Here is a 144,179-nt window from a genome sequence, read left to right as displayed (position 1 = left end):
AGCCCTGCCAATGTAAAAAAAGAGAGTATGAAATGCAATGAAAAAAAAATGGCAGTGTTAGGCAAAGGAAATATTAAACAGGTACAGGAGGCAGAATTAAAAAAATAATGAGCTAAAAATGGAGCATGTTATAGAAAATAATTAGATGGAATCAAAAAAGACTTCCACTTTTGAATTAAAACAAGAAAAGACAGGAAGAGTCTATGAGTGTTTCAAGAGAGGCACAACATATGGTAGTTACAAACTAAAGCAAACATATGGCATATAAAGGAATTTACTGAGGAACATTAACTAGTAACAGTTAAATAGTAAAATAAATATTTGCTTTAGAATTAATTCCTTAGTGTGGTGTAAGAAAAATAGTGTACGAGATATAAAAGAAGCACTCAGGAAAGTAAGAGAAGAAACTATACCAGAATTATATGGAGGAGTATATGCTGTCTACAAAAGTTTAGAAGGCAGATAATTGAAAGCCTCTCGACAGGATATGTGCCCATAGAATGACGCACAGCAACGGTGGCTCTGCTGCACAAGGGTGGGCCCACAACCGACCCTGGAAACTACCGACCAATAAGCCTGACCAGTCTGATCTGTAAGGTAATGGAGCAAATCATTATGGAACTCATAAATGGAGAGATTGGGAACCTCCAAACACTTGACCCCACACAGTTTGGCTTTGTCAAGGGCAGATCATGCCTCCTGAACCTGGTGGACTTCTTTGAGACAGTTACTCAGGCTATAGATAAGGGAAAGGAGGTACACACGGGTTACCTTGACCTTGCTAAAGCATTTGACACCATTCCCCATTGTATTATTGATAAACTCACCAACCTGGGAATAAACCCTTATGTCACAAGATGGATCACAGACTGGCTCTCAGACAGATCCCACAAAGTAAGAATAGCGGGATCTATGTCCGAATCCAGACCAGTAATGAGCAGTGTGCCTCTAGGCTCTGTCCTGGGGCCCCTCCTGTTTGGCATATACTTCTCAGAAGTACAGGAAAACACTGAAGGGCTGTAACTGACCAAGTTTGCGGACAACTGCAAACTGGGTGCTATAATAGAGTCTCCGGCTGACATGGATATCCTCCAGAAGGGCCTTAATGAGACTGATGCATGGTGTCAAAGCCATGGTCTCAAGCTAAATGCTAAAAAATGCGTAGTAATCCCCTTTGGAAAAAACAGAGTACCCACGAACTACCACATAGGAGGTAACCCCCTGAAATCTGAAGAAGTAGTAAGAGATCTAGGGACCCAAGTAGATAGTCAGCTTTCCTTTGATAACCATGTTTCCAAGGTGGTTAGAAAATCCCTCTATGTGACCCATCTGATCATGAAAGGGTTTGCATCAAGATCTAAGGATGTAGTGGTGCCCCTCTACTCTTCCCTCATCAGACCCATTATTGAGTACAATGCACCAATTGGAATGTACCTGGCTAGGCATCTCCAGCAGCTGGAGAGACCACAGAGGTACCTCACTAAGAGGATTACTGGCCTCAAACAGTTGCCCTATGCAGCACGATTGAAAAAACTAAGGCTTTTCTCTGTTGCATACCGCCTTCTCAGAGGCGATCTCTGTCTAACATACAGAGCCATGTTCAACTCAGAACTGTTGAACATGCTCCATCTTAGCAAAACCAAATCTACTCGAGCTACACGCTATAGGGATATAAACCTCAACACAGCAATGAATTGAACATGCTGGAGGGATAGATTCCCTTTGCAAAGACTTCCCTTGCTATGGAACAAGATCCCAATCTACATAAGACAGAGCCCCTCACCATCACTCTTCAAGAGGAACCTTGACGAGTGTATGGGTAACAGAAAGCTCACACCAGGGATCATACCAACAGCTCTACTAGATAGGGACCAAGGATACTAGCTGCTAGATCAAGGGCCTAGGGAACTAACCAAAGGGTCGGTGAATACCGCACAATGTGGCTGGGCTAATATATGCCTTCGGGCAGATAGCCCAGTACCTACCTATGAACCTATGAACCTATGAAAGACCTGTTGAAAGTCTATAATGACTATCATTGAGAGTAGATTAAAGGATTAAGGGAATAATTTAAGAGGTGGTTAAATTATGGTCAAAGACCTTGGAAGCAAGGAGTAGAGGAAGAAAAAAAGATACCAATTGAGAGTATGATAGAACACTACGTTAGTTTACATGATATATTAAATTTAGTAATGCGCAGAGTAAGGGAACATGGGCAAACAGCCCAATAAATACAACAATGAGTTTATAACAAGAATGTCTGTCACAGAGAGTTCAAACCAAGAGATCAAGTATTAGTGGTAATGGTATCCATGGAAAATAAACTTCTAACCAAACAGCAGGGGCCTTTTCAGGAGATGGAAAGAATAATCACAGTTAACTATATGGTTAGACAGCGAGGAAACAGAATATAGCTGCAAAGAGGATATAGTAAACTACAGACTGATCATTCTGTTAAACTGCAGCTACAATCCTTTAACAAAAAGATATTCAGTTGAAATTAAATAAAAATTAGCAAAAAATATGTATTTCGTTGAGACAGGAGCATAATCAGGAATTTGTTTGTATTTAAGGAGTCTACATAAAGTATAAGAGAGAGAAAAGGATAAATAATTTTGAGTATAAATAAAAGTAAGTAGCTATGCGACAATAGCATGGAATATGGCATGCTTTTTGTACAATGAGAGCACTATATTTATTTATAATGTATGTATTTATTTATTTATGTATTTATTTATTTATTTGTTTGTCTTTATTGACCAGGAAAAGTCCAACTAGGTAAAACCCATTATCAGCTGAGGCCCGGGGAGAAAAGCTCCACATTTAAGCTACACATTATGTACATTTATAATTACAGGATAAAAACATCTATACATTTATTTAACATTTGTTGACTGGGAAAGTCTGACTAGGACAGAGCCTATTTTCAGCAAAGGCCTAGAGAGAAATGCTTCAAACACATGTGTTTGGAATGTGAGAGGAAACCAGAGTACCCAGAGGCAACACGCACAAATGCAGGGAGGACAAGCAGACCCCACACAGAAGGCACCCCAGCTGAGAATAAAACTGGAGAACTTTTTACTGTGAGGTGACAATGTTAACCACTGCACCACTGTAACATTAACATGAGTTATTTACATGATTTTTAAATATTTCTTACATGAACATAGCATTTTAATGCAAACACAAGAGAAAATCTGACATAAAGTGGGTAGTTATTGGGGTCTATATTATATCATCAAACGCTTAAAAAAGCGAACGCTGATTGATCGACCTAATTTAAGCAAAAGCTTACAATCTCGAACTGTCAGATCAGAGATTTTTTTCCCAGGGAAAAAAAATTGCTGATCCAAAACACATACACACAACACAAGCACACCAAACAAACAGAAATCCACACACATACACCTAAAATCTGATACCTAACCCTACACTAAACTATGCACACACCACTAACTACCCACTTACCTTAACCCAAACCTAACCCTAAGGTCCGTCACTATTGCACACTCACCTCACCTGCTCCCTAACCCTAACTCACTTAAATCCGCCCTAACCCTCATGTCCACTCAATCGCACACACACCTAACCCGAGCCCTAACCCTAACTCACTGAAATCACCCTAACACTCACATCCACACAATCGCACACTTACCTGAATCCGACCGGTAACTTTCCACCATAACACTGAAAATACTGAAGCAACAGAAACGGACAACCGAATTCTTTCCCTAGGAAAAAATTTGAGTTTCTGCTGCTTCAATATTTTGTAGTTTTGCGAAAATAAGTTTGATCAATCTTTAAGCATTCGAGGATATAATATAGACCCAGTTATTGAATAGAAAATAATGTGCAGTAACAATTAATGTATTTATTGCATGATGGCTGCAGGGAAAAGATCAGACTAGGGTGTTTTTCAATTTAGGAATAATTTACAGACAAGTAGAATGTAACAAAAAATGATACGAGATAAGAAAGGAGATATTATAGAAATGAGCAGGAAGATAAATGGACAGAGAAGGAATTGTAGTTAGTGATGGGGTGTGAGAAAGGAAGGAAAGGACAGAGTTTAGGCAATGCATGCAGTATGTGGAGGAGGAGCGATAAGGTACAAAAAGATTGGGAAGTGAAGTGGCTGTAAGAGTTGGAGAAAAGTAATCTGAGTAAAGCTATCCAGATGAGCAGGAAGAACAGAGCCATCATTGGCACAGGTGCTGTTTAAACAACATTTTTAAACTTTTTAAGTTTTCTGTCTGTTTTAACTGTGTGGGGATTTCATTCCAGAGTTCTGACACATAATGAGAGTAGAGAGTCTTCAGCAGTGTTGAATGTCTTACTGATACATAGTAAGAGTTTACACTAGAGAGAAGGTCTCTAGTGGCTGAATAGTACTGTAGAGTATTTTGTTATGCTAGGCATTTGTCTGGAGTATGCAACTGCTTTTGGGCAATGATTAGTTGTACGTATACCAACTTATTTGAGAGTTTAAGCCAGTTTAGTTGTTTTAATTGTAAGCACTGATGTGTCTTATAAGGTTGGCTGGCTGCAAATTTAGCTGTTTTGTAGTAGAAGATACTATCACACACACATACACACACACACACACACACACATATATATATATATATATATATATATATATATATATATATATATATATATATATATATATATATGTGTGTGTGTGTATATATATATATATATATATATATATATATATATATATATATGTATATATATATATATATAGATATATGTATATATAATATATATATATATATATATATATATATATATATATATATATATATATATATATATATGTGTGTGTGTGTGTGTGTGTGTGTGTGTGTGTGTGTGTGCGTGTGTGTTTGTGTGTGTGTGTGTGTGTGTGTGTGATAGCTACATCATAGTATCAGTGTGGGATATATTATATCTCCCACTGACACTATGTACTGCAGCATGAGAAATGTGAAACTCACTGAACGTGCAATTGGTGACATGATAAGACCATATGAAACTGTAGCTGATACACTTCTATTAAATAAAATTAGCAAAATAAGCTTCAGGACTGGCACTGTAAACTGGTATTTAAAATTTATGTAAAAGACATGACCTTTTAAATTTGCTCTGGCAACACTCAGAATTTAAAAACAACATATAGACTGAAGTTAATAGGTGGTACAAAATGGAGTCTGGCAGTTCAGCTCAAAGTACTAAGGGTATGCAATTCTTATAAGCTTAAAAATAATAAATGCAAATAGATAAAACAAAAATTGTACATGGATAGCTACCAGATAAATTATTTAAAACATATATCTACCAGAAGAAGTTAGAGCAATACAGATCAAAAGGAAGTATGTGTGTAAAGAAAATAAACTGTGGGGGACTGTTTAGATTCTTGGAAACTAGCTTACAACACTGCTGAAGTCTCTCTACTAAAACAAAAAATGAGGGTTAGACAAAGAATAAACTTCAAAGATAGAAAAATCATTTTAGAACACATTTTTCTATGTTGTAGAAGAGTAAAAGTGCACCATGGTGCAGATTTAAACATGTCACTTCATTAATTTATCCTATTACTACTTAAGGCCATGCAGCCAGTGAATAGATAGAAAATGTTATTAAGTGAAAGAGGAAGTTATTCTTCTCCAATATTAAAGTGGTAAAATATGCTGAATGCAGGCTCAAATTTATCTGACAATATAGCGGACTTGAAACAAACATTCAGTGGTATAGTATGGTTTCTCCGCCTTTGGAATGTGTAAAATGGGAAGATTGACATCACTGATCACAGATGATGTACACCACACTGATTGCATTTTCTCTGTGTAAATTATTGCCAGAGCTCTATAGATAGATAGATAGACAGAGTGGATGCCTTATACAACACATGCTTTATATAGAGGGAAAGCTGGTACACCTGGTTGAAAATCAACTTGTCACACCATACTGTCTTTCTAGGCCTGGGATTGCAGCATGCTGGGAATCAGGGAATTTGCCCTTTCCCCAAGCAATCCCAGTGTTGATATATAATATATATATATATATATATATATATATATATATATATATATATATATATATATATATATATATATATTTATCTATATATATATATATATATACATATATATGCATATATAAAAATATATACAGCAGATAATTGTTGCAGCTTGACCCATAGTGTCCCATGCAAATAGCTTGTGAGGTATGTATGTGCTACATCAGCTATATGAGACTTGTAGTCACTGAACACATAAACAAAATACAGACCCGTAGAGTAGATAGTAGTACTGTTGTGAAAGAAATAACAAGAAATGTTAATAATGGACTGTTTTCTCTATCTCCCCACCCCAATCTTCATTTATTTCTTATTGTTATTCATTGGTTATGGTTTACTATTAACATGTGTTGTTACAATAACTGTATTTTGGGACATGTTTTATTATTGTTTTGTTTTATAATGGTTGCATATTAACATATCTTGTTGCATTACCTATTTTGTTGGTGTTATGCTGTAACTGTTACTGGCATGCTGTTAACTTACTGACTGTTCTGTTATTTATTGTTGTGTTTCACATAATATGCATTAATATGTATTTGGGTTATTTCCAATGTTCTGCTATGCTGTTATTACTAACAACGATTTGTTCACAACTAACCTATACTTATTGCTGTACCTCCATTACTACAGCATGTCAGGCTAGGCCAGTTTTGGGTGATCTGTCTACCTTGCCTCAACCAGCCATGGCATTGAGTCTTAGTGCATCTGGGACCCAGACCAGTGGAGCCCCCTCCACTGTCCCTGCACCACCTGTGGCATTGGGTGGAACCACCTCAGGGGATGGAGCCTAGCCTCCCCCTGGGAGTGGTGGTGGAAGAGCAGTAGTCATCCAACAGCAACTACCAGCCATGGTGTGCAGGATTGTCCATCAGAGCTATGAACATCACCTACTCCAGATTGAGGACACACTGTCCAACCTGGTGGGGCATGCTGGCCGTGGCACCAGCCTTCACCACAATCACCTTTGAGGCAGTGAAAAAGCAGTGTTGACTACCCATGGGTGGGGACCTCAGTCACACTGCTGCTGTCTGGAGGCACATGCATCTCTGATTCCACTATACCCTCCCCATCTAAGGTGTTTACCCCCTCATGTGTCACATACCACCCCTGTCTTTTGCCTTGTCTGTCTTGTCTGCTATTGCATCCTCTGCTACCCAACTAACCTCCCCACACATACCTATGTCCCTTCTTCAGCATTCCACTCTCTCCTTAAAAATAAAAATGGATACCTGTCCCACAAAAAAAAATCTCCCCATACATAGCTCTCCATTTCGCACATGTGTTCACTGGATACAACTAATGTGGTCCAATTGGCTTGATGACACATTTATGTTGTCCTCACCCCTGTCTCTGGGGTTTGAGAGTGAAAATTCATCTACACAATCTATCAAAATGCACAGCTTATGCTGTATAAGAAATGAATACCTATGTTTTCCCTGTTTGCCCTCATTTCACCACTGTCCTATCACCAACTTTTTCTTTTCTTTATATAATTTTTAGTGCAGGTTTGAGTAGAGTCGTGCAGAGTGGCATGTCATGCCTCTTTGCTTAGCTCATCTTAAATGAGCTTTAAAGAACTCTAATGTCTGTGTCTATGACAGTGTTACTGTAAAAAATAAACACCTTTACCAAGTCTTGAACCAGGCCCCACTCAGCTATAGTACAGTGCATTAACCCACCATGCTACACAGGTTTTAACCTGCATAGTTGCTTATAATCTTGCATCAGCCAACTCTGTGTGCCTGTGTAAATATATCCCCTTGCAGCACTACAGGCATGCCCCTATTGGCTATCTCTGTGCCATGGTTATGCATTTTATGGCCCTGTGACTGACTGCTGACCTCTACATTGCCCTTCTCTACAAGGCCTGATGATGTCATCCACTTTAAGAGCACTGGCAGACAGCCTAACCTCAGATAAACTCCTTGGTGCATGCAGCAAGTATTGTGAGCTGCAGTGTATAATAATAGACAGATAGGGGTTCTAATCTCACACCAACCAACTCTGTGTGTCTGTGTAAATATATCCCTTTGCAACACTATGGACATGCCCTTTTAAGCTCTCTCATGCAATGGTTATGCATTTTATGGCCCTGTGACTAACTGCTGACCATAAATTTCCCTCCTCTACATAATCATAACTGATGTCTGCCACCTGTGTGACCTGGACACAGCATATTTGTAGATGTGTCAACTCCATCACCACACCTTCTAGATCTGTAAGTTCAGGAAACCCAGGGGACATGTAGCAGTAGCAGACCCTATCACAAAGTATAAATGCATAATTACACTGACTGCTCCCATTGTCCCTGATAGACTCTTTTACATATATGCACCTAGGGAGTCATGCACGTATACTACTGTACTTTGCTGACATCATATTTCTGCTATGCTGCATTCCATCCTGTGCTGCTGTATTGCCACCATGTGTCCATAGTTTATCCACTCAGACTCCTGGAACAGAAACATACATGGGTTTGTGACACACCTGTCATTCTGTAACAGTACCACCAGTCCAACATCATGCAACAAAGATACACAAAGTGTAATGTCTAGTCATGACACAGGCCAGCATACAGTACCTGTTGTGGCCCACAAGTGGCATGGCAAAATAATACTGCAATACACAAGTATATGTCAAGTAATATAGACACCCTGTGCATCAGACACATAGTAGCATTTCCCTGCATCGATGGCACAGATGGCAGGGATGTGGCACAGGTATCATCACTTGCACAGGGTGTGGTGTGGGGATGCCAGAGGCCTAAGCTGTGCCAAACAGTTGACAGCATGTGGGTGAGTCAGGAAGGGGTGCAGGTTAGATGGGCCATGGAGAGGTGCTGTGTGTGTCTATTGGTGACCTGCATGTGACAGTGGTGTTTGAGTGTGTGCATGTACAAAGTCAAGCCCAGTGCTAACCCTACATGTGTGTATGTTGGACAGCTGTGGACTCTACATGGTAGAGTGGACAGTTCATCATCTCTGGTCATGAACATAGGAACTGGTTCTGCCAGGAGTAGCAGTGGCATTACCATGCCCAAGGTCAGATGTGGTACTAGTACCTGATGGTGACTGCTGTCTGCTGGTGCTTTGTCCCCCATGGGACCACCCAGCACCACATGCTCATGTCCTGCCATGTTGTGTGGACAGCACACTTCCCTCTGTAGTGCTGGAGGTACTGCCAGTACAGAAGCATGACTGTACATGGCCACATGGCCACTCAGCAGATGATGTTGCTGACCTACGTCCATGTGTCTGACACCCAACTCCAACCAGATGTTCCAGCACAGACAATGTGCAGTCCAAGACATACACTGTCTCAGCCCACCATCTGTCCATTGCATCAGTGAGCTGATCCAGGGTGTCCCCAATGCGGTGGAGGCAGTCACAGATGTCACACTGCACTGCATCCATAACCTTAAGCATCCATCTGGTGTTGCATTCAGAATGTTCCTGTGCCTCCATGACGGCCTGAAACATGTGACGAGTGACCCATGATGTGACAGCTGCAACAGGTGGTGGATGGACAGCAGTACTCCTACAATCACCCCTGTCAATGTGCCTGTGTGGGGCCTCACCAGCTCTCTGGCTATGGCCAGTGTCTGCACTCACTGACACCATAGTTGCCATACTCTCCTGTTCAATGGCTCCACACTCTGGGGATTGGGTATGTGGGGGCATACTGATTGTGTGCAGTGACAATGGGTGAAGAAGAGGGATGTCAACCTCTGGGACAGATTCAGGCCCCAACAACCCCACCTGTACCTCACTATGGCTACCTTCATCATCAGAGTACGATGAGACAGTGAAATAAGGTTGTCAGGGGGACAGACTCCAACCCCCCTCAGTCACCTGTGAAACCCAAAACAAAAGCAGTACATTACTACCAGCACTGTAATGTATGGTAATCCACACAGGCTCATATAAATGAGAATCCACAATTGCATTACCAGTCTCATATCTTCTCATCTCCACTCCCATGAACAACAGACAACCTCACAACACACACAGACAATTCAAGCCCTTTATAACATGCAGTTCAGCCACATCCATTTAATGTTTCCAGTACAAAATACCTTTAAGGTATGCAATATGAAACTATACATGATAGAACTACACATAAAACCCAGTACACCTATCTTGAGAATGACATGCCAGTAAAAATATGTTGTAAAAACTAGTATCACACTTACCAGGTACAGGACCACAGACTTGGGCCACACCTGACGGACCTTTGAAAAGGTGAAGGAGAGGTATTGTCAGCACCACCAAATGTTGCTGCACTACAAGGTAATATGTGCATATATCCATATGTACAGCAGCTATTATGATACTGACTGTATTCCGGACATTCTGAGTATGTGTGCACAACTGAGCATAAATCCCAACTCCCTCCCCAGTGCAGATAGACCTGACACCCATGTGAGGTATGTGCAGCTTGCCACAATGACTGATACGGTCTTGCACTGATGAACACAGTAAGCTTACCTAGACACTCTTCTGCTGTGGACACTGTGGCACCCACCTCTATGATGTATGGTGTGATGGATGCCTTGGAGCTGTTGTGTGTTCCTAGGTTCACCAGGAATTCCACTGTGGCTGAAAGTGGTTGTTTTGTTGCTGGTCCTCAACCAGTGGTAGCATGATCCCTGGCAACAGCAGCTTTCCTTCATCATGCAGCATTCATTATGTCTCTGGTCCAGTGTCAGACCTGCTCACAGGTCCTGTCCTGTTGGCCAATCTGATTGACGTCCCACACAAGGTCTGCCCACAATGCTGCCTGCTGTTCCCGATTATGCCTCCCCATGGACAACAAGATCTGATGGTGCGGTCTAAGTCCACCTACTGTTATGTCATTCTCTGCATCTGAGAAGGGGGCATGTCTTCTGTGGTACATGGTTCCTGAAAGACAACAGAAGGGGAACACATTACAGGACCAGATATGTGGACATCCACTATGTACAGATCTAGCACACCCATAATGGCCTGCACTATCCACTGCTCCCTCACATGTCAAACCCGCAGTCTGGCAATACACTACCTGTGTGGATACCACCAAGATAGTAGCAATACTGGGGTATGTCCCTGTGTGCCATGACAGATTCTGCTATATGTTCCTACACTCAGCACTGCAGTCTACTGTGGTATATCCCCTATGGGCAAACTCCCACTAATATGTCATACAGCCACTGCCAGACAAATAGCAGTATGCTAATACAGCCACTGTATGGGGATAGTCCAGCAACACCAGTGTGCCACAGTGACCAAAAACAATGGAACCAGACTACCCTGATATGCTGTGGTGATGGAGCAATTGCAATAAGTATAGGTTAGTAATGAACAAAACATATTGTTAGTAATAACAGCATGCCAGAACAGTTGAAATAACCCAAGTACATAGCAATGCATATTATGTGAAACACAACAATAGATAACAGAACAGTCAGTATAATAACAGCATGCCAATAACAGTTGCAGCATAAGGCCAACAAAATAGGTAATTCAACAAGATATGTTAATATGCCACGATTATAATGCATAGCAATAATAAACACATGCCCCAAAATACAGTTTAATATCACAACATATGTTAATAGTGAACCATAACCAATGAATAGCAATAATAAATAAATGAAGATAAGGGGTGGGGAGAGAGAGAAACACAGGACATTAGTACTATTATTGGCTGTATACTTGGCAACAGTACTACTATCTACTCTACAGGTCTTTCCTTTCTTTATGTGTACAAGTCCACTATAGCTGTTGTAGCAGGTACATACCTCTCAAGCTATCCGCATGGGACAATATAGGCCAAACAGTAACAACTGCAGGTACACAACTACACAGAACACATGCACATCAGGTGGACCTATATAACTACCATGGTGTATTAAGGGTTGATGTATTGATACTCTGCTATTTAGGCAATCATGTCGATGATAATCCTGTGACAGACAGATTACACACTACTAAGTACATTATGTGACAGCGTTACATTTGAGAGACATATATGTGTACAATACAGAAACTAAATAACTATCATGCCTTGCTTGGCAGGCATGGGGATAGAACCCAATAGCAGGGACTACAGAAGACATCTGCATGGCATGTATGAATTGGCTGCAGCAAAGTTCTTACAGAAATCCCAGGCATACAGCCATACCAAGAATGCACGTTACTTATTTCACTTTATTTTAATAATATTAATTTCCTTTATTTTATGCTGTATTTTCACATTCTTGCTAATGATTCAAACAGTCTGTAACATCTCAACACACATTTATTTACTGATAATATGGGCTGCTTCACCCATTTACCTGTAGTTCCTGTGGAAAGAGAAGTTGTGAGCATTATGTAGTGAAACCTAGCACTGGATTCAAACTCTGGTCTGTGAGTGCTGAAATGTAGTTTCTACAGTGCATTTAATAAACTGAGCTACTGAGTCACTGCTGGTTACTAATTTACTGCTATTTGCCTAGAGCTTACCTGCAACAAAATATGACCTGGCAGTACTACTACAGTTTTACACTAGCCTGCAGTGACAGTAGAGCATACATGCATGAAGTACAAGCATGGCAGAGATAGTAGGTAACCTATACATTACCATATAGACTACAGGTGTACACAATATATTGTTAGTGGGTTTACATATCTGTGGAGTCAACAAACAATATCAGATCATGGCATGGGCTACCTCACCCATATACCTTGCTTTCCTGTTTTTGTGGATGACAGAGCATTATGTGAACAATAGTGGCCTAGAATCAGCCTTGACCGGTACTATATGTGTTAAACAATTCATTTGGCAGCAATTATATTTGCAGTCTACAACTATTACACTGGTATACTTGACTACAGTACCTTAACTCACAGCCTGAATACATATAGCTCACCTGCAATGGTTAAAACAAGACATTCCTGATGTGCACAATTTACCTTGGTGTTATTGGTATTGGTTGATGTGTTCTTGCAGAACTGTTGTTATAATAAATTTCTTGCAAAGCAGTTTTACTTTCACACTTATTGCATAACAGAATTTATTGGAAATACCTTCATGCAATTCCTGGAATAATTTCAAGTTTTTGTTGCACAACAGTTGTGATTATGCAGCTGTTGCAATACAGCTCTAAATCCACACTTATTGTACTAGAAATGTTATTGTAAAAACTTTCTTACAATTAATGCTTTATTCTTCCCTGCTTATTGCACTACAATTGGCAGTATTCACTTATTGCAGTACAACTCTAAGTCCACATTCATTCCAATACAATATTGACTGTATATACCTAATTCCAGTTAATGCTTTGGTCTTTATTGCTTATTTGACTATAGTTAGCATAATACATCTCTACTCACTACACTCACGGCGCAACCTGGCCAAGTGCCCGGCATGCACCTTGGGGTTGCACGCCCTCTCCTCTGCAGCTGTTGGGAGAGAAGAACACCATTATGCATACCAGTTTAGCAGACACTTAGATTAGATATTGATGGTACACAGCTAAATGTACTTACATACATGTGGGACATCCCCTGCCCGAAATTCTTGGAACAGGTGTCCAGGAGATCCCCCTTACATATCTTCAGGTTGTCGTAGTGGTGATGACACTGCTCCCCTGTGTGGGGGATACCAGTTGCACTGGTGAGGTCCCTTGTCAGCCAGTCCCAGGCTTCCACCTTGCACTCTAAGCCCTGGTAACCTCCCTGCAGAAGCCAGCCTTCATGTTTTTTTTACAAGGAGTCTGACTATGACCCTGGACTCCAGGATGCCCCAATGCTGTTCTCAAAAGCATGAACCCTCACCAACACCTGCCATAGTATCCTTCAGAGACAGAACTCCAAAGAATTATGCTGTATTCCCAGCTATTGGGCTTAATATAGGCTGTTTTCCTGCCCTTACATACCATTGGGCAACATTTAAAAATGCAGCATTTTGATTAGCAGTGAGCAAACCAAAGCTGAGCTGAGCAGTGTGAAAGCCCAAAGACCCATATGCTTAGCAGTGCTTAGTGGTGCACAAACCAGCCAAGCAGAGCCGAGCAGTGCATAAACATTTTCAGCCATTATTTTATTTATGCTGTGCTTAGCAGGTCTTAGCAGAGCTTAGCAGAGCACAGCGGGCCAGAATTTAAAAATAGTTGGTATAATTCATATTGCAAAACTAAATGCTTATTTTCTTTTCCATGTATTCAAACCCTGCACTTACTCCTCATGAGTCTAGAACTCTACCCATTTAGCTACATAGATATGTGGAATTCTGCTATACCTTAACATATACCTCTCAGCTACCTATAAGCACTGCTGAGCACCATGCCATGCAGCACAAACCCACTCCTCAGCTATGCTTAAATATGACATTTAAATAAATAATTAAATGCATCTCATTTCTATTTTTAGATGCCTGGCAGGTGTCTTGGCAACACTTAGCATTGCTGCGGTCCATGCCATGCTGTGCCCCACAAACATGTTTTTTAAATTAAAAATCAAAAATACATTGATATACTACAATTGGACAGTACAGGGACTGTCCTACTCATCTGTGGGCACAGTTGGCACTGCACTCCCTACACTGATCCAATAACCGTGTTTATTGGCTCTCTCTCAGCAATGCACCATGATTAATATGCACAGCACGCTGCTGAGGGAGAAACATGTACGTGGACACAGTACCAATCTGCGCAGATTCTACACTATGCCTACGTGGATTTTATTAAATCCTGGGGAAAATATTTTGTGATATTGTGATATGTTTTTGATGTTATATTTTCCTTTTATTTGATATTATTTTCCTAGAAATGTTCATTATTTCAAAGACCCTACTCATTTTCACATCCACAGATGTGAAAAGCAACTCAGGAAGATGTGACATTGGTTTACTGGTTTAACTAAAGGTTAATACCTCATAATCTGCTGCGCATTCCTTATGGTACACCACATTATCAGTACCGGAGCATGATCTTAAGCATAGTGTGTTGTTAGAACCAGCATCATTGTCATCTTTCTGGTATCAAGCAATGCTTCATTATTTAGCATATTCTCCAAGATTTGCAGAAATTAAGCTGCAAACATCATCTGCACATTTTTATACCATCTGTGAAACTTTATTTTAATGTTTAGCTTTTTATCACAAGTAAGGTGAAAGAAATAAATCTATACAAACGAAATGGATATATATAAACATAAATATATTCCTGAGTTATTAGTTCTAAAACACTATTAACAAATGTACAAACAAAACAAATATATCAGTCCGGATGAAGCTCTTTTAAGGGTGAAAGTACTCATCTATTTGTTTTTCAATAAAGAAGTTTTGATTTCTGTGATGTGCAAGCGCTCACGCGTGCGCGTGCACGTGTGTGTATGTGTGTGTGTGTGTGTGTGTGTGTGTGTGTGTGTGTGTGTGTGTGTGTGTGTGTGTGTGTGTGTGTGTGTGTGTGTGTAAAGGTTATATGTGTGCCACACACCCTCCCAAACCAATAAAATCAATATTAAGACAAGAATTTAGTTCAAGTACCAGAATCTCAGCACAAGACAGGACTGTAGAAATACACATATTGTATCTTTTTTATTTTTTTATTTTTTATTAGTTTTTTGGGCAAAGCCTACAGAACAAAACACCCCGCAATCATTCATCAAACTATATCTCTGAATTGTAAAGATAATATGACATTCTGTAACTAAAGTCAAACACTAAAGTAACATATCATATTAAGCATTTATTCAAATTAGATTATTGTCAGAGTTCATATCTTTACACAGTGGGGGGGGGGAGGGTGGGAGTAGTTACAGTCCTCAACACTCCACATCACCTCATGCAAAAATACCTGTTTGGTTTATTAAATCTGTTTAAATTTGTTAACATTTTCATTGCTTGTAAGTTATTACTTATAAGCTATGTATATTGCTATCATTGTGTTCATTATTTTACTGTAGTGTGGTGGTGCTGCGGTAGCGTTGTAGCCTCACAATAAGACACTGTCTGGTTCGATTCTCAGCTAGAGCGTCTTCTGCATGGAGACATGCGTGAATGGGCGTACCTTCGTTGAAGGTTGTGCATCAGGCCTGGCAAGCCGGTATGTAAAAAATCAACTGCCAATCATTAGCAGACCGGAGTTCCGCTGTGGCGACCCATAACCGCGAAAAGCTGAAATACACAAACAAACTACCATTTATTTGAAGATTTGGAGATTCATAGTTTGGACTTCATGATGCTAGATTCCCTAAAATGACTATTTGTACTTCGGCTTTGTAACCATATATGTATGCCTGCATAACCATTCTTATTTATTTTACCAGTTCGTTGACAAAATAAGCCCAGTGGACACAATCATCCCTTTTCAAGGGTGACTCAGGGGCACTGTATGGTTAACAGATTGACTAGAGTCACAAATTAAGGTGAAAGGACTCAAACCCTATACCCTGGACACAACAAGTACCTCATTAACAGCTCAGAACTTTAGTCCTTTGTATTAACTACATATATACTTCTGCTAATTTTTTTTTAAATATGAATTATATATGTGAATGTGTTACTTACCTTTTGCATATTTATGTTTATGTGTCTTGCTAAATATATAAAGAAACATAATTTCTCTCTTTAAGTATGCAATAAACTTTCATACAACACAGTCTTTTCTGCAGGGGGCTGTATCCCTGCACTACCTGATGTGAGGTCTCTGCCTATACACCCCCAATCAATTTCTATAATACCTACAAGGTCACACAACCACAGAGAAAAGGGAAAATGTTTAAAAAAAGAAATGTAGCTTTCCTATCTTATAAGTTCATAGGTTCATGGGTTCATACTAGGCTATCTGCCCTGGGGCAATTATAAGCCTAGCCCGATTCTGTATGGCTTATGCCACCACTTGATTTGAGTATACTGTGCCCTTTTTAAGGTTTAGTTTACTGTGCCTCTGTCTAATAGTGACACGGGAGTAATCCCTGGGACAAACCTATGATCCCCCATTCACCTATCGAGATTCTTCTTGAAGAGATTCAGTGAGGTGCTCTGCCTCACATGAACTGGAATTCTATTCCAGAGCGAAGGGAGCCTCTGGGTTATGAACCTGTCCCTCCAGCAAGTTCTATTTATTTCTGTGCTGAGGTTCAAGTCCCTCAAGCGTGTGGCTCTAAGGGATTTACATTTACTGAGGTGGAGCATGTCCATTAATTCTGGATTTATAGGTTCATAGGTTCATAGGGTTCTAAGATTAGCTAAGGCTAGCTGCCCCGAGCCATTTTAAGCCTAGCCATTTCTGTGAGAAGACAAACCCTGTACCCTGTGTTTGTTGTAAGACAAACAACACCTTAACCGAGGCCACCCCCCCAACCCCATGTTCCTGTTCCTACACACACACACGTGCCACTTGCTGGATTCAAACCCCTACTTAACTAGGTTATGACACTAGAGACAGACGCATTAGCAGAGTGCGCTATTCATATTACTAACATTTGACATAGCTTTGTATGTCAGGCATAGATCGCCTCGAAGTAGGCGGTATGCAACTGAGTAGAGCTGGAGTTTTTTTAACCGAGCAGCATATGGCATGTGTTTGAGACCCTTGATCCTCTTGGTGAGATACTTTTTGGGTCTCTCTAATTGCTGCAGGTGTCGGGTAAGGTACATCCCAAAAGGGGAATTGTATTCTATGATGGGCCTGATGAGGGATGAATAAAGGGGCACGGTTACCTCTCTTGATCTAGATGTGAAACCCTTAGAGATGAGGTGGGCTATGTAGAAGGTCTTTCTAACCACTTTGGCAATGTGGTTTTCAAAGGAGAGATTGCTATCAACTTGGGTCCCCAGGTCCCTAATAACTTTCTCTGTACTTAATGGGTTTCCGCATCTGTGGTAATTTGTGGGCACATTGTTTTTGCCAAAGGGTATGACTATACATTTTTTGGCATTTAGCTTTAAACCATGGCACTGGCACCAGTTATCTGTCTCTGTGAGACCTTTTTGAAGGATGTTTGTGTCAGCTGGAGAGTCGATTATGGCGCCCAGTTTGCAGTCGTCTGCAAACTTGGTGAGCCATAGTCCTTCCACATTTGCCTGTACCTCGGAAAAGTATATACACCGAACAAGAGTGGTCCCAGGACAGAACCCTGTGGGATGCCACTTGTGACCGGTTTCAAGTCTGACATGGCTCCAGCAACTCTCACTCTGTGGGTTCTGTCTTCGAGCCAGTTTGTGACCCATCTTGTGACATAGGGGTTTATATTTAAGCTGGATAGCTTATCTATGATGCCCGAGTGGGGTATTGTGTCAAATGCCTTTGCAAGGTCCAGATAGGCTGTGTGGACTACCTTCCCTTCATCTATGGCTTTGGTGACTGTTTCGAAGAAGTCAACCAGGTTCAAAAGGCAGGATCTTCCCTTGACAAAGCTGAACTGGGTAGGATCTAGTGTCTGTAGGTCACCAATGTCTTTGTTTACGAGCTCCATGATGATCCTCTCCATAGCCTTGCAGACTAAGCTAGTCAGGCTTATGGGGCGATAGTTTCCAGGGTCTGGAGAGGCTCCACCTTTGTGGAGTGGGACCACTGTTGCTGCACGCCATTCTGTGGGCACATATCCTGTAGTGAGGCTGAGATTGTATAGCTGTTTTATTTGAGGGATTAGTTCCTCTTGGAGTTCATGTAGGACGCAGCCTGGGATGCCATCTGGTCCCATGGAAGCAGTGTTTTTTGCTTTGGAGAGGGCAGCCTTCACCTGAGCATCAGAGATGTTTGGGAGGCAGCCCTCTGCCGGGATAGATACTTGCTCTTTTGGGGGAGGGGGGGAGAAGTTTGCACTGAACCTGTCTGCCAGGATATTGGCGATGTCTGTGGGTTTGGTGTATTTTTTGTCATTTAGAATCAACTCAGAACAAGTCTGGGAGTTGCATCCCAGGTTCCTAACATAACTGAAAAAAGCCTTATGATTGTCTTTGGTGTCCTGTGCAATTTTTCTCTCGAAGCTGGCCTTGGAGGATTTTATGAGGGATCATAATTTTTTGCTAGTACTGATCAGAGATACCTTTCCTATTAGGGATTTTGCTCTATCATGTAGTAGTTTCCTCCTTCTGTTGTACAGTTTATTTATGGCAGGGGTCCACCAGACTGGATGCCTGCCTTTGGATGATTGAGTCTTGGTTTTGTTTGGGATAGCATGATCCATGCATTCCTGGAGATGTCCTTAGAATGCATTTATATAGGATTCTGCAGTTTGGGCCGTAGTTTCCACTGGCCCTGGGGCCTTGAAGGATTCCACTTCGGTTTTGAGAAGTGAAAAGTTCGCTTTTGAGAAGTTTTTCACTGTGGTTTTCTGGGCTGGGGGTGGGGTCGGGATGTGGACATCCAGTGAAATTCATTTATGGTCTGATCTTACCAATGAGGGATATACTTCTGGTGTGGAGCATAGAGTCCCCATGTTGGTAATGATCAGGTCTAGTATGTTGTCCCCTCTTGTGGGAGTGGTGACTAGTTGTTCCATAGTATTTGAGTTTATAATTTCCAGGAACCTTTGGGCTAAGGTGCTGGGGCTTGAGTAGTGCTCCCAGTCAATGTTTGGGTAGTTGAAGTCACCCAATATAATGGTGTTTGGAGAGATCTTCATGCTCTCCATTGTTTTCAGGAAAGCCGAGTGGGATTCCTGACTTTGAGAGGGTGGTCTGTAGGATGCTATAAACTGAAAAGCAGTCTTGCCCACTGTTAGTTGCACATGGATGGTCTCCGATGCCCGTGCAATGCCACTAACCTGGAGGTGTGGATATCCTTGATAAATATGGAAACTCCCCCTCCTTTTGTTGTTCGGTCTGGGTTTTGGGGCTGAAAAGCATGATATGAGGTATAGCCTGGTAGTGCTGGGGTGCTCTCTGGAGCCTTGAACCAGGTTTCTGTCACTGCACAGATATCGATGTTCTCCATACTGAGGAGAGCTTCGAGTGCATGCATCTTGAGGTTAAGACTTCTGGCGTTAAGCAGCATTCCCCTTAGTTTCTTGTTCCTTGTGCTCTCTATGGGGTGGGTTTGACTTTTGAGCCTTGCCTAAAAAAGGCACTATGGGGGTGGCAAGAGCCTTTGCCAATATCCAGCCCAGTGGTGACAGGTGCAAGCCGTCCCTAGTGAAGCAACGTGGCTTGTCGAGCATGTCATCCCAGGCTGACAGACACTGGATCCCCTTTGAAAGACACCAAAATTGTAGCCAATTGTTAAAATCGATCATTTTGTCTTTGTACTGTGGCATCATTCTAGGTGAGGGTAAGATGCTGCTCAAGGTCAGGGTCATACCAGCCTGGGCTACATGATCAGAGAGCTCCTCTATGTCTCTTTTCATGTAGTCCAGGGAGGTACATCTCAGGTCATTCACACCAGCATGTACAATGACTGAGTCATATTTGTATTTGCTTTGGAATGACCTGAGTGCTTGCGTTATGTGGTGGATCCTAGCACCTGACAGGCAGCTCACCGTGACCTTCTCTTTATTCAGCCTGGTGAGCCGGACGTCAGTGTGTCTGACAATAGAGTCACCTATTACAAGAGTATCAGGTGTGTTATTCAGCCTTAAGGGCTGTGGCTGCTTGGCACACTGACTTTGTGGGCTATGTGTTGTGCATGTTTTGTTTTGAGGTAGCGTTTGCTTGGATGTCTGCTTTGGAGGTCTCTGTTGCTTATGTAGATTTTTATTTAGAGCCTCCGAGTATGTTTTTGTGTATTTATGTGTTTGGTCCGCTGATGTGGTGGGACTATGTGATACTGGAATTGTGTTGTGTGAGGTTACCTTCTCCTCCTGACTGGTTACACCAGTTTTGAGATGAGAGAGCTCAGCCTCCAGTTTGGCTAAATAGTTGCATCTGTCACATATATTTGAACCTGTTTGGAGGAGGAGAGGGTTGTCCGTGTACATGAGACAGTTGTAACATTGCCTCAAAAATCTTCTATAAGGTATGTAGCCTCAGACATAGCACTAAATTGTCAGTAACATGATATTACAACTGTAATGTTTTGAATTCCAACCAGGATATGACAAGCAGTTGTTAAACCAGCTTGGCTGACAGAGTGAAAATGTAGATTTCTTTTTCAGATCTAAGGTGAAGTTTTCCTTTAGCCTAGGCTATTCATGCCTTCATACATTAAGCCTATGTCACGATCTATTTTAGTTGAGCCACAGGACACTGGAGAAACTATGCCCATTATTGCTGTGCTCTCCATCAACTTAACTTAGCTGGGTGTGACCAAGGGGTGTGAGTGCTGTGCCTCACCATTGGTCAGATTCCCCTTGAACAAGGCAGTGTTTTGCTCACCTCACACTAACCCTTGTTGTTCCACAGTTTAGGTGATTGGGTGATTGCTCAGCACAGCATAATCAAATCTGGGTGTTGAGGGTTTTTAAGATGAAGCAGCAACTCTGAGGAGTGTGATTTTTTTGAGATGAGCATATTCATCAAATCTGGGTTTAAAGATGATTGTGGATTTTTGATATAGGTGGTTCACCGTGATGTGTGTGCAACAGAATATTGAACCCTCTGCGAGTGTCGTGGTCGGGTTTGATACCTTTGAGACATTTTATCCTTTTGGTGGGGGCTTGGTGGCCTAGAGTATTGGAGACTCGTGCGATCCTCTGACATTGGATGATTGCATTGTGCACCGATGCAAGGTTCTGATGATGGATGAGTATGGGTACCGATATACTTCTTGATATGATGAGAAGGCTAGCTACTTTAGCTTCAATGAAAGAGATTCAATGTACTTTGTGTTCTGGAGGTTCGAAAGAATATAACTGTCCTATGGGGCTTCCCAGGTCCCTAGGTTATGGGTCCTAGTTTCTTCCTTGCCACAGGAAGGTCAGCTATAACAGCATTATTTTTCGATTAGGGAATATCTGGCTGCATTTGGTGTAATCATTCTGATCCACCTTCTCTGAGTCCAGTGTTCTGTAACTTGAGTTCTTTCTGAAGGAACCAGTTAGCCGGATCTCTGTATCTTGGCAGCCAGTTTGCAAGATGCTGCGTTTTTTGTCGAAAGAGACCCTCCTGTGTTTGCTTTGCAGTCAGAGACCCTTCTGCCAAACAAGACATGGCAGGACTGAGCCCTGTGGGACACCATCTGTGGCACAGAGTCTGAACCAGGCGCCCAACTCTGACCCATGTTTTTCTGTCCACTCAACCAGTTGCAACCCATCTTGTGCAACCCATCTTTGTGTTATGGGTTTTAAGGGGTATTGTAGAGTTTTCCTTCGCCGGAGTCTCGGTAGGTTGTATCAAGCGCCTGACCTGGATCAGTAGGCTGTATGATGGCCCTTTCCCTCGTTTCAAGCCTAAAGGCAAGTTTAAAAGAAGATAAAAAAAGTTTGACAAAACCAAACTGGGTGCAAAAAACCTATGTGATTATTTGTAAGATCTGCAATGAGTTATTCCTATATTGATCAGATCCATCTAATTTCCAGGGTGGCTTGAGGCAGATCAGGCTAAAGGCCGCAGAATTAGGTCATTTCCACAATTTGGTGGGCAGTGCCCAGGGGAGCTGTCGCCACTCCTGAACATCCACTCCGGAGGATGCTAACTGCCTAAACAGCTGTCCTAACTGTGAGCTAACTGTGGGTTTAATTTCATGTGAGTTCATGGAGCACACACTGGGTACACCCATGGATGCTGTGTTCTTTGATGATGTTGCCTTTGCTTACGTTCTACAATCAGTGTTTGGGGGCTACAATCATTTGGGCGGGGAGTATAGATATCTCTCTTGTTTAGGCGGGGAGCACTGGCTAGTTCTTTCAGAATGTGTCAGCCAGTATGTTAGCATCAACAGTAATGATCACAACCTTGGGAGTTTCCTTTATCTGAGGAGAAATAGTTAAGGTAATAGGGTTTCTTTGTCTTTTTCTTTCCTTAGCTATTTTTTCTCAAAATTCAAACTTTTTTTTTCTCATTTATGGCTTTGGATGATTTTACTTATAGTGATCTTTTTACTTAGCGTGATCTTACCTTTTTTGCTGTATCTTCTTTCTCCTTTTATTGTTTTCTTTCTCCTTATGTTTATTGTTTAGTTTCTGGCTGGCTGGGCTTTATGGCACCTCTAAGCTTCTTTGCTCTTCTTTTTTTTGCTTGTTGCTGCCTCCCCTGCCTGTGAGCCTGCGCAAATGGTGTAAAAGATTGCGTAGTGTGAGTTTGAGTAATGTTAACCCGTTAGCTCAGGGCTCTTAAAGGACACCACACTAGTCTTAGGAAGTGTGAAGTCTTTCCAGTTTTTTTTTGGTTTTTTCATTTTAAGATTGCGGGGGGGATGGGGACTCCAGCGAGGATGGTTGTGATCCAGATCTCACCCGTACAATAACAGTTATGTAACATTGTTGAGAGGCTTAAGGCATGAAGTAGTCTTTCATGTTTAACATTTCTTGTTGATGTACTTTAATTTAATTATAACGTCTCAGTTATGGCTCTATTTAGCCACCATCTTTGTGGTGTAGGGGATGGAGTCCTGATAACTACCCAAATGACCCAGGTTTGATTATCAGGTCAGATGTTAGAAGAACTACCAGAGGGGGGAGAGGAACAGTGAGGCTGAGATTGCTCACTTGTCTTTGGGGGAGGGAGCATCTGTCTCTTAATACTTAGTAGAGGGCAGAGATGAAACAAAGGTTTTCACCTGCAAGGGAGAAATGCTATTAATGGACATAGCTCTCAGAATAGGTGGAAAAGTCCTTGCTTCTTCCCTTCACGTGCCCACCCCAGGGCTGTTAGGTGCATCCACAGGGGAATGGTGATGCTTAAGAAAATAACCTTCTTATTGCATACTGACTAATACAGGGTGTAGCAAAAACATGAAGCAATACATATGCTTTGTGCTTGCTTTTGTCCTAAGACCTGTATAAATTTGATTTGATCATATTCCTCTATTACCTATTTTTGAGTAAAGTGCTTTGTTAAGCTGTGAGTTGTGAAATTTTGGCTGATTAATATCTTTGCTTCCTGCATCATGTTTTAACTATATTTTGAACTCTATATTTACCTATTAGTAAATTCCTGTACCAGATATAGTTATCTTGGATAGTATTCATATGACTCTTGCAAGCAGAAACATTGCCATAGAATTATATGTTGATGATTGTTTTATCTTCATATATTATGTTATTGTACAGGGCAGTCATATGCATTTTTTGTTTCATAAGCTGGTGATTTTAACTTTTAAGAGTGGGATTCACAAAGATTCCCAGCACACCTAAGAGGTCAGTGCACTGAGACCTTAAGATCTGTATAACCTGTGATACACAGCATGAGCTACAGAACTGGGTATACACATGACCTCAGATGATATTATTCCCAAGAATGACGAAGACAAACCAGTTCAAGGTAAAAAGAGTAGGATGGTGGAGGATATCGGCCCCTCTGCTCCAAACCTTTTAGAACCTGGCCTTAGATTTTTGTGAATGACAAACTAGTGTTTTGGGAATCCTGTATGCAACTATTCTGTCTAAAGTCAGCCAAATGTTATGATTTATCATGACATGGATTAAGTTAGTAACTGTGTATAATTAATTCCGCAGACTAAAACTGTGATTAATTATAGTGTATGTATGTTTCCATTATGGCTAAAAAACAGGTAAAAGCAGGCATTGTCAAATAGTTGGGGTTATGATATTTTTGAAAAATATGAAATGACATTCATTCCTAGACACTTGTAACAAAAATGGATTTTAGCGTTTTTGTTATGGTCTAAAAAAGATAAAAAAAGATTTTCTACCAGAAGTTGAACAAACCTTGTTGGTTGGATACAATGTGTTTTGGGTATTTTTTTATTTACTGATATATTATATTTGTTATTAAGCATCATATCAGTTACAGTTAGAAAAGGATTTCATAAATAATGGTATTAACATGCTTACACTCACGGTGAATGTTGGACTGATAAAATGTGATAACAACCACAGAAAATGATGTGAGCGTATTAAATTAAGATCATCACTGTTTCCTTACCTTTGAGAAGGTTTATTAAGATTCTTGAAGGGAAGATAATATTGATAAAGGTGATATACATAGTAAACACCTAGTGTTTGATGTGGATTTGGATTTTAAAAATATAAGAAGATAATTTAATCAATGGAGAATTCCATCACTTGGCAGTGTTTACATAATTATAAACCCCCTGTGTAAGGCTTTGTGCCTAACGATCAAATACTGCAGTCTATAAATGTGAAGCATAAATCACCATTAGATTACAGTCTGTAAGTTTGTATACATTTATTCCTATCTTTTTTTTCTTTTTTCACAGATAAAGAAGGGTATCATTTTGTTAATAGCTGAAAGTTTTGCTGTGTATAGTTTAAAAATGTTATCCACAAAATAAAAAAAAACTGCTAGGAAAGGCACCGAGTTTTTGTAAGAGGATATCTGTTAAGTATATTGAAGCCTGGTTTGTACTACTAATCCAGGTCTCTTATTTTTGTCTAATTTTGAATAATTAAGACATAAATTTTTCAAAGTCTATAAGGCATTTAATACCTGAACATTTTGTGTGATTGTGTTTATCATGTTCTTCCTATCAGTCTCTCAGAGGTAGTATGATTAATGGGCATTCTCTTAGCTTAAAAAGTTAGTTAATAACTAGACACTGCAATGAACTATTCTATAGCTTTTACTAGAGTAAAATGGATGTTTTAGGGTTAGCTAAATATAGTAATAATTTGAAAATACAGTTTCCAGTATCCATTACAATAAGGCTGCAGTATTCATTATTCCAAATGTATTCCAGTTAAGGCAGATATGAAAGATTAGTCTTTTAATAAATAGACATGAAGTCTCTCTGTAGCTAGACAAAATCTTTGCTAATCTTAAGTATACCAGTTTAAGTACTTCCCCTATATAATGGGGGCAATAAAGATTTGGAAAATATTCATTAATATATTTATTTAATATTTGTAAAGTGGGTAGGTGAAGTGGTCCAAAGACCATTTTTAGTCACAACCTGAGTCAGAGAGGTCGGACATTACAATTAAACATACAACAAAAGGTAGAAATATTTACATAGAAATTTTCATTGGCATTGGCAGTAACATAGTTGAAAATACTGCAGTACTGAATTATTATTATTTAAGAATGGATAGTTTTGAATGTTCATGTTGGTAGAGTTCATTACTGATAGGGCAAATAAGACTACAACTAAATTCCTAAGAAGTATTTTCAAAGAACATAAGAACAAAATTAGGATGAATCCAGAAGATGGAATACATAACTGTTGCTCACCTTATAATTGCTTTCTAGCCACATCTTGAAGCACTTACAGGTGTGCTGTTTTATCAGTTTTAGTTGTAGTTTGAAGCTACTAAGTTCATTGACTTGTGTTTTTTTTTCCAACTGGAAGGTATATGTTTATAGAAAGCTTGTTCAGTACTCAACAGTTTGTATGGGGGGTGGGTCTGGCTAACTGAGTGATGTTTATATTTCTAAGAGAATAATTATAATCCATATTAAAGAATCTGGTCTTTAAAGGTGGACAGTAGCTGGTATTAAGGAATAATATAAGTAAGGGTGTTAATCAGCAGCTCATTTCTCTCTGACTATCTACCATTCTTTATTGTAGTGCACTAGTGTTCTCTATTGCTAGCTAGGTTGATGAAGCATAATAGTTTATTCTTGGTGGTTTGTAATAATATGGTATTACCTACTCTTCAATAAAGAAGTTTTGATAATCAAACAAGTTATAAGGGCTTGATTACTCTGAAATCTTAATTGAGTTTGTCTACAGTGGATGGTTCTTTTTCCTGATTTTTTTAGGATTATAAGTGTCAGTTTATATATATATATATATATATATATATATATATATGTGTGTGTGTGTGTGTATATATGTATATATATATTGCACTACACTGGGGTCGGAGGAATTGCCCTTCACCACTGTAAGTTGATATATATAAGTGGCATGTGGTGTGAGGTTGAGATATGTTTCGATTAATGATTTTTCAGTTGTTTAGGTTTGATGACTTTGTATTTAAGAATATATGTATATATATATATATATATATATATATATATATATATATATATATATATACACACACATATATGAAATGAAATCACAGGGATGTACAGATACCAGTAATGGCACACAGCCAAATTAGGTAAAAGGTAGGGCCAATGACAGTACCTGTGAAATATTGCTAATATAAACTTTGATACATGACGAGCAGTCCAGTGAGAAACAACAAAGTGGGTTGCAAGTGTTAAAACAAGCTTCAGTGGTGGTCTCATTGTTTCTGCTTTATATACTAATCTCTCTCTTTCTCTCAGTAATGTAGGAGAGAAGTAAGCAAGTACTGAATTTAATATAATGGTTCAAATATGCAGAGAAGTCCAAATGGAAATCAGATGGAAAGTAGCTAGAAAGGCACAGTTAGATTTTTTTGTAACTATAGCATTGTGGTTATTGCATGTCCTGTGTTACTCAAATCAATTGTGGCTAGAAGATGTGTTGTAAAGTGTAGTGCAGAGGGTCTTTTTTGATTATCAGTTTGGTTTCAACCATAAACAATTCCTCTAGGTAAATATTTAGAATATCATGACAAATGTTTAGGGTTAGAATCTTCCTTGACTTTTGAGAGAATTGTTAAATAATTTTGCTACAGATATTGAGTAAAGTGAATTTCCATGGTAGTTCATAGATGTTGCTGTCAATACTAAGCTTTGATTTTTATGTCATTTCTCCTGTTGTAAAATATCAGTCTAGCAGGTTACTCATGAGGAGCATTTTTTAGGTTTGTGCCAAATATTCTGGACTACTTTATGCTGAGAGGATACTAGGGTGTTATGAAACTCTGTCAAGCCTTGTATATTGAGAGCTGTGCAGTGGTGTGTTCTGTTATGAAAACTAGTGGCACATTTAGTTATTTTATTGTACCGTTGTTCTACTTTGGCTAGTTGGGCTGACCAATGCTTGGTTAGCCAAGATGATGCATGTTGTGTAGAAGGGGGCTTGAGCAGTGTCTCCACAGAGATATTTGGAGAAATAGGCATTGACTTTGTAGAGCAATCCTATTTTTTTAATAAATAATTGGTACAGAGTTCAGATTTTATGTTCTGGTTAACAGTGAGTAGTTTAATATAAGATTGTTTGGATGTCTGCAGCTGAAATGGGTTTTTATTGTAGGAAAGGACCCAGTAGTGTCATTCTTTTTAGTTGTGATGTACAAGGGAGATTTATGCCTGTCGTACAGGGCACTGTCAGACCCCACTCTAATGGACCTCCTGCATATCCACAAAGCAAACAGCACCAGAATTACCCATTCTAAAGACTTAAACCTTGCCTGAGATATAAATAGGACCTGCTGGAGAGATAGATATGTATCCCAGAGACTACCCCATCTATGGAACAGGCTCCCCATCCATGTGAAGCAGAATTCCTCCCTAACCCAATTCAAGTGCAAATTGGACAATTGGATGGGAAATTGGTAATTCATCCCTGGTCTGGCACATATGTCTCAAATGGACACAGGTAACCTGTAAATGTCTCATCTCCCAGGCCTAAGCTTACACATATCAAGGGTATCAGAACTTGTCAGAGATTTAGGATGTATGGCTAGGCTTAAAAAGGCCCTTGTGGTTGTTAGCCTAGTAAACACCTATGAATCTATAAGGCATAGTACATATTAATGTAGGCTCATCTCTATGAGACTGCATTATGTATCTGATTCTCGAAGATGACGACTTGGGAGGGGTCTATGTGAGCCCTTATGGTACTCCAGTAGTAATGTACTGGTAGAAAGAGTAAGCATCTTGCCACTGAATGCTTTGTATTCTTTAATTAAGGAAATTAATGAGTAAATGAATTTGTGTTATAGTGTAAACCTAGGTCAAACTGCAAAGTTCACAGTAACTGAAGTGATACAACATCAAATGCTTTGCACAGATCCAAGAAAGTAAACTCTGCAGTATGTCTCTGGTTGCATTTAATAGCAACTGTATTTAAGAATTATATGCAGTAGGTGGATTGGACACTCTAAATTGGCCCTAGGTGTGAGTGTGTATGTGTGTGTGCCTTCTGTGAAAGGCTGGGTGCCGGGCTGGCAATTCAACACTGTAAAACTCCACTGCCAGTCATGAGCGGACAGATGATCCGCTATGGTGACCCCTAACCGGGAAAAGCCGAAAGAAAAAAAGCAAGACAGACTCATTGCTTGTCCAAATCCTTTGTTGAGTTAGTAAGAGTAAAATGTTAGTAAGGAGATGGGTGAGAAGTCGTGCATGTAAATATTTTTTTTAGTATTTTTAAAAAGCAGGGAAGAATATATGTTGTTGTTGTGTCTTTCGGCTTTTCCCAGTTAAGGGTCGCCACAGTGGAACTCCGGTCCGCCAATGATTGGCAGTAGATTTTTACGTGCTGGCTTGCCAGGCCTAATGCACAACCTTCAACGAAGGAACGCCCATTCATGCATGTCGCCACACAGAAGACGCTCTAACTGATGTATGGGTTTAAATTTAAGATAAGATTGTTTCCATGAAGTAGGTGACTAGGAAAGCAAGAAAGAAAGAGGCCCTGGTGTTCTAGGAAGTGATTGTTGCCTTGTTAAGGGAGGTAGATGCAGTTACAAAATGAGAATTAAAATTGTAAGGTGTGTTGTAATCTGTCTCAGTTGGCCATGGATTTAGGTTTTTTTTTTTTTTTATCTGGTTTGAACTGAATAATTTGCTGTGTTATACTTGGAAGAGAATTTAGCCTCAGTATAGTGATATTCATATTGTGTTGACATAAAATGATTTACAAAGAGGTAAATGTGTTGCTTTCATTAGTCTTGATTGTGACTAAGAAAGATATATCTAGAAAATAGAAAATCAAAGATAAACAACCAATAAGAGAAGTAAAAAAGATTACAGAGATTAAAAATATGGAATTGAGAACTATTAGAGAACAGTAACAGAGCTGCCCAGTAATGAAATGAACTGTATGGGATGCTGTAATGGAAATTTAGCTTGAGAAGGACAATGACATGGAAAAAAGCACCAGAGATGTGAAGCTATTTAAAGAAAGCAGACTTTAATACAAGGTCCAGTTAAGATTTGTAATATAGTGACAATAAATCAATATGGTCACTAGTTAACACACAGTTTTAAGGTATATTGTAAATAGTTAATGTGTGTTTGAATGTTTTTCTTTTTTCTTTTTTTTTTTTAAGGGAACAAAGTTAAATTAATGAAAGAGGAAGTACAGGAGAGTATACAGAGAAAGAGGCTGGTGAAGAAGAAGTGAGATTGTCAGAGAGATGAAGAAAGTAGACAGGAGCATTAGGAGATGAGGAGCATGGTGAAGAGAGAGGTGGTGAAGGCTAAGGTTAAGGCATATGGAGAGTTGTATGAAAGGTTGGACACCAAGAAGGGAGAAAAGGACCTGTACTGATTGGCTAGACAGAGGGACCAAGCTAGTAAAGATGTGCAGCAGGTAAGGGTGATAAAGGATAATGAGGGAAACATAATCACAAGTGAGGAGAGTGTGTTGAGCAGATGGAAAGAGTACTTTGAGGGGCTGATGAATGAAGAGAATGAGAGAGAGAGAAGGTTGGATAATGTGGGGATAGTGAATCAGGAAGTGAAACAGATTAGCAAGGAGGAAGTGCGGACAGCTATGAAGAGGATGAAAACTGGAAAGCCTGTTGGTCCAGATGACATACCAGTGGAAGCATGGAGGTGCTTAGGAGAAATGGTAGTGGAGTTCTTAACCAGATTGTTTAATGAAATCTTGGAAAGTCAGAGGATGCCTGAGGAGTGGAGAAAAAGTGTTTTGGTACCTATTTTTAAGAATAAGGGTGATGTGCAGAGTTGCCGTAACTACAGAGGGATAAAACTAATCAGTCACAGCTTGAAGTTATTGGAAAGAGTAGTGGAAGCTAGGTTAAGAAAGGAGGTGATGATTAGCGATCAGCAGAATGGTTTCATGCCGGGAAAGAGCACTACAGATGCGATGTTTGCTCTGAGACTGTTGATGGAGAAATATAAGGAAGGTCAGAAGGAGTTGCATTGTGTCTTTCTGGACTTGGAGAAAGCATATGATAGGGTGCCTAGAGAGGAGTTGTGGTATTGTATGAGGAAGTCAGGAGTGGCAGAGAAGTATATAAGAGTGGTACATGATATGTATGAGGGTAGCGTGACAGTGGTGAAGTCTGCAGTAGGAGTGACAGATCCGTTTAAGGTGGAGGTGGGATTACATCAAAGATCAGCTCTGAGCCCTTTCTTATTTGCAATTGTGATGGACAGGTTGACAGATGAGATCAGACAAGAGGCCCCATGGACTATGATGTTTGCAGATGACATTGTGATCTGTAGTGAGAGTAGGGATCAGGTTGAGGAGACCCTGGAGAGGTGGAGATATGCTTTAGAGAGGAGAGGAATGAAGGTCAGCAAGACTAAGACAGAATATGTGTATGTGAATGAGAAGGAGGGTAGAGGAATGGTGAGGATGCAGGGAGTAGAGTTGGCGAAGGTGGATGAGATTAAGTACTTGGGATCAACAGTTCAGAGTAATGGTGAGTGTGAAAGAGAGGTGAAGAAGAGAGTACAGGCAGGGTGGAATGGGTGGAGAAGAGTGTTGGGAGTGATTTGTGACAGACTGGTAACAGTGAGAGTGAAAGGGAAGGTCTAAAAGAGGGTAGTGAGACCAACTATGTTGCATGGGTTGGAGATGATGGCATTGACAAAAAGGCAGGAGTCATAGCTGGAAGTAGCAGAGTTAAAGATATTAAGATTTGCACTGGGTGTGATGAGGGTGGACAGGATTAGGAATAAGTATATTAGAGGATCAGCTCAGGTTAGACGGTCTGAAGACAAAGTCAGAGAGGCGAGATTGCCTTGGTTTGGACATGTGCTGAGGAGGGATGATGGGCATATTGGGAAAAGGATGCTAAGGATGGAGCTTCTAGGTAAGAGGAAAAGAGGAAGGCCTAAGATAAGGTTTATGGACGTGGTGAGAGAGGACATGCAAGTGGTTTGTGTAACTGAGCAATATGCAGAGGACAGGAAGAAATGGAAAGAGATGATCCGCTGTGGCGACCCCTAACGGGAACAGCCAAAAGAGAAGAAGAAAGTTAAATTAACCTGGACATCAAAACTAAATAGAACAGCTGTTTGTGATCATGGATTTTTATGCATAAAAATGACAAGTTATTGAAAGTTAAACAAAACCACTGATTGTCTGACAGGAGGATAGCTTATTAGAATTATATAAACATATGCTTATTAAATGTGTATCAGCAATCGGTGATGAATTAATAAGTGTACTGTGCTGGGGACTGCACAGTGCATAAAAATGAAGATGTGATATTTAATCAAATGTTGATCTTTAAAAAAGACATAATGGAAACTATTGTTATGTGGTACATTCATGAGAATGAATCAATGTATATACATTTTATCTTTTGTAGAGATAAATGATTTTGGTTTAAATTTTCAGAATAGTTAGTGTAAAAGTTATCTCATAACCTGTACATTGATACTGAAAATTCCATATCAGAAGTAAGTTCACAATCATATTATGCAAACACTTTTAGACTGGGTTATAGAAAATGCTTGTTACTTATAAATGAACCTGCTACTTTTATGAAACGGTCTTAAAAATGTTTAGCATCTTATTGATGTTGCCCTGCCTGTAATACACAGCTTGCTAAAATGCATCACCTATATAAGGAGGAAAGCATAACACTTTGAACTAAATCAACAAGCTACACACTGGCACACAACAAAGCCAAGGTACCAGTGTACTTCTCTTTTAAAGTAAAATAAAAAAATCAATAAAATACACTAATTTTAGCAAATCATATTCTTAAAAATCATAAAAAGTCCAAGATATAAAATGGAAGAAACTTCCATACTAGAAAAAAATCATTGCTTATTTTTTTCATTTTCCCCAGCTAAAGAAATGTAACATGAATGACAAAAATGTAATACTCTATAAAAAATAATAGTTACTATAATAATTTCCTAAAAAGTATGTTTGTCAGAGTGTCTACAAATAATTTTATACCTCTTGAGCTTCACTTTCAAAATTGCAATTATTCATACATACCTACAGAGCTATAATTTCCTGGTAAAGTTTAAAACAAATTGTTAAAGCTTAACAGATATATTTGATTTAAAAGTTAAATATAATATTTAGTATTATCATCTGGTGCATGATCTGACTTCAGATTTTCACCATCTCTCTTATCGAATGCCAGTTTGGAAACAATGGTATAACCATTGCAAAATTCCATCTGAATCAGAGGTCTTTCTTTGCAGTTTGTTTATGAAATCACAGTCTTTGATAAAGCAGTGCCAGGAGAATACTGCTGTTATTAAGGCAGGGCTCAGCGTATGCCAAGTTGGAATGCTGAGCCCAAAATTTAAAAAAGGAATACAATTAAATTCAATGGTGTACTTATTGTGGGGTGCGCCCTGAAAAATGAATGTGTCTCCCATTTCATGGAAAACTACTATATCACTACCATTTATAGTAGCTGTTAGCAATGGGAATAAGAAGGCAAGTATGTGCAGTGAGATTTAGAAAAGGGCAAAGAAGTTATGCAGATATTAACGTTTGTATTTGCTTCAGATATTATTAATTTCCATTCCTGATTACCAACTTATTCCAGTTCTGCATCATGGGGGTCAGAACCTATCCAGGTATTAAATATGCACAAGACAGAGAAGTGAATCTTGGATGAATCACCATTGCATCGAAGGACATGCACACACACACACACACACACACACACACACACACACACACACACACACACAGACATATTATCACGCATACACATGAACAAACACATACATGCATGCACATGTGCGTGCATGTACACACACACACACACACACACACACACACACACACACACACACACACACACACACATTCACTCACTCAGACATGGCATACACACCTATGGGCATTAATGTAAAACAAAAACAAAACACCAGAATGCAAGACAGAAGAGATCAATGTTTCTAGCGTATTCTCAGTTTAATATCTGCTTTCATCCTCAGACTTTATTTCAGAAAATTGCCAATTCAGCTGCGGTGCATCTTTGACATATGGACATTAATGTAAAACAAAAACAAAACACCTGAATGCAAGACAGAAGAGACCAGAGTTTCTAGCTGACATCATACCAGCTTTCTCTGCACTAACTTTCCCTGCATGTTGTTAACCAATATATAATCTTTTTTGAGGCTATATAACAAGGTTTACATGCCACCAAAATGGTATCCATGGTCTCATTATCCCAATATATTCCCTAGTCTTTTGCAACTAAATGATGAAATGGTGATGTATGCACTTACACGTGCGTTCATCATCCAAGTGTAACTATGAAGGGTGAATTATAGTCAAAAGAATAAGCTTTCAATCCTTTTGCTTTCATGGAGGCACAGTAAAAGCGGTTGTTCATTGTCTAAAATGATTGCAATTTCAGTCTGATTATGGTAGTGTAGAAGGACTTATCAGTATAATCACTAAGAAAATCTGCACAAATATAACATTCTTAATGATGAAATAACTGAAATTCTAGAAGACATCAATCAATAAATCAGTCATTATTGTCACAGAAACACAACATCACAACAGAAACTAGCCTGGGAACTCTGATTTTCAGTATAATGTGCTCCATTTCAGTTTTACATTCATAAAATAATTTGTTTTCCGCACCACAAAATATGTCATGAAAAGTATAATCTAGCTGTGGCTGTTGCTGCAGTGTGTGTTATTTTTTTATGAATATTGCCTGTCTATTCACTTAGATGTCATACTTTCATGTTAATATTCATAAATTATAGGCCACAGACTGGAACAACTGCCAATGTAGCAGAGCTGACAGCATTATGAGTGCTAGGGGAATGTCTTCTGCAGCTCAGAAAGCACTGGATTAAATTATTGTTCAGTGTAGCATTTACCAGCTATTTCAGCCACTTATAGTAGAAATGTTGTCTGTTTTTTTACCTTGCTTAGTGTACTTTTCTCATAATGTAATGCTAAAATGGAAACAGCCTGACTTGAGCACCTGTGAAGTGCACTGAAATTAAAAAAGTCAAGACATTTATTAAAATTGTATAGAGAAAGATGAAAGACACTATTCTGAATCTCGTAGCCACTCTATTACTACAAGAGGCTTGGTATAAGGAGATTTTGGCAGAAATCATTAGTTCTATCTGTCAACCTGCAAGCATCCTTCATCTGATAATCTGCTATTAGATTTTGCAATTCCCATTCTAAGTTCACACAAGGGAGTTAAGACATATGTCAATACTTTAGTATGATCTACAAGATAAAAAGACTGTTAAGTTGAGCTCTGCACCCACCACTTTAAACCTAGGTTCATAGTTTATTACTCCTTTTGATTCAAAGATAAATTTTCACAATGCATGGCTTGGCTGCAAAACTTCTGTTCATGTTTGATAATAGCTAAGGAAAAACATCTCCTGAATGCAACATTGGAGCTTGCAGTTCTTGCTAAAGAGAAAATATATATCCTGTAAAACAGAAACTGTGTGTGTGTGTGTGTGTGTGTGTGTGTGTGTGTGTGTGTGTGTGTGTGTGTGTGTGTGTGCGTGGGTGAGTGAATTCATGTGTGTTTGTGCGTGTGTGCGTGTGCACGCGCATGCACACGTGCATGTCTGTGTGCGTGCGTGTGTGTGTGCGCGCATGTGTGTGTGTGTGTGTGTGTGTGTGTGTGTGTGTGTGCACGCGAGTGAGTGTGTGCGTGAATTTGGGTGTGTTTGTGCATGTGTGTGTGTGTGTGTGCGCGTGCATGCACATGCGCGTGCCTGTGTGCGTGTGTGCATGTGTGTGTGTGTGTGTGTGTGTGTGTGTGTGTGTGTGTGTGTGTGTGTGTGTGTGTGTGTGTATTTTTATGCACTTGTGTGGCGCGCATGTGTGTGTATGTGTGTTTGCGTGGGTGTCCTCTAACAGTATTTTAAAAGGACATATACACAGTCACACTGGGCTATTGCCATTCATCTAAATACTAAGGCAATGGGCCAGATTCCAGAAGAGTTGTTTTCAGAATAAGCCTGTCGTGATTCCAAATGATTTGCTGTCAGTGTATATGACTTTCTATGGTGTAAGGCCATCTATAAACAGGCTTACACCAGGGGCAAGATTCAAAAAGACCCGCTCTCAGGCTTCCCTCAGTGGTCACTTACACTGAGAAAATGTCTTTTGGAATCTGGCTCATAATGTCATAATTTCAAGGAAGGTATGATGTTAAAGAATTCCTTTACTTTATATGACACATAAAGGCAGAGACCATCCCATGTTAGTGTATTACCTATCAAGTATGATAGATGAGGCACAAGTATATACATGTACAAATGTTTGCAAAATGTACACCTGTAGCATAAAGAACTCTGTATGTAATGTTGGGTCTGGGACATTTCACCTGAACTCAAATTGGTGTGCACTTTTCACTGAAAGCTCAATTAATCTAAAACACAACTCACCGAAACACATTTCAGCCAAAGATGTAGATGGCCTTGTCTCCACTGTAGTGCAACCCTAGAGTTAGTATATATAGTAGGGGGGGGGGTGCACCGCCCCCCACATATGTTAAATATTTTGAAATATATACATGGATACTTGCAAACATGATATCTACTTAAAATATGTGTAGGGCTACCCCCCATACCTCCCAATGTTGGGGTCGGTGCCTACTATTTATACTAACTCCAGGGTCACACTACAGTGGGGACAAGGGCATCTCAAACTTTAGGTGAAATGTGTTTTGGTGAATTGAGTTTTAGGTGAATTGTGCTTTCACTGATTTGTGTTCAGTCATTTGTGTTTAGGCAAAATGTGCTTTCGTTGAAATGTCCTACACCCGTAATGTTATATGATTCCTATTTAGTAAGATAGATATTGTATTAGCATCTCTGCAATTTATTGCCATGCTCTGCATCCTAGTGTTTTGCTAACTTTCACAATAAATATCATGATTCAGTTTAGAAGTACTAGTAAGCAACCCACCAATCTTTTCCTCTTCCTATGTTCTGCTTTCAGTCACTCCAACAATATTTTTCCTGCATTGCTCTTACCTGAGCTGATAACATTGCACTGTTTTATTAAAATGTCCTCCAGCATAGGTTCTTCTGTGCATGAGGCCCTCTGTCTGTTACTACCACATCACTATTTAAAACATCAACATATATGCTAATTTCATTGTCTACTGAATGTGTGATAGCTAACACAAGCATTAATAATAAGAAATAAAACGTGGCATAATAGGAATAATAGTAATGGGATGATTTACATATATTTATTTACATCTTTATTTACATTTTTATTCCTACTTTTACTTTCATTGTTATTTTATTTATTCCACTTGATATTTTATATTTTTAAATATATATGTACATAAACATTTATACTTACATTAGTACAATTAGAATATGTAAACTGTTTTATTTATTAGGTTCTGCGATGCTTTCAGGGTTTTTATTTTAAGCATTATAGTATAGCCCTTTAAATTGTAGTAAGCTGGGATCAGCTGACTTGATAACATCGATATTTAAATGATTCTGTATGTGTTTTATGTTTATCTGAAGAAGTTCAAAGAATTGCATTGAACAAAAAAAGCTTCATTAAAGGATTGTACCTGTCAGTAGGTTGCCACGTTTTATTTCTGGTTTTTAATAGTTTTGTTTCTGGTACGATATCTGCCACAAGCCCCAGGATTCAGCAAGCTCTGCATGGGTTGCAGGAATAGTACAAGAGCTGCTGCATGCAATATGGCTGACGAGCGAATCAGGAACAAGCTCTTGGGATGTGCACAAGCGCTCCTATACTATTTCTGCATGGACACCAGTGCTCTTTGCTAATTACCCCATTTGCTGGTGAAAACCATGCAAATGAGGTGAATTAGCGATCTAGGAATCAGGCAGGCGTCTGTGCAGGAATAGTGTAACCTGCAGAAATGTATTCGGTTACTAACAGAATACATTTCTGCAAATTACAAAATGGAGGCATGACAGCTCCAAAGAAAGCATGTTTTCAATGTAGTAGGTATGCCAATGGCCAAATATATGGCCATTGGTATGGGAAATAGTTGCAAAATTATAAAAAAATAACTTATTTTTTTGGTCGATTTCGGCCGTTTAAGCGTAGTGCAGCAGTGTGCAAATGGGATTGGCCCAAAAATAAGAAAAAAAAGTTGGAAATTAGCTTTTAACACAAATCAACATTTTGCCATGATAGTCAATGGCATGCATAAGACAACAATACCAGGGAATAGCAGTTGCTAAGGGGGAAGGCTCAGTGTGAGTGCAGTAACTATGAATTAGCATTCTGGTTTATGCAAGTGAGGGGACTGTACTGAATCACAGATTTCCTCTCAGTGTTAGCTTGCACCCAACCGTATAGGTGCATCAACACCATGGTATAAGTATAAGAGGTAGATGACCTCATAAAAGGGAGTGTTATGCATGCTGTAAGCTTATTGGAGCTCTGTGGCCCATGTTTACCCTTAGCTAAGCACAGCTTAGGAAGGGGTGTATGTCTGAGACTGCCTAACAGTGTTTGCATTGCCTAAACCTGTGTGCATGCCATGCACTGGGTTTTAAACAAAAAAAAAACACAGGAAATAGCAGCTCTGTTCACATCTGAGCATAGGGTATACGCGGCGCACCTCGGGGCATAAACAGGAAGGTAATGGGAAGGGAAAACAGCAGGTGGAAGGCAATAAAGGAGAACTAGCATAGCTGGCAGGTGAAATGTATCAGAATCAGTCAATTACACATGGAACAGCCCAGCACACTACTATAAACTATGCAAACACCTTTCACTCTGGTTTTTCCCACAAACTCTACACCACCAGTGTACACAGACAGGGAAATTTTACCTGACAAAACTAACAAAATGTTAGGGGTTGCTGTTGCTCTCATACATCAATATGTGGAAGAGACTGAGGGTAGTGAGGATGTGAATGCTAATGACCAACCCACAGTGAGTAGGAGGAGAAGAGTCTACAGACCCACGGTAACCTACCAGGGGCTACATGAGCTGGAAATAGTGGAGCGCTATAGGGTAGACAGGGACATTTTACAGCAAATTGTTGAGCTGTGCCGGCCATGCCTCACACACAGAGCCAACAGAGAGGAACTCATCCCAGTGGATACCAAGGTATGTGTACGGTTAAGAATACTAGCCACAGGTACAATTCAAAGGCCAACTGGGGATATCATGGGGATCTCATGGGCATCAGCATCCAGGGTACTCCACCAGTTCCTGGATGCCATGTCAGCACATGCTGGCGAGCACATATATTTCCTCAACACCCATGAGGCATTGACCAGCAATATGCGTCTCTTCCACCAAATAGCAGAATACTGTGATATAGTGGTTGCTATAGACTGCTTGCACATACACATCAAAGCACCACCCAATGAGTGGGGTAGGGTCTACATAAACCACAAAGGCTTTCCCTCCATCAACTGCCAGGTCAAGTGCGATGCCCAGGGCATTATCTTGAATGTGTGTGCTGGCAGCCCTGGAAGCTATCATGACACCCACATCTGGCATATGACACAGCTGTACCAGAATTTGCCAGTGGGGACATCCCATATGGCCACCTAGTGGGGGATGCTGGTTACGCACTAGAGCTGTGGCTGATGACACCAATCAGAAATGCACACACACCCAAACAAGAACTCCATAATAAGGCACACGCACAAACCAGAATCATAATAGAGCATGTGTTTGGGATGGTCAAGTCATGGTTCCTGTGTCTGAACATATCCCGTGGAGCCTTGCAGTACTCTTCAGCTACATATACACAAATTTTCATTGTATGTGCCATGCTACACAATATGATCCTGTGGAAACAGCTACAGCATGAACAGCACAGGGCAGGGCCACACAGCCCCCCCCCCCCACCATTGCCAAGGTCACCAGAGGCACAGAGGGACTCAGAGGAGGAATAACATAAGCCTGTCCATGTAGGCAGAAGGAGGCATGCCCAGTATGCCTAGGCTTTGGCAAAGAGGCAATGTATAGACATACACTGACATGGTAGGGACCCAGGGAATGATACCTCTCTCTGAGTTGCACAAAAAGTAAAAGGGATGCCAAACATGACACTACCTGTGCTTTACCATGTATAGGGAGTGTACTATGTGTATCCAACATAGTCAGCCCTCCAGCACCATCCTCAGTACTGGCACAGTCAGAAGGTAAGTCACTCTCCCTATCACTTGCTGAATGGAGTAGTATGTTCTGCTAGTTGTATCTGTGGTATGGATGTAAGCATGCAAGGGAATCGGGTGGCTGAATGGGATGGCAGCAGATAGCAGACACGTATATGGGCAGCATGAAATCCATAACAAATAATGGTGTCAACAAAGTAGGCAGTACTAGACTAGGTGACAAATCCCACTGCAGTACATGTGGTGGCCTAAATGTGTGTCCATAGGACACACACATGCATGTTAGTGAGGCTCACCTACCCAACACCAGTCTCAGCCAGCAGGATAGGTGTAGATGACCATAAAGAAAGGCTGTGCTAAGGCCTCCAATTTTTGGCAATGGTGAACAGCCCCCCTCCAGACCTACACAGACAGACTACAACAGGTCTGGCAGTTGTATGTTAGTTTTGAAGGGTGAGAAGTCTGAAACTGAAATGTAGGTCAATAAAACTTAAGATCTGTACTCTACTGATATGCCTCTAGTCTGCATGATAGGTCAGAATATAAAACGAAATGGAAGGCAACAGAATATCTGAAATACTAGTACAGTCATAGCAAACATTTACAGTTGTCAGGTGTGCCCCCCCCCTCCACAATCCTATGTAGAAATGCAGTAACATGTACATGTGGGTTTAATAACAGTGGAGCACAGATTACCTGAGTTGGCCCAATTTACAGGATAGATTGTTGCATGTGTACAATATGCAGGGGTCCGTGTATTAGGTTGTTGTGTGTTCTATATTGTGTGGAAGTGGTCAGCATGTAGGCATGGAGGGTTGTGTCTTGGTGGCCTATGGCAAGTACTGTTGATGACAGGGCCATGTTCTGACAACTGCAGTGACAACCACAATGCATCTCATCAATACCCAATTCAGCAGTCATCCATACTCACTGTCCAGATGTCAATATCTGTTACCATCTGAAAGATGGACATGCTATGAATGTGGGCCCAGACATACACACAGTACACAGGTGGAAGTACCCTAGACAGAGTACATAAAATATAACTGTCAGCTGCACACACCTTTGGAATTGTACATACAGGTTAGCAACACATTAGTTGTCTGTGTAGTATGGAATACTGATTTAGTCTGGCCAATCATTAGTAGACCACAAAAGGCACAGTTATGAAGTAATTAGAAACTACCTGTGTCTCTGCACAAGGCAGCATAAGGTGAATGTCCCAGGTATATCTGTGAGTTAGCTGCAAGAAGCTTGCATATCACAAGTGCACTCATCTCACCCCACCATCAGCCACAGGTTTATCACAGGTCATTTCGCTGCTTTTGGGAATGAGTCCAGTATGACCTCCACTTCTGTATGGGAATACCCACAGAATGCAGCATACTGAAGAGGTGTCCTATGCAGGTGTGTCCCTAGCTGTAAGCAGCACCCTGCCAGCATCAAGATCAATGGATTAATATGGACAGGAACTATTGCCATTAACACCTCACACACTTACCCTGTCACCCCAGGGGAATCCAGTGGCTCGCAGCCTGAGAATGTAGGAGTGACAGAAGGCACTGGCCTGCATCATTACCAAATGCCCTACAGTCCTCTGTCAAAGGCATGTGCCTCACCTGCACTGCCAATGTATGTTATCTCATGGGGTCCCAACTAACAAGATAATACAGTCCACAGAACACAAATGCAAGGCCATGTTGACAAATCCCAGTAGCATGCCCACCATGTTTTACTGCATGAACTGTGGACCAGCCCCTAAATACCACTGGGATGAAGGGACAACTATAGGGATACTTCTCAGATATTGCTTGCATATCATAAGGAAGAGGATATAATATCAGAGTGGGGGGTGTAGAAGCATGGATGTCATGGAGTGTGTGAAGTCTGAAACTCTGATGTGTGCCCATACTACCCCTGCCTGCAAACCCAGTAATGGGTGGTTACAAACCTGCTCGTAAACCACAATGTGAAGGGGAACTGACCAGATATATGACCCCCTGCCTCTGGGTAACCTAGGTGAATCTGTAGAGCTGAGAGGTATCGCCACAGCAGGATATGGCCATTCTGTTACGTTGATATATGTACAAGCAGGGGATCCTCAGCCACTACAGTACCAAGGTGCTGGACCATTTACACAGACCCATCAGCAAGTGTCTGCAACTACCCCTCCAAAACGGCATGAGTGTGCAAGAATATGTAGGCTGCAGACCACAATACTGGACACAGCTTCATTCATCTTGTATTTCCCAGGAAATAACTGTGAGCAAATAAGTATATCTGTCACTAGTTGATGACATAATACATCACAGTGTAAAACAGTACATATGTCTGAATATCTCTGCTAACACCAAACAGTGTAACACAAGCAGCACAGACACAATAGTTACAATATCCCACTATCTTTTGCCCATTGTGACTCCATCTTGTCAACCTATAGACAGATATCCAGCAGAAACAGGTTGCTAGCTGTAGGTGTAGAACACCAAATCCTGGACTGGAGTACAACCTACCTGGAAAGGATTCACACACTCAATATAGGCGGTCATACTGGGCATGCTCCTACACTTAGAGAAACGAAGCTCATGTCTGACAACAACAGTGGACTATACATACCTGTCAGTCGCAGATGTCTGTGTACACACACCACATTTACACCATTCATGCTTTGCACACATGTTGGATAGGAATACTCACACATATCCAAGGCCAACACACTATAATATGTCAAACATACACACACACACAGAGATGTGGGGAAGAGAGAGACAGACAGTGACAGAGAGATTTCCATCATGAGGCCTGTCTCTCCACCACACATCCAATTGGCCAATATCACATGATATGCTGACATCAATCACTGTAGACATTACTTTTGGTAGCCCTCAGCCTTATAGTGTATGTGGTGCTTGTGATAACTGTGTAACATGATAGTACAAATCAGTATTCATCTAGCATTTGTATACCCAGTCCTTTCAAATGTAAAGTTGTGTGTGACTGAGTGTTGTGTGTGTGCTTCCAGAGGAAAGGTTTATGGCCCATTCACACACACTGCATTTCCCATTACCCATGTTAGTACTCATGCTGATGTCAGTCACTTTGAAATAACCCTCTGGGCAAATTTCAGCCCCCATAAGCTCCATGGTGCTTGTGATAACTGCGTAATGCTATAGTATAACATACTAGTTAGTAAGGAGTTCTAATCCCAGACATGGCATCTGTGAAACTGTGTGTAGAGAAGAGTGTTTTTGAGGCTATTCACAGTCACTACACCTCCCATTGCCCTACTTTAGCAAGCCTGCTTATGTCAGTCACCTTGAAATAACCCTTTGGATAAGGGCCGACTCCCATAAGCTCTGTGGTGGTTGTGATAACTGCGTAATGCTATCGTGTAACATACTAGTTAGGTAGGAGTTCTAATTTCAGACATGGCAACTGTGAAACTCTGTGTGTGTGGAGATGAATAGTTTTGAGGCTATTCACAGTCATTACACTTCCCATTGCCCTACTTTAGCAAGCCTGCTGATGCCAGTCACCTTGACAACAACCAGCCCTATAAGCTCTGTGGCATTTGCGATAACTGTGTAATGCTACAGTGTAACATACTAGTTAGATAGGAATTCTAATCCCAGACATGGCAACTGTTGAACTCTGTGTGTGTGTGTGTGTGTGTGTGTGTGTGTGTGTGTGTGTGTGTGTGTGTGTGTGTGTGTGTGTGTGTGTGTGTGTGTGTGTGTGTGTGTGTGTGTGTGTGTGTGTGTGTGTGTGTGTGTGTGAGAGTGTGTGTATCCTTGATAAAACCTGATATTATGGACATTCACACTTACTACTCTCCTCTTACCCCTCCTTTAGCATCGCTGCTGATGTTATTCACCTTCAAAGATACCTGTGGGGAGCTTTCCATCATGTAAGCTCCATTGTGTATGCTGAAAGTGCAGAACAATGTAGCAGCAGTAACTACAAAGGTATGGGTTTGAATCTCATCTGTGGCAAGTGTTTGTGTGAGTACCTCAAATATATTGGCCCCATTTACACCTAGTATGCATCTCAGAGCCTGACGTTAGCAGTCCTGCAGATATTATCCACCTTAGAAGTACCTGTCGGCAGCCCTAACCCATGTCAGGTCAGTGGTTCATGTGGTAAATGTATAACCATAATGGTCCGTAAAGATTGTTAAATTGAGGTTTGAACCTCACCCCTGGCAAATGTAAATGTGTGTTCAGAGTAAAATTATTTTTGGGATCTCTCACCCACTACATCACACAATGCCAGTATTTACAAGGGCTGGTGATGTTCCTCGCCTTAGAAGTACCTTGGGACAACATCCATCCTATAAGCTCCATGGTGCGTGTGATAAACACAGTACACTGTAGTAACAATACATAGCTCAGTAGGGATTTGAATCTAAGTACTGGTATGTGTGCATGTCATCAGTATTGTGTGTGGAGGTTGCTGCAATTGTGTAGTAACAGCTTCCATTGTGGGGTGGGTTTTGCTAAATTATTATGTTGAGGACCTAGTATATGTCACAATGTCCCCCTTACAAGGACAACAGATGTCAAACATCAGAGAGGCTGGTGTAGACAATCTATAGCCCTACATGTGACATTATGAATTGGTGAATAATATAGCAACCCTTCAATTACTCAGAGAATACTCTCCATCCATGTCTCATACACATACACACTTGGCTAGGCAACAACCACTATATTGGTAGTTCCCTGCATATTGCCTCACAGATAGTAACCATGATGTGATTGCAGTGGACTACATGCCTGTTGACCACAACAGTGCCACTGACATCAGAAAGTAATGTGATGTGTTACATCTCCTGACTGTGTGTTATCCAGCAAGTAAAACCATCCCCACACTAGACAAATAAATGCTTACAGTGACCCTTTTACTATGTTCCCCACTCAACACCTGCAACAACTGTCAAGTCTGCAAATGTAATTTGCAATTCTTAGAACATGCCCCCAAGAGGTTTTTCCTCCCAGGTTCCTTAGCTCTCTATTACCCATAGCTACTTCACCCATGAGTCAGTCTAAGCTCTGATCTCTTAGAGCTAAACAGCACCCTAGTTCAACTTTGTAAATATTGTAAATAGCTACTTATTTTACATAAGCACAAGTAAAGTGTTATCACTATTACTAATATGCATTTATGTTAAGGTGTTTCCACAACCACAACACAAGTGGCTTGCTCAAATGGAAACATATTGAAAAATTCATTAATAACAATTCACATTGATTCCTGCTGAATAGGCCGAACACTGAATGTACATAAGGTGTAACCTATACAATTAGATTCCTGCTGAATATGCATGACACTGAATGTACATAATTGTAACCTATTCCAATACAATGTTTCTTGTATATTACTACTTTATTTGTATTTGCTTGTTTTTGTATATTCTTTCTTTTTTGCATTTCTTTATCCTGGAGCTTTTCTCCCCGGGCCTCCACTGAAAACGGGTCTTCTGGACCCAGTGGACTTTCCCGGTAATCAAACTGGAAATAAATAAAATAAATAAATAAATAATGTAACCCACAAAGGGAATACAATGCTAATAGACATGCCCTGTATGGACAGACACCACTAACTCCACTGAATACCTGTATCATGCTGTCAATGTAGGTGCAAGCATGACCTCAGTTCCATAGCCAGGTCTCATCAAATGAGGTCAGGAATACTACATCAGAATATAACAATCTGTCCACGCAACATGCCACAGTACACGTCCACATGTCAAAAGACATGTGTGTGGGACATGTACAACCCAGACACTGTCCATGTTATGAATATAGATCACATACATGGGAAGCAGTGCACATCACTGGCCACCCACAATAGTAACCCAGATGAGTGGATGTTGAATACAATGCCCACCCCTGGGGACCACTCCAGGGACTACACCCCTGAGCCGCACTGGAGACTATTGTCATGTGGCCTGATGCCAAGGTATTCCCTTGGCCTAGCCTTGTACAGGCTTCTGGTCCATTCACCTACTACACACCTGTAAAGCAATGAACCTATGCATCTCAGTACTGGCAAGTTGTGTGTGCATGTGTGTGTGTGTGTGTGTGTGTGTGTGTGTGTGTGTGTGTGTGTGTGTGTGTGTGTGTGTGTGTGTGTGTGTGTGTGTGTGTGTGTGTGTGTGTGTGTGTGTGTGTGTGTGTGTGTGTGTGTGTGTGTGTATGTGGAGATTAATGATTTTGAAGCCATTCACACTCACTACACCTCCCATTTCCTTACTTTAGCATGCCTGCTGATGTCATTCACCTTGAAATAACCCTTTGGCCATGTTTCAGCCATATAAGCTCTGTGGCGCTTGTGATAACTGCGTAATTTTGTAGTGTAGACAGCTAGTTAGGTAGGAGTTCTAATCCTGACCTTGCCAACTGTGATTGTGTGTGTGTGTGTGTGTGTGTGTGTGTGTGTGTGTGTGTGTGTGTGTGTGTGTGTGTGTGTGTGTGTGTGTATGTGTGTGTCTTCATTGACAGCTGATTTTGTGGACATTCACACTTACTCCACTTCACTTACCCCTCCTTTAGCAATGTTGCTGATGTTACTCACCTTCAAAGCTCTCTACCATGTAAGCTCTGTGGCATGTGCAATAACTGCGTAACACTGTAATAACAATACATAGTCAGATAAGGGTTTGAAACTCAGTACTGGCATGTGTGTGTTTGTGTGTGTGTCATCAGTATCCTGTAGGGGTGATTGTGTAATGACAGGATCCATTACATTGTGGGTTTTGCTACATCATAATATTGAGGACCTATATGTCCCAATGTCCACATTACAAGGCCAAAAGTTTTCAAACACTGTAGAGGTTGTTGTAGACAATCCTTAGCCATAAATGTGTGTAGCCATGTGCAATTACTATGTGACAGTATGGATTAGTAAACAATATAGGCAACCATTATAATACACAGATACCACTCTCCACCCACGGATAATACGCAAACATGCTTGGCTCTTACTTTCTTACTCCCTTCCTTTCTTCCTTTGTCTCTGTCTCTCTATCTCTCTCTCTCTCTCTCTCTGGCAAATGAGGAAAAGTACATCTGTTTTGCGTAGGCAAAAGTTTGAGTTTTGTACACACACACACACACACACACACACACACACACACACATATATATATATATATATATATATATATATATATATATATATCCATATCCTTATATGTAAACACGAGTGTTCTATATACCTTCCCAGATGTATCCCACCATATTTATCTGATATGTGTGTATTTAGATATAACAACATGACGGATTCAACACTATTTTCACTTGCAACTACTAAACAATTGTAGTAGTTAAAGCAGTTGTTCACTACTATTCAGTATTTGTACTGAAAGATATATTTGAAAAAACAACAAACATATTCACATCTCTGATAGCTTAGTGGTTAACTGCTGTGAATATAGTGTACAGGGTCCTGGGATCAATGGCTGTTTATTTCATTGCTAAGCAGAACAAGGACTGTTGGATGCAGACTGGTTATGGCAGTTTTGAGCAGCTTTAAGAGGGTTTGAGTGGGTTTGTGCGATGGCAAGTGGTGCTAACGTACGGTTAAATGAAAAGGCGCTTACACCTTGTAGGCTTTGCTTACCAGTGCGCAAATGTGCTTAGCATTTACATCTAAGCAATGCTTACACCTGCTAAGCCTAGCTCAGCACTGGTAACCAATGATCACATTCCACTCTTTTGAAATAGCAGAGTAATGACATCTTTAATAAGTGTATTTAATTCAATGTACATAAGTTTCTATGTGCAGTCATTACACTAGCAAGGGGTGTGAGTATACCGTATGGGATACCTGAGTATATATGGCTAGCACAACAATCTTTCTCTTTGTATGTGTTTCATACATTGATAGTAGCCTAGGTTATATGCAGTCACACTTGCATTTATTGAATCATTACATTACTACTGTTAACAGTGTTTTCCCAAGTAAGAGTAGAATGCAGATTACAGTACTGGAACCATACACCCCTGCATGCAAAGCTGGATTCTGAGTGCTGACTATCGTGTTCTTGGTGTGTGAGCTGTATGTTATTAAGTATTTGCTACTGGATATTGATCTGATATGAGGATATTAAGTGTAGACTTCTATGTGTATAGGACATATCACTGAAGGCTGCTGTCATGTAGTAATGGCATACTTATCAGTGTCAGACATCTCCCTGTCAAAATATTCATCCTAATGCATAACCTGTTTGGCTAGCTGATTTCTGTCTGCCCTCTGTACAGATGTGCAGATATCAGGTATCCATCTTGGCTGCTTACAGGTAATCTATGCTTGACTGACACAGACATGTCTGCCCAGCTGTGTTATGAATCCCAGCTAGGAAACCACACCCTGTATGCACCACATGCCATGGATTCCTGAACTAAATTACCACAGTCAACAGAACATGCTTGGGTACAAGTCACCAACCCAGACACTGGCCATGTTATGTAATATATGTTGCATACATGCTGATTGGAGCAACTCATTGGCCCTCTGGAAGAGAAAACCAGATGATTGGATGTTGCATTTAACTGTCACTCTGGGGATCACTCAAGTGGCATCAGTTGATAGATGGCCTGCTGACAAATGTCAGGTGGCATGATACCAGTGTACCCACATCCCCTACTCTTCTCATCTCTCCATGGACATTAGCCTGGTACACACCTAGGAACAACTGCACCTATAACCCCAGTACTGACAAATGTGTCAGTGTGCATTACTGAGAATAACAGTGTCTCTGTGTTTGTAAACTTCTAGTTGATAATACCCCGAGGGCCTTCTCACCCACTACACCCACCATTGCCATAGTTAGCAAAGGCCACTGCTGTAATTTACATTAAATGTACCTTGTTACACTCTTCAACCTATGGGCTACCTGGAGCTTGCAGTACCAGCATAACACTGTTCTACAAATAGGTAGATAGGCATGGGTTACCGTCTGAGTCCTGGAAAGTATGTGTATGTGTGCGAGTGTGTATATTTGTAAGAAACAGCATTCTGAGGCCACATTTTCCAAATACAAAATACCTTGCCATACATTATAAGGGATAGTGATGTTTCTGACATTAGGAGTGCCTTGACAAACCTTCACCCTACTATCCCTGTGGCATGTGCAATAAATGCATATCCCTGTTGTAGCACTGATTAGATAGACAAGGGGTTGTATTGCAGTCTTGGTCAATGCATGATTGTGGGTATGCCAGAGCATTATCATGGGTTTTAGTGAGTAAAATATCCAGTGTGGGGTGTGGGTGCTGGTATACTGTCTTTACACCATGGTACCCACCAGTACATGTCCCAAGGTCCACTATATGAAAACCACTGTCACCATCAACCATACAGGTAACTGATTACACTATCCACCCCAATGATGCATGTGCTGTGTGCAAATTCTCTGTAACAGAATGGACTCACTGACAAGGTAGTTAGCATTGATAAACCCAGGTCTCTCAGATGTGTCTATGGCTGTTATGTGTTTGTCAATGTGTATATGACAGTATGTCATACTATGTACTGTTCATTAACACCCATTACATTGTACGTTACCATACTGTAACAAGAAACTCAGTACACTCATTCTAAAAGCTGTGTGGTGTGTGCAATTAAGGCCAAACACATTAGTAGCAATAAGTACCTAGGTAGGGTTTCTGCTCTCAGTGTTGCCAAGTAAGTGTGTGTGTATGTGAAGGGATCTACTTCAATTTGCAGAAAATACATGTCCCAGGAGATCATTTGTCCAGGAATTGACTGGCAAAAGGTAACATTTCAAAAGAATCATCTTGTGGATGTTGTGGGCACAGTCACCCTCATTGGGGTTATTGTTGTGCATATCCCCCCGCTTAGTCTGCTGTAATACTGTACAGTTTATGTTAACAGGTTAATTAGTTAACCACACTGTGTGTGGTTCTATGCCACCCCATACCCTCCAAAGTGTGGTGCTGTGCCACCCACACCAGCACACCTATGTTTACCAACTTCAGGATTGCACTACATTGGGGAAGAGGACATGTACCCTGCCAGTACCATCGTCAATGACATTAAACTGGCAGACTGATTATTTACTGATGTGATGTTTTGCTTTTTTTGTCTTGGTGTAATTACATAGGCCAAAATGAGTTCACTGCAAAATTAAGTACATCCATGTTTACAGTATTTGCTGTGTATTGCATCAACACCAAAGCCTCCGTGTGTGTGTGTGTGTCTATTATTCACAAACATTTGATGTGTGCCACCCAGTACACTTACCATTGTCCACTGTAGAAGAGCTGCTAACATCAGCCACCATGCACTCACTTGTATACACCCCTCAGACCTATCAGTCATGTGGCACATGTAGTAACTGTTATACAGACCTGTTACTTTTGTTCAACTGTACCCAGGATATGACACAGTCAATGTGTCACCACAGTGTCATATTCCTTGCAGGAAATGACAACAGAACAACATCCTGCTGAGACATAGACACCTGCAACACAAACTGAATACATTATGGAGACCACAATCAGTGAGTGTTAATAACAGCTGTAATGCATCATGGCTGGACAGCTACACACCCAGACATGTAAGCATTACACTTTCCAGCTGAAAACACGTTAAACAGCATTACATTGCTAAATCTTTATTACATTCACTCTGTGCATCAGAACCATATTAGCATGTCCCTGCATAGATGGTATGGATGACAGGGATGTGGCACAGGTATCATCATATGCACAGGGTGTGTTGTGGGTTTGCCAGAGCCCTAGGCTGAACCATTTGGTTGCCATCATGTATTTGTGTGTTAGGGGGTTCTTTATCAATTGGGCTGTGCAGATGTGGTGTGTGTAGGTATGGAGGTGCCCTAGCTGTGCTGGTGATGTGTGTGTGTGTATGTATGTACACAGTTCTGCCATGTGCCTTATACAGGGGTTTGTTGGATTGCTGCAGACCATCTGGCCACAGACATGGGAACTGTGCCTGCCAGGGGTTCCACGGGGACTAGCAGGTAAAAGCCAGATATGGTACTCTCCCCGATAATGACAAATGTCCGCTGGATCTGCGTCCCTGCTGGGACTTGCCAGCACCATATGCACATGGCCTGCTGTGTTGTGGTGTGGACAGCACCCCCCCTGCAGTGCAGGTGCTGGTACTGCCACTATGGGAGTGGCTGTGACCTGTTGCATGCCCACATAGATCTCCACCTGTTGGTGTTGCTGACCTACGACCACATGGCTGTCACCTTACTCCCACCATATGCTCTAACACAGACACCACATGGTCGAGGATTCCCACCATCTCACCCAACCATCTATCCAGGACTTCTGCAAAATAACAGTGGGCACCTGCAAGATCACAGATGTTGTCAAATACAGCAGAATGAGTAGCCCCCTGGAGCCTCAGACTCTGTCTGGTGTAACATTCCATACATGCCTGTGACTACATGATGGCCCAAAACATGCGTCTGGTGACACCTGCTGTGGCACTTCTGCCAAGGGCATGATGGCCAGCAGCCCTCCTGTACATCTGCCTGTGTGGTACCTCACCGGTCATCCAGCTATGGCTGCTGTGTATAGACAAACTTGCTATAGTCACCACTCTGTCCTTTCCCATGCCACCACCCACCAACTGTCCCTCATCTATGGCCACTGGTGATAGGGTATGTATAGGTATTGTGACTGTGTGAGGGGATGGGGTGGATAAAATTAGGATGTCAACTGATGGCACAGCTTCAGCACCTGACAACCTTGCCTGTGCCTCACCATACCTATCATTATTGTCAGAGTCTGTATGGACACTAACATCAGTTTGCATGTAGGAGGGATGCTGACCCACATCGCCACCTCTGAGGGAAAAACAAAAAATGTAATTTAAGACCTGTACATCACTGCTTACCTCTACACACACACACTTACACACACACACACACACACACACACACACACACACACACACACACACACACACACACACACACACTTACAGGTGAGGTGGCACAAAGATATTACACAGACCTCTCATTACCCAGCAGTCAACATGCATGACATATGGTACTCAACAGCATGCACTGTAGCCATACTCAATCCTTGTTACCAACATTATACATTTCTGTGATGCATGAGTTGTGTTAGTAGGTGATGCCCCTTCCCCTGCAACACAGTGCACCCGGTACACAGTATTGCTGTGCACCTGTTCAGCACCCTGGCATGTACTGTGCACCATACCTCACGAGTGTACACACCATTGCTGAATGTGTATATGTGTGGCAGTTATGTTTGATCTGTTGCTCACATCCCCTATGTGGTTGTCTGACACATACCTGGGATGATACGAGGACAGATGTCAATAGTTAATGCCTAACCTCTGATTTGCAGATCTCATCATCAGCAGTGCATGCATGACCAATAAAATCCTATTAAACTGACAGCCTTCATAGCTTACTGTGGCTATAAGGAGTGTACACACCCTTGTTGACATGCCAGCCTCTTCCATGATATGCAAAGGGGCCACAATACCACATATGTTAACATTACACACACCTGATATGTGACATATGACCTATGGAATCAAATGCAGTATCAAACAAATGTGTCAGTCATGCAGATGCTGATTGAGATGCATACAATATGGGATGCATAAGTGTGCACACCCTTAACACAATGGTTTGTTGCAGCACCTGTTAAGTGAACTACAGCAGTCACTATTCCTGGAAGGGGTATACTAGCATGGCCCATCTTCACTTGCCATTATTTCATCACTTCACCCAACAAATGTCCCCCAACTATGCTGGATTGCAAGATCGGCTCATGTGCACACAGGGCCTTCACTATTGCTGTGGAGTCAGAGCTATGTCTGGCACAATTCATGACCTTGACTGTGTTCAGATACAGCCATTCTTAGCGAGCTTTGGATGTATGTTTCAGTTCACTGTTGTGCTTTAGGATGACACCCCTCCCCATACTCAGTCTTATTGCAGATGCTTGACATCTATGGGTCACACATGAGTGTCATTTTGCAGTGTTCCAAATTCAAAAGGTCATTTCTACTGGCCTAGTTCCTGCTAATGAACAGCAAACCTAAAGGTGTACACTGGCACCAGCAAGATAAAGATGGGGATGGCGGGCCTGAGGTGGAGTGAGGTGTTGATTGTGCACCACATGTATCTTTATTAATACTGTCTGTAGGTTTTAGTCTTGATCTCAGTATACCATTACAATACCATTACATATTGCAACACATGCCTTTGGGAGACTTGATGTTATGCATATGCTACCTGTAGAGAGCTGTGGATGATATTTCTTGTGGAACAACTCTTCCATCTGATTACCCTAACCCATAGGCCACACTTATGCAGATTCCAGGCAATTGCCAACACATGTACTGCACAGGCAGTACTTGTTAGACATTCCTGCAAGTCCCTCAGTGTTGCTGCATGTTTCTGGGCAGCCTTCATGACCAGTTTGCAACATGTGTTGTCATCTGTCTTGGGTGGACATCTGTTTATTTTCTGCATTAATTTTTTTCTCATACTTCATAGTCACATACATGACCGTCTGCACTGTTTGCCATGGTATATGCAATGGTGAAGTAAGGCTACTTCTCCCACTCCTGAGTGCTACCTTTCAGATATGGGATCCATTCCATGGTTTGTAAGATATGTGCAAGCCACAGCTTCCTCTGTTGCAGGTGAGTGGGCAAATGTCATAGACATACTTCTTGGACAGCAGACCATTACTTGGTGTGACATTGAGACCCTGTACTTGATGGAAGGTGTGTACTCAAGAAGAGTGAATGCTGTCAGTACCTCATAAGCTATTTCCACAACGTGTTATTTGGAGTGTATGCACACATATGCTTCCAGTGTTTGTTAAGGTATGTATTCCCCATATTTGTTGTCCTAACATAGGATTCCATATTACACATTCATTGCCCATGTTAGGATCACATTACAGGTTGTAAAAGGTGTGGAATGTGGTATTGTGAGTTGCCATTGTAATAGTGGTGTATACACTGTTGCAGCCACTGTATAAGAGTAATGTTTCAGACATGTCCCTACTGTAGGCCATTTGTTTCACCATTATGCTCATCTCTGTCCCCACATCTTGCACTGACAGGTTGTTAGGTATACTGCAGAACTCTTACATACCCCTTCAGATATGCCATCATGGTGACCACTGTGATGCAGTGCAGTTAACAGCAACAATAAGGGAACATGTACAGCATGCATTATGGGTAGGTGTGTTAAATATGTGCATGGCAATTACCATGGCCATAACATGGCTGGTGTATTGGCAAACCTGAACAAAACAACTCCATACTCACTAGCTACAGGCTGCTGCCCCAGTTGTATACCAGAGGGACCTACATAGTTGTGTGAGAAATGTAATGTCAGTAGCCACACATGTGGCATTGGTACAGGGTGGGAGCAGAATTTCAGTACACCAACACTACAAACCCACAATACTAGAGATGCACATCTGTTCATTACTACACTGCAGCAACAGACTATGTTATCTGATATATGCATGAAGATACTTTACAGATGAAGATGAATAAGCAACTGTGGTCTACTAATGTGCACTGGGGCCTGACCTGCATGGTCCTTGTCCATTGTGTGGGTGGCAACTACCTCCATAATGCTATTTTCAGGTTCCTTGCTTGGCTGGTGGGTGGGTGCCCTAAGGCTGGTGAGGAGCTCCTCAGCATGTGTCAGTGGGGGCTGGATGGCATGACCCCCACCCGTGGCTAGCTGGTTCCTCCTAACTGCAGCAGCACGCTGACGGGTGTGGTGGATGAGATCAGAGCAACTGTGTCGCACCTGCTCATAACTGCGGTTATGCAAGCCGATATCATTTACCCTGTGGACAAGCTTGTTTGACAGGGTGGTCCTTTCCTGCAGATCATGGGCCCTGCATTCAAATAGGGTTCCATGATGTAGTACAATTAAGTTTATGATAACATCATTTTCCTGGGGTGCATACGCAGGGAGCCATTCACAGGACATTGTACCTGGAAGACATAAACAGGAAAACAGGTCAGAGTACCTCATACTGCAAGGATATAATAGTTGTTAATTTACATCTCCCCCCCACCAAATCTGCAACAATAATATAAACACACAAATCAAGGGGTATGTTTACGCCAAACCTACTGTTGGGACATATGTCCTATTGTTCAACAAATATTGAAATGTGTTTCTATTCATGTTTCATATTGAAACACTATCATTGGTGTCCAGTTGCTATCAATGTAACCAGCATGCCATTGTAATGGCCACTGTGGTTCCATATATGCATGTGTTCTGTTTGCTATGCAACTGTTCCAAATCTGGTGTTTTGGGTTAATGGGAATATCTATGCATGGTGTTTTAACTAATCCTGGATTGTGTTGACTATTACTAGCCCACATATGTTCTAAAACTGCAACACAATAGCATGTTTGGGAAGGCCTTTCCTAGTGGACCCACCTCTCCCACCTCATCTGGCCATGGAACCAGACCCCAGCAAGTCTGGGACCCACCCCAGGACCACCTCATCTACTGGTCCTGCATTACCTTCAGGTGGAACCACCTCAGGGGATTGGGCTCATACACCCTGGGAGCAGGCACTGATAGGATCCTGTCACCTGAAGTAAGTTCCAGGGTCTGGCGCATAGGGAGCTCAGCAGAGAATTAGGAGATCTGCTATGTCAGCTTGAGGGCCTCATGGCAAAACTAGAGGGTCAGCCTGTCCCTCCTGCTCAGACCTCAGCACAGCCACCTTCAGGGCTGTGAAGGTGCAGTGGTGATTGCCCATGGGTGGGGACCTCAGTGCCACTGTTTCAATTTGGGGGCTCATGGGCTTTCAATTTCCAAACACCCCTCCCAGCCAAGGTGTTTACCCCCCACATGTGTCATATACCACCCCTGTATGCTGTCTTGTCTGTCTTGTCTGTGTTCCGACCCAACCTACATCCCCAAATATACTTACTATCCTTCCCCAACATCCCCCTCTCACCTTAAAAAAAGGGAAATCTGTTCCCAAAAAGAATTTCTCACCATACATAACTGTCCATTTTGCACCTGCTTACAACTGCTTAAAATTGCCTTAATCACTCTGTATCCAACAGCCCTTGTTCTGGCCAGCAAAAAAATGATCAGCCCTTACAAGTGTCTAACCCAGGACTCTGCACACCATAGCCACAGCAATTTACCACTAAGCCATTTGAGCTGCAGACATGTGTGATGTTTTCTCAAACATATCATGCAGCACAGTCATTCAACAGTAGGGAATATGTATTTATCTATATATATATATATATATATATATATATATATATATATATATATATATATATATATATATATATATATATATATATATATGTATATATATATATATATATATATATATATATATATATATATATATATATATATATTGAGAGAGAGTGTGTATTCAGACATCAGATCCACACTCTGAACCTCCTTCCTCCACAGCTGAACTGCTCTGCCTTGCTACAAAACAGAGCATGACTTGTGGAGAAAGCCTAACATTAGGGGGGATATATAGGGACAGATTGTAGAAATGCCTATTACAAACCTATGAAGTTTGTGTGTCATACATTTCACATTGCCATAACTGTTCTGAAGGTGGTGAGGTCTGAAACTCATGTGTCTGTCATGACTTCATTATTGCACAGTTGATAGGTATGGCCCGGTTCCCACAGGGCCAGATGCTATGTCCATAGCAGTTGTTCAGCAGGACATCATTACAGCAAGTCTTGATGGCACATATAAATCTTTCAACATCATCTATCCCATTATTACAGACCAAGTACTATATTCAATTACATGCTGACATGTTTCACATACCCGTTTTATTATTGTGCTATCTTCTGTGTACCAATTGGATGTATTCCTTGTTTGATTTTGCTTTTTTTCTCTCTGTCTTTCTCTTTCTCTCTCTCTCCACTACAGGGATTGAGCTGGTTTGAATAGGTTGCAGCATGGCTTGTGTAGGCGATGCTCATGATCAGGTGATGGCCTCTGCACCAGTTGGTGTTCCCCACATGGTAATTGCATGCAGCCAGCTGTATAGTTCTTTCAATAGCCAATGTCATAGCAGCCCACTACTATAAATGACTGCATCATGTGGGCATTGTCCCTTTACCTTTCCTGTATGGAAGACATCCTTCCTGTGTGTGGGCAGCAGTGTTACAGATATCAGATATCAATACCTCTTACAACAGGACTTGTGGACACAGGCCAACTACATGTTTGTATAAGGTTCCAGACCTAGGGACAATGTGTAAGTATTGCTGTTATATGCAATGAATACTGCTAGTTTTACAGGGTTTGTGTGTACATGCTAGTTTTTCATGGAATGCAGTCTGTCTGCATAGCTGTCAACTGTGGGCCTATCTACATGATGGCCACAGGAATGGATGTTATGTTTTGTCTGTTCCCCACACAGGTCTTGTTCCTGACATATCAGTGCCATTCTCTCCATTGATTGCTATCAGTACATGGCAACATCCAACTGTGTTTCTGACTTCATATTTCTGAGTAAGGGTATGTTGCACCCACTCCTGTAACACCAGCACCATTCATAGTGTATAATAGCAATATTTCAAATATGGCCCTGTGTTTCAGTCTCTGTCCTCCACCTATATACCAGGCTTTGTCCAGATGTCATGCATTAAGAGGTTGATAGGTAATGTCCTATCATTATTTATTGCTGACATTCCTGCTGTCATTCCAGTGATGTTGTGGACTCCCACACAAACTGTGGGGTAGGGGCCATATATATGAGGGCTACAGCTGGACAAAACATGTATGACCCTGTACAGTTCTGAGGTCAGTGTATGGGAACACTGTTATATGCCATTGTAAGACATTTTATGGGGGAGGGGTATTAAATGGTTTTAACCTAGGCTGTTACAACATGTGAGGGATATCAGTAATAAGAAACATTAAGGTATATGGCTATACATTTTCATACGTTTCTCCATGGGAACAGTGGTGGGCTAGAGCTTACTGTCTTACACACAGTTCTGTTTGTCAGTGTGATAGTGATGTTTTAAGTTAAGCATTGTTATGTAACAGATACATTTACATTGTGATAACTAATACTTTCCCCCTAGGGGTTGAGTACAGAGGCTGTTGAACTACATCTGTAATTAAGTGTTTATTGATTCTTATCTTTAAGGCAAGTGCATTTTTTACTGTTGTACTACTTGAAGGCTTTAGCCTAGACAGAAAAGTATGTTATGTTTTGCAGATTACTGTATCATACCTTTTGTTTGAGAGTTGCATTAATCAGTTATTTTGCATTTCAAACACCTAACTGCTATAAGAAATGGCATAAATAACTGAAACAGGACACAAATAAACATTTCTATGGATGCAAACTTGTGTGTGGTGTCCTGTCCTTTGCATTGTTTGTGGGTATATGTTTCATGCAATAATTCTCATTTGTAGGAAAGAATCATCCACTGGCCATTTGAAAAGGTGGCAACTGCCGGAATAATAGCTGTTTGATATGCTGTGCACCCTCTATATATACTCTTTTTATATATATCTATAAATCTATAAGTATTTATATATTTATATGTCTATGTATGTGTATATACATATATATATATATATATATATATATATATATATATATATATATATATATATATATGTGGGTCCCCTACAGAAGACCGACAGCTCACAACACAGACACCCACATCGCCGACACCAAAAGCCCGACACACAAAATACCGACAATGGGTAAACGGTAAATCTCCATAGTGCAGAATGGAAATATTTCCATTCCTGAAACTGTAGTGCGATCTCAGAGTTGGTATATTATGGGGGGGGGGGTGTGGGGGGGCGGAGCAGTAACACTGTTGTCGGTATTTTGTATGTCGGGCATTTGGTGTCGGTGATGTGGGTGTCGGTGTTGTGAGCTGTCGGTCTTCTGTACGGGATCCATATATATATATATATATATATATATATATATATATATATACATATATATGTGTGTGTGTGTGTGTGTGTGTGTGTGTGTGTATATGTATCATTGGAATGTTTGGTGCTTCCACAGTGTACATTCCCTATGGTAGACTGACTGTTCTGCATGACATGTTAGAGAAATCATCCTGACATCTTACAGCTGAGATGGCTTACTGGCAACTTGTTGTGACTTTGTTGTGCAGGGTCCTCGGTTTAAGACTTGCAAGTGCTCATTACTGTGTTGCAAGGCAGATCAGTTCAGATGTGAAGGAATGGATAATGGCAATAATTACAAGAGATCCCTATTTTGGGCCCCTTCACCCCCCATTAACAGTGCCTTTGGTCAGTGAGAGGTTCAGAGTGTGGATCCAGTGTGCGAATGCAAAACACATATACACACACACACACACACACACACACACACACACACATATATATATATATATGTATAGACATGTATATCTACATATATGTGTTTTTATAGTTATATATATCTATATATATATATATATATATATATATATATGTATGTATAGACGTATATCTACATATATACATATGTGTTTATATATATATATATATATATATATATATATATATATACATACATCAACATATATAAATACATCTTCTGTACTGTTGAATTAATGTGCTGTTTGATATGTTTGAGAAAACATCACACTTATGTACAGCCAAATGGCTTAGTGGTAAATCGCTATGGTGTGTTAGGGTCCTGGGTTTGAGACTGGCAAGGGTTGATTATCTTGTTGCTGGGCAGAACAACGGCTGTTGAATACAGAGTAATTAAGGCACTTTAAAGCAGTTGTAAGCAGGTTTGCATGGGTTTGCATGGCGATAAGCAATGCTAACTTCTGGTTAAATAAGCTTACAGTCAGATAGCCTGAAAGTGCTTAATCTGTGTAGGCATTGCTTAGCGCCATGCAAACAGGCTTAAACCTGCTTACTACTGCTTAAAAGTGCTTACTCCCACTTACCCCCACACTAATTTCTTTAAAAGAAAAGAAAAAAGGGGTGACAGGCAGAAGGAAGGTCAATAGGAAAAGTAGCTAGGGATGTTCAGGATGGGTGTAGGAAAGGTCCATAGCTATCCATTTCTTCTACAACACCAGCTGTGCATATATACTAAATTTGGAGGTAGATTTGGCCACTCAAACACCTGAGAGAGGGATGAGGACAACAATAATGTGTTGTGAAGCCAATTAGACCAGATTACATATGTCCAGTGCACATGTGTGCAAAATGGACAGCTATGTATTGAGCAAAATATTTGGGGGGGAACAGATTGCCCTTTTTTTAAGGTGAGAGTGGGATGTTGGGTAAGGATAGTAGGTATATTTGGGGAGGTAGGTTGGGTAAGAAGACAGACAAGACAGCATATATATGACACATGTGAGGGGGTAAACTCCTTAGACGGGGAGGGGCGTTTGGAAATTGGAAGCCCATGAGCCCCCAAATGGAAACAGTGGGACTAATGTCCCCACCCATGGGCAGTCATCACTGCACCTTCATGGCCCCGAAGTTGGCTGTCCTGGAAGCTGAGCAGGAGGGGCAGGCTAACCCTCTAAATGTGGCACACAGCCCTCAAGCTGGATTAACACATCTTCAAACTCCCTTTGGAGCTTGCTACACACCAATCTCCAGACCTGACTTCAGGTGATAGGATCCTGTCTGCTCCCGCTCCCGGGGGGGGGGATGAGCCCCATCCCCTGAGGTGGTTCCACCTGAAGGTAGTGCAGGTCCAGTGGATGAGGTGGTCCTGGGGTGGGTCCCAGACATGCTGGGGCCCAGTGCCACAGCCAGATGAGGTGGGAGAGGTGGGCCTGTTGGAACCGGCCTTCCCAAACATGTTATGGTGTTGCAGTTTTAAAACATATGTGGGTTAGTAATAGTCAACATAATCCAGGATTAGTTAAAACAGCATGCATAGATATTCCCATTAATCCAAAACACCATATTTGGAACAGTTGCATAGCAAACAGAACACATGCATATATGGAACCACAGTGGCCATTACAATGGCATGCAGGTTACATTGATAGCAACAGGCCACCAATTATAGTCTTTCAACATGGAACATTAATAGAAACGCATTTCAATATGTATTCAACAATAGGAGATATGTCCCAGCAGTAGGTTTGGTGTAAACATACCCATTGATTTATGTATTTAGATTATTGTTGAAGATATGGTGGGGGGGAAAGATGTCAATTAACAACTTATATATCCTTGTAGTACTCACAACTTTAATGATCATTGCTCTAGTCATTACTGTACAGGCATTATTACAGTACCCTATGGCTTTGGTTTAGGCAGTGGTATGTTTGTACACAGTGTATACTTCAACTGTCTTATAGCTAAATTCTACATCTCTTACCTGGCAGACCTTTAGAAGGAATGTTGGTTAACACTACCTGACTGTTACTACACATATTCCCAGATTCTGAGTTAATATTATGCACATATTTCTCAATCTCTTAATGCACACACTCTGGACAAAGCTTGACAACATGGGGGGTACAAATAGGGACATATTTTGAATATTGCTCTTGTAAACTTGGAGAGTTGCTGCAGTGACAGGATTTGTTTAATTTACATTTTCTGAATGTTTTGAGGTCTGAAAATCAAATGTATGTCATTATTTAGTGACTAAAATTCTGAGATCATCCCACTGATTTGCCAGGGGGACAGAAGAATATGAGCCAATCATCTGGACATTCTGAAAAAAATTGTACAGTTGAGATGTATGATTATGCATATAACTTACTACCACTCCCAGGATTTGAACCATACCTGTATCTGCTAAAAATGCAACAATTTAAGTTTCGGCAAAGTGTGCTAGTTGGATATTGCTGTCTATCTCTTTGGTGTTTTCTGTCTAAGTCTCTCTTGGTTGTACAGTCTGATCTTGTACTTAAAATAGTCTTACACAGACATTTGTTATGTAGCACAGTGTGGGTAACAGTGTTTAACACAACATTACTATTCAGAGAATGCAACAATAAATGCCATACAATACCAGAGTAAATACAACCAGTCCAGGATTTAGAGCTTTATTGCTAGGGAGTTGCAGTTTTATTTAAATATGACCTATATGGGACTATTACTGTCATATTGTCTGGTTTATTAAGTACAACCCATACACAGTTTTTATACTGCCAGGTGACTTTCTACTACTTTATATTTAATTGATATGACTACTACAAGCAGGATTGTTACTCACCAGCCTAGCGATACAGCCTTTGCAACCTACTAGCATGGGCTTCCTGATTCACAGCCTGCTCAGCTGCAGCTGTAAGAGAAACAGAGAAATATTTAGGCATACCTATCCATCATATACACAGGCTGGATATTAGTAAACAGTTATTGGTATGAGTACTTACACACTGCTGGGACATCACCCCTCTGCCTTGCTTCTTGGACCCACTCATCCAAGAACTCCCTCTTTCTCCACTTCAAGTCAGCATAGTGGTGCCAGACCTGCTCACCAGTCCAAGGGATACCAGTGGCACTGGTGAGATCATGAGCGAGATGGTCCCAAGCTTCTGCTTTATATTGGGAGCCTTGGTATTGGCCCTGCAGCAGTCTCTCATCATGGTTTTGTACCAGGAGTCCTACCATGACCTTGGACTCTTCTATGCCCCAGTGCTGCACACAAAAGCGCATGCCCTCACCAACTCCTGCCATACTGACTACAGTGAGAATCTGCAACCTGTTATGAGCTGTATTCCTGCCTGTGGGGTTCAAATACTGTTGATTTCCCACCCTTTGCTGTGATTGGACGGTTTTGAATATGCTAAGCTAAGCTAAGCTATGGGCAAACCTGCTTAGCTAAGGTTGCCAGTGCTTAAAGTGGTAGGTTCAGCACTGCTTACTAATGGGCAAATCCACTTAGCTAGGCTACTCATTGCTTAGCAGTCATATTAGCACAATGCTTATACCTGGTAAGCAGAGCTGTGCAATGCTCTGTTGCTATGTTTCATTTTATAGACTATCTGCTGTATGGCATTGATTCATCATTCATTACATATTATACATTTGTTTATTGTCCCTGACATCCTCCACTGTGCTTTCATTACATTTATTCATCAGTGACTATACTGCATGGGGCACTTGTGTTTATATAGGGGTTTCACAACTTTATTAAACTGACACCTCACATCTGGGCCTAATACAGTGTTCTGATTAATAAATATATATTATTTAGTAGCTAATTATAAGAATAAATGTTTATGTATTGTTTTCACATGTAAAATGCAAATTGGTTATAGTGGGGATCGAGCCGGGAATGGCTGCTTGCAAAATGTACCCTCTAACCACTACACTATTGAAATACTGCTTATGCTGGATGTCTCTTGCTATTTAACTTCTTGTGCTGTTTAAGCTAGACTAAGCATAGCTAAGCAACAGGCACACTCATGCAGCTACACTTAAATTTTATCGCATTTATAAAAAAAATGTTATTTGTTGTACTATTTTTATTTGTACCCTTCAGAAAATCTCTGCTAATGCTGAACCTGTTATTCTATCAACTTTCTGCTTTGTGGGATGATTGTTCCTTTTGACTTTGTCCACATTTCTTACTCTGATGGGTTGGGAGGTGTGCGCTATGTGCTTATGCTACATGTGTTATTCTGACAACATTTGTTGTGGTAGGGACGATTATCCCTTATAGCTTTGACAAGATTTATTATCCTGATGGGTTGGGGATGTTACGAGCATTCTTGCTCATTTTAATTGCTGAAAGGCAATTCTGGAGTGCAGGGGGCATGTATATTGTGAGAGCTCTGCTCTCGCACACACCCCCTGTGCTCGTACACAGAACCGGATCCATTTTAGAGCATGGCAGCACACATTCATACATCTGCATGATGCTCTGACGTGCTGAACAGGAGCAGTCCCTGCCGTGCAGGAATAACTTATTCCTGCATGGTTGTTTGCTGAATCCCACGGCAGTATTCATAAAAAGATAGCACTGAACCTGTAGCACTCCACTGTTACTGACTTTTTTTCTAGCAGTTTCTAACAGTATCTGTTTCCAGTTAGAAAGTCAGTCTCCAATCCATTTGGGATCTTTAGGCCCCATCCCCATACCATTTATCTTCCCCATGAACATTCTGCAAAGTTCAGTGTAAATTCCTTGCTGAAGACTTTGCTGAAGACCAGCTATACCACCACACAGTTCCCTGTCACCTCAGTGGTGATCTGGTCATTCATCATTATCAGTCTAAACTAACAAATGCCTGCTATAAGTAACCTACCAGCTGTTCACTATTAAGAAAATTAGCATTCAGGAACAACATCAGTCTGCCTTTTAAGTAATTTTCCAGTACATTTTATGGAATAGGACCCATGACCAGCTGAATTGTAATTCTGTAGCTCTTTTCTTATAGCCACCATTCTGTACAAGATCCACCACTATTAAATTGTAGTATTTTTTTTTTACTTCTTCAAGAAAAAAGTGTGATACTCTAAATGTATGCCAGCAGTTCAGCAATCACTGCTGCCAATTCTGCTATCAGCCTATGAAGCTGCTTATCCTATGCTTTCATCTTAACTGTTAAGGGCTTCTGAATTTGTTCAGTTCTTACTTGGGCACTTTACCACTTGTACCCATACATACCCACTCTCCTTGGGTCTATAATGAAACACCACCCCAGGATTCAATATGCGAAGCCTACATGGAGCCTACATGGAGTTTATATGTTTGTGTGACAGTGTGCGTGAGCGATAGCAGACAATGCATATTGATGAAGCACCTAAGTTAGATTACGTGGCTGGCAACACCATGTAAGTGAACATGGATGCAATTCTGTTTAAAGAAGAATACCTATTATCCAAGGATTTGCACAGAATGCCACAATGATCATGAGGGCTTCACAGATAGCTGTGAATCTGTTACTGCAACATATCTCCACAAAGGCCAATATAATGCAGGGGCATTTAACCAGAAATTGGGACATATGTCTATTTAACATATATGGCAAATGTGATAGAATGAAACTCAAACATACCTGTCATCTTTGAGCAAGATATGTGGGCAAAGGCATACATAATGGAGGATAAAGGGCCAAAATAGGGACAGACTTTTAATATTGCACTTACAAACTTAGTTGATAGAATAAATAGGTTGTACATTAGCATGAACTTTCTGAAGAGCATGAAGTTTGAAACTCAAATGTCAGTCATCTGTTTCTGACTTAACTCCACAATGATATGCCAATGATTTGACAGAAAACAAAAATTTTATGAGGAAAACATTGTAAATATTTGAAAAAAACTGGGCATTCTGCGCAAATGTAGGTAATAGTGAATCACATCAGTCCACAGATCATTCCAGTGATATGGCAGGAAGCCACAATTTTTTTTTTACTCAAATAGTTTTTATTATTTTCCAAATATCACAATAATAATAATTACATTTGTCTGAATAAATAAAATGTTATAACATTCTATGTACAATATAATTGGCCTAAAATAAAGAAAGGAAAAACAATCTGTGATGATACAAGTTACACATGGTCAAGTAGAACTTTCCCTCTCTCTTCTCTTTCAAAAGAGACTTAATATTTTTAGTGTCTCAATAAGAGAGAGAACTTTCTCCCAAGGGTTATTGATCCATGTTTTAGGAGAGATTTTCAGTTCCCTGACTTTTATTTCCATCAGCGCAGTTTCTTTCATTAAATTCAAGAAATTTGCAATGGTGGGTTCAGAGGAGGATTTCCATTTTCTTGTGATGCACTTCCTAGCTACTGCTAGTGTAGTCCAAAGAAGATAAAGATCATTTTATTCATTTCTGTTATTTCATTAACATTCAAAAGAATCAATGACTTTAATAAAAAGGAATCTCTATAGATGGATTGAAAAAAATGTACTAATAACTTCCCATTATTTTTTAATGTTTATACAATCATATAAAATATGTGTCCAATCTGCTTCACATCTTAATGAGCAACTCCAACATATAACATCTTTGGATGAATTGATTTTAGCTATCTTATTGGGCGTATAAAAATCTCTAGGCAGAAATTTCCAGAAAGTCACAAATTTGATAAGGAAAGCATCTGGACATCCTGGGAGTATCTGGACAGTTGAGAGCACAGACTGTACAGTGAAATAGTGTTATCTGTGACTGTCACACAAGGTAACATAACAATGTGGAGGATGTCTTTGTGAGATAAGCATCCTTACATGAATAATGCAGAGGACATCTATCAGGGATCTGACATGCAACTGTGGTAGACTGCATATTGTGAAGCTATCCAAACTGATATGCCTCAGTATGAGTGTATTCTCAGCAATGTCTCCAACAAGGTGGTCACAGGCAACGGATCATGAAAAACATTACAAGAACCAATCACAATCATGGACAATATTAGAATAATGCCACCACTAACCCCTGCCTCTGACATAACATTTGTGATTTGGAGTGATAAGAGATGAGCCTGCACACACACACACACACACACACACACACACACACACACACACACACACACACACACACACACACACACACACACACACACACACACACACAAACACACACACTTGAACAACTATTTTAATACATCCACATTCTATGAGGGTAACCACACATACTGTCCTGGTACTGTAATATCTGCAGGAGGTGTCATGAGAGACACTGCTATACCTGTATGTGACAGTATGGGCAATACAGGCTAGCTGCCTTGTGTGCATTGTATACACACACACACACACACACACACACACACACACACACACACACACACACACACACACACACACACACACACACACACAGACACACACATATATGTATATATATATATATATATATATATATATATATATATATATATACACACAAACACACACACATATGGCACAATCCATATGTCATCAATGATATACATGCCATTAATGCTGTCAAACACTTATGAATGTAGTGTATGCATAAGCAGAACCGGTAACACACATGCATCTGGTGTAACAGCTTGATTGATGTTCTATACTATCAGACAGTCATGCATATTCCACAGAAAGAATACCTAGGTATGGCCAATAAGCTGCATGATAGCACACTGTGACAAAGGTGGCACATTTCAGTTACACATCACTGGAAGATCTGTAGGGAGGTACATGAAGAAGGGTGCATTTCACACAGTTATTGGTGTGCAGAAGGCTGGGAACCATGAAGGTATTATGGCCGGATGTGCATATACTTCACATACCCAGTACTTGTGCTACACTCAAGGGAATAGTCAGCACTTTGACCACATGCTGGGGGATGTACCACTTACCATTTACCACAGAACGTGGGTCACATACCTGTTGGTCTGATAATAGGGTGTGATGTCCACATTATACTTGGGTGGTATGCCTGTTTTCTGATTCAACAAATCCCTCCTTGTTTCTTGTCATTGCCATTATTGTCATGGCTGTGGCAGCCATTTTTGGTATGTGTTAATACTGTCTGTATTATACTAATATCACATTTTGAGTCCCTAATTGCCCAAAATATTTAGTCTCTCAGGCAGCTGTTTGGACAAAGCATGTGTATGTCATCTGCAATGATCATCACTTAACAAATGGGCAGGAAAGGGCCTAGCAGACACCCCTTATGTACCAGCCTGATCACTGGACTGGACATATAGGTCCATAAGTAATGGGCAGGAAGGGGCCTAGCAGACACCACTAATGTACCAACCTGATCACTGGACCAGACATATAGGTCATGTCACACATATCAACATAGTGAGATGTCACATATGTCATACACTGGTCTACCCATTTGGTGATATAGCTGATTATGGCCACATAAGACAGTGTTGATTGAATACCTCAGTGTGGATTTCTGTCAAATTCCTTGACCTGGTCAAGTTCCACAAGATGATACTGCTGTCATCATGCATGCCTCACTGACCTCTTTAAGACATCTATCAGATGTAACAGACTTGATGTAGCATTAACAACTCACAAAGGTGTGCTGCACAAACCTGGAATATTACTAGTGTACATGTAGAAGAGATTTGTAATGACATGTTTGTCTACCTCACAGTCAAGAAGAGTCCATATGTTTTTATACATGCATGCATCAGGTGGTATCCTCCCAACTCAGGTGGATGCATGTTGATGTATACCCTTATATGGGAACATATGCCATATGGAGGGTATGTTGAACTGCTTATTCAACCACATAAGGAAGGTGTATGTGCTGAGTCATACCACAGATGATCTGTGATGTTGTCACAGATCATTGATTTTGTGTGATAAGCCTGGGTGAAGGTAAGACAGTGCATACTGCCTATTGTGATCTGGGATAGGGTTTTGACACACTCCCCTATTCAAATGTCATTGAGAAAACCTCCAAGCTGGGGATTAACCCTTATGTCAGTTGATGGGTAACCAATTGGCTCACTGACAGAACACATCATGTGAAAGTTGGTGAATCAACCTGTACCAGTAGAGATGACACTACTGGCAAACCCCAGGGATCAGTGCTTGGCCCTTCACAGTTTGACCACTATTTCTCAACAGTTCAGGCTAAAGTATATGGCCTTTGGCTTACAAAGTTGGTTGCTTTTTGCATATTATCTGCAATCATTGAGTGTACCAATGGTGATAACATAGTACAGAATGAGTTAACACACACAACTGAATGGTGAGAAAGGCACACAATGTACAAATAAATGCAAAAATGTGTGATTTTAATGTTGTCTGTCTGAAAAGTGGAATTCCATGTTAATCACAACATTGACAACAGTCCTGCTATGCAGAAATCCAGTGATACAAGCACTGGGGACACATAGATAGCACACTGAACTTTGACCACTAAGTGTTCACACTGTTGTGCACATCATAAGTCACGTCATCATATTGAGATCTTAGCATTGTGTGACAGTACTATGGTCAAACCTCATCACTACACAAATAGAATATAATGCTCTCTTTTTCATGTACCTCACCAGACAAATGTAGCAGCTGGAGAGACCACAGTGCTTTCTCAGCAAGATTACATAGGGCCTACAAACCATTCCATGATTTATGTGAATAGATTAAATGCCAAGTCACTGTAATCATTATTGTATAGGATGAGATGACTTTTGCCTGGCCTCCAGGCCAGTCTCTGACCCTGACCTGTTGGGAGTACTGCATATGTAAAAATCTGATATAGCAGATTACATCAGCAGTGTCTGTTGAGGAGAATATAACAGTATTCCACATGCTGGTGTAAAATGCTCTCTGTAATGTCAAACAACAGCTCCAACACACCAAAAGTTGACTGCAGTGAGAATAGAACCCCTACTTATCTAAGTACACAGACTACAGAACCCAGTATGTTACACAAGTGCCACAGCTCAAGTCTGATTTGGAGTGTCTCATACAGCACTTTATAACTGATAATATCAGCAGCATCTGTTGAAGAGACTGTAACATTGTCCCATGTGCTGGTGTAAAATCCTCTCTGTAATGTCAGGCAATAGCTCACACAAAAACAAACAGACACAGTTGATTGCATTGAGACTAGAACCCCTACCTATCTATGTACACACTACAGAACACAATACTTTACACAAGCACCACAGCACAAGTCTGACATTTGCAAGGCTGCATGCCAAATTAGAGTGGATGACATCAGCAGTGTAGGTTGGAAAGAAGAAGTTGGGAGGCCTGCATGAAATGGATATGTAGGCATGTGCAAGTATCAAAATGCTGTGAATTCATGGGATTGGAGCAGTAACTTCAGGATACACAATTCTGCTCTTCTGGCTAGACACACACACACACACACACACACACACACACACACACACACACACACACACACACACATGCACACACACACACACACACACACACACACACACACACACACACACACACACACACACACACACACACAGCTGACTGGAATGAAAACAAAACCCCTACCTATCTAAGTATTCAGACTACAAAACTCAGTACTTTATGCAAGCTCCATGACACAAGTCTCACTTTTACATGGCTATAGGCCAACTTATAGTGGATGGCATCAGCAGTGCATGTTGGAGAGAAGAAGTTTGAAAGCCTGCATTAAATGAATGTGTAGACACGTGCAAGCATCAAAATACTATCAAACCATGGTATTGGAGCAGTAACTGTAGGATACACACGTCTGCACTTCTGGCTAGACACAGAGACACACACACATCCAGTTGACTGTAGTGAGAACAGAACCACTACATGTCTAGGTACACAGACTACAGAACACAATACATTATGCAAACACAACGGCACAAGTCTGACTTTTACAACACTGCAGGTGAAATTAGTAGATGACATCATCAGGGCATGTGGGAGATAAAATGTTGAGAGATCTGCATAGGCTCATAGCTTCATATGTTCATAGGAGGATACTAGCCTGATGGCCTTACAGTGTTTAGAAGCCTAGCTGTGGAAAAACACAAGTACCCTTATTGAGCATAGTAGAATGGTTGTTGTTAGCAGAGTGATTTTGTGAGCAGCACCAACTGGCCTTGTCCATTAAGGACATAAGTGCCATCCCAGAGGTGACTTTACAATCACTCAACCAGTACTCAAGGTTGTGCTTGAACAGGGACATTGAGGAGCAGTGATTCACATGCTGTGGGAGCCTATTACAGAGGAGTGTCAGTTGTTGGGGAATATATCTGTCTCTCCAGCATGTTCTGTTTTATGTAACAGGCTAGGTTGACAATCCTGGGGCAAGCTATTCTTTTCCCATTTGATTTGCAGCTGTCCAGCATTCCCAATAGGGCAGGGTCTGAGACTGCTCTGTTGGGCACCCATAGGTTACCTCTCAACAGCCTGCATGATGCTGAGTACACTGACATGTCTTTCAGTCTTTCCATGTATTTCATGTTTGGAGGCCATGGAGTCTTCTGGGCACAACCATACATTTTCTCCAATTGCTGCAGGTGTCTGGTTAGGTCCAGACAGAAGGGAGCATTGTACTCAATTAGAGGTTTGATAAGGGTAGAGTACAGCAGAAGTATGACCACCCTGACCTTGGATGTGATGTCCATATGTATGATGTGAGCAATGCAGAATGTGTGTGCTACTACTATGAACACATAGCAATTAAAGTGTAGCTTGCTATCAGCATGTGTTCCCAAGTCTCCCAACACTTTGAGCTTAGAGGGGTGCCATGTATATCATAATTAGCAGGGGTACTTCATCGCCAAAGGGGACAAAATGCTTCAAAGTTCAGTCAGTGAATTTGGCACCAATAATTTGTGTGTGGCAGCCCCTTTCATAATATCTTACCATTACTGGTGGACTCTGTTAGTGCATCCAGTTACCAGCCATCTGCAAATGTCTTCCACCATTGCCTGTGCTTCAGGGAAGTAGTTTGCAGTTGATGTCCAAGCTCAGATCCCTGTGGTATTCTAATGGTATCTGGCTATTGGTGGAGGTGCAGTCCCCAACCTTTGAGAATGTGTGTTATGTCAGTGAGACAGTTGCATAGCCCTGTACTACTGTTTGGCTTAATTTCCACATGGGAGATCTTCACTATGACACATGAATGGGGGATAGTGTTAAAGCCTTGGATAAGTCAACATAGGGGATATGTTCTATTATCCCTCATCCAAATCTGTGGGGTCAGTATCCAAAAAGTCCAAAAGGTTCAATGAGCAAGATCTACCCTTGACAAAAACAACATATGTATAGTGAAGTGTGTTAAAGGCCACCTATGTCCCTGTGGGTATGTTCCATGCTGATTCCTTCCCTAGCCTTGGAGAAAAGTCTTTTTAGGCATATGGGTCAGTAGTTGTAGTTCTGCATATTACCAGATTAATGTGCATTGCATAGCACACAACATTTGATATTATATTTTGCACTGTGATTGATATATGTGTGGAAACAGTATGAGACACCAGGGTTGCAGTGCTTGGGGGGGGGGGTGGCAATAGATGGATGTATTGTAAATATGTGACATATTGTTAGATACGGCTCTCAGTTTGAAATGTTTACACATGTAATTTCATGTCATACACAGAGAATTGACAGTAAGCATCAGTAATACAGCACAATATGTACATTTCCATAGTACAGCCAGCAGTAGGTTTGCGTGACTGTTATAAAAGTGTATACACATGTGAGATACACATGTTCGCATGTAGGTAAGCAGTCCCCAGATGTAAGCTGCATAGTTAAAGTCTGATAGCTAGTATTGAGTCTATAAAATACACTTGTGGCTTATCTCACTCTGTGGCAGCATTTGTTAATGCATTTATACAGTCCATGTTGGGGCCAGATGGTACTCAGTTTGAATACAGGTGTATCAAATACATTTAAATACATTGCAGCTGTATCTAATACTACATTGCTGTCATTCACTGTTGGTGTGAGATGGTGCTTGATGTGCACCTTCGCACAAAAATTGATTAAACAGGAAAAATGGATAGATAGGATAGTAGTAAAATGGGGAGCAAGCAGGAGGAAGAACAAAGGGAAAGCAGGGCAAGAATGTGCAGGAGGGAGATAGGACAGAACTATAGATATCTATTTCTTTAACAGTGTAAAGTGAACATATGTGGAAAATATTAACTGAATTTGGAATGTCAGTTCCAGAGAGGTGACTGACCACAACACAATCATGTTGTATAGACAAATGGACCAAATCAAGTGTGTCATAAAGACATGTGCAAAATGGAGAACTATGCATGGGACATATTTTTTTTTGGGAGGGGGGGTAGGTGCACATTTTTTGTTTTGTAGAGAGAGGAATTTTGAAGAAGGGCTGTAGGAATGTCTATGTAAGGTAAATTGGGTAAGTGAGGAAGCAATTACAGACAGACAAGACAAACAAAACAAGAGACAGGGACAGTGATGGTCACAAAAGGTTGTGTGACACCATGATTGGGGTGAGGGTGGGAACATCTAGAACCCATGGTTATCAAGCTGGTTGACAGTGAGAATTGAGTCCTCATCCACTGGACTGTGATCACTGTCACGTCACTCCGCCACTGGGTGGAGTGCTTGATGTAATCCTCCTCCTCCTGGTACATTGCAAAATGAGGGAGAGCAGTCTCTCCAGCTGGCATAGGCATGTACCAACAATGTGGTGCACAACCCTATGCACCATCCCTGGCAATTCAGTGCAGGTGATAAAATCACCACCTACTCTACTGCTCCCGGAGGTTACCACTGAACTAGCCTCCAGTGCAAGACTATCTGAGGGGGCAGGTAGTGTAGGGGCAGCAGAGATGGTGCTGTCAGGTTGGCTCTTAGATGTGCTGAACAGCTGTGCTAGAGCCGGTGGAGGAGGAGCAGGTAGATCCTGTGGAGCAGGCTTACCCCACTGTGCTATGGAGCATTTAGTGATGTGGTACACATGGATGACATGGATACATTTTAACGACACATAATAAAATTTAAAAAAAAAATACAAAAATAAAATAAAAATAAAATAAAAAAAAGAGATAAGGGTTGGGGTGAGAGGAAAAAATAAGATTAGTACCTTCATATGTGACATGCAATGCATTGATACAATTATTTGACTCTATTTTCTTAACTTTTACTTTTAAGCTACTAACTCCTAACTGATATTTTTTATTTTTAAGACTACTAGCTCCTAACTGATGTACACTATACTACAGATTGCAGCAAGTACTCCTTGACGTGTATATATTGAACATACGCATGTTCCAGTTATACAGATTACAGCAGGGCATTTGTGCCACTGGTGTAGAGGTTTAAACTTAATCTATAATTGAAGAATTAACAGTACTGTACAGTTGGGAAGTGTGGTATTTCAACCCACAACCTCTGACTAAAGTCTAATATTGTACTCTTGGTTTGTGCTATAGACTACTGCAGCATACTTGCTTTTACAGTTGATATTAAGTGGAAATAGTATCATATGCAGTTGCCAACAAATGAAGGGCAGGTTGGATGTTAAGGAACACAATCTGTGACTTGTGTGCTGCTTACTTACATTTCCACCCTTACATCTAGCACTATGTAGATCTAACCTGACACACCCAGTAGAAGTAAGGCAGCCAGCAGTGCTGTTATGTTTTCCTTTTCCCAACCAGTAATCATCCACATTTGCAATCCATTGGAAACAAACACTGAGGGAGTGCCATCACTATGTTTACATCTCCTATATGGATCCATTTTTTTTAATTCAGACATTCTAATAATTTCACACCTCATTTGCATCTCCACAGTGCTAACAGCCATGAATCTGCACCATATAAAATGGTAATCATGTAGACAGGCAAAATGATGGTGAGGCAACTTGTTTATGTTGGGAAGACTGCAGATAACACTATTTCTTCAGGATATATCTGTACAGAGGAGTACTGAACTTCAGAAGGTATTCTTCCATTTTGTCAGTTATATACTGCACATGCTGGAAGGTATTTAAGAAAAATCTGAAGCAAAGGCTTTTACACTTTTATCTGTATGCAATAGTTAGTAGTGTACTGATGGCATGATCATGTTTGCCAATCCATTTCAGAGATATGCATGATTGCCAATACATGAAAATGGAATGCTGTTTGATAAATATATACAAATGTTTCAGGGACAGTTCCTTTTTAGCACTTTTAGCATTTCGAAGATGGCTTATTAGCAAAATGTGTCATTTTCCTGTTCTTGTGGGGATAGCAAAGGTGAGTTACTGTTATAGCACAAACAAGGATAGACTGTTCTTTTGTGAGAGGGGAGCAAAGGTGAGTTACTGTTATGGCACAAACAAGGATGTTGTTGTTACTCTCCTTGCTTTGCATCCTGCCTGTTGTTTATATTTCACATCTTTAGACTGTTGTATGTTTCTGGGTGGCCATGGTGGTGCAACGGTTAGTGTTGCCGCCTCACAGCAAGAGGTTCCTGGGTTCAATCCTCAGCTGGGGTGCCTTCTGTGCATAGTCTGCATGTCCTCCCTCTGGTTGTGTGGGTTTTCTCCAGGTGCTCTGGTTTCCTCCCACATCCCAAAGACATACTGTAAGTGGATTGGATACTCTAAATTGGCCCAGTATGTGTGCCTTCCGTAGAAGGTTGGGCACTGGGCTGGCAACTTGACACCATAAAACTCCACTGCCAATCATGAGTGGACAGGTGATCTGCTGTGGCGACCCCTAACTGGGAAAAGCCAAAAGAAGAAGACTGCTGTATGTTTCTACAGAAGTAATACTGATTGGCTAACTTTTCTGTTTTATCTGGAATCAATTATTCAATACTTATGTGCATTTTCCTTCTGTTGTCTTTTAGGGCACTTAGGAGTATGCTACCCAGGTGTGTCAATCCTTGCAGATCCCCATTCAATAATGTTGAGAACCAAGTCACACTGGATGCCTTTAGGCAACATGGTGCTTTTCTGCTGGAAAATGGATGGGGAGATATGGCACATAGGATGCAAATTTGGCAACAGATAGTTGCTGATCCAAATGCTGTGGGTGGCCATGGCAGGACATACAAGCAGGTGCACCACAGGGCCACTGACATGATCACATCTGCATGGAGGAGAGTAGCTGCAGTGGACTATGACCAGATGGGTACTGGGGCAGGGTCTGCTAGGCAACCACCACTAACACCCAATGAATGATTTCTGGCCAATATCAGGGATCCAGACAGCTCACAGGAGAAAGCAGCACAGTATGCCCTGGATGTGGGAGTAACAGTGTCAGAGACATCAAGCATGTCTCAGGAGGAGTGTACAGGTAAGCTTTGATATCTTTGATATACTGTTGTATAGTAAAACAATTGAAATCAATACCTTACTTCTGTGTCACATGTATTTTTTTTGGGGGGGTTAAAGATGGCTAGAGTTATTATCTCAGGTTTGAGTTGACAGACACATTCTTGTTGAAAGTATACTTAATGGACATACAAAGGGGTAAAAGTATTACCTCCTGTGTTACTGTTAACTGTGATGATGTTGCTCTTACCTCCTACTTAACTTCTTCCAGGACCATCTGGATTACAGAGGAGAATCTCTTCTGCAGATGATAAGCCACACATTTTTATGTCAGTACTGCTGAGCAATTTAAAGAAATATTTTAGTGTGTGCTGTTGATGTCAGGCCTGTTGTGTGTATTGCTGTAATGTCTACAATAGAGGCAGCACTGCTATTTTGGTAGCATACATTGCAGTACAGTATTGTAGGTATTAATGTATTCCCATGTTTTTTATCACAGGTGAGCATGTCATTGGGAGTGCGGGCCCTCTCCCACCTGATGTCAGTGTATCAGCAGACTCTCATGATGATGGTGGCCAAACTGAGGCACAAGCGGGGGATGCAAACATTGAATCTGACACTGAGGTTGACATACAGCCATCCCATGCAATTCCATCAGACACTGCTAGTAGGGCTATGCCTACCCATTCCAGTGAGGCCACACATATTGGACAGGTGGAGGGTCAGGCCACTGATCAGGGAAGCATGGCTACTCCGGCTTCAGTGTCTGTTGACTCTGGCTGTAGCCAAAGTATAGGTGAGATGCTATGCAGGAGGGTTGCTAAGGGTGCTCAGAGGGGGCCTGCTGTTCCTCCTCCACCTGGTGCAAGTGTCTTTTCCAGTGCCACTGAATGTATGTTTAGGGCCATCATGGAGGCACAGGCAAGATCCCATAGGTGCTCCAGTCAAATGCTCAGGGTTGTAGATGTGGCACAGTCTAACATGCATGACTACCTTTAACGTGTTGCTGATTCAATGAATTGGATGACTGACATGTTGGAACAAGTGGTGTCTGTGATGGAACGTCTGCTGTGAGGGGGATGGCATCCACATGGGTGTAGGTCAGCCACATCATCTGCTGTCAGCCAATGTGGCCATGCCTAATCACACTCTGAGAGTGACAGTACGTCCACTACTCCATCAGTGAGTGTGCTGTCCACACCCAGACATGGCAGGTCATGGGGTCATGGTCCTGGGTGTCTCCATGAAGGGAGCTCATCCAGCAGGCATCAGTCACATTTAGGTAGCAGTGCTTCATCTGACCAAGGGCAGGGACGTGCCAGTACAACTCCTGGCAGAGCCAGTTCTCATGGTCAGGGACGACAACAATGAACTGCCACCTCTACTATACACAGCTCACATCTGTCAACATACCAAGATGTAGAGCCAGCAGAGTGCTTAGCTGTATTCATGCATGCAAACACTCACACACCAGTTTCACCTGGAGGACCCCTACACACAACAATTACTTATGTTGTCTCACTGGCCATTTGCTGATGTATCCAACTGTTTGCCTGCTTCTCCTTCATACTCACAAACACACTTACCGATCTTTTGTGTCAACCTAGGCTTCCTGCCCCCCCCCCCACATCATCCTGTGCAAGTGATGATAACTGTGCCATATCCCTGCTTTCTATCTTTTGGATTCAGGGATACATGAGCTTTGAGTCTGATGCTCAAGGTGCATATCTTACTCAGTGCTTATTATATCTGCATTTATGGCATTGAACTGTTAATTATACATTTGACATATACTGGTCTTGGAAAGTTAGACAGTTGATAAGATCAACATACCCCAACCTTACAGTGAATGATCTTGTGAGGGTTGTAAAGTCAGAAACTGCAACGTGTATCATTACTTTCTAACTTCTCTCTTTAATGATTTTCCAGTACAAATGTATGGTACTAAACTGAGAGCATGCAGTGATCATCAGTATTTTGAAAGGTATGAATGTGTGAATCTTTGATGCCTGAGGCCTACTACTTATTAATGGACACATATAAGTCAAATAAATCTCTGCTGTCTCTTTCTTTTCAAATCACTCACCTTTTACTTGCTTACTGGACCAAGTAATGAAATACAAGGATATGCCACACATTCATATTATTAAACAATTCAGTCCAGGTTCAGGACTTACCTTGTAAATGCAGCAGTTGCCACAGTTTTATTTCAGGGTTGACTCCGTGTGATGCAAGCAGTACACAGCCAATACATGGGGAGGTAAAGGTTGTATGAGTCGCCTGGCATAAATGTTACAACATGTACATGAGTAGGAGGAAGGGTTTAGGCCCATAGGTGGTGAGTGAGTGTGCTATGCCTTGTCTTTTAGCCAATGCAAGGGCATAATGAACACACCTATGTCTGCCTATACCAGTAGTAGCTGGTGGTTTCCCCTCTGACTCCTCATCTGTCTGTGGCTGTGGTGACAGTGCTGGGATGTGTTCCCCTTCCCCTTACTGATCCTGCTGAAACTGTTTCCTCAGGATTATGTTGTGTAGCATGGCACATAATGTGAATATTTCTGTACATGTCTGTGGATGGTACTGGAGGGATTACCCCAGGTATATCTAGGCACCAGAACTGTGACTTCAGCAGCCCAAACACATGCTCTGTGATATTTCTGGTTTGACCACATGCCTTATTATGGCATTTTTCTGTGGGTATGTGTGCATTTCTGATAGGTGTCATCAGCCACAGTTCCAGTGCATACCCTGCATCCCCAAGTAAATGACCTTGTAGGATATCCCCCCTAGCAAACATCTGGTACAGTTGGGAGGTTTGCCAGATATTTGAGTCGTGATAACTGCCAGGGATGCCAGCACACATGTTCAAGATTATTCCCTTGGCATTACATACAACTTGGCAGTTGACAGAGTGGTAGCCCTTTCTGTTTATGTACAGCATACCCTGTTTCCCAGGTGGTGCCTTCATTTCTATATGTGTGCAATCTATGGCACCCAGTACTTTAGGGTAGTGTGTGACATGGCAGAACTCCTGCATATTTCTGGCCCTCTCCTCGGAAATACAGGGAAAATATATGTGGCCACGGGCATGTTGGAGCATAGCATTCAGGAATTGGTGGAGGATCCTGGATGCTGATGTCTGTGACACCCTCAGCATGTCCCTATTTGGTGTCTGAAAGGTACCTGTAGTTAAGATTCTAAGGGCTGCACATATCTTTGTCTCCACTGGGATGGGTTTTCCTCAGTTGGCTGTGGCTCTGAGCTGAGGACAGCAGAGGTCACAGAGTTCCTGTAGTGTGTCTCCTGTCCACCCTGTAGTGCTCTACAATTTCCATATCATGTAGGTTGTGAAAAGTTAAATGGGGCCTGAAAACTCTTCTCTTTCTTAGCCTAGGCCTATTAACATGAGCAACAACACTGGCTTCAGGCTGTGGCATATATAAATGAATTAAAGCCGCAGCAACCCCTAACATTCTGTCCTTTTAGACTCCTTTCAGTGGCTGTATTCCAAACGTTTTGGAATTCACTGGAAGAATCAGCATGGAGTCTACACAGATGCTTTATAGCTTGTTGAATATCTCCACCATGTTTGATTGGCTGATTAGCATCCAATTCAGCTGCTTATGCTATAATTATCATGCCATGGTGTTTGCCTTGTTTACATGGGGGTGTGCACCTCTACATGGTCCTTACTGAATCTAAAACTGTCTGCTGCTGTGTGCATGTCGTGACATGATGAAAAATGACTGTGTAGGCTTTACTGAATCCCCCCTCGTATCTCATTCAGTCAAGACTCAATGAATTCTCATTAAAATGTCTAAACCACATTACAATGCCATCCCAAAATACTGTAATAAAAATAAGAAGTCACACAAAAAATAATCATTTTTGTAATGAGGAGGTTTGTAATCTGCCCCCACATGCTCAATCTCTAAATATACTATCTCTGAGGATGTACAGACTGAGGAAAAGGGGAAAAGTTTTAAAACAATCACCTCTTCCCTTTTCTTAAAGTCATGCGACTTTAACAATAACAGAACATAATATCTGCAACCAAGCAACACCCTGTGTATTCAGAGTTTGACAGAAAAAGATAGTGTTCCCACTTTATTTTTCCATATTGACACTGTGCCTCATGGCCCTTGGGTCACTAGTTCATTTTCCAGTAGGTGTGTCTTCTATACAGAGAGAGATTGCATACTGTTTGCGTGCTTGTGTATGGGAGTGTGGGAGTGTGTGTGCATGTGCATGTGTGTGCGTGCGTGCGTGCGTGTGTCTGTGTGTGTGTGTGTGTGTGTGTGTGTGTGTGTGTGTGTGTGTGTGTGTGTGTGTGTGTGTGTGTGTGTGTGTGTGTGTGTGTGTGTGTGTGTGTGTGTGTGTGTGTGTGTTGCGTGTTGTGTGTATGCACACATCCTGTGATGATTCTCTGCTTTATATTCACTGCTTGCCAGGGCAAGATCCAACTTCCCCACAAATCTAAATACATAATGTATGATACAAAGTTAAAGATTTTGTTTCCAACACCATATGGGTATCTTTTATCTGCATAAAGTGGTGTCATCTGCATGGCAGTGTTGTTCATACTACTGTTTGCAGTCACGTATGATAGGGCTAAATTTATCATAACTACTTATCAGAAACTGGATTTGCCAGATAGCAGAAATTCTCTTAACCCAGTAATGTGGTGATTTGGGGATAAATATATAGAACTGGGGGGCAAGGGTCTTCTCCTTCATAGGCAGACTGGCACAAAGCTCCCCAAAGAAGAATATTAGTTTTGGTGATGTTTCTAAATATGCTGTGTGTTTTTGACTGAAAAGAGTAGTGAAATTATATTTGGTGAACTCTGGATTATTTATAGGTGCTTTAATCCAAAACAGCATTACTGTGTTTTGAGAAAATATGCCTTTATTCCTTACACACACACACACACACACACACACACACACACACACACACACGCACACACACACACACGTATATATGCGGGTGGTTTAAACAAGCAATAACAACTTGAATCCTGTTTTCTTATTTTTTAATAAGAATGCAAAGTGGTCTTTCACATGGATCTTACATTAGAAGTTATGACAAGTCTATTTTAGTAATTTGTATGTAAATATTGCTCCTGTACAGCTAGTTTTCCATTTTTAATGGATAGATAGATAGATAGATAGATAGATAGATAGATAGATAGATAGATAGATAGATAGATAGATAGATGGATAGATAGGGAAACAACTATATTTTGCAAAACAAATCAGTCATTCCTCTCTAAACATTTTCACCGTTGTTCTAAAATATAAACATTAATTGTTGGGAGGAGGTGCATATCTGCTTACTAAAAGGAAATAGTACAGCAATGTAGACACTCCATTATTATAAATGCATCTCTCTCTCTCTGTTCCTCCCTTGATAAGGGATAGAACTGATGATGTTCTCCCCAGAAATTCTTCATACTCCAGTTTTTTTTTTCAAATCCTTCACTTCAATGAATTTTATGATGCTAGAATTCCAAGTAATTGGCTTAAAAAGAAAACACAATTAGAGCTGTATCTTTTTTTTTCCTTTTCTGATAAATTCAACCCCCTGTCTTCATACACAGAAGCAGTATTAACAGGATTTAAACGCATTCAACAAACAGGGAAATATTCATTTTATAATATAAATCAAAGGCCACATCAATCTTAAAGGTTTATCAAGCCAGTGAACAAAAATATACTCTATCATTATGAATTCACTGCTGATTCACAGACCATTTGATAAGGTTGTTAAGGTGAGCAATAGTCTTGCCACCCAGCTGTTTGTTTATTTTTGATCTATCTATCTATCTATCTATCTATCTATCTATCTATCTATCTATCTATCTAATCTATCCTTCTTGGTACTTTTGTTCCCATACCAGATTGGACTCCACTGAAAGTCTTGTATATACGTCAGTGTGATTTTGTTGTATAATATTTCATTAAATTACATAGATCTTATCTAGTACCCTAACTCCATGCATGTTACAATCTAACAGCATCCTTTTGAGGTGTGGCATATGTAGGCAGATAACCCTTAAATTCAAAGCATCACATATGTTATGCAATTCTGAGTGTTTTGATAAATGTCCCATTAGTTAGGCCCTGTACAGTCTCCCATAAAGTCATAGGGGTTTACAGTATGTGACGCATTAGTGCAAACCAGCCATATACATATAAAAAAAAATCAGAAAGTCAGCTGATCAAACAGTACCTGCTTTTCCAGTGTGAGATTGCAGTACAGCAATGAGTGGGAAATTTGCCCTTCCCCACTGTAGTATGATTTTGGAGTTGATATATATATACCTAGTATATACCTGATATATATACCTACCCCACCTAGTCCTATAATTCTCTCTCCACCTCTAAACCCCCTCTCCAGCTATGATTATAAGCCTCTCTAGCTATGATCTATAGGCTACCACACATATGTACATATTGTAAATATCAAATTTGTACCATGTACCTAAGAATTTACACCTGCTCTCTAACATGAAATGTAACTGTAAATTGTTCATTAATAATATTGTGCCTGTATCTAAAGGTAACATGTACATAAGAAATTACACCCGTTCTCTAGCATGAAACATAATTGTAAATTGTTCTTATTTTCTATATTGTATCTGTGCATCTAAACTTTGTAACATGGAGCTTTTTTCCCCTGGCATCCACTGAAAATGGGCTCTCTGAGCCCAGTGGACATCCCCGGTCATCAAACTGGATATATATGTATATATGTCCTGTTCGATTCTCAGCTAAAGCATCTTCTGTGTGGAGACATGCGTGAATGGGTGTACCTTCGTTGAAGGTTGTGCATCAAAGCTGGCAACTCAGCATGTAAAAATCTACTGCCAATCATTAGCGGACCGGAGTTCCGCTGTGGTGACCCCTAACCGGGAAAAGCCGAAAGACACAACAACATATATATAAAGAAACAGACCAGCAATCTAAGAAAAGAAAATGAATAACAAGAAAATCCTGCAGGCACTGGTCAGTCTCAAGCAGTGCCTCCAGGAATTTTTGTTTATATATATATATATATATATATATATATATATATATATATATATATATATATGTGTGTGTGTGTGTGTGTGTGTGTGTGTGTGTGTGTGTGTGTGTGTGTGTGTGTGTGTATATATATATATACATATATATATATATATATATATATATATATATATATATATATATATATATATAGCAGGCAATGTGTCGGGGGTGATGTAGCACCAAAACAGATGTTTTTTTTTTCAAAGATTGATGTTTTGAACTCAATGATTTGTGGTTTAGCATAATGACATTTTGCTGAAATGTTGTACACCCATTATATATATATATATATATATATATATATATATTTTTTTTTTTTTTTTTTTTGAAGCAGTTCAGCTACCACTTGCACCTATCCTCAATTTTGGATGATGGGAGTCATTCCTTACCCTCCTCAGACCTAATAAAAAATCTTGCTGTAGCCTGAGAAAAGATGGACATGCCCTAGTCTTGTGTCATATTCTCAGCCATAAGGATTTATTTTTTATTTTTATGTACTATCCTTTTCTCCACCCTAACACCTTATTTGCAATGACATCATACCATTATGGATGACAACATCTGTTGGTGCGTGCTCCTGATATTTGTAAGTATAAGATGCATACCTCCAGTATCACCATCAGGGCTACTATCCCTGCTTATGATCCCCTCCCCTCCACCTAGGATAGGTAATCTAGTAAATACCATTGCCTTTCCTACTTCCCAAGCTGGCTTCTTATGTTCTGTGCTCACTAGTAGAACCAAGATCGTCTGGATCACAGTAAGGGCTCTCTCCCTCTGCACCATGGACCCAGCATTATTTATCAACAAAAGGTATCCTTTGCTGACTAGATTTGTTACAAAGTGTTCAGTAGCCTGTAGTGAGCTGAATATCATTTAGCAGAGATCTCATGGAACAACTATTACTAATGCAGTTTGTTTTTATTGCTAAAGCAATCTATACAAAGTATCAGCTGAATACAAAAGGTAAACACTCATTTTATTGTCTTTGGAAGTTATGCATTTTTATGGGTCTTCATATCTCAAGAACCTAGTACCAATTAAATATAAATAATGTGTAAATCAGGGTAAAACAGCTATGCAGAATTACATGACTGCATCAATTCCAAGATACTCTGTTAGTCAGAATGTTGACCAAAATTGTATGTATATATATATATGTATATATATATATATATATATATATATATATATATATATATATATATATATATATATTTATATACACTCACACACACACACACACACACACACACACACATATGTCTTAATCGTTTTACATGGAGCAGCACCATCCTTTGACATGCATCTGTACAATCATGCATCTGTACAAGCATAAGAACAGGGTGTCAACCCTGGAACTTTAAGAAATTACACAAAAATAAACTTCTTACCTTTAAGTTTCACCTTGACCAAATCTCAAACACCACCCCCAAGGTCAGGAAATACCAATGTGTATGTAGATTAATTCACAAAGAGCCTTTACAATCATGTATACAACTGCAGAGAGGCAGCAATACCTACCTAAAGCAAGCACAGGAGAAACTCAAGGAATAAGCTACCCTGATGGAATTCAACATCAATGGTTGTATAACAAAATGAAAAAAATCCCGGCCAAATTAGGAAGTGCAATGCCCAACAAGACAAGAGCTCCCTCGTCAAACTAAATAAACAGTTTATGGGACTGATTAAGTCTTCCAAAGCCAAATTTGAGGTAAAGGTAGTCTCCCAGGCTAGGGATAGCCAAAGTGCATTCTACAGCTATGTCAAAAATTTCAAAGACAATATACAACAATGTGCCAAATTAATTGTAAATGGAGCCACCTATTCTGAGCCAAAGGGTATAGCAAATGTATTGGCTGATAAATTTAGCTCCAGTTTTACTCACTTTCTTCCACAGTCACCTCTAATGAAGTACATTCAACCATAGCTCCCCCATTTATCACTAGGAAAAGATCCATCAATGGGACCAGGTAATATCCTAGGATGCCGCCATAATAGCATAAAACATGCCCTGTTGCACACACTAGAAGTACACTTCAGCTGTAGCCTTCGAACAGGCTTTGCGCTAAGCAAATGGAGGACTGCAGCTGTTATTCCTCTTCAAAAGGGTAGGCCATCCATGGACCCCGGAAACTATTAACCCATAAGCCAGGCTAGTCTCATTAGTAAGGCCATGCAAGCAATAATAATGGACATTTTAAATAATGACATAGGAATCCTTCAAACATTGGATCCAATCCATTTTGGTTTCATCAGGGGCAGGTCATGTCTACTTAACTTGGTAGACTTCTTCAAGAATGTCCCAAAAGCAATGGATGATGGCAAAATGGTATATACAACTTACTTCAACCTGGTCAAAGCACAATACCACACTCAGGCATTGTACTCAGAACTTGTGAAATTAGGTATAAACTCCTACATCACTCACTGGATAGCCAGTTGTCTCACAGATAGACACAAGAAGTGAGGATATGTGAGTCTACCTCCACAGAAAGACCAGTCACTAGCAGAGTCCTCCAGGGCTTTGTGCTGGAAATGCAACTATTTGGTATCTACTTCTTTGAACTCAAGGCCACTGTCAAAGGCCTCTGTCTGACTAAGTTCACAGACAATTGAAAACTAGGTGCAGTGAAGGAATCCCCCAAAGACACAAATATCCTACAGAAGGCCTGACACAGACAGATAACTGATGCCATAGTCACTGTCTAAAACACAGTTTAAAAAAAAACATAATAGTGTCTTTTGGAAAGATGACCACCCCTGGAAATTATTGAATTGATAATACACCCCTAAGAGTTGACTCTATGGTCATGGATTTGGGAATACATGTATACAGTGACTTGGCCTTTGCCCATCATGTGTCTACTGCTGCAAGAAAATCATTCAACATTACACAAATTTTAAGCAAGGGCATGGCATCTAAGTCGAGTGATGTCATTGCTCCATTGCACTTGGCCCTCAGCAGTCATTCAGTACAATCTCCCCTTCAATATGTTCCTGATCACGCATATGCAACAACTGGAGCATCCACAGAGGTTCTTCACAAAAAGCGTACAGAATGTAGATAATATATCTTAAGCAGAACACCTCAACGCTTTGTCATTGTACTCACTCTCCTACAAACTGCTAAGTGGTGATCTATCCCTTGCAGTCAAGCATTCTCTGATCCAGCCTCATAGACCAGTTGCACATCTGCAAAACAAATAGCATCATAAACACCCAACATGGGGACCTTAACTTCATTTGCAACATAGATTAAGACATGTTGGAGGGACAGGTATGTGTCTCAGAGACTACCCCTTTTGTGGAACAGGCTTCATATTCATGTGAAGCACTTATTCAAGTGAAACTTGGATCAGTGAATGGGAATTGTAATTTTATCCCTTGTCTGATACCTATGTCCCTATTAGAAAGAGGAAGCTTGTAAATCCTTGACCACTCATACCGAAGCTATACCCCCTATAAAATGAGTGGTACCAATACCTGTCAAAAACATATTGGAAGCATGGCTAGGCTTAAAAAGGCACTGTAGAGTTGTTATCCTAGTAAACAGTAAACACCTATGAATCTATGAACCTATAATGCCTTAAACATAGCAATGATTTATACACAGGAAAAGCACCAGCTTGCCAGATGACTAAGGCACTGAGTTATTAATAAGTTACTTCCTGCCGTGCAGGGTTTGATTCTCTCAGCCTTCATCTTCCTACAGTGTGACCTTGAGCAAGTCACATAACCAGACAGAGCTCTGGGGAAGAAATATAGGGCAGTACACATGGCTTGCAAATGATCATATAATCACATCCAAATGAGTATTGATGTGGTAATGATAGACTCATCATGTACACAGTTGATGAAATCAGACATGGAGGTTCAATTCAGAAATGTAAAAAGCTAAATGCTTTGGAATCATTGTCCACTATGTTGTGTGCTGTTACCATCCCAATCACAGAATAGTCTACCAATGGCTGGCAACACCTCTATGTGTGAGACATTGTCAGCAACTACCAAGTGGACGCAGACACCGTACTGAGGTTATCTAAAGGGACAAAAAGTTTTTCTTTCATTAGCTGCCCTTGCTGTAAGTAATTTTCAGTATCTGACAGATGTCATGAATCCTACACCATGCAATGCAGCAGCATGTTTGGTTTCCATGGATGTCAAAAGAGAAAACCTCTGCTATGCAGGCATTCTGTGACACAACCTATTTCCTATATCCTGTGGTCACTCATAACACCTACTTTGCCATCATGACCCCACCTGCTCCAAGAGGCATCTGGTATATCAACTGGAAGAGCTTGCACTCTATCATCTATCAAATGTGTGCAGCACACAGAGTATTTTATACAACATGTCTGTATGCCATCCAGGCTGGTCCTAAGATTCTTACACATGTGAGCTATACCAGTGTTTCATACAAGGTAACTTTCCAAAGGATCAACAAGTTAGTAGGTACATATGTTGCCACCCAAAGAGTCCCTGATAGTCTGGTCCCATGAACATAGGAAGCAAACCACATATAATGATGTCCACTTTTGCATGTTGCAGGTGATGCTGAGTACCCCTTTGAACTATGGCTAAGGACCGTCATCTACCACCTACCAACCATGTCAGAGATGAAATATAACACTACACTGTCACAGATGTGAAAGATCATCAAACAAGTATCCAGACTGCTGAAGATCTGCTTCCACTTCCTGGAATCATCTGGGCATCTATTTCAGCATGATACAGAGAACTGCAGCAAGATATCTGTGATCTGCACCATGCTACATAACAGTTTATTGTTATTAAATACAATTTTTTTAGTACCCTTGAGTCATTTTGTCCATTATGTTCATTGTATGCTACATAACATGGTAGTATGAAAACAGTTGCAACATAAGTACATTGTTGTCCTGATATACCTGAGACAGCAACAGAGGACGAGCTGGGTTAACAGTAAGAAGAAGAACCTGCTATGTTGAGAATACATGCATGGCAAAGGCAGGTGCAATTCAATGTGGCAAGTAGAAAGAGGTTGTGTCTGATCCACTATTATCCATCATGACAAGACAAGCACAAAAAAAAAAAAAACTGATGGATGCATTGACTGGCCATTGTTTGCATCAGACATTATCGTACCATGCAGGTCATTGGGGTGGGAAGGGCACAGTAATCATCATTGTTTGCACAACTGACATTTATTTTATTTTATTTATTTTATTTGACATTTGTTGACCAGGTTGGTCCAGCTGGGACAGAGCCCTTTTTCAGTGGAGACCTGGAGAGAAAAGCTCTACAGTAAATACATACAACAAAGGTGACTTAGTATTCAATTAATAAAACAAGAAACATACATAGAATAACTAAAGCAGGTTAAAAATACATGGAACTAAGAATCAACATTATAGCATGTGTAGGTACAATGTAGAGTAGAAGAATACATATGGTTAAAATTATAGGGCAAACACGACTGATAAAAGTGTAGGTACAAACAAGAAAGGATTACTAAGCTTATTCATTTAACTGTTTAAAAGTCATATACCAGAGACAAGATAAACTGGCATAATATGAAAGAAGAAGAGGTTAAGTAACAAAAAGAATACTAAAAGAGAATAGAGGCAAAGAGGAAGGAGAGAGAATTTACAAATTAAAGAAAAAGAGTGTTAAGAAAAAATAGAGTTCTAAAGATTTAGAAAAAAAAGGAGAGACATAGAGTAGCTAAGAGAGGTGAGTCAATCAGGTGGGAGATAGCAGTGACATAGTTTAGTTTTGCTTAAGTGATTTATTACTGCCTTTCTGAATTGGGGTTTGGATCTAAGGAGACGGATGTCTAGTGGTAATTTATTCCAGTTCACAGTAGGCAGATAGCTACAAAGATTTTTTCCTGAGATAATCATGGGTTTGTGAATGGACAGGAGATGTTCAGAGCACTGGAGTGTTCTTGCAGGGGTGTATTGGGAGATTATAGAGGAGATGCTGGGACTAAAAGTGGGCTGGTAAAGAAGAGCATGAATTATCTGGATCTGAGAAAGGTGGCGGTTATGTGGTAATTCTAACTAGTTCAGTTTTCTGAGAGTGAGACAGTGATGAGATGAGTATGGAATTTCAAAAGCAAATTTAGCTACCTTGTTGTAAGTGGATTCTAGTTTAATTGTAAGTGTAGCCTGTAGAATTTGACAGCCATAAAGAAGGGTAGGTAATAGGTAGGCATGCAGAAGAGATATTTTAGCTTTGCTTGCAAGAAAGTTTTTATTTCTGTAAAGGAGACCAAGTTTTTGATTGGTTTTCTTAATGTTATTTAGAACGTGTCAGTCAAATTTTAGTTGATCATCAGTAATGACTCCTAGTGGTTTGGTGTGACTTTCAGCTGAGATAGGGGTATTGTTATGGGAAGTAATGGTGAAAGATGGTTTCAGGTGAGACATTGTTTTTGGTAAAAAAGTAATAGCTTGGTCTTTTTTGGGTTTAGAAAAAGATGGTTTTGGTTGAGCCAGTTTTCAATAGACCAGAAGGAGTTCTACATTATAGTTTGGAGTCAGCAATGGAGATGACTGTGGAGTCATCTGCATACTGAACAAGTGAAGAGTGATGGGTAGAGTTAAATAGTTGCTTAGTAAAAATAGCAGTGGCTCTAGAACTGACCCTTGAGGTACTCCCATCTGTATAAGGCATTCAGGGGATGTAGCAGAGTTCCATTTGACAGATTGGAAATGGTACTTAGGTAACTAGAGAACCAGGAAATACTGGTGGGAGATAGGTTTAATAGAGAGAGTTTATCTAACAGTAGGGGATGAGAGACTGTGTCAAATGCCTTTGAGAGATCAAGAAAGAGACAAGATGCAAGTTTATTGTGATCTCTAGCTTGTGAGATAATATTTATGAAAGAAATGAGGGCAGTAGATGTACTGTGGCCAGGGCAAAAAAACATGTTGAGTAGGGGTGATTAGGCTTTCTTGCATAAGGTATTGTAGGGTTTGTTTGTGTACACATTTCTCTAAGATCTTGGAGAGGGATAATAGAAATGCTATGGGCCTATAGTTAGATAATTCAGTGGAGTTGCCTCCTTTGTAGATGGGAAGAGTGTAAAATTGTTTATATATGGCTGGGACTTTGGCTTCGGTAATAGATCAATTTATGAGAACAGAGATGGGTAAGGGAAGGGATTTAGCAGCTAGTTGTAGAAAGAGTGGATGAAGACCATTAACTGAGGGACAACATGGTTTAAGTTTGAGAAGAAGAGATGTTATGTATTTGGTGGACACCAATTTTAAGCATAAGGCTGAGGAGGGATTAGATGAAATGGGGGGGGGGGTGAATGCTAGCACAGGTGGAAGGGTAAGTGTTGGTGGATATGATACACAGCCAGGAGGCTGAGGGAGTCAGGTATAAGATCCTTCAGTGATGGGATGGATCTTACATGGGTGGAATGTGAGCTGGGTGTTCCATGTAACTCCACAGTATCAAGGCTGCTGGCATCTTATCCAAGGAATGGCATACTACCAGGCCATGTCATGACCTCCAGTGAGGCATTCCAGTAGAATATTGTCATCCCTAACCCTGGGAATAGACATGGGTAAATGTTGACTGCAATAGGGATAAAGAGGAGTGTAACGGTGTTGAGATTTGGGATCTTGATTGGCTTTCCCAGTCAGGTTTGCTCACAGTGGTGTTGGCCACATCTATATAAGAGCCAACACTCAGGGCATAGGTAGCCATGGACAGTCGGACAATGAAGCCTTCTCTGGTATGGTGTGTAACATTTGCATAAGACTGACATACGAGCACATAATGTGCTTCCTTAACCTAGGATGGTCACAGTGGCCAGGTGCCAACTTCAGCAACTGGCCACCAGTTTCTCAACAGGCATGTTTGCTCCAGGTCTGTATAAGCCATGTCACTCTGCATACCTTGCAGGATTTCTGTAGTCAATTGGGTTCCTCATGGTGGCAATGCACCCCACTAAACATCTCTGACATGGTGTGAGAATTGGCTATTTTTTTAAACAAGAAAAATCTTTATTGACATCACTTATGACATAAATGAAAACAAACTGTATTTGCCATATTTTCAGTTGCAAACATTGTGTATCACATATAATCTTCTTGTCAAATGAATGTTAAGTAATTTGATTCCTGCCTTCCCTTAAACCTCATTCCTCCTCCAAATTGTTATGCAATTTGCTACTACTGTTTTCTAAAGATCCCACTTCCAGTTCTTTTATCTCTGTTATTATATTCAGTATTTCTAGCATGGTTGGTTTAGAGTTCAGTTTTCTAGTAACTGCTTTTTTGGCAGCCACCAGAATTAAACTTAGTAAGGCCTTATTATGTCTAGGCAATTCTGTTTCTGCATTACAGCTCAAAAGAATTATTTCCTCAGTTACACCAATTTGTTCGCCCAGTATTTCTAACAGAGTAGCCTGCAGGGAATTTTTAAGTCTGCTAACTCATTGCACTCCTAAAAAAATAAGCTCCCAATTATCTCTTTCTTTCTCAACACATCTCCAACATTTGCAATCTACATGAAGAAAATATCTTTGGAGTCTGCTTGGGTTATAAAAATACATATGCAAACACTTCAAGTAAAAGTCCTACATTTTCTAGTCTTCGTTCCAATATGCTGGAGTCTTACATATATCCTCCAACTATTTCTTTGTGAATTGCTTATCCAGTCTCTTATCCCTATCCTTTCTAACCTTCTCTGAGTGGTTCCTATAGTTATCATGCCATATTTTATATGCACTACTAATTATCCTTTTTTTAACAGCAGCTTCTGCTCTAGATTCTACTAAAAACTCTACCAGTGCTAGTCTTTCATTTAGGATTCCCCTATCACTTCCTGTTTGTCTGTACTTTGATATCAAGCCTTGATTGGGAAGGCAATCACTAGCCTACAGACCAAATGTATTCTTAACCTCTTCCCATTCTATTACCTTTCCCTCTCTAATTATTTGATCCCAATACCTTGGTTCTTTTGCCAGTTTTCTCCAGTAAATTCCTGCCCCCTCTTGCCTATATTCTCTCTACCCCTAATTGTAGTCATCCCTATCAGCAGAAACTCCTTTCTCCTTTCCAGTAGTGTTGGCTTAGTTTTTAAAATGTTGGGTGACACCCCATTCTAGGAAAGGCTTGGAACCATGACAACAATGGCCAAGTACATTTCTTTCCCCTATGCTGAATACATGAATGACAGAGCTAGCACTGCCCTCTGATTCCATCTGTGGTGGTGACACCTGTGTAGTAGTGGTGGGGATGACATTAACAAGGCAACCAATGTTGAACACAGTTGATATCAGAAGTTCATCCTCTACCTGGAGTGCCACCTCAGCTGTGGGTGGTGTAAGTGTTTCCTCATGAGCATTGCTGACACTGTCACTCCATCATCAGACTGTGCCATGTGCATGTTGCCATCTTCACAAACCACCAGTCACACTCTAACATCAATCATGTTCTGACCTGTTATGCTTGGTCCTATATCTGAGGACTAGTAATTGTAAAAAGTTGTACAGGCTCCTCTATCTGAGAAGCCTGTGAATACTTACAAATAGCAAACCAGTATGAGAGTTCTCTCACTTTCTCTCATTTTCTCCAGTGAGGAATACTAGGAATTCCTCTATCTCTGTGAGATGCCTCTGTGTTTGTGGTCCACCTAGTGTTAGCCTGTCTGCGGCAATTTCCTGTGCTTTGGTTCTGTCATGCAGTAACATATCAGTGAGACACCTGTCCTAGTGTCCTATTATTGTCACCCACTGCAGTGATGTCCAGCACCAGTCCCTGCCACACCTGATCTTGGAAGGTCCTGCCTGTTTTACCCTTGTCAACGATATATATGCTATGAGTGAATAGGACCACTAGAACACATCTCTCTGCTGTGTAATTAACTTTTCCAGGTATTGCAGTTTCTTCAGTGCCATGCCAGGACATATACACCTGTGGGTTACACATGCCCTTCAGTGCCAACAATTGACTCCATACTGTCAGCAGTCACTTATAGCTGTCACAGCACTCTGTGCTAATACACTGTAACCATCCTGACAGTGTGCAATAGTGTGACAGTTATGGGCATTTTATCCATGCTCTTTGCCTTCAGAATTGTGCAGATAGCACAGTCTGTATCTGTTGTACTTCAAGCCCAATATCTTCTTTAGTAAATCATGCCGGCCTTCCATGCACATATGGCACAATTTTGTGACATCTATAGAGCAGGACAGTTGCTGACCCTGTCTGTATTCCCTGTGGCCTGTCAGGCTGACCCTCAACTGGACTGCAACTGTCCTTCCTGTATTCTGTGATTTGATAATATAAGCTACCCTAAAGGACTACAAGTCATTCTGCCTGTTCCCTGCACCCTAAAAGGCTTAATCTCCTAACAGAACTGCAACCTGTCCTGACTACCCCCTTGTACCCTTTCAGGTTGAACTCCCCACAGCCCATAGCAAGACTCCATCCCCCGTGCCCTATTATGTTGAGTCCCCCAGCCTATCAAACTCCTGTTATGCCCTGTACAGTGTCATCTCACACACACACACACACACACACACACACACACACACACACACACACACACACACACACATACACACACACACACACACACACACACACCACTGTTTTATGACAGTGTCTGTCGTTTCTATACACTCTCTGATGCCTATTACCAGTCATAATGCCTACTGTCCATTTGCCTACATGACAGAGCACTCTAATTTCCACTATATTCAGATTCCATGCAATGCTTGATTTATTGGAGTCTCACACAAAACAGTGGCTGCATTTTTTTATCAAGCTAAAATGTGGAGTGTGGCATGGTAATTAAGCTAATGTGGTGCTTTAGCAAAATCATTCTAAACTGCTCCTGTAAAGTAATGTGCTATCAGCCATTATGTGTGCTATGGGGCCCATTTTTCTAGGATTGGGAGATGATTTAGGGCTTGCATACATATGAAGCATGGTCACACAAATGCACTTTGAATCATACAACTGACCATATAAATCACACTACTGCTATTAGGTGTCATACTACCAATGCTGCCCATTGATACATATCATATCATATCAAAACATATCATATGGTGTCCACTACAGGTGGCCATGTGCACTAGTCTACCAATTTTCCTCCTAAATTAGGCCCGAAAAGTGGACCAGACCTTAGCAGGCACAGACTCTGGCAGGCTTTGGCATAGTGCAGCAGGGAGTGTAAAATATTTCTTCACTGCTGTACAGAGACTATTAGACACACACATGCTCTGGAAGTATGAGGGCTCCCTTTACAAAGTAGAGGACTGGCATCAGCTTACCAGGACAGAAAGTGATACCACTAGCATAACATGGTCTAGCAAATAGTGTAGGAACAAATATAGCAACCTAATTGTCAGTGGGATAAAGAGGTTAGAGGTTACAGAGGGACAGACACCATTTTATTGCAAGCATAATGTTCTTTGATTGTTACTGTACAGTATGCCTAGCAACTAAGCTGCTGCTGTCAAGAGTATGTTGTTCTCATTACTACTTGTTTTATGCTTTTTTTCAGCATCACGGCTGATCAAAGAACATAGGATTGCCTGTCAGATGAGACAGGTTAGGACAGGACAGGCTTTCCAGGTGATGTAGTTAATGTATTGTACTGTTTTATAACAGTAACATTATATTTTAATAAACTTTACAACACATAAAAAATACATTGTATATGTGTCACTTTTTTGCACTTGTCATTGTGTTTTTCTCCATTTCTCCATTTATTTTCTTCTTCTTCTGCAGGATCAGCTATGGTGCAAGTATTGGTGAGACATGGGCCACCATGCTGTACACTAGCTGCTGTGCCTCCCAATGGGTTCCTAGGCCTGCTTCTCTGCAGGGTGATGAAGGTCACCATGTAATATGAATTGGAGGGCTTGCTCACAGCCTCAATGGCCACTTCTCAGGAGGAGGGGTAATGCTCCTCATCTGAGAGTGGTGCAGAGGGACCCTCCTGAGTTACCTAGCAGGTATTGCAGCAGGTGGTAAGGGCAGACATGGACTTGGGGCTGGATTCCTGCATTAACACACCTTTGAGTTTCTCCTTTTGTGACTAACAGATGTGTGCAGCAGGTTGGCTTCAACTGTTGGACCACCAGGGGCCAAGCCTGCCAATGATATCAGCCATGGAGGTGACTGACTTCTAGGTAAGTTCCTATCTGGATTAGTTTGGCAGGTCTTTTCCACCCCCTCCCTATTCCTGCCATTATGTTTCTCATCCTTTTGTATCTTTCCTCCTTCCCTGTTTGTTGTCCAATCATCCCCACCATGAGTTGCCAGCCCAGTGTCAGTCTGCTTCTCTCCAGTTTTATCCTCTTATGTGCCTCTACCTCCATCTTTATCAACATTTTATGTTTGCTTGTTTGTCTGTACTTGCTTCCTTTCTTTTACTTTTCTTTCTGTCCACAATGCTCCCTTTTTTCCTCCCCCATCCTTCTTATAAGCAAAAAGTACACCTGTAATGAAAAAAGTATAACTATCCTACACCCCACCACTCTTCTCATCCCATTGTTCTGTGTGTTCCTTGACTTGTTTTTTCTCCATTTCTACCTGTCCTACCTCACCATTTCCTCCCCAGTTATTTGATAAGATGAGATTGCATTGTGCGTTGTTGCCTTTTATGGACTATTTGCTGTGCCCACAGAGTGGCAGGGAAACACAAGACACCTACATACTATATTAAGTACCTATATCCTTTATTACATCAGACAGAGTTCTTTAGAAAAATTGTTGTTGTACAGTACAATGTTTAAATAACTTTGTAACCCTAGATCATGTGGTTAAAAAACAATAACATTACTTCTTTCTATCACACCCACTAATTAATATTCATTCAACAACTGAAAATATCAGTTCAACCACTTAGAGTGCTGTTGTGGTATTATTTCCCATACTGGAATACGCCAGCAGGTTGTCAACAGATATAGATCTGTACTGGCAGGTGATGTATTAAGTATTAACTTAACTGTAACAGTATACTTTTAAAAGAGGGTATATGCCACTAACATAAACAATGCATGTTTACAGGATATCTACAACATCAAGCATACAAGATAGAATGTCAGTGTAATATGTTCTTTTTCATCTAAAGAAACAGCGGTAGTGATTCAAAAATGAAAAACAAAAATGATAAAAAAAAAAAATACATCCACCTTTAATGGGAGTAATGAATCACTGGAGCAGTAATGGTATTTGGCAGAAAAGACTTCACAAAGTCGGTTGTATGCAAGTGTAGGGTGCAGTCATATCACCAGGTTACAGTACAGGCTGCAGAGGACAGTTTATGGAAATGAGTGATGCAAACATGGAGAATGAGTATTGGTGTTAGGAAGTACAGGCTAAATAATCTGCAAAGATGGCAGGGGTGCATAATGAAAAAGAGTAGCAATACAACGGCAAGATAGACAGACGAAGGTAAAGAAAGGAGAAAGGAGGACAGTGAAATTCAAAGAAAATGAGTTATATTAGGCTCTGGGATATTCTGATAATATAGTGGAGAATGAAGGAGTTGGACTGACAGAATGTACAATGAGGGGAAGAGATGGAAAGAGGCACATGATCTTTTCAAGTGACAACAGCACTTACATCAAATGTGTAGCATGAGGTGTTGTCAATGCCTTTTTTTTTAATTCTGATATGGAACCAGACAAAGGTGGACCGACTATTTGATTGTTTAGTTATAATATTAAAGTAGGCATCTTCACTGTAATGATTTTTTTTGCATGTAGAAGCTGTGCTAAATATTGAGGTTCAGACTGTAGGCTACTGACGGGATAACAGTGTGTTGAAAACAGCAAATATGGCATCTTTTTGGCTTGTAAAGAATATTGCAAGCTGTTTTTGGATAAGGGATAGTGAGGTGTTGATTGTGTTCTTGTTAGTAGGCTTTGTGTAGAGGAATGACACAAAAGGAGGAGCTGCTGGTATTGGCAGTAAATTTGGTTAGGAATTGTTCTTATTGACTTACTAGTAAGTTGCCATCTAAACCAATAACAAATGACACACTTCTTTAAGGATAATAAAGGTTTGTGCCCAAAATAGTTTACATTAGCAGTGCTCCTTAATACAGGTGAAAGACAGCCCAACAAGGATGGTATTAGGAAGTAAAAAGGGTCCAGTAACTTCTTCTTCTTTCAGCTGCTCCCGTTAGGGGTCGCCACAGCAGATCAACTGTTTCCATTTCTTCCTGTCCTCTGCATCTTGCTCTGTCATACCAACCACCTGCATGTCCTCTCTCACCACATCCATAAACCTTATCTTAGGCCTCCCTCTTTTCCTGTTGCCTGGCATTTTCATCCTTAGCATCTTTTTCCCAATATACTCTGCATCCCTCCTTAGTACATGTCCAAACCAATGTAATCTTGCCTCTCTGGCTTTGTCTCCAAACATTCCAACCTGGGCTGACCCTTTAATATACTTATTCCTAATCCTGTCCATCCTTGTCACACCCAGGGCAAATCTTAACATCTTCAACTCTGCCACATCAAGCTCTGACTCCTGCCTTTTTGTCAATGCCACTGTCTCCAGCCCATATAACATAGCTGATCTCACTACCCTCTTGTAGACCTTCTCTTTCACTTTTACTGGTACTCAACAAAACAAAGTTATTTATAAGGCAGCAGAGGTTAACTGTGCCATTAACTGATGATCACAGATTATAGGATGCAGTTTCACTTAATGCAACAGCTAAATGATTAAAAGTATGAGCTGAGCACTGATCTTATGTTTTAGGTTTGTACTGTGACACTAGAATGGCCCTTACAAAATATTAGGGCTCACTGCTGTTAATGAGCTGCACCAGGTAGCAAGTGCCCAAGGTTTGTTTCCTTCTACATCCATTTGTCCTACTCTATGATTCTGAGAAAGCCACTTTACCAGACAGCACTCCCAGGTCACCCATGAAGTGGGGCACTTGTATCCAATGGGCACACCTGGCTATTAAATGTATCCAATGAAAACAAAATGCATAGAAATGATAGATGAGTGTTGAGCAATATGCACAGGTAAATGCAATAATAGTTTAGATAAGAGCGACATTTGATCTCAGGACACACCACTTCTTAATGTGCAGTTTTGAGCCTTCAAAAGATGTCATAAAGTGTGATTTTAATGTTAAGAAAGCTGGTCATCCGGTGTTTAGTCAGGAAACAATATTTGAGTTGCAGCATTTCCTTTACTTTTATGAGAGCGGTAGGTTTCCTGTTCTAACCATGTTATTTGTATGCACAGTAACATTTATGTTGGGAATTTTTAATTTATACAGTCAGTACAGACATCATTTTTTTGGGGGGTGACCTCCAGTAAGATTCAGTTAGTTTTCCCTACCAGAAACTGTGCTGTGACACTACACATTTGCCCCCATCCTCAACATCTCATCCACAGTCTTCCTTTGCAAGTTGCCCAGTATCCCCAACTTTTCCACTCATCCCATTCAACATCTTCTCTTCCACTCCCACCTCAAATAATTCATTTATTCCTCCTAGGGCAGTATGTCTCCTTACTTAAGGCATCACTTACACAAGTAAGTTTCTTTTCCACATAGCAAATACAAAGACCAGTTTATAGTTGCTCAGATGTTAGAGTCGTCTGCACTACAATAAGGTAGCTAAACTTATAAAAAGTTCATTCAAATCACTGTCATTCTTATATATATGGCTACAAGTAAGATCTGTCTTATTGGTTCTGTTTTGTGCACATACCCCTGTTCACAAAGGAATCAAATGCAAACCTCATCCTTCAGGCCTAGCTGACTGTGACCAACCCATTACAGCAAAGGATTTTTGCTAAAAGTCATGTCAACTTTCACATAGACACACACGCACACGCACACAAAAGCCAGCATCATGCACTATTCATTAAAACAAAAATGTTCAAAAACAGTGTTCTTGACATACTCCGGCATTTTTAAATATATTAATTCCAAGATTGCACAACATTACGAGGGAGGAGAAACTTCCTTACATCCACTATTACACAATGTTCTTCTGTTCAGTAGGTAGCTTATGATGAAATGTGAATGAATGAAAAACACTCTAAGAGGCCTGATTCATCAAAACACTAGAAAGCAAAGTACAGAAATACCAGTAGTCAGTGATTAATTAAGGGTTTACTCAAGCTGCTTGAGTCCCAAGTGAATGAAAACCACTGTTTCAAAGCCAGGGACTTAAGCACCATGTAGCGAGGCTAGGCTGCTGGTCATGCTCATGCTTGTATATGAGTTCAGGTAAGCAGCTGCAGGAAGGGATCACTGCACATAACCAAACTTCAGTGTGGGGTTCTGGTAAGCAGCAGTGGGAAGGGAGATTAGAATTAGGAAGCAAAATGGGGATCTTAGGTTTAGGGAGTGAGAGAGAAGTTTTAGAGACAGGGAGTGGGAAAGGAGTTTTAGGTTTAGGAAGTGATTGGAGAACTAAGGTTTGGGGGGGGCTGGAGTTTTAGGTTTAAGGAGTGGGAAAGGAGATTTAGTGTTAGGGAGTAATCTGGCAATTTAGTTTTAGGGAGCAAGAAGGATGTTTTAGGGTTAGGGAGAGATTGGGAAATTTGGGTTTAAGGGGGATTGTATTTTAAGGTTTAGGGAGCAATCAGGGACTTTAGGATTAGACAGGGAGAATTGAGGTTTTGGGTAAGAGACTGAGGAAGTGGGTTGGGAACTAGGTGGTTGTTTTAGGTTTAGGATTTGATTCTGGCAGAACTATGTAGTTTATGATTAGGTGTTGGGAGGGCTCCATAGAAATGGAAGACCAGGTTAATGGGAGTTCGAACACTTTCAACCAAGTAACAGTCACCAAGTGTATTGTGTTAATAGTATGTGAGCACATGTAGTAGACCCTTTAATAACCTGCCACACAATAAACACTCTGTACCCAGTAAATATTACAAATACTTATGCGCACACACTCACACACACATATGTGTGTATGTATATATATATATATATATATATATATATATATATATATATATGTGTGTGTGTATATATATATATATATATATATATATATATATATATATATATATATATATATGTTTACTATCAAAATTTAGAGACACACTGGGGGGCGTGGCCAAGATGTCAGAGAGATAACAGCACTTTTTTGATGCTCTGCTTAACAGAAATTTCTCTGACAGGAAATTTTCTTAATATTATTTTAAAAACATCTAAGTTTTCTTTCACCTATATATTTAGATACAGTGGATTATTTTTTTTCTACAAATATTTCAATTTTGGTGAATAGAAAGTGAATTACATCCTGTCAGAAGTACAGCAGCTGAATATAACAGACTCTCTCAGCCATGAGTCATTCAAAAGCCTCTCTCCAGGAAACTTCCATGAAGAAAGAATTACAAACAATAATATCCAGTATTCAAGATCTTTCCATGAAAATGGACAATTTAGAAAAAATCATAGAAAACATGAAGAAAGAAAATAGAAAGCAGATTGAAGAATTCAAGGAGATAATTACAAGACACACAGACCAGATAACAGAAATTGAAGAATCTCTTAATGAAATAGATGGAAGACAGCATGAAAATGATACCCAGATTGACTTCTTACTAAAGCAAAACACCGCACTTTCAGATAAAGTGGAGGACCTAGAATCAAGGTCACGAAGAAATAATATTAGAATATACAGCATACCTGAAAAAATGGAAGGAAATAACACAATACAGTTCTTGAATGACTGGTTGCCTAAGACACTAAACCTACCTGAATCTCTCTCTTTTGGGATAGAGAGAGCTCACAGGTCATTGTCAAATATGTCTGTGTCAAAAAATCCAAATGCTTCAAGATCCATTATTGTAAAATTTTTATCATCTCAAGACAAGGACTTAATCCTGAGAACAGCGTGGGCAGGTAATCCTATACAAATTAATGGTCGAAACATAAGATTTGACAATGACTATACCTCTACTGTAATAACTAAAAGAAAAGCCTGCATTCCTCTCATTAAAAATCTGAAGAAAGCTGAAATTAAAGCACAAATCATTTTTCCTGCCAGAATTAAAATACATCTATCTGAAGGAATAAAAATATTTAATAATCTTGATGACGCTCTGAATATGTGAAAAAGAATAAGATTTTGGAAAACACTGAAGATATGGACATCTCATTACCTAGTTTAAAAAGGCAGGCAACAAATGGAAAAATGTTATTGATTGATAAAACAAGCAAGAAGCTTAAGGGTAAATAATACAAATGAAGCTCTTCCACAATCCCTTCAAATCCCAAAAGTTCCGTGCTACAAATCACCTACATCGGGGAAAAACATACATGTTAAGGTAAAAAATCATTTAATATTTATTAAGTATGCTTATTTATTTATTTATTTTTAAATTTATTTGCTGTTTAAAAGCCTTTAATACAAATACACTAGAATGTTAAACATAGATGTTAAAATTCTAAATCTTCCCTTGACAGAGTGTATTATTAGTTGACAACTACATAGGGGCAATGTAGCAATACCATAGAAATATTGGTTAAAACAAGAACCCCCTTAATACCGGATACTGTATGTGTATTAGATTATGATGATGTAGATTGCGCCGATAAGTGAAATGAAGGCTCCCCATCTCAGTGCAATTAAATGAAAGTGTAGCCCCTTTTTGCATCAGTGGGCTTTCTCTCCTGTTAAATGTCATGTTATGCTTGGGTCCTTTTAGAGCTAATGAATATAACTTAATGTGACTTGTACTAAATAGTTTAAAAGGTATTGGAAATTGTTCTTTATCATAATAAGAGAAGATTGTTTTCTTTCTAAGACTCCGTCATGACATGTAAAAATGCATTCTCATACACTTGAGAGGTTTGTGTCTTTACTAAATGTGGTTTGTGGGTCCCTCTGCTGACGGAGAGGGAAAAGGAGATGTATTTTCTGATGAAGGTTGGTGGAGTATGTGTTGCAGGGACAGGAGGGTTTGTATGCTTGATATCAGATACATTGGCCAGTAAAATTGATAGTTACAGAAAATTTTATATTTATATAAAATGGGGCAAAGTTTTTTTTTTTTTTTTTTTTTTGTACTTCATATACATGCTTTTTGAGTAACATAGTCTGTTTTTCTTTTCTCTCACAAAATGCACATCACGAGTATCTCGTGAACAGTTATCATAGCTTGCTGCAGATTCCCTAGTGCAAGCTTTTAACCGCCAAAATTCAAATGTTAAAGGAGAAGGAAGGGAAAAAAGAGGAAAAAGAAGGCTGTTGCCTCAAGACTTCTTGGTCAGATCTTCTTTGTAATACAAGAGACTTTTGCATGTACTCTCTCGAAGTCTCTTTTGTCATATGAACTTTGGTTACATATTCACGTTACCAGAAACCTTCACATGAAAAAAAAAAAAAAAAAAGAAAACGGAACAACTGAATGCTTTATCACATACCAAAAGCGACAAAGAAAAATATATAAAAAACATAGACATATATAAAGGTCCTTTTTACTAAACCAATGTTGATGCCTATGTTGTTCCCTTCATAATAAGTTTTCTGATGACGTTTTACAAAGTAGTTTACACTTGATCATTAGTTGGCAGCTGTAGCTAACAGATACAGTGAAAACATAGACTAGGTCATCTGATCCTTTTTGGTTAGCAGAGCAGAAAGTGGCATATGCAATGGTTATAACGTCACTAAAATACATTATCTATTGGGGGTTAATGTGTTCTTATTATTTTTAAAGTAGATTTTGGGGCAGCTATGTATTTTCTGTGCTTTCATCTTGATATCTTCGTCCCCAATCTTATTGATTATATGAGTTATTGGTTGATGGCAATACTGCTGGATTGGGGAAGCCAAAGCTGCAGACAGACCATTGCAATAAATAATAATTCTGTTATAAAAGGGTGAAATAATATATCGGGGCAGGAAAAATTTTGGTTCCAAAGAAAAAGAGACAGTTCTGCTTAGAGAATGATCTTAGTTGTTACTGAAGTGATGCTTTTGCCTCACTAGTCAGTGATAGTAGTAGAAGACTGTTAGGGGGGCAGTGCAAAGTGGGAATGGTTACTCTTGGCTTATAGTTACTACTTTCATCAGGACATGAGGACAGTTGTTATTTCCAAAGGTAGCCTTTACTTTTTAACTGCTTTTCTAATTAATAGTTTACATCATGTTGGATTTATAGTGAATGGTGAAATTGTAATCTACCTAATCCACCTCCAGCTACATAAGTGCATACTACAATCTGACATTTTCACTAATATTCATAAAATATTGAATGTTTTACTGTCTGTAGACTACATTTTCTAGCAAAAGATATATTGCATGTTAACCACTGCCACTCTAACTGAAAAAATATTGGTAAAATGTGTTAATGTATTTTGTTAAAAAAGGACAACTTAAGGGAACACATCATTACTATAACATCTAAAACTGAAGTGTCCTTGAAGGATAAAAGCTGTGACTTCATTATATGATATTTTTATCAAAATCAAGCTACACTACATAGTTTCTTTAGACTCGCATATTTGGAAAGAAAAGCTAATGTTTTTGATGATTACACAGATCTATATACCTGCATAGATATTTGTGCAACTTAAATATTATCTTCTCATGTAAAAAATTCTCATTAGTACATCTTTATTTTAAATATCTTTAATACCTTAAGAAATTATTTAAGGTTAATCAGATATATATTTTTTTTTTTTAGGGGAATGAAAAACTGGTGATTTTATATCTTATATAAAAGGAAAATAAGCCTATAGGCTATATATTAATATGCTGATTCTATAGTAAATATTAACACTGTTGTGATTTCACAGACAAGTTCATACAGGAATGTTTTGTTACATGATAAATGTTCTTATTTTTATACATAAACTTATTTACTGAATTCCTAGATAAGTAGGTTTTGATTTAATGTAGTATACTAGATTAAGATCTGTATTAGTATAGAATAGACATAAATGAATATGATATACTATGTCATGATACAAGTTTAAAGACACTGTTCTTAAAAATTTTGAAAATTACATTATTCATGGTAATTGATGTTTTTCCACAATATCTCCTACATAGTAATACCTATTCATCCTGGAGAATTAATAGGTTGTAGTTTGTTGATTCAATAAAATATTAGGTAGTAGCATTAGAGAACGATAGTCTTGAGCATTAAGGATGATAGAGGGTGGTATTGATGACTTCTTCATCAATCCAGGAACTAGATGTTCCATGGTTAGTTTTGTATATAGTTATATTTTCATCTTCTCTGAACATTACTTGTTAATTAAGTCCAGAATAGTATTTATCCATCAAAAGCTTAAAGTAATCAATGTCTGGGTTTAAATGTCTGTCTCTGAATGTAAATGGTCTTAATAACCCTACTAAAAGAGGAAGGTTACTCAAATACCTAGCATCTAATAAAGCTGACATTATATTTTTGCAAGAAATGCACATTATTCAGAAAGATCTAGAAAAAATGGCTTTTAAAGGTTATAGTATTCTAGCTGAATCTCATTTCCAAACAAAGAGAAGAGGAACCATGATTTTGTGGAAAAATACATTACCAATACCTAAAATAATTAACAGTTTCTCTGATAAAAATGGTATGTTGTGTCTAGTAGTATTGGAATTGAATAAGAAATATTTTACTTTAGCAAATATGTACTGGCTACCTGGTATTGGTGCTAAATCTGCAAACAAATATTTGGAAATAATAACAGCAAATTCTAAAGGAGATATCATTTTGGCAGCTGATTTTAATTGTATTCTATAATCTAAAGATACCACTAATGTCAGCAATATTAAGATACCTGTATCAGCCAAAAAATTGATATATTTTGTCTCATTATATAACCTAAAAGACATATACATGATCAAAGAGCAGAGGTCTCTCAATTTTACTCACTTTTATTATAGATATGGTACACAGACAACTATTGATAAAGTGTTTATATCTGACAGCCTATTATCTAAGACTCAAGATGTAGTGATTACATCATGCCCTCTGTCAGACCACAATGCCATACTATTTAAAATTAAAATTAAACCAAACGATCTTATTCATTGGCAGAGACTACCAGCCTATATTATTAAGATAAAAGGATTCAAAGAATGGTTTATAAAGGAAGTAAACTATTATATTGAACTTAATAATAATAATAACACAAATAAAGTGTTTATTTGGGACTCTTTAAAATCTTATCTATATGGGAAAATAAAAACCTGGTATTTACATAAAAGGAAAGAATGGGACAAAGAATTATTAAATCTACAATTGAAAATTGACACTTTAAAAAAGAACTTACACCCCAAAGAATTGGGCTCAAATCTGGAATTAAAACAACTAAATCTCGAATATTTAGAAATTCTTAGTCATAAAGTAGCAATTAATTTAGAGAGGTTAAAATTCAATCTTATTCATCTAATCCAAAACATATGCATAGATTAGCAGCCAAAACGAAAAGTTTTCACAAGAGTAAACACATAATTGAAATATTAGACACATCTAAACACAATTCAAAACCTTCTTCAGATCTAAAAGATATTTTAGAGATTTTTCGTTCATATCATGAAATAATGAATAAAGCAAACTTAAACTTTACTAATAATAGTTCAAAAATAGAATTTCTAAAAAACAATATAAATAATAAACTTTCTAAAGAACAAAATAATAGATTACTTAAATCAATATCATTAATAGAAGTTAAAGAAATAATACAAAATCTTAAAAATAATAAAGCCCCTGGTCTTGATGGCATAATAGGTGAATTATATAAAATTTTCCCTGATTCTGCTTTGAAGATATTAATGAAAGCACTTGAGAAAGTTCGAATAAGTGACAAACTTTGTCCTTCTTGGAAATATTCACTAATTTCTCCCATTCTAAAGCAAGATAAGGACTCCAAATTTGTTTCATCATATCGTCCTATTTCCCTATTAAATATAGATTATAAAATATTTACGTCTATTTTAGTAAACAGATTAAATCAAATGATGCCAACTTTAATAAACAACGATCAAACAGGTTTTATACTGAACAGAAAAGTTCAGGATAATACTATTAGACTTTTAACTTTAATAGATTTTGCAAATAAAAAAAAAAAAGAATTATCACTCATCAGTCTAGATCTAGATAAAGCATTTGATTCTATTAACTGGACATACTTATTTATGGTATTAAAAGAATATAATTTCTCCTCAGAAATCTTAAACTTGTTAAAAAAATTAAATGAAGGTTCTATAGCGTATATTAAAATCGGCGCTTTTTTATCTGGCCCACTTCAAATTCTAAAAGGCACTAGACAAGGTTGCCCTTTATCCCCACTACTATTTGCATTAGCAATAGAACCATTTGCTAATTTTATAAGAAACAATATAAACATAAAAGTTTTGATGTTAATGAGAACTATTCTTCTAAAATTTTACTCTTTGCAGATGATATCTTATTAACTATTGGAAATATTGATTCATCTATTGATCACATTATCAGATCATTAAAACTCTTTGAGGAAATCTCAAACCTTAGATTTAACCAAAACAAAACAGAAACTATTCTTATCAATAAAAATTGAATAACACTCTATCTACTTACAATAACTTTAACTGGACCAATGATAAATTGAAATATCTAGGGTTCATATTCTGTCTAAATGGAAGGACACTATAAATATAAATTATAAAATTTTATTAAATAAAATCACAGAATACATTAATAGATGGAAGAAAATGTTCTTTACTATAGAAGAAAGATTATCTCTGATAAAAATGATTCTATTACCAAAAATTCTTTTTTATCTTCAAACATTATTGGCTCCTCCTTCTAGAAAACAACTTAAACACATAAACACTATATTAATTAAATTTCTATGGTATCCTCAAAACCAAGGATTAAATATGATTGGCACTATAAAAACTGGATTGAAGGAGGGATTGCTTTTCCAAATGTTGAGCTTTATGCTGATGCCATTATTCTTAATATAACAAGTCTGTGGTTAAGTCCAAAATACCATTCAAATTGGAAAAATTTACACAAAACAATACTATTAAGTAATTTTGATAAGTTTTTCAAAAACGTATATTGTTCTGAAAATATTAAGCTATTTATAGTTATTAAAGAATTCTTCTTCAACAATGAGCAGGAAAAAATCACATCTTATTCCTATAATTAAATATATCTTGCAAAATTTAAAAAAAGTAATGAATAAGAACCTTTTGAACAACAATTTGTCCATGCTAATGTTTCCAATAATCTTAACCAAGGGATGCTTTGATTCCTTTAACATGATGAAAATAAAAACTATGGAAGAAAATGGGTTATTATTCTGGCATCAGTTTTTAGGAACTAATAATATTCATGATACTACCTACCTTTTAGCCAGGTATAATATCTACCAAAATAACTGGTTAAATATTCAAATCTTCAGAGAATTTATTTTAACAGAATTTAAAAGACATCATTTTCCTGCTATAACAGATCTCCCCAAAAAATTATCCATCCTCTTTGACTTCACCAATATAGGCTATAATAATGGTATCTCATTGTCAAGATTTTACAACATTCTTATATCAGATCTAATAATATTAGATGACAATTTATGGAAATATATCAACAATTTCAACAACTCCCAAATACATATAAATGATAAAACTTTAATTCTCAGATCTGTTTACCATACCTCTTCTTCCACATATTGGAACATTTTTACATGGAAATTCATTCATAGAAGTTTTATTACACCAAAAAAGCCTCTAGAATAAGCAAGAAAGATTTTAATAGATGTTGGAGATGCGAGGAGCTAATAGATGCCGACTGGGCACATATGTTTTTAGAATGCAGAACAATAACCACATTTTGGATGGAGTTTAAAAATTTTATTAAAGCTTTGTCGTCGGACAGATGTGAGATCTCTGATTCTATGATACTTTTTAATGCACCAATGCCAAGGTATGTTCCACTGAATCAAATGAACCTCCTTTGGACTCTACTTGCTATAGCAAGAAAAACTATTACTAGAAATTGGAAATGTAAAAATAACCTCTCATTTAAGGAATTTATATCTTTTACTAAGATTATTTGTAGTAGGGAATTACAAACAGCTATGTTACACTCCTCAAACATGACTCATAAACAAATTGCCTGGATAAAGCTTAAAAAACTATTAGACATAATGCAATGTTATTGAAGATTTGGTATCTATTTTGGACTTTGTATATAGTTTTTGATAAAATTTGATATTACGTTGTTTTTTCTTGTTAAAAATTGTAATTATACTCTTGAAAATCAATAAAAAAATATGAGAAAAAAAAATTTAGAAACACATTTGTTTGAGTAATGCTTTACTCGAAAAAAAAAAGTTGAAAATGAAAGTGGCAACATTGACATTACCCAATATACCTTGACTTCTACTAATTTCCTACTAATGTTTTGTAGGGGGGCTGTGCCCCCCCATCCCACACCCCTTGCTTATTATATATACAAACTCCGAGATCACACTACAGTGAGAAAAAGGGTACATATCCATATCCCCACTGTAGTGCAATCTCCAATCAGAATGTCGACATCATATGAGTGAATGCACGTTAGCATCCACTGTTGTGGATTTGAACATGTACAGATCGACATTATGGAAACCTGGAACCATGACTTTGACATTTCAAGTTTTGCGTAACTGCTGTACAACATTTTGATAGTAAACATATATATATATATATATATATATATATATATATATATATGTATATATTTTTATATATATATATATATATATATATATATATATATATATATGTGTGTGTGTGTGTGTGTGTGTGCGTGTGTGTGTGTGTGCACACAAACACACAAACAACACACACACATATATATATCAAAAGACAGAAAGCCAAACAGGGCAGCTAAAATCCCCACTGAAGTTGCAGAATGCTTATTCAAGCCAAAAAATCAATCCAGAAGTAGTCCAAGTGCAAAACACAGCTTTATTAAATCCACATAAAACAGATAAGCCTTTCGTCCCAGAACACTAGAACTTCATTGGATACAATAAAATTGTAAAGTCTCCCTTATAAAGACATGTGGAAGGCATCATAATCATGAAATGAAAGAAGACACACCACCTTAAAGACATAACATTAAAATGCAGTAAAACAGTTCTATGTAATAAATATGCTATATAAAATAGTTTGTTCACTATTAAAATGGTATATAAATATGTAAAAATGCATAAATTACTATATTAAAAAGTGTTTGTCAAAAAGCAATACTTTTTAAAATATATAATACCATGTAGTTTATTTCTCTAATGGTTTGAGCTTTAAAAGGGAGCTGATTGAAATATTTTCATTTAATTCTGGCTGGTTACCTGCACCAAAGTGTAACTGCCAGTAAAGCTCTCTCTTTTCTAAGAGTTTGAACCAGACTCCAACTCTAATGTCTGTCCTTATACTTATTACAAAAAAAAAAATAAACGTGTTTTTCATTGTCCAATATGTGTTTGCTCAAAGCATTGGTTAACTTTTTTCTTTTGATCTCATAGAGGTGCTCATAAATACGACTTTTTACTTTCCTGTCAGTTTTACCAGTATAAAAACAGCAACATTGGTTACAAACAGCACAATAAATCACTCTTTCAGAGTTACAGTTACATCTATGATGAATTTTAAAATTAATATTGTTGATATTAAAAGTGTCCCCTTCCTTAATATATTTACAAAAGTGGCACATACCACATTTATTCATATATCCAAGTTTATGCTTAGGTCCACTTTGTTTTGTTTCAAATACATTTTTTAGGTTCCTACCTTTCTTATAAACTATGGTTGGAACTATATCAATGAAGGGTCTAATAGCTTTATCTTGTCTTAGGATGGACCGATTCTTATTAAGTATTTGTTTTATTGCAATGCTGTCAGAAGAAAAGACAGTCATTAAGGAAGCCCTGTAGTCACTAATACCTGCAGTAGTGGCTTGAATGGTTATGTCATTATTGGTGTTAGGGCTCTGATGTCCTAAATCTTCTCCTAGCAATGGTAAATAGAAAGCCCTTTCTCTTTTATTAACAACTTCAAGTAAAATCTCCATGACAAAACTAACAGGATATCCTCTTTTCAGAAACATATACTTGAATGTATCACATTCAGACAAAAAATCTTCCATAATAGGCACCATCTGTGCAGCATGCACAAATTGTCCCTTCACTATAGCCTTCTTCTGTTTTAGTGGGTGAGAACTTGAATAATGAAGTTAAGAATTTGAATATGTCTCTTTACTGAAGATTTTTGATATAAATTTCTTCTTTTGATAATCCTTAACAAAGAAAATGTCAAGGAAGGAAATTTCATCTAAATGATGTTTATAAGTAAACTTTAAAAATTCTGTAGTGGAATTAATGTAAGTAACAAATTGATTAATTAATAACTCAGGTCCATCCCATAAAATAAAAATATCATCCAAATATCGAGTATAGTGTTTGATGTAACCATAGAAACTTGAGGGGGAAAAGGAATTTCTTCTCCCACTGTGTCACAACTATATTGGCATACAGACCACCAAATGCTGACCCCATAGCTACCCCTTCTTGTTGTAGAAAGATTTCATTGTTAAAAAGAATGAAATTGTTTTTAAGCACAATTTCCATGAGGTGAGTGTAGGGTAATACATCAAAATGACCAACTTTCTTTGCATAAAGGAACTCACTGAACCAATCAAGGCCAATACTGCGAGGAATAACTGAGTAAAGGTCTTTTATGTCAATAGTCAAAAAGACAAAAGTATCTTTGAAAGGTATCTTGTTGATAGATTCAAGGAAACTCCATGAATCTTTGCAGATATGAGTTTCATTAAAAACAATTTTTTTTAGTTTCTGGTCAAGATGTTTAGCCAAGGGGTGTGTAATGGATCCCTTAGCATCTACTATGGGGCGCATGGGTGGTTGTGTTAAATTCTTGTGTAACTTAAGTAAGCCAAACATTACTGACACTCTTGGATGTAAAATTGACAGGTAATTCAGAATTTCATTAGAAATAAAACCTTCTATAAAGAGGTCTTGTAGTTCACTCCTTATTTTAGTGTAAGCACCATTCAATTCATTGATGGAATATTTTGCATAGGCTTTACTGTTTAAAATAAATAGCATCTTGTTGTTATAGTCATCTAAGTTCATTAACACAACACCACCCCCTTTGTCCGATTTCATGATCCTAATTCTATCCAACACGTTCTTCATTTCATTAATGGTGGTAGTCTCTTGAGTATGAATTTCAATATTCGTCCTATGCCTAGTAGGCAGGTTACATATATTTAGTTCACACATTCTCTCAAAGAAGGAAATCATAGGATGTAATGGAGGATTGCAAGTGCTGGAAATGGCAAAGGGGTTAACAAATTGACTAGATAAAGAGTTCTAAAACAGAACCATTAGGTTCAGCTTGCGGGTGTATAATTTTAGATCCATCAAAGTGGTGGCTACATTACATTTGTATTGGTGTACAAAAGTGAAACCCTTTGCAAAAAGGTCATGATGTGGTGTCCATACAAACATTAGAAAAATTATAAACTTTAAAATCACCTAAAGAATTTGTGGTGATGTACAAGGGGGTAGAATATGGTCATGATAAGTGCCTATAATGTAAAAAACATCAGTATGTTCAGGGGAATCCACTTCAATTATTTCCTGCTGTTGTTGCGATTGTAAAAGGTTCTCCCTCCCCTGTTGGATTGTTACCCCTCCCCTATCGATTGTTGGGGTGGTGAGAAGGTGTATACCTGTCTACCCAGTGGTTGTCCTGTGGGGGGGGGGGGCTCTGTTCTTTAGACACTCGGAACATCTCAGTGGAGGAAAATCTGCCTGGTCTAAAAAAAACATCCTCTGAACTATTGTTAGAGGCTTGAGCTTGAGATTCATTAATGCAGGTCCCATTTTCGACAGAGAATTTAGTACCCCATTTTTGTGAGGGTAGGGGGTGAGGGCATGCTGCACCCTTACTGTAATAAGTCTTATCCCTAATTAATTTTTTTTTACTTTACATGCCTTTATATTGGAACACATTTCATCAATTGTCTTAAAAATGCAAATATGCTCATATTTAAAATCATTCCCCGAGATTCATGAAGCTCAGTGCAGGGACGGTTTTAGCCTTGCGCCAAGCGTCTTCCTTACAGATGGTGCAGCAGCACCATATGAATATTTATGAGGGCGCGCTGCCGCACCCTCGACATGCACAGGAAACATGTGCGAGTGCAGGGGGCATGTTTAAGTGCTCTACGGAGGCGTAAACATGCCCCCACAGTTGCACAACCTACTATGCTTACTATTAGAGGCCGCTTCTAATAGTAAGCAATTAAGTCAGTGTCCGTGGATATGGAAATGTATGCTAAGCAAACAAGAGTGTCCACGATCACTGAAATAAAATCAAAGTAGTAAACACACAAGCACATAGTGGAATGTTGAGCCCCGTCCCTAGAACTATCACAATTAGATTCCCCCATGTCCCTATTTTACATTTGTATTGCTTCATTATTGAAAGTGTAAGTGAAGCGCAGCGTGTGTGCATGTCGCCGCCCCATGATTAGTGTAGCTTACACATCAAAATCATCCAAATAGAAATGAACATGCAGAATTGATGCTAACGTCAATAGTGTAGTGGTTAGAGCACCTACCTAATGAGCAGGCATTCATGGTTCAAGTCCCACTATAGCACATATCATCTTCCATGTGGGATGTGTATATGAGCATATTTATACATCAGTTTGCTGTATAACCTAGAGAATAACATGTAAATGTGAACTGAAGTACCGCATGAAATATTTAACTAATGTCATTCAATCAAAGTGGTAGTGTCATAATGAATAAGGCACTAGTAAGCAGGTGTAAGCACAAATAAGCAGTAGTAAACATATGTAAGTACCAGTAAGCAAGTCTGAGTGCATTTGTGTGGGTGTAAGCAGTGCCCAGCATAGGAAATGTATATAATAATGTAGATGTATGTGCATGTGTATGTACAGATATATAATACATATATATAATACATATATATATATATATATATATATATATATATATATATATATGAAGAATGAACGTCGTGACAATAAAGCATACAAAAAGAATGAGAAGGGAATCAACAACAACTCCAGTATTATTTAGTGCTGTCAGCGTATGTCATATCAAGCTGGGCAGGGGTGAGCAAAGCACTGCTACTCACACCACAGGCAGGATACTACCAGTGGGAGTAACATTGTCAATCTACTAAGTCTACTTTACAAATAATCACAGGGTAGTCCCTGGTGGGACTACCCAAAAATTGCTAGGATGGTTGGACCTTTGACCATTACACAAGCAAGGGCAGGTATGTTCAAGGACTAAATGGTGGGAGAGCCTGATGATACATGGGTTGGGACAACATACATGTAGGGTAACGCTGGGGAGAGGGCAATGTGTGGTGGTGTATCATGGCTGTGATAGCAACCGGAGAATGGATGGTTTGCGTGTATGTCAAACTCGGGGTGGGGTGGAGGAACCATGGGTATGAAATTATGGATCCAGGCGTGTCAGGGTTGGATGGCCTGGTTCTAATTGGACCGCCTCGTGGAGGTCAGCGTGTTCGTTATAAGTATATATGCATACACACATGCATGCATCTATATGTAGAAGTACATTCCCTGTAACACTTTTTGCAGACATAAATAACATGAAAGTGCCCCTACAAACCTCGACAGTAGATAGAATAATAGGTTGTGCATAAGGGGAAAGGGACGAATCTGCAAAAATGCAGGTGTGTACATTGTCCAAAGTCAGTGCTGTTCTCAAAAAATCAAATGTGAGGACTATCTCACACATGGAATCATTCCTGTGATCTGCCTGCTACGGCAATGCCAATCGCTAAACCGGTCCTATTTGTAATATAATTTTTCCGAACTCGTACATTATTAGCTCTCATGTGTAACATGTACATTACCCTCATGTGTAACGTGTACATTACCACATAGTCATAGTTATTAATTTATTGTAGTGTCATGTTAACAGGAGTAATGATGTAATGAAGTATAGAGTCTAATCTTGAAATAAAGACATGTGTGTCCCAGGTGGGACAACCCAAAAATTGTGAATAGTGTCCCATCAGTCACTCATTTCACCAATGTGTGTGGACTAAACTTTTGGGATGTCTGAGGATACATGGAGTGAGTCTACCCATGGGATGGGTCTACAGGAGTAGGGAGTGGCCAATGTGTAGTGGTGTGGATACACCGTGTATCCAACTGTAGAATGGATGAGGATGACTGCTGTGTCAGTAAAATGCTGGGGTGGGTGTTTGGGGAACTAGAATCCATGGGTATATGGGTATATATGCAAATTAAGCAGCACAGCAATAGTGTAGTGGTTAGAGCATCCGCCTAATGAACAGACATTCCCGTTCTGAATCCCACTGCAGCACATACCATTTTCCATTGGTAATCTGTATATGAACATATTTTGACATCTGTCTGCTGTATAACCTGCATAATAACAATTAAAAGTGAACTGGAGCAAAGTGTCAGTGTTATAATGAATAAGGCACTAGTAAGCAGGTTTAAGCATAAACAGTAGTAAGCATATATAAGCACCAGTAAGCGTGTTTAAGTGCATTTGCGCGGGGGTATGCATTGCCTTACATACATATATATATATATATATATATATATATATAGTTGCAGACATATATATATATATATATATATATATATATATATATATATGTGTATATATATATATATGTGTGTGTGTGTGTGTGAGTGTGAGTGTGAGTGTGTGTGTGTGTGTGTGTGTGTGTGTGTGTGTAGATATACACAGATATACAGCTATGATAGGAAACAGCACACAAGAATGACATATGTTCACAGGCTATGCCAGTGGAAGTGAGGGGCCCAAGCAAGAAACATGTAACACGTAGCATGACCTGCCCCCCCCCAGCAGGACAGAGGAAACATACACACAAACCCACAAACAATGTAAATAGTCCACTGCTCTCCAGACCACAGGAAGGATACAACTTGGGGGGAACAGAGTGCACCCGTGAAATCTAATCTTGGAACAGACAGGAGCGCCCCTTGTGGGACACCCCAAAAATTGACATATAACCAAAGGAAGCCGATGCAAAGACCATTCTGGCTGGGGTGTGTACATACCCGGAATACAAAGGTGGGAAAGCCTGATGAACAATGGGCCAACACAACATACGACATGGGTCCTGTGAAGTGGAGAGTGGGCAGCGTGAAGTGGTGTGTTCAGACCCGACCTGCACCCAGAGTAAGGATGGGTGCAGTAGAGGAGGTGCGGGTGGGGGAACTGTGGGTAGCTAGTTATGGGTCTGGATGTGCAGGTGTTGGCTGATGTGGGTCTATACGGACAGCCCCAAGGATGTGAGCAAAAGTGTTCATTGGGCAGAGGCATCACCCAATGAGCAGCCACACCCAGCATGCGTCCCACTGCAGCAAAGTCTAATCTACATGGCAGAGAATGGAATAACCAGATGTAGATGTATATATGTAGAGGAATGTGTGTGCAAATCTACCCATAGCGGCATGGAGATATACCTCTCCCTCTCCATAGTACAACTGTATACATACAGAGACAGAATACATATACATACCCACATATAGATATATACATATGCAGACACCCATACACCCATATGTTGTTAGATATACATAGACAGCAATATATAAATATATACATGTATGCATTCATATACAGATATATCTGTATATAGTAATGTAGATATATATATATATGTGTGTGTGTGTGTGTGTGTGTGTGTGTGTGTGTGTGTGTGTGTGTGTGTGTGTGTGTGTGTGTGTAAATATACACATGTAAATAGCTAGGACAGGATGCAGCAGTTATGAATTACACATGTTCACAGGCCATTCAAATGGGGGTGAGGGGTCCAATCAACAAACGTGTAACACGTAGCATCAACCACCCCCACCTAGACAGGTGAAACATACAAACACCCGATACAAGTAAACACACCACTGCTTCCCAGACCACAGGCAGGATACTACCAGTGGGAGAGACCTGCCAGGTCAAACCTTGAAACAAAGACATCAATGTCCCTCGTGGGACACCCAAAAAGTTACTGATCATCGGAGTCGGTCCCTGTAATGATTCATCAAACCAGGCTGTAGACGTACACAGACCAGTAGATTGTACAAGCCTGATAACCCATGGGTCGACACAACGTAGGACATGGGTCCTGACACATGGAGAGTGGGTAGTGTGTAATCATGTGGTTAGACCCCACCCACACCCACAGTAGGGATGAGTGCTGTAGAGGAGGGGCAGGTGGGGTAACTATGGTTATGTAATTATGGGCCTAGGCTTGCAGGTGTTGGCTGGTGCAGTTGGATTAGGACCGCCCCAGGGATGTACGTAATATTCCAAAATGGGCAGAGCTTACACCCATACCTCTCAACCCCTAAGAGCAAAACCACTGGACAGAACATAAACCGTTGGGGAAACAAATAGGAACAGAAAGCACATATTCCACTTACAACCTTAGAAAGCTGATAGAATAATAGGTATGCATTAGCATGACTCAGCTGAAGGATGTGGGGTCCTAAACCCAATTACTTGTCTGTATTTAATGGTGTCAGTTCCCAGGTATTTGCCAGACAGGTGCAGATTGTAAGAGGAACACACCAATAGTATGAAGCAAACTTGGGACAGGCCATGGATTCTGTAAAGTGGACCGGCAGGCTTACGCCTAATGGGCAGCCATTCCTGATATGAGTCCCTCCGCAGCACAGTTCAGTTTAAATGGCTAAGTACGGTATGACCATAGGTGTCATTGCATAACCCACTACACAACATCTATGAACACATGGTTGCAACACCCCACTGTAGGCATGTAAGCCGATGTAATAGGCATCACAAGGTATTAATGTAGTCCTCACCCCCACCCAGGGGTGTGAGTGTCAGATGCAAACACCAAATGCAGTGCATTTGCAAGTGCGGGAGCAAGCGGGTGTATGCCTGTTTGGCTGCCAGTATGTGAGTATCACACTGGTGAAGCAATGCAGAGGCTAACTGAGTGTAAGAAATTGCAACCGGAAGTTAGCATTGCTTAGCTCCGTGCAAACCCGCGCACACCAGCTCACAACTGCTTTAAAGTGCTTTAATCACTCTGTATCCAACAGCTCGTGTTCTGGCTGGCAACAAAATAAACAGCCTCTGCAAGGCTAGAACTGAGGACCCTGTACATCACAGTCACAGTAGCTAACCATTACTCCATGATAACAATACATATAAAGAAGGTATCAGCAAACCAATCCTCACCACAGAGAAATCAAATCAAACATGTGAACTGAATCTATGTACAGTGTAACATTCTATAACCTGCCACAGACCATAAATATGTGAATTGGAGTACTGCAGTAAACATAGAGTTGAGGTGTCACTGTAATATAGTTATGAAGTCCCCAGGACCCCATACAGTGTATGTACACATGAATGACAGATACCAGACACATATATATAACCTGTAATGAATAAGACATAGCTTAGCTTTTTCATAACTGGCCAATTACAGGAAAGTGCGGGAATCCGGCCCTACTTAAACCGAAGAGGTGGGAATACGGCTCATAAGTGGTTGTAGCATCCCTCTGCAGGCAGAATGGCTGGAGTGGAGAAGGCACTCACTTTAGAGTGCAGCACTGGGGCATCCAGAAGTCCAAATTCATGGTATGGCTCCTAGTAAAGCACCATGACAGGAGACTACTGCAGGGCCAGTACCAGGGCTCGCAGTACAAAATGGAGGCCTGGGACAGTCTCACCCGTGACCTCACTAGTGCCACAGGTATCCCCCGGACTGGTGATCAGGTCAGGCACCACCATGCAGACCTGAAGCGGCGGAGGGGGGATGTCCTGGAACAGTGGATTCAGAAAGGAAGGCAGATGCAGAATGCCCCAGAACTGAGTAAGAACTCCTTCCACTACGTAGTTAATAATTGCCTAGCTTGTGTATACTATGGATAGGTATGGCTAAATATCACTGTACTTCTCTGACAGCTGCAGATGAGCTTGCTGTAAACCAGCAAGCCTATGATGCTAGGCTGCAAAGGATGCATCGTGAGGCAGGTTAGTAAATAGCCTGCATGTACTGTCATAACAAATAAATGTAAGTGCCTCAGAAAGTGTTGTACCAGTATACAGATTTGTGTAATATGCTGCGAATAAATGTGTAACCCCTCCATTGCTTCTGTTTACTCTGCAGTCATATGTTGTTGCACTGTTGCAGTTATTAAATAGTACTGTTGTAATAAGAAATGTTACCCACACTGTGGTATGCAGATAAAATGTGTATGAAGCCCCATCCTCAGTGGTGGTTCCAACAGAAGATGGTGCAGAGCCAAGAAAGGTGGAGGTCCAAGACCGGGCCCCAGACGTTCTGGTGCCCGGTGCCATGGCCAGCTGAAGTGGGACAGGTGGTTCTGCTGGGACCTCCAATCCCATACAGCTTGTGGTGTTGCAGTTTTAACACAGATAAGGCTTAGTAATAGTCAACAGCATTCAGAATTACTTATAACAGCATGCATAGATATTACCATCAACCCAAGACAACAGATGTCATACATTTGCAGACGGAACACAACACATGCATATTTACTGCATGACATCTGTCCAAAATGTAGATGACTTGTGAGTGCAGCTATGAACAGGGGCCCACTATTGGCATGTCACTGTGATAACCTCAGACAGTGCTGACATACCACTGTGTCATGTGACATATGTCCAATCAGGGATGCGATGGCAGTAACTCTCATCACTGTCACCGTGTACTGACTGCAATCCTCACACTATGCTTCTGCAGTTCACAGATGTGTGTTCTGTGAGTAACACAACAAACAAATGGTCACACACACTGACCAATCCAAAGATGACCCTACAGATGGAGTTTCCTCAAGATCAGAGCACTGTCTTGTCAGTTATTAAAACATGCAGACTAGCCATTACCACACACAACTTGTTAAATTGGCAGTAGTCTGAATGAAGCATAGCTACACTTACATGCTGTAGTCATGTCTGGTACATCACCCTCCCATCTGTAAGCTATTTTCCACTGTATATGTCATTTGAGGAATATCCAGATTTCATCTATGATGCTGTTTACCAAACAGCAGATCCAGGTTCCACTCACAGCGACTGTCATGGGCAAACACCAACATGATGTTCCTAGGTATTGTACTGTATTTCCACGCAATTGGCTATGGGAATGTCACCACAGCTGTACCACATGCAGTCAGCTAGAGGAGGACTGCAATAGGTGTAGAGGCTGCCACCTGATCATGACCGTCACTTTCAAAACACAAGCTGCTGCTGAGCAGGTGTACATCTCCAGATCCACCAGAGAGTGTGTGTGAGGGACAGACAGAGGCAAAGTACATCAGAGAAGGGATGGGAGACTAAAACCTAAGCATCGTCTGTCACACACCTACTGGTACAGGGGTTCAAACCCCTGACTGACTAGCCATTACTATTACAAGTGCATGCAGTTACTCCATGTGCCACATAGCTGGCATGTTGGTGTGCTGTAAGAACATATATGTGTGCTGGTGAGTGACATCTGCCACAGAGATATAGTAGACACACATTAGGTGTAGCACACATGGGTGTCCACATGAAAAGATGTCATTGTCAACATGACCACACTCTCTAAGGGACTCAGACACATTGGCACACTTTGGCAGGCTCACAAATACACTTCCTAACAACTTAGTTTGCCACACTACAGTAATGCACAGGTATTACATGCAAAACAGGGGTTACCCTCAGGTTCTATGGGCTAGGGCATGTGAACATGTCTGACATCAGTCAGTATGCCAATGGGAGTTATACTGAGTGTGACTGTGGTTGGGAACATCATACCCCACACAAAGACACAAGTTGCCAGTACTGACATGCATGTGTGCATTGCTTCATGGGTGTGTAGTGGGTGGCTGTACAAGATGGCTGTACAAGGCTGGGTGATGGGTAATCCTTGGAATCAGGCCACCTGACAATGGTCTGCAGTGTGGTTCAGGGGTGCAGTGTCTGCAATGTCCCACACAGATGAGTATTGTATTAACTGTCCTGTCATCCTGGTTACCATTGTGTGTGTCCATAGCTTTGCAATGCATGCCATGTCTGTGTTTGATAGTCCTTGACATGGACATTGTCTGGGATGTGCACGTCCCACATTAATGTACAGTGACATGTTTAAGTGTACCTGGTTTGCCTGGCACATGTTGTGTACACAGACTGTTATCATCAGATGTACCAATCCTGGCCTGGTGTGGCAGGACCTGCTAATAGACAGCAGGTTGACCCTGCACCTGCATTGATAGCATGATACAGGTATTCCCTGGTTTCAGTGGCATCTGTCCATACAGAGCATGTGTGTAAGGCATTGTATGTCCTTTGCAGATCACATTTGATGGCACCACATATGTTGCAGGCACCCAGTGGGGAACATAGTGAAGATGCTTTGTCTGCAATTATGTGCCTAGTGTACTGGTGGACAGGGTGCCATGCCATCTGCAGCCCACTGCATTCACACCATGCCTACTATCTGTCAATGATGTGCAGGGTAATAGCAAAATAGCAGGATTTTCTAGGCAATTGTGTTTGTGTATGACACATGGGTTCAGACCGTATTCTGGGTAATAGTAGGGTTGCTTACTTTGTTCACCAAGCCTTTTGCCAGATGTAGGGGTATGGCTTGCCAAAACAGTCTCTTGGCTGATTGAAATCTGTAATCCTCATGAAGTGGACATTGTGACATATAATATGGCCACCATATAGGAAAACTACAAAAAACACTCCTCAACATGTCCAGTGGTTAGACACTCACATCCACCTCCACACAGGCTCTGACTGACAGACACACACACACCTGCCACATCTTGGAATACAACTACTACCTAACTAGGTTATCACACTACAGCATTATGCAGTTATAGTACACACTATGGAGATTACTGGGCTACTCCATCCCCAAAGGTGTATTTCATAAGGAATGACATCAGCAGGGTTACCAAAGTAGGGCAATTCTAATTTCCTGCAAGTGAGTAGCCCAAAATGCATTACTCACAATACAAACAGTGAGACACACACAACACATCCACAACTGACATGTGTGGGTATAGAATCCATGACCAAGATCTATATCACACTACTGCATGGAGATGTTATAGGACACACCACAAGGATTACTAGGAAATTCATTCCCCAGAGGTGTATTTGACAGGGAATAACATCAGCAAGCTCACTAATGTAGGGCATTGTAAATGTCCTGCGAGTGAGTAGGCTGTAATGCATTGCTCCCTACACAGACATTGCAACACACAGAAAACATACATAACTGCCATGGTTGTGGATGGAACCCTACTACAGTTCTAAATCACACTCTAGCAGTATGCAGTTACCTGATGCATAGCAGAGATTACTGGGTTACAGCAGTCACAAATGTGTATTTCTAGGTTGGTGACATCAGCACCCTTGCCAAAGTTGAGTATGTGAATTGTCAGGCAGACAGACGCACACAGTTGGTAAGTCTGGGATTCGAACAACTACCATACTATACAGTTACAGGACATGCTACAGTAATTACTGGGTTACTGCACTCCCAGAGGTGTATATCCAGATGGGTGACATCAGCACCCTTGCCAAAGTTGAGTATGTGAATTGTAAGGAGTGTGCATACTCTAAAAAGCATTGCTCCCTTCTCAGGCAGACAGACACACACACAGTTGGCAAGTCTAGGATTAAAACACCTCCCAAACTAGTTTATCACACTACAGCATTATGCAGTTACAGGACGCGCTACAGAAATTACTGGGTACAGTAGTCCCAGAGGTGTATTTCTAGGTGGGTGACATCAGCACCCTTGCCAAAGTTGAGTATGTGAATTGTAAGGAGTGTGCATACTCTAAAAAGCATTGGATCCTTCTCAGGCAGACAGACAGACAGACAGACACACACACACACACACACACACACACACACACACACAGTTGGCAAGTCTGGAATTAGAACAACTACCAAACTAGTTTATTACACTACAGCATTACGCAGTTATAGGACATGCTACAGAGATTACTGAATAACAGCAGTCCCAGAGGTGTATGTCTAGGTGGGTGACATCAGCAGGATTGCCAAAGAAGGGCATTTCAAGTGTAATGTGAGTTGTACATGTCTTTTACCTGTGTGTACCCTCTGCTTACTGTCACAAAAACACATTTACACCAGCTTAAAAGTGTCTTTTCAGTCCTAAATTACATTATCAACAACCCTTGTATGTCTTGAACTATGAACCATGCACACCAAGGTCACTGGACTTACCACTAAGCCATGGATTGTATACATGTTTCATGTTTTTTATAATACACATTTTACTACAGGTATTCCATAGTACTGAAAACAAATGGGACAGTTACTTTGTGTACATATGTACAGTACCCTTGAATGTACTGTACTCTGTGAAACAACATAGACAAGTCTACATATGTACAACTGTTATAACTAAATACTAAATACATATATGCACTTATGGGATGTGTACACACACACACATATATATATATGTATATACACAGACACAGTTATAGCCATATATATAAACATGCCTGAACACCCTTTGTGACACAGAAGGGATCCAAAGGAATTGACGTGTACACAAAACAAAGGCAACTCTTGTTTTATAACATTTAAATCTTAATCAGTTCACCAGAGAAGGGATGGTTGTTGTGTATGTGGAGTTTGGGGTGGGGAATGATGGCTAAGGAAATATACCCCGGGGATTGTGGAGTCTGGGTGCGGGAATGATGGTTATGGACATACACCCCGGGGACCACATCTGTGTCACTGCTTGACAGTGGCACAGGAAAATAACATACCCAACAGTAGTCGTTCTTGACTGTCTATTCTTTTCTATTCCTATGTAATCATTTGTAGACTCCACTCACCACAGATGACTACCATGGTGTGCAGCATGTTAAAAGACATAACACATGTGTATGCCTGGCTACATGTAGTCACACACACACACAGACACACACACTTGCCAGTATTGTGCTTACAAGTCTTGCCTATATAAAGGTAAAATCGAGTGGTATGCAGTTGGGGTATGTGCCACAGAACCCATACAATTACACTTACTCTGATTCTGCTTCTGAGCTGGGTGAAATCACAGGACTGATTACTTGCAGTGGGGAGGGGGAAAGGGTGGTTTAGCAGATGACAAGGATAAAGGCCAGTGCAAAAGTTGGTTTCTCTTTGGAAAGCAGTAAAACCCGCTGTCATGACAGGATGCAGACACAAATACACACACACAACCACACTCAGCCATTTGCTGACACACACACAAACACACACACACCAACCACACTTGCCAGTGGTGGGATCAGAACTCCTGCCTATCTACAGATCACTATTACAGTGCTACGCAGTTACGAGACACAACACAGAGATTACACATTTCAAGGCAGTCAGAATGCCCTTCTAAGATTGAGGACATCGACAGGGATACTGACAGTTAAGATGTACATAGATGTAAACCTGTGTGTTTAAAGTAGGAGTCCATTACAACCTGTATGCACAAATAAGACACATCTGCAGGTAAGACATAGGTAGAACTGAGAGGTATAGTTGTAGCACAATAAGCCCTGAAATGGAGTATGTCCATCTGTGGAATGGACAATTACTATCACTATACAGGCTGTGGAATGGACAATTACTATCACTATACAGGCTTACAGTGGTCATGCTCATACACATAGAATTACAGGACTTGTTTGGATGCATTAACTCCAATTACACAAGGTCACAGTGGGCATACTCATACACTTAGTAGCACATGGCTATTTGGGATGCACTATGACTACAACTACACAAGGTTATACTGGGCATGCTCATACACTTAGAAACAAAGGGCTTGGTTGGATGCACTGACTCTAATTACACAAGGTGGCAATGGGTATGCTCATATACTTAGTAGCACAGGGCTGTTTGGGATGCACTCCAATTCTAACCACAGAAGGCCACAATGTGCATGCTCATACACTTAGATGTACAGAACACATTGTAATTTACTCCTATTGTAAACACACAGGTTTACAGCTATGTACATCTTAACTGTCAGTATATATGCACATCATACAGGTTTACTGCCAGATACCTGTATGTGGCCCGTAAATTATATATCTGCATTTGTGCTGTGTGATACACATGCATACATGTACATGAAGTACTGCCATATATATGTGTGAAGTATACACAATCATGCATGTGTAGAAGTGACAGACAATAAGTTAACTGGGACACACAGGTGGATGCTAACTACAGCATGTGTCACATACATTGCTGTCCTGAAAGGCATACATTGATAACAGGTTGTGGACAGTGGCATTATACTTGGAACAGTGGCATGTGCAAGCATTATATGTGAACCCCATTGTCTAATGGTACTGAGGTGCAGGTGTCAAGATGACCTCTCCCAGCTGTGTTAGTAGTTAAACATATCTGACATTGGTCATCTACACAACGTCTGCTGCTGTCCATCACCTTAGATGTAGCATTTGATACCAAGCATAATACTGCCACTCACAATGATGTTATGGTACAAGTGGTAACTGCTTGACCAAAACAATGAGCCAATGTCCTGTTTTAATTATGATGTTGTCCAGTGTCTGTCATTCCGGGATGTCATGACTTAAAGGAGACATGCCTTTGTCACAGAGCACATGCATCCATGATTCAAGGGAGTGTGGATAATACCTGGGTCGCATTTACCCATATAGTGGCATTCCAAGGCAAAAGTCCTAAACACAGAAGTAACACCCTGACACCTAGAAGACAATTGCACTGGATGCTTATGCTAACCAGTGCTAGATGTGTGGCTTTCATAATCCATTTGCTCAATGTAGAACCTGCAATGGGGAATACTGACATCTGTGCAGTGAGGAACACCTGGCTGAATGCTCTGTAGTTCACAATAGCACTACCACCATATAACTCAAATCCAGACATGTGGGCCATAACACTGGTATGGACCACTCCAGGTGGTAGTGTCCACATATTCATAAAGGCTAAAAGGCTTTACTTCACAAGTAAAGACCACTACTCCGACATAATTCATCACAGATGAGTCAGGTACAGGTGACAGTGGCAAAACCTGCATTCTAGGTTGTATCCTCATATACATCCACCACCATGTCCTTAGACTACCAACACACATCCATACATGTGGTATGAAATAGTATGGTAGAACACCAAATAACCTTCGACTGGTGGACTGTATCTAGCCCTTCATCAACTGTGCAAAGTACCCATGCACTGACATGGTTGCATAATGTGTTATGCAATGCAATAATACCACTGTTTGTAACCAGGTCAGTTGTACACATACCAGGGTCCCTCGGATGTTGTCAGCATTAACACAGTTGACTGTTGCTGTATCCAGTAAACAACACCCTCATGGTTGGATATGACCTAGATGTACCTGCCCTGGATATGTACATCCCACACTCATACAACATAAATGAGAATACCATTGCTGTTGTTGTCCTTTGTACATACAGGTGGCTACATTCATTACACACATGCACATGGAAGATAGGTCCATGGCTGCTGAATGCTAACAGTACATATGGTTTGATATCTATGTTGACAGAGGTAACATTGCCACTCTACTGGTCACCCATGACACTTATCATATACATCAACCCATGGGGCATGTATGTCATTAGACATGTCCACCAAATGCAATGCCTACAAACATACCCAAATAACAGGATCATATGACCTACACACATAGCCTGTATTGACAGACTCAGGGAAATACAGCTATGCTCTGTATGTTCCTGAGTAGTTACAGGTGATATGTCCATGACATGTACAGCAATGTGTGCCCACAGCTCCTACATATACCCCATGTCAACAATTGCAAGCCATGCATGCTGTGTGCTGTCTGGACATTAACCTTATTACCACAATAGCCAGAATGTGCTGGGGTGAGATGTTTACAAGCCACAGACCTCACACATGCTTGAATAAGTGTAATGCCTAGCTCAAACAGAGCACATTGCTGGCACTGTTCAAGTAATCATGAGGTGTGTGTGGCAAATATGATGTGTGTGTGGCAAATATGATGTGCTTACTGTTGACCATTACAGTGCCCTGGCTTCACAGTGGAACTGTCAACTAACAGTTTGTGGGATCATGACATGGAATATTGCTGTGTGTTTGTCTTGCTGATGTGCTGTTGGCATAAATGCACACTTGGCTACTCAGTGAAGGTGGTTGCGTGTCCTACCAGTACATGAATACAACATCCATTATGGTGCAATGCTCAGCTAGGTTTCACACATGGTGTGGTGAAGGTGTGGAATGTATCCTCTTGACCTGCTAGTCCACTTACTGATGGAGACTGCATATGTGTACATGTATTGATGTGTGTTTAGATTCCATGCAGGTGCAGTGTCTGATGTTTGAAGGTGACTGTTGTCTTAGTACATAATGCAGTTGCAATGCAGCCTCAACATTGCCAACTGTATATGATGATATGCTCAAAGTACAGTAAGCTGTACTTTAGGTATGGACAGATGTTTGGACATAACTACTAAGTGGTGGGGCTACTCTGCAGATGAATGATTACTGAGGACAGCTCACAGGTGTGTTACAACCATTTCTACAATAACCTGTGTAACTGCTAAGCCATGGTTTTGTTAATTGAAGGGGAAGACACACAACGTAGAATGCAGTAAGGGTGACACTGAAGGCAAACCTCTTGACACCTGGAACAGTAAGACCTCCCCTGTGCATATATTGTGCATATATCAGCACAGTTGGCAAAGGAGAGTCAGTATGCTTTGTAGTGCATGCCATAGTGCTGTCCCTCTGTAATACCTATCATGAGATAGGCAGGTGTTTGATTCACAGTACTGGCACATGTGGGTGTGTGTGTGTGTGTCCATATATGTCACGTATGGTGGGGAATACATCCCAAATGTTTTTCACTCTCCTCTACACTGTTGTAGACATCTGTACAGAGTGAAGTATAGAAAGCATGACATAGGCAGGTGTTAGAATCACATACATGTCAAGTGTCTGTATGTGTGTGACATAGGTGTATATCTTTGCAAATGTAGCAGTGTGTGTGTGTGTGTGTGTGTGTGTGTGTGTGTGTGTGTGTGTGTGTGTGTGTGTGTGTGTGTATGTGTACATGTATGGCTGTCCGGTCCCTGGAGTGAGACTGTATTTTACCATAATAAAATGATAAGATCCCCTCCCTTCATCCACTCAATGCAATCTAGTATCCCTATTGATGGCATCAATCTTAGAAGGACGTTCTAACCACCTGTAAACATGTATGCCCTAGGGTGAGGCTTGTTGTTACGTAGCCTACTGATGAACCCCCCTCCCCATATACACTCACCACAATCTAGTATCCCTGTTGATGTCCTTGATCTTAGGCCATTCTGACTACCTGTACATGTGTAAGCTCTGTAGTGCATCTTGCAATTGCGTAGTACTATAATGATGATTTGCACATAGGCAGGGGTTCTTATCCCAACACTGACAACTGTGTGTGTGTGTGTGTGTGTGTGTGTGCGCGCTACTGTGTTTGTGAATCCATGTGGGTGCGTTACTGTGTCTGTGCATTCCTGAGTATGTGTATGCATCCTGTCAGGAGAGTGGGTATTACTGCTTCCCAATGAAAAGCCACCTTTACCCTTGTCATCTGATAAACCACTATTTTACCTCATCCCTGCTCCAGGTAACTATACCTATGATGTCACCCACTATGGATGTGACGGTTCTGGCCACAGTAGCTTACTACACAGCTATCATGCTCTTGGATCATTAGATCAGTAAACATGTTTGAAACTTGGGAGATTATAACTGTGATGTAGAAGCTACAAAGAGCATGCAGGTATTGTCATACAGACCTGTGAGTAGTCTACACTTACATATGGGACACTAACCACAAACATTGACATCCCCCAGCACATGCAATTACACCTGAAAGAGGAAGGCAGAACATCAAGATCGACATGCAGTTACTGCTGTTACACATGATACATACTGTCAAAAGAACAAAATGCATTCTAAAACTGTAGTACATGGTATGTCTGCTGCCTGTCAACACCACTCAACAATTGTAATCTACAATTGTCTTCCTAGTGTGTTCACCCTGTGCATCAGACCATATGAGCATGTCCCTGCACCAATAGTGTGGATGACAGGGATGTGGCACAGGCATCATCATATGCACAGGGGGATAATGTTTGCCAGAGGCCTAGACTGCACCATTGGATGACATCATGTGTGTGGGTTAGGGCCTTTGATCTCATTGGGCATGTGTGGATGCTATGCACGTGTATGATGAGATGCCCTACATTTGTTTCTGGTGTGTGCGTGTATGTATACACACAGGTCTGGCATGTGGCTGGCCTACACAGGGGAATTATTGACAGCTGCAGACTGTACAGGGCATATTTCACAGTTCACAGTGTTCATGCACGGCCACGTGACCTGCACCTGCCAGGTGTTGCACGGGCACTACCAGGCAGAGATCCAGATAGGGTACTGTCTGATGACACATGTCCACTGGAACCATGTCCTTGTGGGAACCATCCAGGACCTGTGCAAGTGGCCTGCTGTGTCCTGGTTTGGACAGCACGGCACCAGTTGCACTGCTGCTGCTACCACCACTATAGGAGTGGGCATGTGAAGTAGCATGTTCATGTAGACCTTCAACAGGTGATGTAGCTGGCCTACATCCACGTGCCAGAAGCCTCACTCCCACCAGATGTTCCACCACAGACATTCCATGCTCGAGTATTGAAATGCCATGGTCAATGACTCCCACCATATCACGCAATCGTCTATCCAAAACATCTCCAAGATGATGGTGAGCATTTGCAATTGCCTGGATGTTGTCAGTTAAAGAATAGACAGCAGCCCTCTGAAGACTCAGACCTTCTCTGTTGTGCCATTCAGCACCTGCCTGCACCTCCATTACAGCCTGAAACATGCGTCTGGTGACACCAGCTGATGTGCTATGTCTTGCAGGGGCATGTTGACCAGAGGTCCTCCTATGAGCAGCACTGGGCATATGCCTGTGTAGGACATCATCAGTCAGTTGGCTGGGATCATGGTGTGCAGGCACACCTTCCATAGTCTTAACACTTTCCTGTTCCATGCTACCACCCACCAACTGTCCTTTCTCTATGGCCACTGGTGATGGGTATGTGTAGGCATGAGAACTGTGTGGAGATGAGGGGGATGCAGGGGAATGGCAACCAATGGCACAGATTCAGCCCCTGACAACCCTGCCTGCGCCTCAATCATACTTTCATCATCACTGCTAGAGTCTATGGGGATACTAACATCAGGTGGACCACAGGAGGGCAACGCACCTAAATCAACCCCTGTAAGGGGCAGACAACAACTGTACATTACAAGTTATACAGCACAGTACACACAGACAGAGACAGACACAGGCAGACACAGACAGACAGAGACACATGCTATGGCACCCAATGGCATGCAACATGCATGTGATATGGCAGAAGGCATTCAGCTTAGACAATTATAGTGGTATTTATCATACATCCCTGAGTTGCACACAACAGCATGCATGTGTTATAGCAGAAGGCATGCACCTTACACAATTATAGTAGTAGTTAGCATACATCCATGTGTTGCACCATTTGTGTTAGTAGGTTATGCCCCAAACCTACAACAAAATGCATGCACTATGCACCGTTGCACCGCACTGCTATGTTTTGTGCAACATACCCCACATTTTAACAGACCATCGCTGACCTTTGTACATCTGCCACTGATGCTTTGTGTTGGCCACTGCCCCTATGTGTGAGGAGGACATAAGCAGAAGGGTATGTTGAGTGAATACTATGTTTGCCTGAGCCCTAGCTTGCATATCTCCCCCAAAGCAGTGCATGTCTGTTCAACATTATTCTGCTTACCCCTGAGCTGAGTGTACAGACAATGTGCATGTGGCTGTACACACATGTTTGACATGGCTATCCCTACTTTGCAATGGTGCCACAGACCAGTACTGGTTAACAGTACACCAGCCTGATGTGTGGCATATGACCTTGCCAATCACATGTAGTATGACATGTCTTCTGCTGATGTGTTGAATGACATGCATACATGTTTAACACAATGGTGTCCTTTCAAATATACAGTGAGGTAACGGTGTCCCAATGCAGGGACGTGTTATACTAACATGGACCTTCAGCTGACGCAATGTTGTCAGTCCGCCCTACAGATATACAGTGACATACTGCACATTAAGCTGATGCGCATAGCCATTGCAGGGCATCATGTGGCTTCACTATTGCTATACAGTGTGAGTTACAGACACAGTTCATAGCCATGACTGTGTTCAGATACAATACATATCTAATGTGGAATGTGACCCACATCACTGCGGTGTATACACACTAAACCCTAATGTGGAATGTGTGACACAGGTCACTGAAGGATATACAGATGACACCCTGCACATCTGCAACCATATTGTTGATGCTTGGCAACTATGCCCAGACATGGCTAACTTAGCAGTACTCCATGTCCCACATGCCATCTGTGTACCTTACACACATGAGGAGCAAGCATGACAGTGATGTCTGACACCAGCAAGGTGAATGTACTGTATCTGTGGCCTGATGTGGTTGTATGTGTATGTTGTGCAACACATCTATGTATTTGGATACTGTATAGGTGAATGCTTTCATATCGTGACACACTCATGATATTCAAGACATATTATGTGGTGATTTGATGTCATGCCTACACAAGCTGTGCACAGGCTTGTATGATGTTTAGTGTTTCAATCTGCAATATCACCATTACACAAAGACCATAGTTGTATTGTGTCAAGCCAATGTACAACAGGGTGTACACACATGTACATCACTTCTACTGTGTATGTTTCTTCATGTCTCTGGCCATCCTCCATGGCCATGTGTAAACATGTTTTGTCCAATGGTTGTGATGGGCATCTATTTCACATCTCAGTGTTGTCCCATATAACATACACCCATAGATGTCCTATGCTCCACGGAGGTCAGGGCTATGCAGAGAAAGGGTGGTATGTTTGGGATGTGAGATATCATGTTTTGCAGGATAGTTAAGCAGCATTGCAGTCAGCCCACTAAATGTCATGGACATGTCAGATACCACATGACATTGTGTGACATTCATAGCAAGGGTATAATCCACAAGGGTGAATCCTGTGGGCTGGTCATACTCCAGCTCCAAAACATTTAGAGTGTGTGCACACATATGCTCTCTGTATAGTACTGTTTGTATTCCCCACATGTGTAATGCTGATCTGTAGTGCATGTCCCTACAGTGAACCACACCTCCACCATTATATTCACAGTTGTCCACATATCTGGCAATGACAGTTTGTAAGGTTTAGTGTAGGTGTTTTATATAGTCTTCAATTATTCCACATGGGTAACCACTGTGATGCATTCCAGGTCTGACCTGTATATATTAACAGGGCCACCATACATTATGTGTAAGTGTGTTAAATGGCCACATGGCAGATAGCATGCAATTAATATGATCTGTGCATTATCAAGTCTGATAAATAATAACAATCTCACCTGCAACAGGCTGCTGTCACTGCAAAACACCAGAGGTACCGAAATAAGAGTGTCACAGCAGTAAGATCATTATCCACACCTGTGTAATAGCTACAGGGGGCTTGTTAGCACATAAGCCAGTGCAACAGACTATACTATTGAGTATGCACATCTGTGCATACATAGAGCAGTAAACTATAGTATGTGGCATGTGTGCATACATGCCTTGCATATGATGTTACATTACATATTGTACAGTAACACATGTAACTATATGAAATATAGTGTTATATGTGCAGTAGTCCCTTACCAGGCAACTCCAGGCTCAATGGTTGTGAGACACCCACCTCCACAATACCAGCTAAAGCTTGTGGATGTAGTTCTGCAGGTTTCCCCAGGTTGGCCAGTAGCTCCTAGCTACGTGTGAGTAGAGGTTGGGTAAGTGGCCCCCCACCTGTTGCACCTTGTTCCCTGGTGATTGCATTTGCATGCTGTTTCGCCCATCTAATGATGTCAGTGCAGTGTCGGTGCACCTGATGATAGGTGCGATTGTGGCCACCAACATCATTTACCCTCCTGCGCAGTTCCTCCTGGTGGGCATCCCACTGCTGTGCATCCTGTGGCACATGGCTGAAGAGTGTTACATGGTTGTCGAGGAGGTATGGAATGAGGACCTCATCCTCCAAGCGGGTGTATGGTGGCAGCCTGGCACACGGCATACCTGGAAGACATAATGATGGAAACAGGTCACAGTAACTCACAGAGAAGTACAGCAGTACAGCTGAACATACATGTGTATCACATTTATTAAGATTATAAATATGTCTTTGCAAATCTACATGACACTAACACCACTGACATGTTTAACTCGCACACACATTTGACATGTACTGGTGATTTGATATTATCACCATATATGTGTGTGTCAAGTGATGACATTGCTCATACCCCATGTGGATGTTGTCTTGTGGGCATGTCTGTTTGCCTGTACTGGTGTCTTTACCTATCAGCACATGCCTGGGTGTGTTCTCATTAATGCAATAGACCTTAATGCTGTGTATATATCACATATATAGTCATACACAGCCTTAAGGGACATGACCTGTGACCTTGCAGACTTGCTCATGGAAAGTTTTACACGTATGTGTTTTGCCATATACATCTACATGGCACTGTACAGCAGTTTAGCATCCTGCCATGTATTACCTGTGTTGCACATGTGAAACACATGGAACAATGGCTAGCTTGATGGTATTTGCAGGGTTGGATATCAACTATAGCATGTATGGTCATAGTGAACTATTAGGCTATATGCCCTGGGTCATTTATGAGCTTAGGCAGAAAGGTTACCTAGCTGTAGCCAACAGACAGTTAAGTTTCAGTGGCCAGTTCAGGCAGTGCCACAGAACTGATCCACAGGGTTACTGATATATTTGCCAAGTGGTCATCACACCATGTCTCAAAGAGGGGCAATGTGCAGCTTTGCTGGACAGGGATGCATAGTATGGGAGGAGTATGTAAAGTGTATGGGACAGGGATCTGTCAGGCATGTTGTGATCCTTGTACTAGAAAGGTGGATGTCCATGACGTATGCGTTTATTTGAAATCAGGATGTGTAAGTGTAGCATGTCCAACATCTCTGTGTTGGACATGGCTTTATTCAGGGTAGGCATCATGCTACATAGTGGAGCTAGGGATTGGGAAGGCCAGTGTAGGCCATCTGAACATGGCCAATAACCCTTAAAGAAAATGTGTGATCTATTATGGGTCACTTGAGTGTTGAGTATGGCTAAACAATGATCTCTATATTCATGGATGGCACCCTGTCATGATTAGGGGTGCAACTTATGACTATCTGACTGGTGTGGTGAAGTAATTATCAAAGAAAGACTACTGTCCAGCTGCATCCCATACACACACAGTTTCCATTATGTTGACCGCTGCCTAGGTGGTAGTTCATTGGTATAGGATTTTTAACATAGGGGATGACGATGCAATACTTAGCTGTCAGATTGTGGCCATACATCACACACCACACATTTTCATAGGTTCATAGGTTCATAGGTTCATACTAGGCCATCTGCCCTAGGGCATTTATAAGCCTAGCCAGAGTGTGTTTGGCTTTCGCCACCCATTTTAAATTCATTTTGCTATGCCCTTTTTCGAGGTTAGTATACTGTGCCTCTGTCTAACAGTGACACAGAAGTGATACCCGGGGTAAACCTACGATCTCCCATCCACTCATCAAGATTCCTCTTGAAGAGAGTCAATGAGGGACTCTGCCTAACCTGGACTGGGATTTTATTCCAGAGTGAAGGGAGCCTCTGGGTTATGAATCTGTCCCTCCAGCATGTCCTATTTATTTCAGTGCTGAGGTTCAAGTCTCTCGAGCGCGTAGCTCGATGGGATTTGGATTTTCTGAGGTGCGGCATGTCCATTAATTCTGGGTTGGACATGGCTTTATATGTCAGGCACAGATCGCCTCTGAGCAGGCAGTATGCCACTGAGTAGGGCTTGAGTTTCTTTAACCGGGCAGCATATGGCATCTGTTTGAGCCCTTTGATCCTCTTGGTGAGGTACTTTTGGGGTCTTTCCAGTTGCTGCAGGTGTCTGGTAAGATACATCCCAAAAGGGGCATTGTACTCAATTATGGGCCTGATGAGGGATGAGTAAAGAGGCACGATGACCTCCCTTGATCTAGATGTGAATCCCTTCATGATTAGGTGGGCTATATAAAATGTTTTTCGAACCACTTTGGCCACGTGGTTGTCAAATGAGAGATTGCTATCAACTTGGGTCCCCAGGTCCCTAATTACTTCTTCTGTACTTAATGGATTACCACCTATGTGGTAATTTGTGGGCACTTTGTTTTTGCCAAAGGGGATGACTATACACTTTTTGGAGTTTAGCTTGAGGCCATGGTTCTGGCACCAGTTGTCTGTTTCTATGAGGCCCTTTTGGAGGATGCTTGTGTCGGCTGGAGAGTTGATTATTGCGCCCAGTTTGCAGTCATCTGCGAACTTGGTCAGCCACAGTCCTTCCGTGTTGGCCTGTACCTCTGAGAAATATATACCGAACAAGAGAGGTCCCAGGACTGAGCCTTGTGGGATGCCACTTGTAACTGGTTTGGAGTCTGACATGGCTCCAGCAATTCTAACCATGTGGGTTCTGTCCTTGAGCCAGTTTGCAACCCATTTAGTGACATAGGGGTTTATATTTAAGCTGGTGAGCTTATCTATAATGCCCAAGTGGGGTATTGTATCGAAGGCTTTTGCGAGGTCCAGGTAGGCTGTGTGGACCAACTTCCCCTCGTCAATGGCCTTGGTGACTGTTTCAAAGAAATCAACCAGGTTTAAGAGGCAGGATCTGCCCTTAACAAAGCCAAACTGGGTAGGATCCAGTGTCTGTAGATCCCCAATATCTTTATTTATGAGGTCCATGATGATCCTTTCATGGGGCAATTTTCCAGGATCTGTTGAGGCACCACCTTTATGGAGAGGGACCACTGTTGCTGTACGCCACTCTTTGGGTACGTATCCTGTAGTAAGGCTGAGATTGAACAGTAGTTTTATGTTTGGGTTTAGCTCTTCTTGGAGTTCATGTAGGACGCAGCCCGGGACACCGTCTGGTCCCATTGATGCTGTGTTTTTTGCTTTGGAGAGGGCAGCTCTTACCTGAGCATCTGAGATGTCAGGGTGGTAGCACTCTGCTGGGATAGATATTTGCCCTTTTGGTGGGGAGGGGGGGAGAAGTTTGCGCTGAACCTGTCAGCTAGGATGTTGGCAATGTCTGTGGGTTTAGTGTATTTTTTGTCATTTTGGACTAATTCTGAGCATATCTGGGAATTCCCACCCAGGTTCCTAACATAACTAAAGAAAGCCTTGTGATTATCCTTAGTGTCCTGTGCAATTTTTCTCTCGAAGCTGGCCTTAGACGATTTTATGAGTGCCCGTAGTTTTTTGCTAATACTGATCAGAGATGCCTTCCCTTTTTGGGATTTTGCTCTATCATGTAGTAGCTTCCTCCTTCTATTGTATAGTTTGTTTATGGCTGGGGTCCACCAGACAGGACGTCTGCCTTTGGAGGATTGGGTCTTGGTTTTATTTGGGATTGCATGATCCATGCATTCCTGAAGGTGTTCATAGAATGCGTTTATAAAGGATTCTGTGGTCTGGGCTGTATTTTCCACAGGCCCGGGGGCTTTGAAGGATTCCACCTCGGTTCTGAGGAGTGCGAAATTTGCTTTAGAGAAGTTTTTCACTGTGGTTTTCAGGGCAGGGGGTGGAGTCGGGATGTGAATATCCAGTGAGATTAGTTTATGGTCTGATCTTACCAGTGAGGGATACACTTCTGGTCTGGAGCATAGAGTCCCCATGTTGGTGATGATCAGGTCCAGTATGTTTTCCCCTCTTGTGGGAGTGGTAACAACTTGTTCCATAGCATTTGAGTTTATAAATTCTAGGAACCTTTGGGCTAGGGTGTTGGAGCTATAGTAATGCTCCCAGTCTATGTTTGGGTAGTTGAAGTTGCCCAATATAATGGTGTTTGGAGAGACCTTCATATTTTCCAGTGTTCTCATCTGACCCACAAAGGCCCTTCTGTATGTTGCCCACAGCACTCATTGAGTCAACTATTGCTCCTAGTTCATAGTCATTTACAAACTTCAATAGGCAGATGCCTTCTGTGTTAGTTTGTGTGGTATAGATAACAATGAGGGGGAGTACCAGGAATTAACCCTGTATTACTGTAGCTGGTATTGGTTTGATGTGCGTGTATTAGTCAGACACATTCTGTAGTGTTGGTTCTGCCAGCAGTCCAGTTGCCAACCACTCCTGTGACATAGGAATATACACCTAGTTTACTGAGTGTAGCTGGAACACAGTTATGGGTGATTGTGTCCTAAGACCTGGCAAGGTCATGATATGCTGTGTGAATCAACCTTACTGTCATCTACATCTGTACTGACTACATCAAATAAGTTGATCAAGGTTCATGGCCTTTCAGACCAAACTCAGCAGGGTAGTAGTGCACTATTTCCCATTATCAGTGGTGTCTCCCCTTTGTGGGGTTTGATAACTGTTGCTGTGAACCATTCAGTGTGTACACAGCCTGACATGAAGCTATGATTGAACATGATGTGTATGTGTAGAGTGAATTGTTCTGACATTTGTGTAGGATACACCCTGGGATGTTGACAGGTCCCATGCAAGCTGTATGTATGGCTTTAGAGAGTGCAGCTTGTACCTGCATAGTTGTTATTACAGGGGCTCTGTAGTGTACATGGATATATAAATATATGTACCTATTGGGGGGAGGTGAGTGTGGGTTTAGGTTATTCAAGACCATGTCTGGATGAACAGGTACTATTTCTGTAGGTACAGTACTTCTCATGCCATAGTCCTGTTAAGCACGGCAGGTCTTGTTGTTGCCATTATGATTCATGACACAGCTATAGAAGACTCTGTGGTTGGCCTCATAATATGTGGCTGATTAGTTTCACAGTAGCTTTGTGTGGCTTTATATCGTGTATCTGCATCTTACTGAGGCTGACCAGGGATCACCTCCACTCATGTGTGTTCACTCTTGCAACAGTTACTACCTTCTGTGGTACAGGTTAAGGCAGGGTACCACCAGTTTGCCTTCCTGTTTGTGTTTGGTTGAATCTTGGTTCTGTTTCAATGGCACAATCACTGCACTTATGTGAGTGCTTAAAGTGCATTTGTGTAGGATTCAGCATTTGCACATGCATTGTCCATCTGCATGGGTGCCATGACAGTAACCACGTTGCTCTTAAGAAGCATAACATTGGCTTTGGAGACTGGCTATGTGTAGCATACTGTTAGCCCTGTTTGTGTGACTATGGTGATCGAGGTCATTGGGGTTGATGAAGTCCAACATGTATTGAGCACAAGTGTTGGTACATGAGTCTTCCCAGTTCATAATGGGATAGTTGAGAGTAGCCATTATTATGTTTTTCTGTCTCAAACCTAATATTCTCCATTACATCACAATATGACAGTTGGGAATTCTGAGGCATGGTGGGTTATCTGTCGCAAGGTGCAATTTGGATTCCACTTTGGCACAAAGGTAGTTGCTCAGCATACTGCATCTGAAGTTATGCAAGTGCAACTAGCATGGGGGTGTACATATCCTTCAGGAATATGGACACACCTGTGGCCTGCTTGTTCCAATAAAGGATAATGGCCAAGAAGTGAGCTATGTGTTATAACATGGTCATGCAGGGGTGCTCTCTGGAGTGTTGAGCCGTATCTCAGTCACTGCACAGATATGTTCTCCATGTTAAAGATTGACGTAAGTGAGTCCATATTGAGCTTCTGAAATGTATCATTGAATAGCGAGACCCGCAGTTTATTGCTTGGCTGTCCCTGTTACAGCAGTGGACTTTCACTGGAACTTTGCATGATGAAGGCACCATAGGAGAAGCAGTAGCCCTAGCCAGTATCCAGATTCCCATGGGTGACAGGTGCAGGCCCTGTCTGGCAAAGCATCATGGTCTGTCAACCATGTTATCCCAGGCTGAGAGATACTGGATACCCTTTAAATTACACCAGTGCATTAGACAATTGTAGAATACAAGCCTTTTGTCCCTGTACTGCAGTATCATTCTAGCCAATGGCAGAATGCTACCCAGGCCTTGGGACATACCTGCATGGGCTACAAGACCTGACAGTTCCTACATGTGTGTTTCCATGCAGTCCAGGCTACTGCAACACAGGTCCTGCACAACAACATGGAATATGCCAGAGCAATGTGAGTAGTTCAAAAGGTGGTCTGAGTGTATGGGTATGTGGCTAATCATGGCAGACAAGCAGCTGACAGTATGTTTGCCCTCATATAGCTTGGTGTGTAACATAGTGCTAGAGTATGCATTCACAAATGAGTACTGTTGGGCATTTTTCTGGCCTCGTGTTCTGAGGTGTGACACAATTATGCAAACTTTGCCATACAGTTTTTGTATTTTGTTGTCCGTCTATTCCAGCTTGGGAGGTCTCTTGCTTGGCCAGATACTTAGAAGCCTCTGTGTATGTATGTGATTTCTGGTGGTATGTGTGGGTGTCCTTACTGTGTTCTGGTAAGGGTATGTGTTACTTGTTGTGATGAGATGCATGTGTTAACCTACACCTCATGACTGTCCAGTCCAGTCATGGCTGTAGACTGGACTGTCTTCCAGCTTACCCCTGTAGCTACATCCCAGACAATGTGTGGGGTGTGGTGTTAGGTGGGTTTGGCAGTGCACATGGCAAAGAAATTACATTCCCCCAGGATGGCCACGTACACAAAGCTGACATTAGTAAACACCAGTAGCTGACTAGTGGACATGCCTGTATGATCATTCAGTACTACAAGTACCAAGTACTGTATTTGGTTTACTTATTGCTTATGAAGATGTTTTAGACAGTGATGCTCACAAATAAATATTTGCTTTATGGACGTGACAACACTGGCTATTACAAAAACATAGTAGCTACCTTTAGCAGCAATCCTCCTCTGAGGAGCACATCACATCCTGATAGTTGATTACAGATGATGCAAGTGGCAACAGGTCTGTATCCTTTTCTGGGTATATACTCACATATTCACCAGAACCATGTGCTCTGTTGGGCACAGACACCCACTCCCCAAACAGAGTCAAGTATTAATAGACTCTGCTGCCACTATCAACATGATCAGGATATAATCAGATAGTGTACGCCATCACCTATGAAGCAGCTAGTACACATGGGCAGCATTTTCCTTCATCTTAGACTCCTACTGCAGATGTTAGACTGGAGTTACAGATGATATGCAACCTGCTTCAGTACCAGTACTGTGCACAACCTTACATACAGTATTTGCAAGCGACTGTTAGGTTGGCAATGAGAGGTTAGGCTACACAAACCTGAAAGTTCAACCAGTGTGTCTCTACTCTCAGTATCCACTCTATGTAGGTGTGAACATAGCCATTTGGGCCAGCCCTGTAACAAGGGTCACTACACATTTGCATAACATGTACACATGCACAGCTGTAATTACTTGCAAACAATACTAGTGAGGTGGATATTACATGTCTTATGTGCATGGATAGTTACCTAGCTCTTACAATTTTCTTTACTATCATGCTGCTAAACTGTCAGATGAATACAAGTCATATGTATCCTGTTATTGAGTATTGTAATTGCCAATAGACATAACTAATGTTTGCGTAACATAACAGAAATGCTATGTAAAATGGAATAAAGATCTGCTTAAAATACTGCACATTACACAGTTATTGGCACAATATCCCACAATGCAAATCATATTTGCACAGTAAGCCCACCTTTGACATGTTCATCTCACTGATACACCCATACATATGTCTACTGTTACAATATATCAACATATAATATCCCCTGTTATAGCACATACTTGTTGGACCAACCCTGACACTGACAGTGGCTGGAAAAGAATTGGTGAATTCCAAGCCCATATATATCATCCCTTGTGGTGTATGAGGAGTTTGCCTTGTGACCTACAGCAGTACACACATAGAATACTACAAGCATTACTACTGCTCAACAATACATTACTACAAGATAGCCATTTCCACTATATGCATTGATTACACTGTAATTATTACAGAACAGGTACTACATACACAGACATAATAAATGTTATACATACCTTAGTAACTGGAGGTGTTATTGAGTAGTATATTAATCAATTTTGGTTTGTGTTTCGATCTTCTGTTGGGTATTTTATACTATTCTGCAGGTATATACAGATGGTTTTAATGTGTGACAAGGCATCCTTTTATAGTTAGAGACCAGTAACATATGCTATCCTGATCACCAATTGGTGTTCCACATTAGTTAATTACATGCACATCAGCTGTGCAGCTACTCCCTTAGCCAATACCATGGCAATGGCGGAGTATAATTGAGTACTCTACTTGGGTGTTGTCCCTTTGCCTTACTTGTGAGGAAGACAGCCTGGAAGTGTTGTTTGAAATCTGTTGCAACAGCTGTATGGAAACAAACACAAATATATTGTGTGTAATGCCTAGAAGTTTTGGTCTATATGTGAGTACTGCTGTTATATTTCTGAACATTGCTACTTGTGCAGGGTTTGTCTGTACCTAATACTTCTGCATATGTTTCAGTCTGGCTAGGATGTTTGACCAGCTAAAGGCTGTATGGCTATGCATATAATGTTAGGGGGTTTACAGTGTGCTCACCAGACATCTTTAGCTTGGTGTAAATGTGTATCATACTGTGCTGATAATGGTGGTATGGCAGTAGCGTTGTTACCTCACAGCAAGAGGTTCTCCCATTCGATTCTCGGCGTGGCTTGGGAGTGCCTTCTGTGTGGAGTCTGCATATCCTCCCTGTGGTTGGGTAGTGTTCGAAAGACATGCATGTGTAAATGGGCGTGCCTTAGTTGAAGGTTGGGTGTCGAGCTGGCACCTTGGCATTTCGTAAAAATCTACTGCCAGTCATTAGTGGACTGAAGTTCCACTGTGGTGACCCCTTACTGGGAAAAAGCCGAAAAGACAAACAACAACTGTGCTGATAATCAGTAATTGGTAACACTTCCTGGTGTAATTACTTTTCAACCCTCTGAAACAGGATTGGTTCAAACAAACCTTGTAACATCAGCAGCTGTTCCATTGTATAGCAGCAACTATCTCACATAAGGCCAGGTTAGTGTGTCTCTATCCAGGTATGTTAAGGTTTCAGCAGATGTCATACAGTGGGTGAATAATTGGTTATGGTATGACAGTATGTATTGTTGTAATTAGTATGGGTGTGGGGGAGATGTTGGTGGGTGTACATTGCAGATGCAGGTGTGTAGGAACTGCTTTTATACATATTTTATATGTTTGTGGGGGTTCTTTCCCTATGCAAACACCTATCCCTTAGTGGACTAATACTATGGTAATTGCAGGCTGATTCATTAAGGCACTGTTAAATGCTTCCTGTATAACATGCAGGTATTGTTAGTCCTTGAATCCTTTTGGCAATACATCGGAATGTAATAAAGTTTTGATAAATGAAAAAATGTCTGTGTATTTCTGTCATGGATATTTGCAGTCATTGTAGTTGTGTTGGTGGCTAACCCTATTTGGATCATCTACATAGAACATATTTGTAATAGTGTATTGCCATATACTCTTCATATATTATGTTCATATTGGTTGGGGTGGCAGAATGTGTGATTGCTATGGTCCATGTTATACTCAGATTGAACACTTCAGATGCTGTATACACATATGTATATATATATATATATATATATATATATATATATATATATAGATATATATATTATATATATATATTATATATATATATATATATATATATTATTGCATACGTTTATATGTACCTCCATAGATGTGTACATGTTTGTAACCTATCTATATATCTACATATATATGTATATTTCTATATATAGACATGTATCTATCTCTCTCTCTCGCTCTATATATATATATATATATATATATATATATATATATATATATATATAGAGAGAGAGAGAGAGAGAGAGCATACACCTTTCATTGGGTACATGGCGGTTTGTCCTATTTCAACACAATCCTCCCTTTTGTGTTTTAACCTGTCTGAATACACAACTGGTATAGGTACATCTCAGATAGCTTAGTGGTAGGTTGCTCTGAAGATGGTGTAAATGGTTCTGGGTTCTAATCCGGAAAGTGATTATTATTTTACCTCTCAGAACAGGCACTGGTAGGGAAAGTGTGATTAATGCACATTTAAGCAGTTGTAAGCAGGTTTGCCCATGGTCTGCACGACGTTAAGCAAAGGTTAAACCTGTGAAGCGCTTATCCGTTTAACCGTCACTTACTGTCACGCTAACCCACGCAAAACCTCTTTTACAACTGCTGACAGCCCTTATTCTGGCCCTCAAAATAAATTAACAGCCCTTGAACCTGGGGCCATGAACACCACAGTCACAAACTTTACCACTAAGGAATCTGAGATATGTACAAATATTGTGGTGTTTAGAATATACATTTTACTACGGGCATTCCTCACTACTGAAAACAAATGTGACAGTCAGTTGGTGTACATATGTATGATACATGTTAACGTTCATATGTTTGTGGAATAAAGTATTGCAATGTGACCTGACAGTGTGTATTATGCATGATAATGGTTCTTGTTTTGTTTCTTTTTTATATTGTCCCCATACTCCATTTATACCCCCCCCAGTTCACTTATTTAACATCCAACCCAGGCTCTCCTTGATGCATAATTTCATTGCCCATCATTCCTCCCCCCACCCTAATCTCCACATACACAACAACCATCCCTTCTATGGTGAATTAAGTTAATATTAATAGTTATAATAGCAGAGCTGCATGTGTTTTGTATACATTTCAATTCCTTTGGATTGTTTCTGTGTCACAAAGTGTGTTCATAGATGTTTATATACATGGCTATAGATGTAACTGTATGTATATATATATATATATATATATATATATATATATATATATATATATTTCTATCTATGTGCAGACATCACTGACATGTATATATATATATATATATATATATATATATATATATATATATATATATATATATATATATATATATATGGGTTCACTTTTTAACATCAAAATACTGAAATGTAATTTCAGTATCTCAAGCTATAAAGTCGAATTAAAATAGCGAACGTTCATAATCGCGAATTTGACGTATGTCGAAAATATGTCAAATTTGTGGTTATGAAGTTGCGCTATGTAATGTCCGGGTTTGTGTTTTGTTGGTGCGTGGTGCCGTGTTTGGATGTAGGTGTTATGTCAGGTAAGTGAGTGTTTTGTAAGGGTTTTGAGTAGGAGTTAGAGTGTGTGTGAGGGATTGGAGAATGTGCGTGTGTGAGTGAGCTTTTGTGTTGTGTTTGTGCGATCTCGGAGTTAGTATATATAAGTAGGCAGGGTGGGGGGGGTGCAGCCCCATGGGGGTTTAGGGCTTGCCCCTGCTTATGTGTGTGTGAGTTGTGTATGTGTGTTGTTTTTGTTTATGTTGTGATGTGGGTGTTGTGTTGTATGTTTAGTGTAGTGTGTGTGTTTTCGGTTATGTGGTTTCGCGGTTTTGTTTGTCGGTGTTTTGTGGATTCGGTTTTATAGTCTCGAGATACTGAAATTGATATTTCAGCATTTCGAGGTTATAAAGTGAATCCATATATATATATATATATATATATATATATATATATATATATATATATATATATATATATATATAGCTATATATTTAGTATAAATTTGTAACAGTTATACATATGTAGACTTGTATATGTTGAGTTACAAACTACAGTACATTACAATGTACTGTACATATATACACAAAGTGACTGTCCCATTTGTGGTCAGTACTGTGGAAAGCCTATAGTATAAGGTGTAGTCTAAAGACCATAAAACATGTATACAGCTCAGATGGCTTTGTGGTAAGTCCCATAACTGTGGTGTGCATGGTCCAGGGTTCCACACCTGCGATGCTTTAAAAATGTATTTTACTCCAGAATAAGGCTCATTTAAGCAGTTGCAAGCATGTTTTAAAGTGTTTGTGTGACATTAAAGCAGCAGTTAAACAAACTTTAAAACCTATAACCTGTGTGCGCAAACACGGCCACATCTGCTAACTACTCAGGATTTATACATTTCAGT

This window comes from Protopterus annectens, chromosome 11.part0 (genome assembly GCF_019279795.1).
Source record: "Protopterus annectens isolate FY-2018-M chromosome 11.part0, PAN1.0, whole genome shotgun sequence".
NCBI lineage: Eukaryota > Metazoa > Chordata > Ceratodontiformes > Protopteridae > Protopterus > Protopterus annectens.
This window is presented reverse-complemented; position numbering follows the sequence as displayed.